Genomic DNA, 144,179 nt, shown 5'->3' with positions numbered 1-144,179 from the left:
TAATTTTGGTAACAGTCAAGTTTCATGAATCTTTGAATTCCAATCCCATCCCATCTGCCGACGCTGCTCAGATTCACTCCCCTCTGGAATGGAATGCCGCAATCTGGTAACAATGAAAATACTGTAATATGTGTGTTTTGAGTGGGTCTATATTTCATGGTTAACAATTGTATTCCGTTGTTGTCTTTTAAAAATTTCACTCTAATTCATGGATATTGGCATTCAGAGTCGCAAGTGCTCACAATCGAAAATAACTAGAAAAAACCACACGATTAAACCGTAAACATAATTTATTACCTGATAAAACACATTCAAACTTGCCCATTGGTAAAGGTTTGCATTTTTCATTGATGGAACAGTTGGATACTGAACAAGAAGGTACGATACCCTGCAACAAGAACGGAATAATTGTAAAGATTCAACAAACTTCTACTTTCCATAAAAACAGACATCAATATGTGAAAACCATAGAATGCATTCTTGATTAAATGCTCAAATGTAACAACAGATACTAGTGCATATTTCCATAACGTGCGCATTGACTTCTATTTGCTAATTTGAAGAACAATAGGGAACATTTAGTAGATTAAATATTTACAAGTCCTCCTTTCAACCTATAACAGTAGTGTGGATATTTCTCTATAACTGTACTGTAGATATATGTGTATAACTGCAGTGTAGGTATCTGATTATAACTGTTTATAACTGTAATGTAGATATATGTTTATAAATGTAGCGTAGATATCTGTCTATAAATGTAGTGTAGATATCTATGTATAAATGTAGCGTAGATATTGGTCTATAACTGTAGTGTAGATATCTGTCTATAACCGTAGTTTGTATATCTGTCTATAACTGTAGTGTGGATATATGTCTATAACTGTAGTGTAAATATCGGTATATAACTGTAGTGTATATATCTGTCTATAACGGTAGTGTAGATATCTGTCTATAACTGTAGTGTAGATATCTGTCTATAACTGTAGTGTAGATATCTGTATATAACTGTAGTGTTGATATATGTCTATAACTGTAGTGTATATATTTGTCTATAACTATAGTGTGGATATTTGTCTATAGCTGTAGTTTGGATATTTGTATATAAGTATAGTGTGAATATCTTTCAATAAATATAGCGTTAATATCTGTCTATAAATAAAGCTTTGATATCTGTCTATAAATGATATCTATATATAACTGTAGTGCATATATATGTCTATAGCTGTAATATAGATATCTGTCTATAACTGTAGTGTGGATATCTATGTAAAGCTGTTGTGTGGATATATATGTATAATTGTAGTGTAGATATCTGTGTATAACTGTAGTGTAGATATCTGTCTATAACTGTAGTGTAGATATATGTCTATAACTGTAGTCTAGGTATCTGTCTATAACTGTAGTGTGGATATCTATGTATAAATGTAGTGTAGATATCTGTATATAACTGTAGTATGGAAATCTGTATATAACTGTAGTGTAGAGATCTGTCTATAACTGTAGTGTGTTTATCTATTTATAAATGTAGTGTAGATATCTGTGTATAACTGTAGTGTAGATATCTGTCTATAACTGTAGTGTAGATATCTGTCTATAACTGTAGTGTAGATATCTGTCTATAACTGTGGTGTAGATATCTGTTTATAACTGTAGTGTAGATATCTGTCTATAACTGTAGTGTAGATATCTGTCTATAACTGTAGTGTAGATATATGTCTATAACTGTAGTGTAGATATCTGTCTATAACTGTAGTGTAGATATCTGTCTATAACTGTGGTGTAGATATCTGTTTATAACTGTAGTGTAGATATCTGTCTATAACTGTAGTGTAGATATATGTCTATAACTGTAGTGTAGATATCTGTCTATAACTGTAGTGTGGATATCTATGTATAAATGTAGTGTCAATATCTGTATATAACTGTAGTATGGATATCTGTCTATAACTGTAGTGTAGATATATGTCTATAACTGTAGTGTAGATATCTGTCTATAACTGTAGTGTGGATATCTATGTATAAATGTAGTGTCAATATCTGTATATAACTGTAGTATGGATATCTGTCTATAACTGTAGTGTAGATATATGTCTATAACTCTAGTGTAGATATCTGTCTATAACTGTAGTGTGGAAATCTATGTATAAATGTAGTGTCAATATCTGTATATAACTGTAGTATGGATATCTGTCTATAACTGTAGTATGGATATCTGTCTATAACTGTAGTGTAGATATATGTCTATAACTGTAGTGTAGATATCTGTCTATAACTGTAGTGTGGATATCTGTCTATAACTGTAGTGTGTTTATCTATTTATAAATGTAGTGTAGATATCTGTGTATAACTGTAGTGTGGATATCTGTTTATAACTGTAGTGTGGTTATCTGTGTATAACTTTAATGTGGATATAATTGTACGCGGGTACGTTAAGGCAGGTTATGAAAATCTTTGCTGGGATAAAATCCGCGGAATAGCATGACGTCATAATTGCAATAAGTATATCACTAAGTATGCATCAAATCCCGATTAAGATCCAAAGAAATATGGAATGTTATGCTTCTGTTGTGTAATTTGTGTCTGATCAATATGAAAGTAAACTGATGACTCATAACTATACATCGAGTGACGTTGACACATGTGAAGAATTTATTAAAGTTTGCAGTGTAAATATCAACAAAATGTGGAGTATATGAAATATATGACATAGGATATATGGGATGTATATGTGAAACGCTGAGAATTTATTGATATTATGAAAGTATGTTGATTCCATTCATTGACAACTTTGTTTAACGTGGAAAACATTCTATTTAGCATGTCGATCCGATTTTCCTCTGTCACTCACTGAAATCAAACTGCAAAAGTAGCACACTACTTCGCATACCTTTAGATACTTTTTATACACCATGTCATAAACTAATGTACACGTTAATTACTGTTAAGAAAACTTTTAAAGAAAACTGAATAGCATCAGTGCAAAATATAAAACATAGGCTAGATGGTTTCGTGCTTAAATGTTTAATAATTATTTCTTATTGAAAGTGGTAGGATTCTATCAGTAATTCTGATAAACTATGGCTGCTGTACCGTCATTATGGCAAGTTAGACCAATATTTAAATCCCGGGGTAATGTGCTACTTTTCCATTTTTTTATTAAGGTACATCCATGATCTATTTATAACAGTCATGCAATGAGATCATAGGAAAGCGCATTTTTGTGATAAAATGTTCTCATGTAAACAACTAAAATAGTTTTTCAAAGTTAGTAGCTCCCTCTCTCTATGTAGGACAGATATGAAAAATTATGCATTAATTGAGTATGACCTGCCTTAACATACCCGCGCAATGTGGATATGTGTTTATGACATAAGTGTAGATATCTGTCTATAACTGTAGTGTGGATATTTGTCTATAACTGTAGTCTAGATATCTGTCTATAACTGTAGTGTGGATATCTGTCTATAACGGTAGTGTAGATATATGTCTATAACTGTAGTGTAGATATCTGTTTATAACTGTATTGTAGAGATCTGTCCATAACTGTAGTGTAGAAATCTGTCTATAACTGTAGTGTGGATATCTGTCTATAACGGTAGTGTGGACATCTATATATAACTGTGGTGTAGATATCTGTCAATAACTGTAGTGTAAATATCTGTCTATACATGTAGTGTAGATATATGTCTATAACTGTAGTGTATATATCTGTCAATAACTGTAGTGTAGATATCTGTCTATATCTGTAGTGTAGATATATGTCTATAACTGTAGTGAAGATATCTTTTTATAACTATAGCGTCGATATCTGTCTATAACTGTAGTGTAGAGATCTGTCAATAACTGTAGTGTAGAGATCTGTCTATAAATATAGTGTATATATCTGTGAATAACTGTAATGTGGATAGATGTCTATAACTGTAGTATACATATCTTTCTAAAACGATAGTGTGGATATATATTTATAACGGTGGTGTGGATATCTGTTTATAACAGTATTGTGGATATCTGTATATACCTGTAGTGTACATATCTGCATATACCTGTAGTGTTGATATATGTCTATAACTGTACTGTGGATATTTGTCTATAACTCTAGTGTGGATATTTGTCTATACCTATAGTGTAGATATATGTATATAACTGTAATGAGGATATCTGTATATAACTCTAGTGTAAATATCTGTCAATAACTGTAGTGTAGATATCTGTCTATAACTGTACTGTGGATATTTGTGTATAACTATAGTGTAGATAGGTGTATATAACTGTAGTGTTGATATCTGTCTATAAATGTAGTGTAGTTATTTGTAAATAACTGTAGTGTAGATATATGTATATACCTGTAGTGTAGATATTTGTGTATAACTCTAGTGTAGATAGTTGTCTATAACTGTAGTGTAGATATCAGTCTGTAATATAGTAATATCTCTACAATGGTAGTGTTGATATCTGTCTATAACTGCAATGCTGATATCTCTTTATAACTGTAGTGTGGATATTTGTCTATAACTATAGTGTGTCTGTCTTTAACTGTAATGTAGATATATGTGTATAACTGTAGTGTAGATATCTGTATATAACTGTAGTGTAGATATATGTGTATAACTGTAGTGTGGATATATGTCTATAACTGTAGTGTGTCTGTCTATAACTGTAGTGTAGATATTTGTGTATAACTGTAGTGTATATATCTGTCTATAACTGTAGTGTTGAGATCTGTCTATAACTGTAGTGTAGATATTTGTCTATAACTGTAGTGTAGATATTTGTCTATAACTGTAAAGTGTATATCTCTCTATAACTATAGTGTGGATATTTTTCTAAAACAGTATTGTAGATATTTGTCTATAACTGTAGTCTAGATATCTTTTTGAAATGATAGTGTGGATATCTGTATATAATGGTAGTGTAGATATCTGTTGATAACTGTAGTGTAGATATGTGTTTATAACTGTAGTGTAGATATCTGCTGATAACTGTAGTGTAGATATATGTGTATAACTATAGTGTGTCTGTCTATAACTGTAGTGTAGATATATGTGTATAACTATAGTGTAGATATCTGTCTATAACTGTAAAGTGTATATCTCTCTATAACCATAGTGTGGATATTTTTCTAAAACAGTAGTGTAGATATTTGTCTATATCTGTAGTATAGATATCTGTCTATAACTGTAGTGTAGATATCTGTCTATAACTGTAGTGTAGATATCTGTCTATAACTGTAGTGTAGATATCTGTTGATAACTGTAGTGTAGATATCTGTCTATAACTGTAGTGTAGATATCAGTCTATAACTGTAGTGTGGATATCTGTCTATAATTGTAGTGTGGATATCTGTAAATAACTGTAGTGTGGATATCTGTCTATAACTGTAGTGTATATATCTGTCTATAACTTTAGTGTTGATATCTGTCTATAACTGTATTGTAGATATCTGTTGATAACTGTAGTGTAGATATCTGTTGATAACTGTAGTGTAGATATATGTCTATAACTGTAGTGTAGATATCTGTTGATAACTGTAGTGGATATATCTGTATATAACTGTAGTGTAGATATCTGTTGATAACTGTAGTGTAGATATCTGTTGATAACTGTAGTGTAGATATCTGTCTATAACTGTAGTGTTGATATCTGTCTATAACTGTAGTGTAGATATCTGTATATAACTGTAGTGTAGATATCTGTATATAACTGTAGTGTAGATATCTGTCTATAACTGTAGTGTAGATATCTGTCTATAACTGTAGTGTAGATATCTGCTGATAACTGTAGTGTAGATATTTGTCTATAACTGTAGTGTAGATATCTGTTGATAACTGTAGTGGATATATCTGTTGATAACTGTAGTGGATATATCTGTTGATAACAGTAGTGTAGATATTTGTCTATAACTGTAGTGTAGATATCTGTTGATAACTGTAGTGTAGATATCTGTTAATAACTGTAGTGTAGATATCTGTCTATAACTGTAGTGTAGATATCTGTTAATAACTGAAGTGTAGATATCTGTTGATAACTGTAGTGTAGATATCTGTTTCGGCATTCGCAAAGCTCTGGGAAAAACATACGTGGCAATACGTACCTGGGAGAAGTAAACCTCTCCTATTGACCGGTCACACCCACCGTGAACCCTCTATCTTGATCAAGTAAATAGAACATAACCCAATATGTATATAAAGGCGCTCCGTACCAATTTCAACTGGAATGTTAATTCCCATCCCGCTAATATACTATGTTTATCAAGATGCATACGGAATTTAAATTGCTAAAGATATCCAAGGTAAAACTTTGAAAAGGCAAATAAAAATGAATGTTGAAGAATATTTAAATATTTAATCAAATTTCTTACTTGGACATTTACCGTTACATTTTATTATAGTCAACAGTAGCAGTTCAAAGTTCGAAGTGATGCCTGTAAAATTAAAAAGCGAATCATATTGAAGCTTGAATGAGCCATAAATTTGTTAAATAATTTCAAACCTGGTTTACTTATGATGCTCGCTTGATTAAAGGTTAAGATAACAAACAGTGATCAATCTTATAACTCCTACAAGCAATAGAAAATAGAGCGTTGGACAAACACGGACCCCTGGACACACCAGAGGTGGAATCAGGTGCCTAGGAGGAGTAAGCATCTCCTGTCGATCGGTCACACCCACCGTGAGCCCAATATTCTGATCAGGTAAACGGAGTTATCTGCAGCCAACATCAGTGTGTCAAGAACGGCTTAACATTCGGTATGAAACACGTCAGACTAGATCTGACCCAATGATAGGTTGAATTGACGAACTAGATCGTTATAACGACCATAGAATCTGTGAAATGCTGACTTCAATCGAGACTGTTGAAACCTTTGTACCATCAACTTCTTTGTCAGTAGGTTATCTCGACCTAAATTCTGACCATACACAGAACAAGCTCTTGCGTATCGAATCAGTTGAGATATATAAACACCATCTGCAGGTGATAAAGGAATATTGCTACATAAATATGGGAAGTTGACAATTTGAAAAGCTAAAATCATCCCGTTTGTCATACAGTTGAGTTGTCAGTTTTCCGTTAATGTCTACTTTCAATAAAATATCTAAGTATGAAGCAGAGGTGAACGACTCTGTGGTGTCCTTTATTTACGAGCTCACAGGGATATATCAGATTGACATATGAATGAAAGTTATTATTGTTAATGCACAAATCGTCATCTATATTTCTAAATGTCGAAATGAAGGCCACAGAGAATGATTTTGTCTTCTCATGTAGAAGTTTTTGAATAAATTCTGCTTCATATGAATATAGAAGCAGGTCAGCTAACAAAAGAGCAAAATTTGTGCTCATGGGAATTCCAAGAGACTGTTGGAAAAGCTGGTCACCAAAAACCACGAAGGTATTGTCAATGGAAAACTTTAGCATATTTTTTATTTTGGAATCTCCTGTACCTGATGATGCTTTGCATATTGAGTTATGACTGATGATGGTCCTGCTGGTTTTGAAAAGACGATTTCCCAATATATGTAATTACACCGGAAACTTTAATCACGTATTGTAATCCCATTGTATACCCCAAACCATGTTTTGACCAAACGCGACTCTGTAAGTTACCCGTAGATGTTTGCATATTTTAAAATACCACTAATCACGACAATGCTACTCTGAAGAAAAACATTTTTACAGATTTTTCCTTACGTATTTAAATATACTTTATTCTTCAGTCGTAAACTCACCATACAGCCCCGGGTTATATAATTTGAACAACTTGGATCTATTCTATATGAGCATGGTTACCTCGTTACTCTGGTGAAGAATTGGTGTAACGCAAAACAGGATATGTGCATGTTTGCTGAAATTGCTGTCTTGTATTTTTCTATGTCGCAAGGAAATTGAATTCAACGCGTTCTTGTTAAACGTTTATATGAGTGAGGTTAAACAAACATAATTGCAAGAAAATTTGAAATCAATATCTTTGAAAGTACAGAAAGTATATATATCTTTATTTGACCCTTCTTGCTTTAGATCATGCAGAACACCTTAGTACAGTGTTACCCCAGCCGAACATCGATACGTTTGATAAAGATTGGATGAAAAAATGCATTAAACCGTGTTTTCATCGTCAAAACCAAACAAAATACATATTTATTAAGAATCATTAATTCTATCAAAAATACTTATCAAAAAAGATCATTATGCTTCTATTTTTACAATACATATAACAACATATGCAAGGTGAAGATAACGAACAGTGATCAATCTCATAACTCCTACAAGCAATACAAAATAGATAGTTGGGCAAACACGGACCCCTGGACACACCAGAGGTGGAATCAGGTGACTAGGAGGAGTAAGCATCCCCTGTCGACATATCAATCTTACACAAACGCAAAGACTATAAAACATTGATATCATAGACCAGACCGCCTCCTGGCGGCCGGTAAAAAGAACAAGGTCCGATTCTGATGTTTAATTCACAAAAGGAAGCACAATGCAGATGTTTTCTTTACATAACGACAATACACAGTTATGTGTTTCTAGCATAATTTACCCGTCATTTATTGTAGAGAGAGAGAGAGAGAGAGAGAGAGAGAGAGAGAGAGAGAGAGAGAGAGAGAGCGAAAGAGAGAGAGAGATGAATTTATACACCAGTCGATTATCTGTTTTGACTTTTCCCCCTAACTTTTGATTTTCATCAAATCTTCAAACTATTGACATATTTGTGACTTTATATTCAAACACAGAATGAATATTTCGCAAGTAAATAATCCGATTAAAACTTGCTTTGTTTTTATTTATGAAAACTAGTAATTTCATGATTGCACCATACTGTTTGAGCGACATATACCATAGTGATTATTCTAACTAAAGCCTACACGGCGCAAACTTTTGCTGGTAAAAATTACCTGAACAGTTTCGGTGTTTGAGAACGTATGCATAAAGCCATTGGTTGAATTCTTTCAAGGCAAGGCTTTTGCAAGGTTTAAACCATAGTCACAGTAAAAACATCAAAAGATATCAAGGAGAAATGAAGATTTTTGGCCAGCTAACAAAACAGAAGTTTCCTTGAATCTGGTCAACAAATAGGAAATCATACTCACTATATCCCAATCTTCCTTTTCACTGTAGATCCACCCCGGACTCTTTACAAACCAGCCACTAGCTGAAGATTTGTTCTCATAGTTTATTTCGCAGAAATTTGCTCCTTTGTAATAACTCACGGATTTACATCGTGTTGTTCTCAAACACTCCTCAGCACAGTCTAAAATACTGAAGTCCACAAAAGAGGTTATTGTTTTTCTATCCAATCTGTATCCATATTGTAACTTTGAGTAACTGTCTTGTAAACGGGCGTTGCAGTTAATAATCACAATCACCACAAACACCAGGGTATCCTTCCTTGCCATTTTAGTAGTCGTTGTGTACAAGTTTGTACAATATCTCAGAAAGCAGTTTGGTTGTACAACACCTTGTGGAGTTTGGTGAATGATGTAACTCTTTCCGTGAGATAACAGAACGCTTAATGTAACTGCTGTTCATTAATATGTATAATCAACTGGAAATGTCAAAAGATGCAATTGCGTCCGCGGTATCTATTATTTGTGTTTTCATAACTGGAAAAAAGATCAGTGGTTTTTCGGATTAGTTTTATTATTTATTTATCATTATTTGCATCCTCGCCAAAACGGATGAGTGCCAATAGTGAATGCACTGAAATGGGTTTATATCAGGGAGTGTCTATAGATACCTTTAACTTCGAATTCCATCATTTAGTTGCACGTTATTGAATTTAACAACGTTAGAGCCAATATTGTTCAAACATGTCCATCATCGACCGGTTTCAAACTTTTATTAATTTTCATATAGTCTGGGTCCACACTTGCACCAGATCCCCTAAAGATCAAAGAGTTTACAATTCAGGTGGAAGACTGCACGATTAATATGTTGAAATTGTTAATAGGCCTAGAGCAGCTTGGTACGCATGCGTGAATCCTGATTTTTCTTAGGAGAGTTTGATTGCAAGAAAAATTAGAGGTTGTAACAACTGGACGAGCATGAAAAATGCACATATATATTATTTTTCTACAAAGCTCACAAGGGAAAGGATTGGGCCCATACCCCCCCCCCCCCCTCCTCTATTCGCGGGGCATAAACTTAATAGAGCTCACTTTTGATCTAAGTTTTACTTGTATATGAAAGGTGTGTGTTCACGTTTTACAGCCCTAAAACCTGACACGACTTCTACCAATGTTTCAAACAAGCAGGATTACGACTCGGTAGGGTGGGTGAATTCAAAGAACAAATTAGGACAATATCAAATTGTACAAACTCCTACTCTTTGACACAGGTGTTGAATATATCAACATAACATAATTTAAATATATGTAGATTAAACTTCGTTATATTTTAGAAACACCTAAACTTCTTCCTCATTTCTGCTTCAGTTGGTGTTCCTGTATATACACATGGATCGTAGCGGCGGAAATTTGCAGGCATAAATGTGGGGTTGTTTTTATTATCAAAATTAATTTGTATGATTGTAGATAGTTTGTGAAGCCTTTTCAATAACATTTTGTTCTACATACCTGAAGTTAATCCACAATTACTAACATGCTACATTTCTCGATTCATATATATTCATAAGATAACGGCGTTGTCATCAACAAGAATACCGCACATGCATTGGCTGATTCATCCAGATTGATGATATATTTTTAACTGATTCAATAAGCAATTTCTTTGCCGATGATGAGTGCGATATTCAATATGGTTTTGTTAGTGAAACTGAGTAAGTAAAATACTTAGAATAAAAGTATTAGAATTGTACGAGGGCGAGTCAATAAGTAATCAGCCTATCACATTTCCACTTGACCGAGACGGTCACGATTTTCATGCCTTGTTTCAATACATGTGTTGTACCTGGGTGAAAAATTGCACACGTATGGAATCATTTTAATCGTTATAACGACCATAGAATTTGCGAAATGCTGACTTCAATCGAGACTGTTGAAACTTCTGTACCATCAACTTCTTTGCCAGTAGCTTACCTCGATTTAAAAACTGACTATGCACAGAACAAGCTCTTGTATATCGAAACAGTTGAGATATATAAACACCATCTGCAGGTGATAATGGAATATTGCTACACAAATATGGGAAGTTGACGATAGAGAAGCTGAAATCACCCCGCTTGTCATACAGTTGAGTTGTCAGTTTGCCGTTAATGTATACTTTCAATAAAATATCTTAGTATGAAGCAGAAGTGGACGACTCTGTGGTGTCCTTTATTTCGAGCTCACACGGATATATCAAATCGAAATATGAATGAAAGCTATCATTGTTAAAAGACAAAACGTCATCGATATATCAAAATGTCGAAATAAAGGCCACAGCGAGGGATTCTTTCTTCTTACGTAGAAGTGTTTGAATAAATTCTGCTTGATATGAATAAAGAAACAGGTCACCTAACAAAGGAGCACAATTCGTGCCCATGGGAATTCCAACATATCAAGAATTATTGAACAAGTGAAAAGTATATAAGAAGTATTTGAACATATAAAAACTATTTGCAAATCGATGAACATGAGTCATATTTTAATGATTAAAATAGATGGAAATTATTTGAACAAATGATAACTTTTAATAGTTTGACAACTCTTCATTGAGATTACATGACTGAAATATCATTTGATTGAGAAGTTGACATTGCATGTATTTTTGAGAAAATTCGAAAATATATATATACAGGAACAAACACGACTAACACACTCTGGCTGAGTCAAGATATCTTCTGAAAACTTGAGAATTCCATTAATAATTTTTCAAGGTGTAAGGTTTTACTATTGAGAATTCTAATACTTCAGTAATTAGAATGTTCTAGATTTTTTGTGTATGGCATAAATGAAAATTTGAGAACTATTTCAAACATATGAGTAATATTTGAAATATTGTTTGAGAACTTCACGAATCTTTAATTTTACAATTCATTTTGGAATAATTGACAGAGCGCGAGAACAATCTGAAGCTCTAGAACAATCTGAAGATTGTAAATCCATGTAAGAATATTTTAACACATGATATCGTTTGAGAATTTCACAGATGTATTATAATTCAGTTTGGAATAATATGGCAGACCGTGAGAAATATCTGAAGATTAAAAATCTATGTAACATAATGAATGACTCATTTGAAATATCTTTTGAAAAACAGCATATAAATGTAAAACTTATACGGTACCAATTTTGATGCACCAGATGCGCATTTCGACAAATAATGTCTCTTCAGTGATGCTCAACCGAAATGTTTGAAATCCGAAATAACTATGAAGTTTTAGAGCTAAATATAGCCAAAATCAGCGTGCCAAAAAAGTGGAGTCAAATTCGTCCATGGATAAGAGCTATGCATGAGGGAGATAATCCTTAATTTTGAAATGAATTTCTAAATTTTATGACAACAATTAAATATACATCCGTATTTTCAAGCTGTGATACTCCTTTGTCCACTCCATGCATAACGGTTCACGGTAAAAATCCAACTTATCAGGTACTTAGATCATGAAACAAAAACAAATTTATTATCTTGACCTGTAATGAAAAAAATAACATATATGTTTCTTCTGAGCTAAATGTTTAATTTCTGGGTGCCACAGCATGCTAGAATCATACGGATATTTCAAAATGAAAAGTCTACAGACTCTAATGCCATTTTCCATTTTCCAAGGTGATCATCCTCACAGATCTTAAATATTCCCTATAAGCTCAAAAGGAAAACAATACACGGATTTCCTTTTGATCATTTACAAAGCATGATCTTAATTCAATTTTGAAAACTGCAATTTTAAATGTATGTACATGTTTTTTTCTTTCTGGTTGAATAGACTGGCTATAAACTTTTTTACCCTGTTTTACCATTATTGAATTATCATTACAAAATGAATAACCATTAATGATTCCTTAAAGCTTTTCCCAACTCAATTGTATGGTAAACGGATTGATTTCAGCTTTTCCATCGTCAACTTCCCATATTTATGTAGCAATATTCCATTATCACCTGCAGATGGTGTTTATATCTCCCAAGTGATTCGATACGCAAGAGCTTGTTCTGCGTATAGTCAGTTTTTAAATCGAGGCAAGCTACTGGCAAACAAGTTGATGGTACAGGAGTTTCAACAGTCTGGATTGAAGTCAGCATTTCGCAAATTGGGTCAAATGCTGTCTAACGTGTTTCATACCGATTGTTAAGCCGTTCTTGGCACACTGATTTTGACTGGGAAGAACTCCGTTTACCTGATCAGAATATAGGGCTCACGGCGGGTGTGACCGGTCAACAGGGGATGCTTACTCCTCCTAGGCACCTGATCCCACCTCTGGTGTGTCCAGGGGTCCGTGTTTGCCCAACTATCTAATATGTATTGCTTGTAGGAGTTATGAGATTGAGTTATTTGACCCAATGCGAGGTTGTATTGACGAACTAGATCGTTATAACGACCATATAATTTGCGAAATGCTGATTTCAATCGAGACTGTTGAAATCCCTGTATCATCAACTTGTTTGTCAGTAGCTTACCTCGATTTAAAAACTGACTATATCCAGAACAAGTTCTTGCATATCGAATCAGTTGAGATATATAAACACCATATGCAGGTGATAATGGAATATTGCTACACAAATATGGGAAGTTGACGATGGAGAAGCTGAAATCATCCCGTTTGTCATACAGTTGAGTTGTCAGTTTGCCGGTAATGTCTAATTTCAATAAAATATCTAAGTATGAAGCAGAAGTGGACGACTCTGTGGTGTCCTTTATTTCGAGCTCACACGGATATATCAAATCGACATATGAATGAAAGCTATCATTGTTAAGAGACAAAACGTCATCGATATATCTAAAATTCGAATTGAAAGTCACAGCGAGAGATTTTTTCTTCTCACGTAGAAGTTTTAAATCATTCAGCTTCATATGAATATAAAAACAGGTCAGCTAACAAAGGAGCACAATTCGTGCCCATGGGAATTCCAACAGACTGTTGGAAGACCTGATCACCAAAGACCACGATGATATTGTCAATGAGGAACTCTAGCATATTTTTTATTTCAACTTCAGAGTACTTGTGCTTGGAATCAGAGTGGTGTTTAACAAAGTAAGTTTTTGAATGACTGATCACTAGATATGAATATTTCCGTTTTCTGTTGTTCTTGAAGAAGCAACTGTCTATGATGTCAAAAAGTCTAGTCTTTAATTTATCGTGAGGAAAGGTCGTGTATAGTGTTGAAAAGTCATATATTTTAATGCTATTGATTTGGGAAAATTTCTGTGATTTCAAGTTTACTAAAAGTTCTGTAGAATTATATATATATATATATATATATATATATATATATATATATCATACCGAATACACAATTTCCGAGTTGCCCAATAGATATTTCCCTTTGTTGAACTCTTACGCACGGGTGAGAGGCAAAGTATGTTTTCGTGTCTACGTGGTGGGTACAAATGTTTATGTGTTCATATATTAATTAAATGATGATTACCAGACGTTATCCACCTTCAACCTGCAGGGACACACAAATATAGTAAGTTTATGAGTAATTTATAATAAAATAGCTCAAGCAAAATACGATAATCACCATCTTTCTTTGATTAAGTATCACTCGTGTAGAAAAGGGAAAATAATCATAATAATTTCATATGTGATTTAATGACTTAATTCAAACAAAACAATTTATTTTTTATATGGTCACTTTAATGCATACCTACGGCTATTATGAACAATATTCACGCTTTCGTAACTTTTATCCTTATTCACATAGCCAATCTATCATATGTAAACATCTAATATTCATCCAAGCGTTCAGCAGAACATTGAACGTACCTCTATCACAAAAGAGCTAATACCTCGGAAGCAGCATATTGTATTGTATTGCCTAACTATCTATTTTGTATTGCTTGTAGGAGTTATGAGATTGATCACTGTTCGTTATCTTCACCTTGCATTCGTATAATACGGCACTATATGTTTTTTCCACGATTGAACGTACTCGCACCTCAGAGGTTAGAGATAAAATAAGAGAATAAAAGTCTTCCTGATTTGAACTTTTGTAGGTACCCGCTTCTTCAAACAATGTTTGATGCTTAGCAATTGACAGCTAAATATGTATCAGTCAACTTCAAAGAAAGTGGCTCCCATCAGCCACGTATCTCCAATCACTTGACTCTACACTAATTTAGTGTTTCGGCGGTGTGATACGAGGTTAATTGATATTAATTGGTTTTATATTGAAGAAATAGTTTTTCTTCATTTTGCTGCAAATCCGCCTCATCAGGAGTTTATTTGCATTATTTATATATGCATTAACATATATAATTATCTAATAATTGAGGAGGTGAGCATATCACCCAAGTTTTTATTGCGTTTGTAGGACACAATAGGTAAATCCGGGAAAATTTTGTTGCATTCTTCATCCTTTGTAAGGATGTGCCAGTATTTTGTCAGTTTTCTTTTTAAACGTCGTATTCAGGGGTTGTATTTTGTGACGAAAACAAGAGGAATTCCTTGTTTCCTGATGCCTTTTTTATTTTGCAGGGTATTTTTTCTATTATTGTTAGAAAGTATATTTTGCATGCTTGATTTGATTTCATTTTCATTATATCCTCTTTTTAACAGATTAATCTCAAACTCACGCAGAAATTTAAGCAAAGTGTTCTCATTGATTGTATTTCTCATATGTGGTATTGTTTCCCCTTTGATAAATCTTTTGAAAACAGAGGAATTATGTGCACTGTTACGTTCCAAATATTGGAATGTATTTGTAGGTTTAATGTAGGTTTTAAAATCAAGGATTAAACTTGTTTTAAATCTGTTTCCCTTAAACACCGTAGTGTCTAAGAAGTGTAGTTCTTGTTTAGAGATTTCATATGTGAATTTGAGTAGAGGATGGTGTGAATTAGCTATTTCAAATAGCTCATGAATGTCATTTTCCAATCCATGAAAAATGATAAATCCGTCATCGCGATAGCGACCATGATAAATTATTTTGTCTTTCCCTGCAAATTTATCGATAATTTCATCAGTGATTTGATGTAGGCGAATGTCACACACAGATGGGGAACATCTAGAACCCATCGCACATCCTATTGTTTGTTTATACATAGCCGAATTGAATTCAAATATATTGTTTTCTAAAACAAGTCATAAAAGAAAACAAAGATATGTTGTAGGTGGAGCTGTTATTGAATATTCTGCTTTGTTAAATTTATAATAGGCCATTTGAACAGCCGTAATTAGCTCTTTGAAATGCATATCTCACAAATAGGGTAGGGAGACTATATCTGCTCCCCAAAATACACAAGCTCAAAATTGAGACATTTGAAGATATTAAAAACAATGGTAGCTGCAATTCACCAATTATTCCACCAGGTCGACTTATTATCTCACAAATTGGCTCGCCTACGGAACACATAAGTCAGTATTTAGATCATTGTTTAACTCCCATCGTGCAAACACTTAGCACTTACATCAGGGACAGTTCAGACTTCATCCTGAAAATTGAACAGCTAAGGCCACACACTGAGAGCCTGCTGGTCAGTTATGATGTAACTTCGCTCTACACCAATATGCATTTCGAAGAGCTAATTACGGCTGTTCCAATTGCCTATTATAAATTTAACAAAGCAGAATATTCAATAACAGCTCCACCTACAACATATCTTTGTTTTCTTTTATGATTTGTTTTAGAAAACAATATATTTGAATTCAATTCGGCTTTGTATAAACAAACAATAGGATGTGCGATGGGTTCTAGATGTTCCCCATCTGTGTGTGACATTCGCCTACATCAAATCACTGATGAAATTATCGATAAATTTGCAGGGAAAGACAAAATAATTTATCATGGTCGCTATCGCGATGACGGATTTATCATTTTTCATGGATTGGAAAATGACATTCATGAGCTATTTGAAATAGCTAATTCACACCATCCTCTACTCAAATTCACATATGAAATCTCTAAACAAGAACTACACTTCTTAGACACTACGGTGTTTAAGGGAAACAGATTTAAAACAAGTTTAATCCTTGATTTTAAAACCTACATTAAACCTACAAATACATTCCAATATTTGGAACGTAGCAGTGCACATAATTCCTCTGTCTTCAAAGGATTTATCAAAGGGGAAACAATACGACATATGAGAAATACAAGCAATGAAAACACTTTGCTTAAATTTTTGCGTGAGTTTGAGATTAATCTGTTAAAAAGAGGATAAAATGAAAATGAAATCAAATCAAGCATGCAAAATGTACTTGCTAACAATAATAGAAAAAATATCCTGCAAAATAAAAAAGGCATCAAGAAACAAGGAATTCCTCTTGTTTTCGTCACAAAATACAACCCCTGCATACGACGTTTAAAAAGAAAACTGACAAAATACTGGCACATCCTTACAAAGGATGAAGAATGCAACAAAATTTTCCCGGATTTACCTATTGTGTCCTACAAACGCAATAAAAACTTGGGTGATATGCTCACCTCCTCAATTATTAGATAATTATATATGTTAATGCATATATAAATAATGCAAATAAACTCCTGATGAGGCGGATTTGCAGCAATATGAAGAAAAACTACTTCTTCAATATAAAACCAACGAGCTATAACTGTGTTGGGATGCCAACACAAATGTCTCCGAACACTTCCCCATGTCAGAAATGGTTCTTGAAGCCAGATATGCACTCAGGATCCTCAAAGAACTCTAAAAACTGAATATGGTTGAAATCTGACGAACTTGATTTTTGACCGCCATTTTCTTCAATGGCGGCCATTTTGAAGCATTTGAAAATTGATTGGAAGAAAAAACTGATGCTAGAAATGAATTGTGGACCCTCAATTTACCCCAGAACCCAAATGTTGTAGAGATTTTAACACTTTCAAATATTTTGGTATATGACGGCCATCTTGAAAATGGCGGCTCAAAAAAAAATGATGGTGGAAATGGACTTGGGGTCACTAAATTACCCTAGAAATAGAATTTGGTTGAAATCCGACAACCTTGAGTTTTTGACGTATTTTGGCCGCCATCTTGAAACGGCGGCCATTTTGAAAAGTTGAATGCACCCTTCCTAGTGACCCTTTATCAGCTCACAAAGTTTGAAGTGGATCTGTCGAAACACTTTCACAAAATCGGTCGGACAAATTTCTCACTAAAGAAGAGGAATAATAAGAATAAGAAGAAAATAATAATAAGAAGAAAAAGAATGAAAAAAAACGGAGCAAAAACAATATGTCTCTGACACTTTGTGTTCGGAGACATGACTCCGACACTTTGTGTTCGGAGACATAATTAATATCAATTAATTTCGTATCACACCGCCGAAACACTAAATTAGTGTAGAGTCAAGTGATTGCAGGTACGTGGCTGATGGGAGCCACTTTCTTTGAAGACCACGCCAAATTTCAAATTTCATAGGAGTCTGAGGTACCATTTTTATTATCATAATTAAAGAGTTCAGTTACACAAAATGTTTATCTTTTTTTGCTCTGTTTCTTTATATTTCATTTTGATTTCATTTCCATGGTTTTGGTAGGTTTTGTTTCGTTTCGCATTTTACGCCAATGCAAGGTGAAGATAACGAAAAGTGATCAATCTCATAACATTCATGATAAATCAAAGTTTAAAAGATTTGACATTAGTGATACACAGTGAACACAATAATTTTCATATGATAATCCAAATAATGATAATCGATTTAATGATAATCACAAAAATGTAGTGTGATAATAAACAAGAACACTGTGGTGATCTTTTATGACAGGTGAAGATAACGAACAGTGATCAATCTCATAACTTCTATAAGCAATACAGAATAGAGAGTTTGACAAACACGGACCCTTGAATATACCAGAGGTGGGATCAGGTGCCAAGAAGGAGTAAGTATTCCCTGTCGACCGGTCACAAAGGATAACTTTTACTATCGTTGTTGTGAGGACCTTTAATATTGAATATTATGGTAATAAAACACAATGCAGGTACATTTGTGTATTTAGAAAATCTTAACATCCAACAACACCCCTCCTATTTGGCACATTTAGTGAACAATTCAGAATAGTAGAATACAACACACTACACACGACCATTCCTCACGATAAATTAAAGACTAGACTTTTTGACATCATAGACAGTTGCTTCGTCAACAAAAAACGGAAATATTTATATCTAGTGATCAGTCATTCAAAAACTTACTTTGTTAAACACCACTCTGATTCCACGCACAAGTACTCTGAAATTGAAATAAAAAATATGCTAGAGTTCCCCATTGACAATATCATCGTGGTCTTTGGTGATCAGGTCTTCCAACAGTCTGTTGGAATTCCCATGGGCACGAATTGTGCTCTTTTGTTAGTTGACCTGTTTTTATATTCATATGAAGCAGAATTTATTCAAAAACTTCTACGTGAGAAGAAAAAATCTCTCGCTGTGACTTTCAATTCGAATTTTAGATATATCGATGACGTTTTGTCTCTTAACAATGATAGCTTTCATTCATATGTCGATTTGATATATCCCTGTGAGCTCGAAATAAAGGACACCACAGAGTCGTCCACTTCTGCTTCATACTTAGATATTTTATTGAAAGTAGACATTAACGGCAAACTGACAACTCAACTGTATGACAAACGGGATGATTTCAGCTTCTCCATCGTCAACTTCCCATATTTATGTAGCAATATCCCATTATCACCTGCATATGGTGTTTATATATCTCAACTGATTCGATATGCAAGAGCTTGTTCTGGGTATAGTCAATTTTTAAATCGAGGTAAGCTACTGACAAACAAGTTGATGGTACAGGGATTTCAACAGTCTCGATTGAAGTCAGCATTTCGCAAATTCTATGGTCGTTATAACGATCTAGTTCGTCAATACAACCTCGCATTGGGTCAAATGCTGTCTGACGTGTTTCATACCGATTGTTAATCCGTTCTTGGCACACTGATTTTGACTGCGGATAACTCCGTTTACCTGATCAGGATATGGGGCTCTCGGCGGGTGTGACCGTTCAACAGGGGATGCTTACTCCTCCTAGGCACCTGATCCCACCTCTGGTGTCTCCAGGGGTCCGTGTTTGCCCAACTATCTATTTTGTATTGCTTGTAGGAGTTATGAGATTGATCACTGTTCGTTATCTTCACCTTGCATGATACATGTTTGTAACCCGTTTTTTTAATTTTGTACCATGGAGGCATACATGTCTCTGAATCATTTCTTGTTTACACTTGTACTGTTGTGCATGTCCTATATTGTTTAACCAAGCTTAAGATTGTTAATGTTATTTTTCAATAATCTTTATATTTATAAGTGTTTGAATCTTTAATAAAAGCATTGCATTGTATATAAAATGTTTGTGTTTGTTTTAATTTGTGGTTGGTAATATCTCAGATTTTATTCAATGAATAGATAATTGGTTTGCATAAGCTTTGCTGAATGATTTGTAAATTTCAGAAGCAGAATATACATCACTAATATTAAAGTGTGACTGTGTGTACATAGCCTTGATTCAATTATGTCATATTTTTTAGAAGAGTAGGCTATTCATGTTAATAAGTTTCTGGAGGTTTCCGCACTGCATAAACCTAGATTGTGAAGTAGTTTAAGTAGTGCGGAAACCTTGCGTATACCTAAGGTGGGGACTAGTTTCAGTAGTGCGAAAACAGTGCAGAAACCTTAGGTTTCCGCAAGTTTCCGCTGCGTAAACCACCTGGAACCGGGGACGGCCTAAGTTTACGAACTCAATAAACCCCATGTAAACTTCAAGTTTCCAACTGAAACCTTGCGTAAACAATTTGTTTTCTTAAGTTTCCGCACCATGGAAACCATTATTTTTCATACAGTGATCTGCTTAGTCTTTGGTAAACAGTCTATTTGAATTCTCAATACATATATGTAGCAATATTCCATTATCACCTGCATATGGTGTTTATATATCTCAACTGATTCGATATGCAAGAGCTTGTTCTGGGTATAATCAGTTTTTAAATCGAGGTAAGCTACTGACAAACAAGTTGATGGTACAGGGATTTCAACAGTCTCGATTGAAGTCAGCATTTCGCAAATTCTATGGTCGTTATAACGATCTAGTTCGTCAATACAACCTCGCATTGGGTCAAATGCTGTCTGACGTGTTTCATACCGATTGTTAATCCGTTCTTGGCACACTGATTTTGACTACAGATAACTCTGTTTACCTGATGAGGATATGGGGCTCACGGCGGGTGTGACCGGTCAACAGGGGATGCTTACTCCTCCTAGGCACCTGATCCCACCTCTGGTGTCTCCAGGGGTCCGTGTTTGCCCAACTATCTATTTTGTATTGCTTGTAGGAGTTATGAGATTGATCACTGTTCGTTATCTTCACCTTACATCTAGCTGTGATGCGTTTTCTTTCAAACCAAAACAATCGCCGTCATTTTTCTTCAATTGTGAACATCGACGATTTGATAGGAGACGCGCTGATTGGCTAACATAAAGTTCACATGAACATGCCCCTAGTCGGATTATGTCAGATCTTCTTACACAGAGTATACGTCGTGGATCTAAGAAGATTTTAAATAGATTGAGGTCCGTCATAGCTGTCTTGCTATATCCAATACCCAAACATCGGTTCAGCTCGTTTTCTCCAACAGTTGTAATGGGCTTTCTTTTGAATTTAAGTTGACTTGTCCCATTCTAGTTTATATACCGTTATCTACATTTTACAAGTTGGAATGGTTGAAATATTACCAAATTAGGACAAACAACTCTTAGGCAACCTGACTGAAGAAGTGCTTTTCAATTGATTCGGGTTCATTTAGGAGTCTGGTTATTATTTTTTCAAATAATATTTTTGTTATTTTGATAATTGCATCCCAATAGTTTGCTCAAGCAGTCCTAAACCTGGGACGTTTTACATCAGTAACAAAATGTAAGGCTAGCTTGGACACATTTGATCATTACCTGGATGATCTAACATTTCTCGATAGGGTGGAATTCAGTTAGTGTCACTCTGATGAGTTTGATTGAATTGCAAATTTAAGTGAACTAAGTGAATTTTTAATTGATGCAGTTGAGATTACCATTTGCGTTAATATAAATCAAGTGAATTATAGTTGATATGCTTTAATTTCAATGGATAGAGAAAAATCCTATTTAAGAAGTCCCTAGTTGGGACCAATTTTCGTTGCAAATCAATTCGATCAAGCAGATTGATTGTGTCTTGCTAGGCGTCCCTCTCGAGAGTTTTTCCACTCATATGGAGACGTCACCAGGACGGTGAGGGGCTTCAAAAGGTCTATGCTTGGCGTTTGCAGTCGTTAAGCGATGGGGGTTCTTTGGCCTGCCACACCTGCTGTGACGCGGGACATCAGTTTTCGGGGTCATCTTCAGGGACCTGTGGCATTCGCACTTAGTGCCGAGCGTTTGGTGGTGGAGCTGTCACTGCCTGTTTTAGTGACTTACGTCTGTCGCGGCCGGGGTTCGGGCCCCGCCCCCCGCATGCAGGGCGAACACTTTGCCTCTAGACCACCATGGTAGTCAGATCAAGCAGACATTGATTAGGAGAGGGTATGATCCTATGTGCGGGTCTGTGAACCGCATCATCATAGAAGACGTCTAGTATCAAAGGATCATATGTAATTAGTGTTCTTGCAGTCTTGGATTTGTCAGGGACACTGCTGGATCAAATGTCTGATCTAGGATGTGGGGTCTATTTCTGAGATGTGTTTCTTTCATTGCCTAGATATTGGATAATCATGATGTTATGTACAAGTAGGACATTATCTTTTTAAGATATTTTCCATAGTGGTGATAGCAGTTATGGCAGCAACGTTGGTCCTATCTTGTCAATATCTTTCAGTGGTTAGTGTTTTAGTAATAGAGCTACAATTCTAAATAGGTATTAGAATTGGGGAGAGATTTTGTGTTGAAATTTCTATTACACATTGTCATCTCAGGTGTTTTACACCAACTACAGAGTACCAGCCTCAATTTGCAGGAATCAGTCAACTTCGTTCGCAGACTCAAAGAAATAAAGTATACCTCAGTTGCTAGAAATCTGAAAAAAGGGTTTCAGTCCAAATTTTAAAAAAACAGTACATAGTCTGGTTATCTCGCATAGATCTGCTAATCTGGCCAACATAGTAAACCATGTTGTACAGTTTGTAGCTTACTTGTCGTCAAGTTGCAGTTGCTCTTATTAGGAAGCCAGAGTTCGTGAGTATCAGTTTCTAGTAAATGCACAATTGGGTTGATGTGCTTGTTTTATTTTGACAAGCTTCTTAAAGGTTCATGAAGCCCATATCTTATGGATACACATCATGTGTGCACAACTATTAAATGTTTCGCTTGGTGTGTCCTAACAACAGTGTGGTTCAATACCGATGAAACGGAGTGATGCAAGTTTAAAATCAAACCATGCGTTGTATGGAGTAAAATGTAAGGTCCAATAAATGTCCGAGTATATAGGGACAATTAGGGAAGGGTTGTTTTGTGTGATCTTTCCTTGTACTTAACAGTGATCCAAGTTTTGAGTATTTTGGTTTATTAATCGCTACATTATCAATTTACGTGTTGTGTAGTTACTTGTTCCAACCATGCCTTAAATATTGCAGAAACAGGTAATGCTAGAGGATGGTGTATTGATTCAACCATCTTTGAGCTAGCTTTCACAGCTTCTTGGTCGAGTTAAGGGAGTTGTGCATGTGGATCTGGTGGCTGAGATACCCTGGTTTGAAATGCTTGAACTTTAAAAACAAAATGTTTATATCTTGATGAATAGGAACTTAAATCCGCAGTGTGGTCATGATCTTGGAGTGAAGCATTCCTCTCTTAATACATTTTTGTTAATTATTTGAAATGTCCACAATTGATTAAACAGTGATTTCCCCAGAACCATATTTGATGTGTTTCCTAATACTTCAACTATCAAAGTGGATGTATTCCAACATGATAATGCACTGGAGATATACTGTCCCCAAGGCAACAGTGTAGTTAAGCCCATGCTGCAGGTAAGGGGTATGATGGATGGCGTTTTTTTGTGATGTGTACCTCAGCAATTTACTGAGGACTTGGTTTTTATGTGTTGAAAATTGGAATGTTCAGTGTATCCTTACATTTAAGGAAATTAAGCGAGGTTGGTCGTGGGTCAGTTGATTGGTGGCTCCCCCTTTGGTGGGATGACTGCAAACAGGGCTTACCTGTTTGTAGCCATGTGGCGTTTGCGCACATGTCAACTGATTCCATATTTATTGTTGAGTTGCCAGTAAATTTGAAACGTTTGGTGCAATTGTACTGTGACTGAATTTGTGAAACTGTGACTGGTGTCACCTATTGTAATTATCACAACTTCCAACTGATTCCACAACTCTAATCTACTACCAATTACTTCCATATCTATTATGTTGCCAGTGAATTTGAAGCTGTTCTGTGTTTTGGTGAAACTTGCTATTGTAAAGATGATTGCTTTTATCATAACGCATTGCATAATTGAGTTCAATATTGGGTTAATTTAACATACTGTAATTAAGTAACCATCCGCGGTGGTCAATTCTGAACTTTTTGATTGAAGTTGCATTTTGTTTTGTTGTTGCATTTTGTGTGGGTTTGCCCATATGAGTTGTTATTGAATGGCATCCCACAAATTATTCCTTTATGCCACAGCCAATACTCGTCAAATAAAGTTTAAACTGGTTTTTTCTTGTCTTTTTCTCTGTAAAAATAATCCAATATTAATGAACAAATACCCATAACTTCCACATCAGTTGCATTATTCCTGTCACATTTTTTCACTCAATCATTGTCTATTTCTAGTTATATATTCGCTTTGGGCTACGTTCATAAGATAAATGGCTTTACAGATTATACGCAGATCTCTTTTATACAAGTCAGTTGCCAGAGCTTATAGAATGAGCAACTCATTTGATATATACGTCTGCCAATTAAACCACTAATTTTGATATCAAATCTTATTCTCTATACCCTCGGTTGAAGAGGAACAATTTAGTCAAAGAATGTTTCGAGTGTTGTCTTTTTTCTCAGTATTTGCAACCATATCAACCTGAATTCATTCACATTCTGTGAAAACACAAAAAAGGATCAAAGAATATCTATGACTATTTAATGTCAAAATCACAGCATCGACCTGTTTGCGAAAACAAATGGGTTAATCGTTTAGATTTTCAATTACATTTAAATTGGAAACATATATATACAAACATCAAATCAGTGACAAAAAAAAGAAGGACTGGTATGGTTCAACTATATAATTATTCTTGGAATATTAGGTATTAACAAACTCCTACATATGTCAAAAAATAAGAACTCTCCACTTTGTTCATTATGTGCACTAGAACTAGAAACAATTAAGCATATCATTTGTATTGTCCTTCTCTCTCTCTCTCTCTCTCTCTCTCTCTCTCTCTCTCCACTGTGGACAAAATTATCCGCTTGGATTTTTCACAAATCTGGTCAGATAAGGGGATTTAATGTACAAACTGTTATTTTTGGTTTTCCAGAAAAAGAACACATGGTTTTAAACTTTATATTCCTCTTAGTGAAGCGATACATATTACAACATCCAAGAAATAGTGTCAATATTGTTTTTGATGATATATTGAAATGTTTATATAATTTCTACATTTTAGAGGGTAAAGTTACAAAACGAAATAGTCTAACTTCGAAATTTCGTTTCAAATGCTGATAAAAGTGTGTCTTTTTTCAACAATAAATACTAGAATATATATGTAATTTTCTATATCGCTTTCTTTAATCTGTATGAGAGTGTGAGTAAAAGGTGTATATGTATTTGTGTTGAAAATGATGAAAGCAATACAATAACTTAGTTTTCTTTCATACTGGGACTGATTGTAATTGTAATTAAAAGATTTATATAGCGCCCTATCAACATTAGTTCTCTAAACCGCTTTACAAATGTGAGAAAAAAGATGATATAAAATCGATGTGCACATACATGTGATTAAAGTGTCAGAATTGAAATGCAAAATTATTATTATCAATATATAGTGCCTATAGTAATGATATGATTACCATAATAACATATAAAACAATTTACAACAATCCATACGAATAATTAAACATACAGAGAGGATACACGTATAACAACAAACTACAGTTCAAATATCAGCTGAAGTTTTTTTGTTTTGTAAACAAAATTGTAACAGCACTGTAAGAGCTGTACTGTAAGAGCATTACGTATGTACATTGTATTATTTCTTTGAAAAATCACAAATTCAAAGCTGATTTAAAAACATAGAGGCATGATATTTTCATAATTTATCAGAGCTTGTTGGGACCTACAAACTAGGATCAAGGTCAAGTGATGTCAGTTTCACTAAAGGATGGAGAGGGATTTTTTTTTGAAAATTTCAAAATCAAGGTATCTGTAGTCTAAATTCTAAATGAAATGATAATTGATATGAATTATGCGCAGGTGAGTTATTAATGAAAGGTGAAGAAATGTGAGGAATGTGAGGGAAAATAGCAGTACCCAGAGAAAGCCCACTTTTATACAGCCAGTACTTCGTTTAGGAGACTTTATAATCGGCAGATTATAATCATACCTTGTTTCGCCTTTATATTGACTACGATTAAATATAGCTCAACGTAAATAAGTGGTATTACGTCATTCGTATTGGTATCTATGTCTTTGTTTTTTCACAAATGAACGAATTCCGTGTATTGCAGTTTTCATCATTCCATTCATCATTTTTTAGCAACTCGACACAGTCCTGGTCTTCACCATTATGGTTCCCATTCGGTTGATTTTGATTCCAGTTTTCGAAGTCCATGGTCGAGCTGGAGTGGTGCCACTTATAATCGCCATCTACCAAAATATCATTTCCACCCGTCCAAGCCTTGCAGTCAGAATAAACATAATTGGTACATGTAGCTGGAATTAGACAATATGTTGAATGTATTGTGAAGTACTGTAGTTATAATGGGGTTGGCAATCAACGATACTTCCAAAATGCATCAGCTATACATGAGTTTCTGTATACAGGGTGTTTCATAGTACATGCCGATTTTGAAAGGATACTGGAAAATCAATGAAAAAGAATAAAATATGTAGTTTTGCTATTAGTTTTATAAGCATATCATCAGGTATTTAGAACAGAGTTACATGTAGCTCGCTCTTATATAACGTCTAGAAAATTCTATTGAAAATATAAGATATATTTAGAAATATATTTCAATCTTAAAACTACACAAGGGTATAAATTGCTATGCTTTATGCCATTTCGTCAATAGCGTTAGCTTTATGAAAATCCATGGTCTAGTATCTTAGAAAATAAAATGCTGTTCACCGACAAAATTACACGATTAATCCATCATATCATCTCCTTAACGTAGGTCGCGGTTTTGCTTACGCCATCGTTTTGAGGGTACGGAAATCCTACGACTCAATGTCTTTCTACGTGCACATTCAATTGTGACGTAACAGTTGTCTGAATAAAGTTTACATGGGTCATTGATTGAATATAAAGAACGTAATATTTTACATATCGATTTCACAGCTTTAGATGACGAATAAAAATGTACAAGTTTCCATAAACATGCCATGCCTTAGCCTCTTAGTTCCCGTCCAGACAAAACCATGTATATCGATGGACATACAGACGGGCATGTTGATAATAATGAACATTTTTATCAAAGTTCGATCAAATGTCCTATTTTCTCGACTGTGGGATTCATTGTTTTCTTTTTAAACATATTCAGCATTTGACAATGGTGATCTATAATTTCAAAACGTTTCATCACTGGTTGTAGTAGTCCAATGATTAAGGTACTCGCTTCTCAACTAAAAGTGTTGGACTCGATTCTCAACTGCAAGACGTTTAGCATAGGTAGTGTCTTTTTCTTTATTAAGAACCCAATACTAATTATATTAACGGGTTCCTCAGATATTACTTAAAACGAAAGTCACATGTCACGGTAAGCGTTGGTGGGATAAATAATCCTCACTGCTACTACCCTAACCAACTTGCGAAGGTACAAAACCATGGCCCTTCACCACATAACAATGCAATGCAAATGCAATGCAAACCTGAGTTACAAATTATCAAAAGTGATCTTAAACAATATACGGACAGAAACGAAAATAATAACTTTTATTCCAAAGTTGATAGCTATTGTCCTTTTCATATAAACTACAGAATCCACTGATTAGTGGTTCTCCAATTCAGACTGATACCATTTGAATGAAAGAAAATGTACACTGTAAAAGTGGTTATTTACGCGTGGTGGATTTACACTAATTAGGCGGTCACGTAATAAGCAAGTAAATTTTACCCACGCGTATATTTATAAATATTTGATATAATATAATCCTATTCAGTCACCCAGTATTTCCCCCAAGCAACGTTGGGCGTAGTAAAATGCGTACTTAAACCCCAGCGTGAAAAAGAACACTTTTACAGTATTATCTCAGGAAGGGTGAGACAGATATACTAACCTTTGTCAAGAAATTCTTTAGCAAGCCATATAGATTCTTCTTTATCCTCAATCTCTACTAATTTGGACGATCTGGTTTCACATTCCATCTAAAACAATTAGAATATTCACTTTCAGAAGCTACGATTTTACGTTCATTCGGGATTTTTATTTTTGGTACTATCTAGTATCATATCTATGGGGTCTTTATCCTCTAAAGGTCTGTTTGAATTCCCATGGGCACGATTATCGATTCTTTATCAATCGATCTTTTGTTTGTATTCGTATGAAGCAAAACGTCTTCTAAACACTATACATTCTTTATAGTATATGAGACGATACGAAAAAAGGTATTCCGATGATATGGAATTCAATTTTAGTGTGTGACTGATACATGGAGTTAGTCTCACTTAAGGAAGCGAGGCGGTCGATTCAGAGTTTCTTTAACACTTAACTTCAAAGTAATCAGACCATCAGCAGATAACGAAAGGTGCTTCTTATTGTTTATTTCTTTCGATTAAAATTAAATGTGACTTAATACGACGTTCCAATTTTAATCAATTGTAATAATCAAATCTCGAGCTATAAGAGCTGGGAAAAAAAACAGAGCTACGTCGGTAAAGTCAAGAACCGAGATTAGTAGATAATTGATAAATCTCAGTGAACTTCAACTAAAATACACCACAGAGTCTTCTATATTTGCTTCATATTAAACATAGTTAACAGCAATCTGACAACTCAACTTCATGACAAACAGGATGCTTTCAACTTCCGTGTCCCCAACTTTCCACATTTATGCAACAGTATTCCATAATTACTTGTATATGATGTTTAAGTCTTATGTCTGTGAATATGTATGATATATTTCTAACCAAGGGGGTACAATTTCGTTATCTCTATAACGTAAAGTAATCCGTAGTGAAAATCAGCCTTACAATTGGTATGAAACACGCCAGACAACATTCGATCCTATAACAGATGGTAGTCAAAGGCGAAGGTGCAGACAGAAATACGAATGGAATATAAAACATCTGCTATTAGGTTATCTCAGGGCAATAAATGTTGATATACTATACCAGCGTTTCTCTCCAGGTGAGTTCTGTGGTACCATGAAAGTAACAATGGCCTTTGTATTCCAACCAGTCCTTTTCACAACCTACAAAATTCTCAACAGTTTTAAAATGATAAATGAGAAGAGAACGAACCTTGTTCAGTGTCATCAATATCACAAAGCACACACGGAATCACGTCATGAACGACAGTATCATAAAGAACGTCGTAGTTTATCTATCGCAGCATCCAAGAAGGACACTATTCTTCTTCTAATTCCCCATTTCAGTTTTCAAACTGGGAGATGCCGCGGTCTTTAACGATTGTAGACATTATTCTGGACGAATAGCTAGGAAGAGCATAAAGTAGTTTGTGGGGTTATGTGTTGTGTGACATCATGTGTTAAGTAATATCTTGAGTTTTTCTAGGTCATTGCGCTTGTTTCACATCAGGGTTTTTTCATGATGTTTTCGAGAATATGATCTGATAAATAGTTAAAAGGGGGCACTATCTACCTGACTTTAATCATCTAATGTAAGATACAAGGAAGTTCTAAAACGGTACCTGTTCTCCTAGAAACGACTCCGATGTCGATTAAGTAACACTGCAATGTAAACACGAGAACGTGTAGGCTAAAGAACAATGCCGAGCGCAAACATTGTCACATTATTGTATGGGTAATACTATCTGTTTCTACAGTGGAAACCCTGAGTGGAGTGTATGTGTGAGTATTGTACCCTGTGGTACAAAGTTGAAACTTTATTTAAGGATTATAATTGTGGCATATGTTTACTAGAATCGTATCAATGGAGGTGATTAATATCCAAGATGATTCACTGGGCATTAAATCGGTGGACGCAACCGTGCAGCAATGTTATTGTTTAACCATGAAACCACATGAATAAAGTCAAAGTATTGCTGAACATTTCCCACTACCAAACGTTTATGCCACTTAGTGAGCAACGAGATATAGAAATCTAGCCATAGAAACCAATCGACGGATTGATGGTACCTTGTGAAACATTCATAATTCCACAAACCAAGCTATGATTTGTTTCTTAGCTCAATGAGACTTCGGAAAAAGGACTAAATGCATTCCTTTATATCATTAACAACGAGAAACATAGTTAAGAAGAACTGGGAACACTAGATTATTTTCCTTATAAAACTAGATGTGGAGTAGTCGGAGGAAAGTGTACTAATTGTAGAGAATTTATTATTATATGTATGATAAACATGCCTGGGTGGTAAAATAAACATAAATGGTAATGATCGTTATCGCTGAGGTTTAAGTGGGGATCTTAGTAGATATGATTGATTGATTGTTTTGCGTCCCGTCGAGAATCTGTCACTTATATTGAGCCGTCACCAGCCGTAGGTGAAGTACCAGAACTTTAGACCTGTGTTTAGCGCTCAGGGCCGTATCAATGAGGGTTCTTCATCGTGCCAACGCCTGCCGTGACACGGGACCTCCGTTTTTAAGGTCATATCCGAAAGACGCGTGATTCTCTATTCTAAATACCGGGTGTTTGGCGAAGGATCAATCACTATCTATTTTAACGACTTAAGTGTGACGCGGCCATGGCACGAGCGAGACTCGAATTAACAAACTCTTGGTTACGAAGCGAACGCTCTACCACTGAGCTACTACGACCGGTATATATATAATTTGAAGAAAAAAACACTCTCTTGAAATATTACGACATATTATGACGATACTTGTCAATTGTAATACCCATTGTGACGTCAAAGTTCTTCTGTGTATGTAGTCTTCGATCGGCAAACTTCGACAGATTCCAGTACCCTACATCTAGCCTCGGATGTATGACGTTAAGTAATATGTAGCTGCGCCTAACATTTGCATTACGGTCATCTATTTACTCTTCCAGAAAAGCTTCCGCTTTCAGAAAGTAGTGATCAAAGTATGTTTTATTGTAATTTATCATTATTTAGATAAATGCCTTTAATCCATGGGCAGGCGCGACAACTCCTGCGACCTTGTCCAACTCCAAACGTTTTGGCGACCATATGCTTAATCATATTTTATAGCATGTAATCAAGCCTGTACTGACACTGATCAGCTGCAGCATTGTCCGGCCATTTTACAATTTTCGTAGTAGAAGATATTTGGGATAGAAATCCATCAACATCGACATTATGCCGCCCAAGAAACGACACGGAGCTACTGTTAACAGCAAAACGAAGAGTCGTAAAACGTATCGTACAGTGTTTAAAACCCGAAACGGAGGTGAAACGGCGAGGTCAACAAAAACAAAGGCTGGGGGTCAAAATCTGACCCCCATAATGGTAGACCTTCATCATGAGCCCCCCGTGGTCACCTGTTTTCCGCCCGAGCCAATTTCCCAGGGTATCGGTGCTGTATGTGAAGCTCAATCGGGACCAAGCGGTACAGGGTCAACAGGTAACCATGTTATCAACTTTGTTGGTCACGATTCTATGTATCACTATAATCAGTCAGGTGAAAATAATGAAACATTAGCAGGCTTACCGTTTGGTGAACGGGTTCATGTCAGTCGGCCAAATGCCGAGTTAAGCACATTGGACTCAGTAGGATTTTATGTACCTCCGGCCATTAAATCTAAAATTTGGACAGGGCAATACATTGATTTGCCCCTCCTTTTGAAGCAAGCCCGCGACTTGCACACTGACCCCCATGTTACTGGGGAGCCTGTTATCAAGGATGGGCAAATCATGACTGAAAAACAGCAGCTTAAAGCTATAACCAACATTCATATTTGGACAACCGCTTTTATTATTTACATGTCTATTTATTTAGTAGAAGTTCTCAGACAGGTTTCAGGGACTGTTAAAATACAAGAACAATATTCGCCTTGCAGCTAGCAGAGTGGGCCATGCTGGTTGGTTCAAGTATGCCGAGCAATATCGCCTTAAAAAAAGAGCGGTGCCCATCCTCATCATGGGGGTTGTGGATTCGAAATTATGGATCATGTACATATGAGCCCCACAGATTGGGCAGTCAACTCGCGTTATTGACAGGGATTCGGTCAACAATGGGAATAATTTTCCCTTTCGTGGCAATTTTAGACAAAAACAACAAATCGCACAGGGACATAACACCCAGGGCGGGGGACAAGGGGCCAAATATAACTAAATTCCCAACAAAATTTCGAAACTATTGCGTATCTGCTATGCCTTCAACAGGGGCTCCTGTTCTTTCAACCCCTGTAAGTTTCGACACCGATGCACGGCCTGTGGCGGACCACACCTCAAGCAAACTGTCCCCAGTAGTTGAATTCACCCAAATTTGTACAGCTTCGCGTATACCCCCATCAAATATCTTGAGTTATGTAATGGACTTTTATCATTACCTGTTATACCAGATATAATTCAGATCATGCATGGTTTTAAATTTGGTTTCCCCTGCATTATGCAGGCCCAAGGACACATAGGGAAGTCATAAATTTGAATTCGGCACGCTTAGCACCTATGATGGTAAAATAAAAGTTAGATAAGGAAGTTACCTTGGGTTAAATGGCAGGCCCCGCTGAGGCCATTCCTTTTCCTACTTTCACCAGTCGGACTTGTACCAAAAAAAGATGATGACCAACATTTGATTCATCATCTATCACATCCACAATTCGAGACTGTCAATTACTCTATCGACCCAGTTATTTGTACTGTTAAATATAGTAACGTAGATGAAGCAGTAATTTAGGCCGTGGGGGGCGGCACTTTTAGCTAAAACTGACTTGAAAAGTGCTTTCTGTTTACTGCCCATCAAATCAGGTGACCTCGATATACTTGGCATTAAATATAATGATCAATATTATTATGACAAATGCTTGCCATTTGGTTCGAAACTTTCTTATGCTGTATTTAACAAATTTAGCACTTTTTGCATTGGCTGCTGACTAAGGCATCTGGTAACCATAACATAATACATTACCTTGACGATTTTTTATTTGGGAGGACATCTCAAGACGACACATGTAGACACATTTTTCAGATATTTCACCAAGTTAGTGACCGGCTTAATGTCCCTATCGCTCCAGACAAGACAGTTAAGCCAACTACTTGTTTAGTTTTTCTAGGTGTTGAATTCGACACCTTATCCATGCATATGCGATTGCCTCAAGATAAATTGACAGAGTTGGATAAGATAATACAGGACTGCATTGGCGCTAAGAAAATTATTCTACGTGACCTGCAATCTATTATTGGGTAATTAAACTTTACTTGTCAGGTCGTAGTCGCAGGTCGAGCTTTCATTAGGAGGATGATAGATGCTACTATTGGAGTTAGGAGGTCTAATTTCAAAATTAGAGTATTTACTGCCATGAAGTTAGATTTGGAGATGTGGTTACAATTCGTTAGTCAGTACAATGGAGTTACTATATTTCCTGATATATTTTGGGTTGCTAATGAAACACTTAATTTTTACACTGATAGTACTGGTGGTCAGGCGGGTGATTTTGGTATTGTTTTGAGGGTAAATGGCCTTTAACATATGGCCGCACCAATGATCTGTGCTAAGTAGGCTTCAGGATTTGACGTTCTTGGAAATGTTCCCGGTGGCTGCTGTTCTATCAGTTTGGGGGCCATTACTGGCAAACAAAAGGATATTGCTTCATATTGATAACCAAGCAGTAGTTTATATCATGAATAAACAAACCTCCAAATCTCCAGATGTCATGGTTTTGGTCAGGCGATTTGTGCTTCAACCCCTAACATTTAATATCATATTCAGAGCCGAGTGTATAGATACAAAATGAAATGCCATAGCAGATTCAATTTCTCGTTGTCAGTGGTCTCGATTTCGGGTAATAGCACCTCATGCAGATCCAGTGCTTATCCCACCCACCCCAGAAATATGGCAGGTTTAAGGGAAGAGGCTAGCAGATTACTGCAGGCATCTGTGGATGACAAAATTTGGCAGACCCATAATACAGCGTGTGAAAGCTTCAGTCATTTCAGGTATCAATTCCATTTACCAGTTGTTTGGTCAGCCCCACTAGATCACATTGTGCAATTTTTAACTTACTTGTCTCTTAAAGGTTGGTCACCCTCATGTATGAGAACATATATGTGTGGTTTGTCTTATATGTTCAAAATTCAAAGTCTGTTGGACAATACCAAATCCATCTTGTTCACTAAAAGTTTGGAGGGAGCAAACAGGCTCAAACAGACTCAAGACACCCGAGCTCCAGTTACATATAACACCCTTGTCAAGATCATGCAGGCACTGGGCAACATTTGTACATTAAGCTACGAAACTTGCCTATTTCAGGCTGCATTTAGCTTGGCGTTTTTTTTTGGTGTTTTTTTTTTATTCCCGCGCGTAGGCGAATTAACAATTACATCACTTAAGAGTTCTGACTTAAGACCATTGCGACGTAGTGACATCGACATTGTTAGATCCAGTGACAGTCGCTTAATTAAGCTTACAATTCGACAATCCAAAACTGACCAGTCAGGTAGGTCATGTACTTTGTTTCTTTCAGAAACAGGGGATGTTGCCTGTCCTGTATCCGCACTTGGTCAGTATTTATCAGTCAGAAATACCCCATTATCATCCAATAGTCAGCTGCTAGTCCCTTTTAACGGTAATCCCCTCACGCGTTATCAGTTTGCTGCTTTCTTGTCTAAATCTTTGAGTTGTTGTCATATTACCACTGCAAGTTTTAAATCTCATTCCTTTCGTATTGGGGCTGCCACTGAGGCAGCAATGAGGGGCATTCCAAATCAAATAAACAATCAATACACCACATATATTAGATTTCCCTAATTCCAATTATTTACTAGCATTTCCTTACTTCATATGTACTAACAAACCTCAAGTTTTATATGTAGAAAGAAAATCATTTGGGTGTTTACTTCTTCAATTGTCTACTGAGCTGCACGCAGTGCCATCAAACGTCCAGGAGGGAAGCACCTGAACTTGCAGCTGAACAACGTCAGCATTCTGTGGTTTAGAACTAGAGGAATGAAATGGGGAAACGTTGACTTCTTGTTCGAACAAAAGTTAAAAACATCCTCCCCAGACTACCTGGTGGTACATCTGGGTTCCAATGATAAAGGAATTGTTCCTGCATTGGAACTTTTCCATTGCATCAAATGTTCGTTCTTAAGATGCAAATTGTTAGCCCCCAACTTGACAATCATATGGTCTGACATGCTACCACGTTTGTATTGGCACAGTGCCAAAGATTCATCTAAGGTCGAGGCCGTCCGCAATAATATTAACCGCAAGGTGAAACAGTTTTTAAAACAAAGAGGGGGCTGGTAATTCATACCCTTCAATCATATTTGCCGACAAACAGCTGTTCAGGTGCGATAGAACCCAGCTTAATGAGTTGGGTAACTCTGTATTCCTCAACAATCTACAAGGGGGACTGGAAACCTTTCTGCTGTCTAAGCAGGACATCAAGGTCTATCCCGATGAAATATAGATTTTGTACCTCTCCCTCATGGCTTAAACTATATTTCTTCTCCTAAAAGTTTGGATTTCAAATTAGCTTATTATCAAACTAATTACCATGGTTATAGCTGATAACGCTTGGTCGCGGGTGGTCTTGTATAGACAAGTCCATTTGGTGGAATTCAGGGATTACCATAAATGAGGATTTCTCTTATGTCTGGCTCAAAACTCTGGATAATCTATCCTCAGCACTGGGGAGGATTTAGGGCCACCTCAGTGGTACCTGAGGGACCGGCTTGATCCTTGCTGTACCAAGGACAAGTTTTTGGGCTTAACCCTGGGTGTCTTACACAGGGGAGACAGGATAGAGTTAGGGCTCGAGTCACAACCGAAATTCCTCATTGTATGTGGCGTTCACTCTTGAAAGGGGGTACCAAGAGGCCTGTTCCCATCACAGTTACCTGTGGGGGCACTTTGCGCAAGTGTCAAAGGGAGGTAATCCCTGGGTGCTTAGCGATTCCTCGGGTTGACCACAGGTTAAATTTTAATTCTAAATGGATTGTGCCAAACACCCGCCACCAAATGTTGCAGTTTGTCAATATTTTTTTTCAAATTTACTGTTTCTCATCTTTTCTGCATCATGGATTAAAATGAATTAATCGAGTTTTCCTTCGAAAACTGCTCTCTATTTCGGGAAAAACAATACATGATTCTCAAAGAGAAATAGTTACAAACACTGGAAGTGTTATTTAAAAAAATGTATGTTAAAATGGACTGTATTTCGCGGGAACTGTCAGTAGTTCCAGTTGATCAGTGACGCTATACATGTTGTTATATGTCACGGTATATGTAATATGGGTGAAAACAAACCTTCATACATCCGAGGTTAGATGGAATCGACCGAGGTGATCCGAGTGTGTAACCTTGCGTTTCGAAATGTTTCAAGAACGTATTTAAAGTGCTTTTAAATTTTGCACCAATACACACACACACACACACACACACACACATATATATATATATATATATATATATATATATATATATATATATGCATGTATATCAAAATTCTCTATCTGCAGTTCAATGAGAAGTTGGCGGGGTTTTCCATTACTGATATAAGCTGGGCTATGTTTCCTTCCTTGATAAAGACACAGGTTGCGCATCTAGAGATTGAACAGATGGTATATCCTCCCGGATTGTTAAACGGACTTTTTTTCTTAGAACGGGGGCCTGTCGTCGATTATAGATAATATCTCTAGGTTGTATAATTTTCTTCATATTATCAGATGGTTCCAAAATTGGAAAGAAACGTTAAGCATAAAAAGTGTATAGATATTCCTGTTACCGGCATTATGTGTAACGACAAAAGAATATTCCCGTTGTCTTTGGAGTTAATGGTTCGGCGTGATACTTTTTAGAAGAGTTATCCGCTCTTGTAAAAATAAGTAAAATCTACTTATCTAAAATTTGTGCGATGAATGATTAGTTTTACTTCATAGTTTCACCAATAGGAAGTTTATGTAACTTTTTAGCAAGAGATTTGTATGAAAATTTGATTTATAAAAACAATATTCAATAAAACATTCTCTTCCTATAGATTTCAATGTAAAATTTTAGGTGAAAGAAATCAAGCAGAAATGGAATTCTCTACATCCCAACAGTAGAATATTTTTGTTCATTAAATTCTATACAATGATGCTATGATTTCAAAAAGTCATATATATATATATATATATATACATGTATATATAAAGTACTAAAAACCAACAACACCCAACATCCAAAGTGTCGGATCTGATAGTAGATGAGAGGTCAAATGAATAAGGACCAAACTGAACTAGTGAGTCTTATGCTAGATGAAGTTAAAAACAAAGAACGGGTTAACTAATCAGCGTACCCAAGTGGTATGTTAACTCGTTCGAATGACGGCACATAATGTGTATTTCGTACCTGGAGGTGTAAAGCTATATAACTAGTGTTGAACTATGAGGGAAAATTAAAATAATAAAATGATATAAAAATATTGAATAGAGTAATAAATCAATACAATCCGGTAATGGAGTATAGAATAACGTGAAAAAAATAAATATGGGGACTAAGTAAGGATATCATGCATACTAATGAATAAATAATAAAAAATAAATCAAAAAAGTATTAAATTACTCGATAATGATGATGATGTAACAAGAGGTAGTCGGCAAAAAGACAGTGAAAAACAAACAGAACAACATTGAGTAATAGTTAGGGGAAGCTTGATCACGTTCATTCTGGTAAAGTCACTAAATCTGCTCATGCTATTGGGGAGAAATGACTTCAGGCTATGCATTCAGAATTTCTCCTTGCTTTTTCTCTCCAAATCGGTCCAGTGAGTATAATGGTTAATGATTACTACTGTCATGTCTTCCCATTTGTGTCCTGTGAGAATGAAATGCTCGGAAACGGATTCTTTGACCCTTTTGGATTTAATAGTAGACCGATGGTTATTTCTTCTATGTAGGTCTCCAGTTTTACCTAAGTATTGTTAGTCACATACCTTACAGCTTATGATAATGAGATAGATACAGTTGTTCGTGCGACAGGATGTGCCCCCCCCCCCAAGAATTATGTAGCAATGGCCGGTGACAGGGTTCTTAAAACTATCCGTGCTAACGCTGTGTTTGCACATCAGGCATCTCGCATCAGAACATCTTCTAAACCCCCCATTGGGCAAAGGATAATCAAATTTGGTTCGCATCACCATGTCTTTCAGATTTCTGGGACGTCTAAAGGCAGCCATGGGAGGTTCGTTGAAGACATTGACCAATCTTGGGTTAATATGAAGAATTCATTGTTACTGTTTTATCTGTTAGTGCCGTTTCCTTTTTATCATGTATTATGAACCCTAGTATAAGAGTTGGTTATTTATGTATCCAATCCTGTGCCCGTGGGAAAATCCAACAGAATGTTGGAAGAAGTAATCTCCAAACACAACGAAGATATTTTCAATGGAGAACTCCATCATCATTTCAACATTAACTAATCGTAAAATCATGGTTAGCAAAGTGATTTTGTCAAATGACTGTTCACTAAAAAGAAGTTTTTCATTTTTCCATTTTTGTTGACGAAGTGAATTTATATGATGTCAAAAAATGTAGTCTTTGATTTATCGTGAGAAATGATCGTATAAAAGGTTGAAAAACATACGATTTACAAAATGTTCTCATTCACAGCAGTTAATATTTTCGCGAGGAGCAAAAATATGGACTTGGTGGAACTTTGACTGGATTTAATAATGTTTCTATGTTTGTTAGGGTCTTTGTGAAGTTTAAAAATCTAATTTAGGTACGGTAACTCATATTCATTCGTTCCATTGACTGTAATAGTAGATGTCTTTAAAACTGAGGTATGATTTTGAAGAATTTCAACTTTCGAAAGTGATATTGGAGTATAAGTAGAATTACCAAATATGTAATTAAATATGTAATTACTGCCAAGTTTGTTTTATGAGTACAGAATTGCAGAAGCAATGTTGATATGTTGTTACAACATAGTGGTACGTCTCTGGAGATCGAATACTGCTAGCACGCATACTTAAAACACATACCTTCACATGTGTTTTCGAAAAAGCCATCTGCACACTGACATGAGAACGTTGTTGAATTGGATGTACAATTTCCGCCATTTTTACAGGGAGAAGAAGCACAGTGATCAATAACTGCAAGAAAAGAAATAGATCAGCACTTATGATTCAAAATATATACCTTGAGTAAAATAAGCTGCTTATTTCTGTCTTTCCTTTATTTCCCTCTCATAACTTTGTCATTTATTGCTCTTTTTCCCTATTATATATGCCTTTCATATGATCATTATTCATATAGAAGATTTGAAAAAATGCAAGTACTCCATAACAGAATATTCTTTATTTGGAAAGTACTTTATTAAGAGACATTTTGCTTTGATACACCAAGTACATGAATGAGACTTCGAATTACGTATCGGTTGAAAGGGGATGCTTACTCCTCCTAGGCAACTGATCCCGACTCTAGAGTGTCCAGGGGACCGTATATGCCCGACTATCTATTTTGTATTGCTTATAGGATTTATGAGATTGATCGCTGTACGTTATCTTCGCCTTTCATCAATTCAAGCTACTAATTCCTGAGAATGGATTGAAACACTTTATATACACTATTTAGAGCAGTTTACATTATGAAAAGGTGGAGCTAAAAAACGGTGATCAATCTTCTTAGGAATACAAAATTAAGAATTGGGCAAACACGGATCTCTGGATATTACAGAGGTAGAAATAAGTATTTCCTGTCAACCGGTCGTATCCGCTGTGGCAAACCTAACACGCAACGCTAAGTAGTGTCTGCTCTTTCGTTAACAATTATCCAAGAGGAAATGATCAAGAAAAAAATCACCGGATATAATACCTGTTCTTCTTTGTTAGCAAATCTTATTAAGCGATGTAATAAAGTTTGTTGTATTTTTAAAAAAGGATACCACATTTCAAGTCCGTTTTCCATTGTCCGTTTGGTGCGCAAACAAACATCCGTGAACCAGACTGAATGTAGTTTTGGCAACAGTCAAGTTTCATGAATCTTTGAATTCCAATCCCATCCCATCTGCCGACGCTGCTCATATTCACTCCCCTATGGGATGGAATGCCGCAATCTGGTAACAATGAAAATACTGTAAAATACGTGTTTTGAGTGGGTCTATATTTCAAGGTTAATGATAAAAGGCGAATATAACGAACAGTGACCGGTCACACCCGCCGTGAGCCCTATATCCTGATCAGGTAAACGGAGTTATCCGTAGTCAAAATCAGTGTGCCAAGAACGGCCTAACAATCGGTATGAAACATGCCAGACAGCATTTGACCAAATGATAGGTTGTATTGACAAACTAGATCGTTATAACGACCATAGAATTTGCGAAATGCTGACTTTAATCGAGACTGTTGAAAACCATGTACCATCAACTTGTTTTTCAGTAGCTTGCCTCTTATTCTGTTGTCATTTTTTTTTTAAATATTTCATTCTAATGTGTATGTTATTTGAGATTGGCATTCAGGTTACACGTTCTCATACTGGAAAGTAACGAGGAAAAATCCCACATGATTAAATGGAAAACATAATTTATTACCTGACACAACACATTCAAACCTGCCCATTGGTAAGGGTTTGCATTTTTCATTGATGGAACTATTGGATGCCGAACAAGAATACACCCTACCCTGTAACAGTAACGGAATAGATGTGAACATTCAAAAACCTTCTACTTCACATAAAACTTTTAGTAAGTGGTATACCTCTGGTAGATTTCAATGAATTTAAACAAATATCAATATGTGAAAACTATTAGAGATACTCTTGATAAAGTAACAACCAATAGCAGTGCATGTTTCCATAAAATGTCCAGTAACTTCTACTTGCTATCCTTAAGAACCACAGGGAATATTTAGTGGATTTAATACGTACCAGTCCTTCCTTATATCTATTTCCTTCTTAAATATATTTTACTATAGCGTGGATATTTGTTCATAAATGCAGTGTGGATATCTGATTATATCTTTAGTATGAATATATGTCTATAACTGTAGTGTGGATATCTGTCTATAACAGTATTGTATATATCTGTCTATAACTGTAGTGTGGATATCTGTATATAACTATATATGTTATAGACAGGACCATAATGTAAACTAGTTTATACAACTAATTGTGCAATCCTGTATAAATAAAGGATATTATTATTATTATAATTGTAGTGTAGATATCTGTCTATAGCTATAATGTGGATATCTATCTATAAATGTAGTATAGATATCTGTCTATAACTGTAACGTTGATATCTGTCTATGACTGCAGTGTGGATATCTATCTATAACTGTAGTGTAGATATCTGTCTATAACTGTAGTGTGGATATCTGTCTTTAATTGTAGTGTGGATATCTGTGTATAACTGTTGTGTGGCTATCTGTCTATAAATGTAGTGTGGATAACTGTTTATAACTGTAGTGTAGATATTTGTCTATAACTGTAGTGTAAATATCTATATCTAGCTGTAGTGTGGATATCTGTTTATAACTGTAGTTTAGATATCTGTCTATAACTGTAGTGTAAATATATGTCTATAACTCTAGTGTGGATATCTGTCTATAATTCTAGTGTTGATATCTGTCTATAACCGGAGTGTTGATATTTATCTATAACTGTAGTGTAGATATCTGTCTATAACTGTAGTGTAGATATATGTCTATAACTTTAGTGTAGATATCTGTCTATAACTGTAGTGTATATATTTGTCTATAACTGTAGTATGGTTTGTTTGTTTAATATTCGTAGGATTGGTTAACTATATATCGTTAACCAATTGGTGACTGTATTATCTGCCATAATACTATCCATCTCATTGCGATCCAGCCTCACTCTCCAACACCTCCCAAATACACCAACATAGTGAAGTTGAAGTGTGTTGTAGTAACATACATATGCTCCGTATGGGACGTATGTGTTGTCCCATGGTTTAACAATAAATAAATATAAATAAATAAAGTCCATTCTGTACCAACACGTCTGAGGACTGTGATACTGTCTTTAGATGGCCGAACACATACATGTGGTCATATGTCATAAATCATAACGAAATAAAGAAGTAACTTATATTCTACAAAATGATATGTTTTTAAAAATATATATTTAATTATAAATAAGTAATAACATTGATAAAGAAATTTTATTATTTTATTTAATCATTCTATTAAATATATTTAATAAGTTTTATTTAATCTATATTATTTTAATTTTTAATTTTATTTAATTTATTGAATGATTTAATTTAATACTTTATATGTTAAAAGTGGAGCGAATTAGGACATGCCTTATTCGTCCACAGAGCTTATCCAAAATTGGATTATATATATATATATATATATATATATATATATATATATATATATATATCCACACAAGTAATAGTATAATAAAGATTAGAAAACCGAAAATAACTCAACCGGTTTCATTTTCAATCTTCAGGAGTTACGACATCATTACATGATATATGTATATTTTCGTAAATTTTTATTTTCATAAAATCTTTAAACTATTTACATACATGTATCTGTGACTTCATATTCAAACGCAAATTGAGTATTTCGCAAGTAAATAATCCGATTTAGACCCACTATGTTTTATCTATCAAAACTAATTATTTTATGACTTCAACATAATGTTGTTCCGAGATATATAGGCATACGCGGCGCAATATTTTGCAGGTAAAAATTACCTAATTAGTTTCGATGTTTGAGAAAGTATGTATAAAATCAGTGGTTGAATTCTATCAAGGCAAGAGTTTCTCCAAGTTTAGTCTCAGTAAAAATATTTAAAAGATATCAAGGAGAAATGACGATTTTTGGCCAGCTAGCAAAACAGAAGTTGCCTTGAAACTGGTCAAGAAATATGATATCATACTCACAATATCCCAATATTCCTTTTCACTGTAGATCCACCCCGAACTTTCCACAAATCTGTCACGAGCTGAAGATCTGTTCTCATAGTTTATTTCACAGAAATGTGCTCCTTTGTAATAACTAACGGATCTACATCGTGTTGTTCTCAAGCACTCCTCAGCACAGTCTAAAATACTGAAGTCAACAAAAGAGGTTATTGTCTTCTTATCCAGTCTGTGTCCATATTGTAACTTTGAGTAGCTATCTTGTACACTGGCGTCGCAGTTAATAATCACTATCATCACAAGCACCAGGGTCTGCTTCCTTGCCATTTTAGTAGTCGTTTTATACATCAGAAAGCAGTTTGGTTGTACCACATCTGGAGGAGTTTGGCGAATGCTGAACTCTGTCTGGGTGCAGTGTATGTATATCCGTGAGATGACAAAACAATCGATGTTACTGCAACGTATTAATATATATCCTTAACACTGGAAATGTCAAAAACACGATTTCATCCGTGGTATCTATTGCTTGTGTTTCAATGACTGAAAAAAGCCAATTATTTTTCGGACTAGTTTTATCATTTATGCATCATTATTTGAATCCCCGCTAAAACAGGTGAGTTTCAGTAGTGAGTTGACTGAAATATCAAGAAGTCCCTATAGTTACCTGTACCTTTAAATTCTGTCGTTTTGTTACACACTATTGATTTTAACAACGTTAGAGCCAATATATTTGAAGTATTTTGATCATCAACCGGTTTGCAACTTTTACTGTATTTCATAGAGTCCGAGTCAACACTTGCACTAGCTCACTCAAACCCAGAGCTACATATTTCACACTTTAGGTGGAGGGGTTCATGATTAGTCTGTTGAAACTCTTAGGTCGAGAGCAGCTTGATACACATGCATGAATCCAGCGTTTTAAAGGGAGTTTCGCCCCAAGAAAATTTTAGCACTTACTATCAGAGTTGTAACAACTGGTTGAACATGAAAAATACAAATATATTCATCTCTACAAAGCTCAAAGGGGAAGGGATCGGGCCTTTAGTCCCCCCTCTCTATTCGCATCTGCCTGAGGTATGAAACTTAAAAGAGGTCACTTTTGATTCAAATCTCACTTGTATATAAAAAGTGGGGTTTCATATTTTATGCCCCTTAAACCTGATGTGACTTTTACCCATGTTTCAAACAAGCGGGAATGACTCGTTGGGATAATGAAAACCGTGCATGAGTTCAATGAACAAATTAGGACAGTATCATATTGTAGAGACTCCTACTCTTTTGCAGTTATTGGATATATCAAAATAGCATATTGTAAATGTATATAATTTTACTTGTAACACGCAATTTGATTGGCTAAGCACGCTCAGAAAATTCGTTTGTATTGTATAAATGTAACTACTAATGGGGACACACACCATTGACAACCAAGACGGCACTACTTTTTCTTTTCTAATTTTACATTACACCATGAAAGGTGAAAATAACGAAGAGTGATCAATCTCATAACTCCCATAAGAAACACAAAATATATAGTTAGGCAAACACGAACCCCTGGACATACCAGAGGTGGGATCAGGTCTATAGGAGGACTAAGCATTCCTTGTCGACCGGTCACAGTCGCCGTGATACCTATATCCTGATCAATGAAATGTTGTATTGGCAAACTAGATCGTTATAACGACCATATAATTTGCGAAATGCTGACTTTAAACGAGACTGTTGGAACCCCTGCACCATCAACTTGTTTGTCGGTAGCCTGCTTCGATTTAAAAACTGACCATAAGCAGAACACGCTCTTGCGTATCGGATCCGCCGTGAATCCAAAATCCTGATCAGGTAAACGGAGTTATCCGCAGTCAAAATCAGTGTGCCAAGAACGGCTTAACAATCGGTATGAAACACGCCAGACAGCATTTGACCCAATGATAGGTTGTATTGACTAACTAGATCGATATAACGGCCATAAAATGCGAAATGCTGACTTCAATCGAGACTTTTGAAACCCCTGTACCATCAACTTGTTTGTCAGTAGTTTACCTCGATTTAAAAACTGACTATACCCAGAACAAACTCTTGCATATCGAATCAGTTGAGATATATAAACACCACATGCAGGTGATAATGGACTATTGCTACATAAATGTGGGAAGTTGACGATGGAGAAGCTGAAATCATCCCGTTTACCATATAGTTAAGTTGTCAGTTTGCCTTTAATGTCTACTTTCAATAAAATATCTAAGTATGAAACAGAAGTGGACGACTATGTGGTGTCTTTTTTTCGAGTCCTTGGGATATATCGAATTGACATCTAAATGAAAATTATCATTGTTAAATAGATAATATGTCTTCGATATATGTAAATGTCAAATAGAAAGCCACAGCTAGAGATTTATACATTTTTCTTCTAACGTAGAAGTTTTTGAAAACATTCTGCTTCATATGAATATGAAAACAGGTCGGTTAACAAAGGAGCACAGTTCGTGCGCATGGGGATTACAACAGACTGTTGGAAGACTTGATCACCAAAGACCACGAAGGTATTGTTAATGAGGAGCTCCAGCATATTCTCTATTTCAACTTCAGAGTATTTGAGCGTGGAATCATAGTGGTGTTTAACAAAGTAATTTTTTTGGATGACTGATCATTAGATGCAAGGTGAAGACAACGAACATTGATCAATCTCATAACTCCCACAAGCAATACAAAATATTTGTGGTTTCCATTTATGTTGAAGAAGCAACTGTCTATGAATTCAAAGAGTCTAGTCTTTAATTTATCGTACGAAATCGTCATATCAAGTGTTGAAAAGACATACGTTTTCATGTTGTTGATCTGAGAAAAGCTCTCCGATTTCAAATTTACTGAAAGTTCGTTAGAAGTTTTTATAACCTACATTTGATTTACACCCCTTCTGGTACAGTAAGTTTGAAGTTTCTCCTATATATATATATATATATATATATATATATATATATATATATATATATTATAATATGACCCCAATGTAAAACAAAAATAGACCTGATGATCACTCCAATATATGTGATTTCCCCATGCATTGCTTTCATAAGTCATTCTGATTAGACAGTTTTGTACTTGCTATAATCTTCTGAGTTAACCACTCCTAGATACACACATGTACAATTATTGATGTCCTAAAGTGGTTATTTTGAAAGTTTTCAACAATCACAAAACTGACTAATCAGAATGATTTATAAAGGCATTCAATATATACATCAAAATGGCAAGTTTAAAGCCTTTTTCATGTTCACGTCCGTTAAATTCAATTAGTTCAGGTACAAAAATATCTCTATTTGACAAGAGACCGAGAAGAGGTTATTAAAAATGAATATTGCTACCTTTAGAAGTTTTTCGAGGAAGTTTTTTTTTTCCAGAGAAACGTGAAGATTGATATGAAATTGAATATCAGGATTCATGGGAAGTTGCATATTTGATATAAAGTACTATCAGCATTACAATCTTAATACGCTCCCCAATTATCTGCTTATCATGCAGAGAACATTAAATGTATGTTCATTCTAAATTAATGTGCATTGAATTTCCCCGTAGAGAGAGTTTTCATTGTTTGAATATGGCGTCATATGAAATACCATTTACACCTAAGAACTAAAGTTGTTTTGAATGAACTTTTCAGAAATAATAATTCTGATTTCTCGCCGTTTATCTTGACAATTTATATTCAAAATGGACTGTAATGTTGTCAATATGTCTTCATGTTATTTAAAAATATTTTCCCATATCAATCAGTTAGAAGATATTCAAACTTGTGTTTGGAATTGTTTTTTAAAGATGTGTTTCAGAGAGAAAATAACAACTGCATTTGTTTGTACTACTTCAGTTGTGAAATTTTGAATGAGGGCAGTTGACGTTCGGTTGATCATATATTTTCATCAAACTCATGTACACACCCAAATTTGTGACTACATAAGTTATCTTACCTTCTTTGAAATGAAATAAAAAGTTAAAAATCCTATTAATTCAATATCTTTTTCCGACCATTTTTCTTGAAAAGTATGTTATAGAAATGTCATTTTCCAGATGGACTGGGGATATTCGGCCTTGGTTTTTCGTGATTTGCATTTCTTCAAAAATATGTTTACGCGTTAGTTTCTGGGCATAGACTATTTGAATGATAACAATTGAATGTATTAAATAACAAGCTGTTTATTTTCTATGCTTATCTTTCAATCTACATGTTTTAGATTGGTTGATTATTTGTTTGCTGTTGTTTCGAACGATTTTAAAGCTTCAATTTTTATTCTGGAGAGAAAAAAAAATGTTTAAAAGAGGGAGGGAGGAACGTAAATAATGGTACAATTTCTGCCTTTAAGGATGACAGATACTGAACATTTTCATCCAATATTTTCAATCAAAAGAGGGGGTAATCAACACAAACTCTTCACAACACTTAGACAAAACTTCCATCTGATGTTATTTTCTGCTGCATTATGTTGTGTAACGTCATACCAAGCATTGTTCCTAAACATGTATAGTAACTTAAAACAGGTGCCATATTGCTATTGGTTCTTGTTTTTCGCCATCCATCAACAATTGAACAGTTTTTAACATGTTCTTCATACTAAAGCATTCTTATCGTGAGATTGATCACTGTTCGTTATCTTCACGTTTTATCCTTCTCTCTGATTGGTCAAATTCCAATTAAGGAACGCAGGTTATTTTTGTATAACCTGGTTTGCTATGGGGACACACCCCTGACAACGATATGCCGGAACTATTTTTTCTCTAGATCTCTAAATTTACATCGCAGCATTGTTTTCAGCTTTCTATGGAATAGAAAGTCAACGTGTACAAAAAGTTTCTTCGGTTTGATACACATATTGTTTTCTCGTTGTCAATATTAGCATCTACTTGTACGCAAATTACTGTTGTAAAACATATTTCTCTGTATGATGGTTGAATAATAAATAAAACAAAAATATTATATTCGAATTATCGATTTACCAAGTAAACATTGCCCTGTTCATTTTAAAATACATTTCCCACTGGGGTAAAGGGGGGGGGGGTATTGATTAATCGTTTTTTCAACAAAGCAAACAAAAATTCATACGTCATATTCTATCACACATTGATTGCTTACTCCTTATAGGCACCTGATCTCACCTCTGGTGTGTCCAGGGGTCCGTGTTTGCCCAACTGCCTATTTTGTATTGCTTATAGGAGTAACTGTAAACGTATTATATTTGGCGTGTACGATATTTGGTGGAAATCGTTTTTTCAACAAGCTAGCGTAGATTTGATTTAGCGCATTCCTGAATTACTTTAAACATCTAGATTTACGGATGGCATTTAGCGACGTACTTGATTTAGTGGAAGCTGCGTTCCGCCAAAGGCGCTAAATAGAATACACAGCCAAATGTAATACATTTACAGTATGAGATTGATCACTGTTCGTTATCTTCATCTTGCATTGACATGTGGATCGCATTTTGTTACTTGCTTATATGATTTTCTTGTGTTGGATTTACTATTACCGACAACGTTGCGTGCAATGGTCAGTTTTCATGTAGTAGAATTTTTCACAGAGTTAAAAGCCGCAAATTATTGCATTCTCTGATATTTGAAGATTTATTGTGGGTAGGCCTAAACAATGCAATTCCCCGTATTTTCTCAATCTGTCGGAGATGAGCGACTTCAAAGTCGATCTCTATCTCTAAAGGGCAGCGAAATACGCATTGTATGCATACTCTACACATATTTTCTATCAGGACAAACTTCATTTTCGATACAATGTATTGATAAATAGGCTAGACTCCGTAGAACTAAGATTAAAGATGGCGACCTTCACAGCTAGACGCTTCGTCGTTGTTACTAAGTGAATCATTGCGCGGCTCAGTTGACTTGTATTTTTCCGAGTTTATGTACATTTTGATAAACAAAGGTAAGTATTTTTGTCTCTTGGATTAAATTATATGGAATGACTTTAATTCTGGGAGGAATCTTACGAGTAAAACCTGGTTTGGGTCCGATTACATCTTTATATAATCCGCTTTGCGGATTATAAAACGTAAACTCACCCAAACCAGGTTATACTAGTATAATTTGCTTCAGAATTGAAGAAGTCATGCAATATATATATATATATATATATATATATATATATATATATATATATATATATGTGTGTGTATATTCAAAATTGAAATAGAGTCTCAGTAATCGGATACTAATATTTAAAAAATATGAAAAGAAAACAAATTCCTACAGGATTAGTTCTATTCAACAACTCGTTTGCTTTTTCCGACCATCATTACCTCCAAACTAAGGGAACTGCAATGGGGACAAAAGTCGCACCTACCTATGCAACATTAACCCTAAGTTATCTAGAACATAAGTTACATTATCAACTATGCACGTTGTGGGGGGGGGGGGGAGATTTTGCAAATAATATACAGTCTAAATGGAAGAGATATTTAGATGATTGTATCTTGTGGGATGATGATGTCGATACGTTATCGGAGTTTTACGATCTACTAAACCAAATGAACTCGGATATCAAATTCACGATGGAAACAGATGATACGCAAATGCCATTTCTTGACGTTCTTATATTAAAAGAAAATACCAGCTTAAATACGGATATTTATTATAAGGCCACAGATACACACCAATACCTGTATTTCGGATCGTGCCATCCCCACCATACTAAAACAGTTATACCATATAATCTCGCAAGAAGAATTGTACCATTGTCAGCAATATCGATACGGGGGATATCCGCTTGGAGGAATTAAAATTGTATTTATTAAGCCAAAAATACCCAGAACAACTTGTAGACGATGGAATAATGAAGGCTAAGGAGTGCGATAGGATACAGCTACTTTCAAACACACGATGTGCTAATGACGGAGAAATAATACCATTTGTACACACTTATAATCTGAGAAATCAAAACATCAATTCAATTGTTTATGAATTAAGCAAGCTACTTAGGGAAGACGAACAAACAAAAGGCATATACAAGAACTGTCGTTTTATTAGCAGTAAACGCCAGCCCAAAAATCTTAAGAGAATACTTTGTTCTTCCCAATTAGATGACCGTACTTATACAGTGTCAAAGTGTACGGACCCTCGATGCGGTACATGTGACTACATTACAGAAGGGACCAGTTATAATTTTAACGGACGAGAATTTAAAGTTAATGCTAACATGTCATGCGATACAAAGGATGTCATATACGCCATCATATGTCCTGGATGCAAGGAATATTACATTGGTGAAACTGGCAACACTCTCCGTGCCCGTGTACGTGTACATAAGCAGCACATCAGTACACCTGAATACAGACAAATCCAGTTAAGTGCACACCTGGAAACGTGTGGTAAAAAACGATTTAACATTTTCCCATTTTATAAACTCAGATGTGCTAGTGCTATTCAGAGACGGGAAAAAGAAAAACATTTCATTGGTATTCTAAAGCCAAAACTTAATAGTCTTCTATAATTGCCTATGATTTTCCCATACTTTTTCCAGATCATTGTTGTACATTATTCATGACGTCACAATATAGACATTTAACGTTCCGCTTACTTTGACGTCATAATCACTGTTACTATGATACTGCTATGTATACATTTTTGTAAAGCTTCTGAAGATGTAATGAAAGCGCCAAAGCTTTACGGAGGATTTCTGTGTTTTCCTTTCATATTATATATATATATATATATATATATATATATATATATATATATATATATATTGAATGACTTTGAATATATTATACTTTAACATCTTCAATTTTTAGTGAATACGCGGGTATGTCTCCCAGCTTTTAAACAGTATGCGCACATTCTGTGGCATTTGTTTTCTAAAAACACATCTTGTATTATACTGCTGATGAATATTATAATCTAGCGTACATATCGAGAGTGGAAAATTTTAGATTTTGTAGCTCTTTGGGCTAGTGATACTTTTAATTTACATGCATCCTCAAGTGACCGATAAGGCCTATAGGCCTCTTGTTAACAGCTACAATATATCTTAAACAAAATTGGATACTGCGTAGATTGTTTCTAAATTGATCTAAATGATTTATTTACTGTATTCCTGGCAGTACCTGTTATTCTAACAATTTACATTAGAATAATTTACTTCAAGTATGACTGAAATGACTTACCGTATACTGTATATATTTCAGTCGTAGCATACCTGGCATGGCAAATGTCAAATGTCAAAATAAAAAAACACAGAAGAGGAGAAGGGTTTTATTAAAGTTTTTTCATAAGCATTTATGTAGAAACAAGTTATATAATTGATAATTACAAGCTAATATCATACCCACATAATTGTATAACAATTATAAGTAAACATAATTTGCAATGAATTTGAAATGATCCCAACCCCATGTGTTTCTGATATCATTAACAGTCTGGTCTATGATCAGTTAACCTCAAATGGGTGGAAATTGGATGATCACTCAGAATAAGTAATCATAAAATTGATGGAAGTAGAACTTTTTTTCTCATCTATGACTGCAGTTTTGAAGTACAAATCATAATACTGAAGCATTCAAGTTTCTTAATCATTTTAGAGATGGAATTCTTATCTTTCTCAACACAAACAGTTTTCATATCTTTAAATGTGTAAACAACAGTCAAATACATTTTTCTTGCAGCAAAAGAGCTGACCTTGTACTTGGAAAAAATAATCATGGACAGGGTCTAATGTAAAATTCTCATCTATGATCTTCAAATAGGGCACCGTTTGTCCAGTTAGCAGTTGGGGTTTTTTTAAGAAAAAGCACATTTCCACAAGTTGATTTGATTCTATAATGTAGGCATCAAGGGATGCTGCCAAGAATGTATGAGTTTCACTGACAAATGTTCCACACTTTTGGTGATATTGTCGGTAATTTCTTCATATTTGACAAGGGCTACTAACTCATATTTTAGCCCATGAAGCATTTCATTCCTCACAATAAGTTTTATCTGTAGCTTTACATATGCGTTGGAATCTTTTCGGTCAACCAAAGCTTTTAGATTGGCCCACGGTCTCTTTTTCTTATATTTCCTCCGACGAGAGTTTTGGATTTGTTAGTTCCATTAACCTGATATCTGAACATTTAACAGAAGTGTAGACATGGTTAAGGTCTACTGCATAGGTGTTTGCTGGAGAGAATGGTTCAGATATGGGTAATTTGTTTATTGTTGAATGATTTATGCAAACATTTCTAAAATCATTATCTTGACCTCTTCTCTATTTAAAATTGATGGGGGGTGGAAGTTTATATCTAAATCTTGTCTCACTGGGAAAAAATCTACAGATATTATTGGGCTTCCAGAATACTGTTTACAATGATGAAATGTAAGCATACACTGTGGGCAATTCTCCTCAGTTGGGATTCCCCTTGCATATGACAAACAATGCTGCACACACATGTTTATATTGGGCTGCTGGGCCAATGCCTGCAGCACACTAACGTTGTCTTTCAATCACACATCTATCTCCATTAATGGACACGTCAATCTTATATGACGCATTCCTTTTCATTTTTCACATTTCCATGTTCAGGGTACTCACTCTTGAAAAGGTGGCATATTCTGATAATGTGCTAACCTGATGAACTTTAAGAAGCTATTTTCGTACACATTTTCCGCCGTTAACTCACTCTTTATGCACTTGTTTGAGGTAAAACTCAATAGCCGAGAAATATATTTGAACGCATACACAGTCTTTACTTCCATCTTTATATGGTTTGGCAAACTCAAAACAAATTCTTCTCTATCTATGCACTCCGGTTGTTTTCCAAAGTTGTCATTTTTATCATGTACTTCTAGCCTAAATCGAAATATGAAATATTCAAATATTTATAGAAAAAACAGTAGTCTACTTTGATTAATAGAATTATCAAAATATTATTCAGCTCCATAATATATAGATAATTAACTAGACCCATACCCAACTGAAGGGCAGATAGAGTATATATATATATATATATATATATATATATATATATATATACATTATGTTATGACCCCAATGTAATACAAAAATAGACCTGATAATTATTCTAAAATAATTGATTTCCCCATGCATTACCTTCGTAGATAATTCTGGTTAGATGGTTTGGTACTTCCTGTAAACTTCGGAGTTGACCACACATGGATACATACATGTACAATTATTAGTATCCTACAGTGGTTATTTTGAAAGTTTACAACAATCACAAAACTGGCTAATCAGAATGATTTATAAAGACATTCAATATATACATCAAAATGACAAATTAAAACCCTTTGTCTCATTTCCATGTTCACGTCCGTTAAATCAATTAGTTCAGGTACAAAACTATCTCCATTTGACAAGAGACCGAGAAGAGGTGATTAAAAATGAATATTACTACCATTAGAACTTAGTTGCATATTTAATACAAAATACAATCCTAATACGCTCCCCACGAATCTGCTTAGCATGCAAAGAACATTAAATGTGTGTTCATTTCAAATTAATGTGTATTGAATTTCACAGTAGAGAATGCTTCTATTGTTTAAAAATGGCGTCACATAAAATAAAAAAAACTGTTTTGAAAGAACCTTTTAAAAATCCAAATGAATTCATACTGAATTTGATTTCACGCCGTTTATCTTGATAATTTACACTCAAAATGCAAAGACAGAGGACATTCGGACTGTAATTTTTTTAATATATCTTCATATTATCTGAAAATATTTTCACTTATCAATCAGTAGGAATATATTCAAACTTGTGTTTGGGGTTGTATTTTAAAGACTTGTTTCATAGAGAAAATGCCAACATGATTTGTTTGTACTAATTCAGTTGTTAAAATTTGAGTGAGGGGAGTTGATGTTCGGCAAATTCGACTCCCGGAATAGGTAAGTGAACATTTAAATGTTTCTGGACCAAAAAAATCAATACAATACAAAAGAGAGAGAGAGAGAGAGAGAGAGAGAGAGAGAGAGAGAGAGAGAGAGAGAGAGAGAGAGAGAGTATAATATGAGAATGTGAGAATTATCTTCAGAAATGTTTACAGTTTACAGGTTGAAGTGACATTCAGAGTTGTGAAAAGGAAAAACATTTTATTAATATATTTAAACCAAAACTCAATAATTCAGTTTAATGTTTATCACATTTATATATGAAAATGTTTTCTCGCATTCTTTTATTATGAGGTCACTATAAGCATTACGTTTTAGAAAATGTCATCGAAATTTGTTTTCCCCGCATTGTTTTACTATACGTTCCGCTGATTGTGACATAACGTCGCTATGTTACTAAATGTAAAGTTTCTGAAGATAATTCTCACATTCACATATTATACCAATCATCTCTCTCTCTCTCTCTCTCTCTCTCTCTCTCTCTCTATATATATATATATATATATATATATATATATATATATATATATATATAATTTTCGCCGCGCCTTTATCAAGAGACATAGATAGTTTGCCCAACTATCTATTTTCTATTGCTTGTAGGAGTTAAGAGACTGATCACTGTTCGTTATCTTCACCTTGCATATATTATATAAACAAACAACACGCAAAAACTTTAAGAAAGTAGGGTGTTGTTGGGTTTTTGTGCTTTCTCAAATGTTAGTGCAATATCAACTTTGACGTTTATAATACTTACTGTGACGTCATAGTACTTTCGTGTATGTAGTCGTGTGTTACGTAGCTATGAGAGATAAACACGACTGAAGAAGACCGGTAACATGGTCGAAATATTTCTAAATATATCATTCTACTGCTTTATATATATATATATATATATATATATATATATATATATATATATATATATATATATAATTCAATAAAAAAGCAGGAAAATATACAGTTCCAAAATATATTTAAATATATTTTGGAACTGTATATTTTCCTGCTTTTTTTATTGAATTATTTTGACTGTGTGATATCAAATCTTTCTATTTGGATGATATATATATATATATATATATATATATATATATATATATATATATATATATAACCGAAATATATATAAAGTCTCTTCTTTGGAAGTGAAATACAGAAAAAAACTGTTGACACTTTGTAGCAATATTTCGACTGTGTTAGGATGTTATAATCTTAAATACATCAATATTGTTATAATCAGTTATTATAACACGTTATTTGCATACAAGTCTTACAAGACATTAATTATTAAAGACAAAAATGTTCCCTTTTGTTTATTATTATTTGTGGTGCATAAGTATTTAATTCTTCTTCCGTAAAGGTGCCTGTGGACAAGTCTTCATCACTTAGAAGTTATATGTGTGCTGGTTTCTTTAACTACTATGTCCACCTTTACATGTATTTTCTGTTACGGTTTATTTATTTATTTATTTATTTTTGACGAGACTAGATCCAATTTCATGACGGCTGAAATTACTAACGATAAACACCCGGTAATACGTTACGTTCACAATGTTTAACTCTCTAGTAATACAGCTAGATCTGGTATAATATTCCAACAAAATCACAAATCAACAAATCTTCATTAAACGATTATTTTTTTCGGCTTTTTCAGTGATAGACCTTAATAGTGCGAAGCACTTTTATGCTAAGTTTGTGAGTAAAATATACAGAATTTACACATCGATAAATTATTCAAGAAAATTGTTTGATTCTTATAATTCTAATTCATTCACTGCATTAATAATTTTAAATAACTCAACAGTTCCCCAGCACTACATTACTTGTTTTCAAATGTGTATGAATATATCGTGTTTTCGGATTTATTGATGTGTAAATTCTCGTTCAGTTTTATTTTTGTCTAATTAAAACAATTGTAATAAATAACATTGGAATTATTGGTTGTTATGCTATAATCCGAAAGTAACACGCCCTAGACATGACGTTCAACTTGCGATGATACGAGGCAGAGTGGATCCGTATCTCGAAAGTCCCGTGTTGTACATGCTACCTCAGAAACATAATCTATTTTCTAGATTAGAAAATGTATACGAGTCATGTGGTGCTAAAAAGTGTATTTATGTCATTATGTCATTAAAGCTTTACAAGCTGACGGTAGATGATTTGAAAAATACTATTTAACATATTTGTCATTGAATATGTACACATTGAAGCTGAAGCAACGAACCCGTCAAAGTAGCAGAAAATGCCAATTCATGAATCATTGTCATCCTTTCGGTAATTCCTGCTTGTACTCTCTGATGTGCATTGACCTCGGATGTCACCAGTTCGGGTAAAAGCCAAAGAGGGGCACTGGGCATGTGTCAGATTCGTAAACAATTTAACATGCCAATTTTTGCACCAATTCACTTCCAAATTTTCATTTCAGTGGTACATTTGCGCACATTCACTTTCTTACACTTATAGCACTTCTTGTCATCCATGATCAAATCGGTCAACAGGGGATGCTTACTCCTCCTAGGCACCTGATCCCACCTCTGGTGTGTCCAGGGGCCCGTGTTTGCCCAACTATCTATTTTGTATTGTTTGTAGGAGTTGAGATTGATCACTGTTCGTTATCTTCACCTTGCATCAAAACGATGTAATATTTAATCTTTATGTATGCTTTGGTCTCAGCAACCCAATTATGTTCGGGAAACATCGGTCGTATGTCCGTTTATACGACGCAATGGCGGTTTATACAAAACGCACCGTGTAGGTATGCTCTCAAACAATATCCGCTTGTTTATTTTGCTTCATTTTCTTCAGATGTTGGGGATTGCATTAGTTACAACGATAGGTGGGTTTTTGGTGCATAATTGGATAGTTAAAAAAATACCGCCAGTTACAGTTTGTTTTGCTTTAAAAGCAATCGCTTTGAGAATTGTAACGGTAACAAATATCATATCGAAAAAATTATATCAATTGTAAATCCAGCAATGCATATTATGGAGAGCAAAACAATTGTGTATGTTGGGGAATCTGGGATAACTGTATACCTATGACATGTTTGAATTTGTTATCCATAAGACGAGAAACTGATGACCCTGTAGCTATTCATTTCTACACAGCTTCTCACAGTATAGACGCTTATTCCATAATTGACATTGAAATCCCCAACATGTTTTCTGAAATAGTTTCACTGAGGTAAGTTTCCCAGTTATCAATTTTGGAGTCGTGGGGTTGTGAACTACAAACATTTAACACCAGATCTACGAGATAGACTTCAATTACAGTAGAAAATATTGATTAGGACGCAACATGCATAATTAACTTTGATTTTAGAAGCAGAAAATTGTCTTTTGACTTTTTAAGGTACTTTTGAAACAAGACTGTGATAGCTCAAACACTTTCTTTGTACCAATCACACCTTTTACATCATTAAACCATATTAAACTAAGTCATTCAAGGTATTAATGTCCCTGTCTATAGGGACCTGTAAAATACGAAACAAAATCAAACAAAACGAAATAAAAGGAAACGAAACCAAATCGAAATCAAACGAAACAACAAAGCGAAACAAATTGCATAACCGAACTCTTAAATTGCAATGATTAAAAAGGTAATACGGGTGAGACCCATGTTAAAGTTACCATATATAAATATATATTATTAATATAGTAATGTGATCCGAAGAGTCGGATTACGTCGAGGTGACAGGCGCGGATCATCAGATCAAAGGAGACGCGAAGCGATATAAATAAAATCGTTTAAAAAGCTAAATGAACAGTGAATTTATTTTAAATTCGCAGAAAAAAAGAAGATAAAACATGTTGTCTTTGGGACTATTTTTGTGTACGCAGTGTTTATATTTTGAATGTTTACACCTCGAAGCGGTTATTTAGAATGATCGCTTTCAATCACACGGAAGCGTTTTTGCTTTTGTGGTGGATTTGAGCCGTGATTATTAATGTTGATAGTACAGTTCGTCATTTTGGCATTTGCAAGTAATTATCCTGCTAATGTTGATTGACGGAATGAAGAATTCGATGAAATATTCACGGACTGCATGGAAGTTACACTGGTTGTAGACGGATGTCGAGGTGGCGAGTAAGTAGGAACACACGATGTCGATCCCTTACTTTCTCTTAATCGACAGAATGTCACTCATCGTTTTCTGCATTTCTACAGACGCAACTGCATAATTTTTAATGCTTTGAACATTTTTATGCATGAAATGGCCAGTTAATTGCTGAATTGCAGTAGGTGCAATACCAGCATGGAGCAATTTTGTGCAAGTATATTTTCTAGCAGAGTATGTTTTGTTTTTTCAGACAAATTGGCATAGTTTGCCATTTCATGCACAATGGAAGGCAAAGAATGTTCACCTAAGGGCTGATTTTTGTACAAAATATGCGAATCAGGAGCTCGCTTATAATTAATGGCTACATAGAATGGACTGTCAGAAGTCATGGTAGATGTAGATATGTGATGTCGGAAAGCCTTGTGTGTAGCGACTAAACAGCTCGAGGGATCATTAGGAACTACATACTGTTTTGGACGGAATGCTCTCAAATGAGTACTTAATTTACCCGTTCTTGTTTTTGTTTCCCGTTCTGTGTATTCAAGATATTCTAGATAATGTTCATCTCTTTTTAGTTGAATATCAGACCATCTTAATTTTTGGTCTTCTGTGCCCCCTCGTATCCCAAACATCATTGTATTTTGTAGCCATATTTTCTTTAATAAAGTCTTCGGGCTATGCAAACCAATGCACCCCTTCTCCTTTAGTATGTTTTCCTCTGATTTTGTAAGTGGTTCAGCAGCATTTGGTCTTACACCTTTTCCCTTTTGTTTTGGTTCTTTTCTTTTTTAAATTAGAACGGTTCTGCTTGTTGCAAATTCGTTGTCATTTACGAGGCTAAATGGATATTTGTTTTCTCGTAGGTACCTGTCAATCGATCTGTGGTAGCTTGTCAACGTGTCAGGTTCATAATCCAAACCATCAGCTTTTCGTATTGACAACAAAAAGGAGCCAATGTAGCTCTCCAACTCGCTGGGGTCCACTTTATTGACTTTCCGTGTCTCATAACTTGCTTGAGCCAGGTGGTAAATTGTTTCATGGCAGACTCTTTTTTTCCGACAGTATTCTTCTTTCTCATATTTTGTATAAAATCAGTCTTTATATTATCCGTTATATTGATAAACGTTGGTACATTATTATTGTGTGAATCACCTATCTGATCACATTCTGGCAAGGTGTCTGCGGGGCCTTGATTTCCAGGTACAAGTTCCAGAGGCTGAAGAGGAAAGCCATCAATATCTTCGTTATTTTCATTCGAAAATAAACGACAAATTTCATATAAAAATGAATCAGCATGACTGTCTAATATTTCAAAGTCACCAAGATACAAATCATTTCCGTTAATGGTATTTAAATCGCCCACATGTGATCAACGTTCTTTTGTTTAAGATTGACATTAACGGCAAACTGACAACTGAACTGTATGAGAAACGGGATGATTTCAGCTTCTCGATCGTCAACTTCCCATAGTTGTGTAGCAATATTCCATTATCACCTGCATATCGTGTTTATATATCTCAACTGATTCGATATGCAAGAGCTTGTTCTGCGTATAGTCAGTTTTTAAATCGAGGTAAGCTACTGATAAACAAGTTGATGGTACAGGGATTTCAACGGTCTCGATTGAAGTCAGCATTTCGCAAATTATATGGTCGTTATAACGATCTAGCTCGTCAATACAATCTCGCATTGGGTCAAATGCTGTCTGACGTGTTTCATCCTGATTGTTAAGCCGTTCTTGGCACACTGATTTTGACTGCGGATAACTCCGTTTACCTGATCAGGATATAGGGCTCACGGCGGTCGTGACCGGTCAACAGGGGATGCTTACTCCTCCTAGGCACCTGATCCCACCTCTGGTGTGTCCAGGGGTCCGTGTTTGCTCAACTATCTATTTTTGTATAGCTTATAGGAGTTATGAGATTGATCACTGTTCGTTATCTTCACCTTGCATGTAGATTCCATGTAATTTTACATGCAGACGACATATGATATATTTATTATGTAAATTTTATTGTTGCATTATTATTTATTATCGAATTTGAAATCATTAACTAATTTTTAAGTATTCGTAGCTCCAATGAAATGAAATCGGAAACAGCAACTTGTAAACTGTGACGGGAACGATTTATTAGGGTTTGTTTACATTAGATGGGTGTCAAGGTTCAAGGTTCAAAAGTAGTCCGTGCAAGAAAACAATATGCGCTCTGTTGAAAACGTCATCAATTTCAGAGGATACTGATATGGAATCAGAAAACCACACTGTGGTTATCCGGACAACCGGATCACACGCTGTGAAATCCACAGTATCAACAAATGATACATTGATGGGTATATAATAAATGAAATTCCCCTCACCTTTGATGTGGTATTTTTTGGTTAACCGATACATTTGTAAGCGGTTCATTGGTTAGTAACATCAAATATAATTTGAAGAAACCAGTATATGACAAAGCAGAAAACAAGAGCGGGTGAGGCAACTTTATTATATCTCTAGCTGCTGAGATCGGAGTACTTTCAATCACGGAGGAATTATATAGTATCGTATTATACGAATATAATTTCGTAATGTATATATGATAGGTAATTATTGTAGGTATATATTGAATTCCTTATATATATCTTATGTAAAATCGTATGTGCACGTTCGTTAATGAGGAAATGTAAACCTTGATAACATGTATTTCATTTACGTTTATAGAATGAAGAATACAAGATATTTGGAAATATGACATATCATTCAACGGGGTGATCAATTCGAAAGAGAGCATTCGTACTATTAACAGTATTCTCTTTAGAGAAGTGGATAATCATAGCCTTCATTCGGAATATAGGCTAAACCTGCCATCTTATCTAAAGAGAATATATCAATAGTTATTTAATTTATACTGGTAAATATATCAACCTTCAGTAGATCGGGATGTACAGAAAAATGTCACTGTAAACCTTTAATTCAACCTCACATATTGAATACATTCTTTTGTTTTCTTCTTTGATATAACCATGCCTTTTCACAAAACTCGCCTAATCAGTGCTGTATAAAGTATGTTTGTAGAGTTATTTATTAAATTTTTAATCATCCTTATATGTTATCAAAGGATTAAGCTCAATGCCAAACACACGATAAACGCAGTAAGTATATTTTACAGTTAATTATCAACTGCAATTACACTGTGATATTGGGTTGGGAAAAATGACACTTTGGCGCCGTTTTCAGCGGATAATTTCTATTTGTTGATTTGAATATACTTAAACGTATATAAATAAATCCTTAACTTTTAACCCACTTCAATTTTATGGAGTTTAGGAACGCGGCATATTTCAGCAGATACCTTACCTCATTCTTTCTATATTTGAATATATATATTCATTCGTCCCGACCCGATGATAGTACCGTCACGGTCACCCAGACAAGTGCTGATCACGTTCAACCTCTTGCGTGATCAAAAGAGAGATTCTACCATATCACTAGAAAAGCTAGCTCACTAGCGAGGCAGTAAAGATTCCCTCTTATACTGTCAGCTACAACCCCCCTCAGGGAAGCTTCGTCTTAAAGCTTAGCGTGAATTCTCTCTTAGTGTTACCAACAACATCCACCGTCGTCCCTTAACGAAACCACGTCCGTAATATATCTAAATCAGATCTCCCAAACATCAGAATCATACCGCTGTTACCAATTTGTAATGTGTAGCGGTCACCCAACCAAGTGCTGATTACGCTTGCCGTTGCTTAACTTGCGTGATCAAGAAAGAGACTCTACCACATGACTAGAAAAGTTAGCTCACTAGCGAAGTAGTTTAAGTTCCAGCTACAGTGCGAACTCTGCATATCGGGGTCTGTAAACATATCAGATAACCTGGTGACCCAGTACACCTTTAAAGTTTGAGATACATGTTGCATCATCTTTGTTTAACGATGTAGATTATCATTTTTTCGAAGTATGCAGCATGTGATATGATAGATCTCTTGATAAAGACACGGGTTGCGTCAAACATTTGCTGTTTAGATAATAAAAAGTATTGCGGATTTTCCAGTGCCCCCTCCATCTCTCTTTATATATATAATTTTATATCAAGCAGGAAAATATCGATAAACTCTTAAACAAACATATCTGCCCTAAGTGGAGAAATATTATCTTATTATATTATAAAAGCACAGAAAATTTCACTGTATTTTATTTTGGATATCCTCTTCCGCCCCTACTTGTGGTTGAACTCGCGATCTGTGGAACCAAATCTCCTGGCTCCATGTAACCAGCTCTCTAGATCGCTCGACCATCTAGGCAAATCAAAAAACTTGCTTTCGATGACAATGGAATTCTCGTCACGCTGTCACACGCAACACAGCCATTTGTAATAGAAATGGGAGTGTGTCAGGTTATTAATTGACAGACTGATCAAAATTTAATCTATAAACGATTATGATGAAACTGTCACACCCAACACGTTCTATTAACAAATGGGAGTATATGTCATGTTATAAATTGACATCTTGATTAAAATTTAATCTGTAAACGATATCGCAACAGGACCCAATCTCCGATGTGGCGGTGTGATGAAGTAGTCAACAAATCACATTACAATTCTGGATGTAAATATATTTTGCTGAAAAGTGTAAGTCGTTTTAAACTTCCCCAAAACCATTAATTCAACCTAGATATTCATATACATTCTTATTTTCGATAGTTGTGAAAATATTCAATTTCTACATCTTTCTGTAAATGATTTTGTAAATAATGATGCGTTTGTATAAAGGCCTATATGCTGTCCATATCGGGTGTTATTTGTAGGCCGCTGGTTTCATGCCTCATTTCTTCGTTATTTCGAATTAAGTGTAGAATAGTTGTAAACAAATCACTGTCAAACACCCTTAAAGCGGCAGCATTTACTTAAAATAGGCAATTGAGCAATTAATAGCATTTATTTACAATTAATAGTTGAAAGAAAATTGTAACAATAGCAAAATACTAACTTACTGTAGTTGAACAATAGATATAAAAAAATCCATGCCGAACTGAATCTACACACACAAAATAGTTAATTCCATAATCCTAGTTCCCAATTATAAAAATAATCCAAAATGCCCAGAGTTTTTCTAATCAGTTTTTTAAACAAACAAATTCACCGTGTATTCATAATAAGAATTACTTTTCTAGTACAATCATGAAAGACGATGACGCAACCGTTGCGTTATTTGCTCGAGAACAATCTAAGTCACAGGTGTTAACTGAGTGCAAATAGTACACAACACACATTATTTTGACAGTTTGACAATTGAAATTTCGTATTTACTAGTATGCTAAGAAATTACTTGCACAGCAAAAATATAATATGATAGGGAAAAGTTTTCCTTGTTAAAGTTCTATCGTGCGGGGAAACACAAAACTCACACCGAGGAGGATGATACTATAGGGTTATTGAACTTAAATTAGTGGATAGTGGCACAAGTTGGCTGTGAAAATGCACGAGCTTGAAATATTTTATCATATAGCTAAAGTATTTAGTTGTTAAATTATATCACTTTTCACTCAAAATACTCCAAAATAGACGAGAATTCATCAATATTGGCATCAAAGGTGACATTGTGCAATATCATCATGCATTTCTTAACTGTTCAATGTTAAAACCGTCATGGATGCATAAAGCAAACTGATTTTGTGAATATTTATATATATTCAAAGTAAATGATAAACAATACATTTATTGTAACTTGTCGGGAGGCGGGGCAACCCCCCCCTCCCCCCCCTTGACTTTTAAACAACATGGAATACATTTTATTTAAATATATCAATTTGCGTTTTGATCTAATTGTCACATTTATCAATTCATCCATGAATATAGACTTAACAAGCTGTTCTTTTTTCCTAAAAAATATGATCTGTAATGTAGACACCAGTTTACAAGTGTAATTTCACAATACTTTTTATCAAATAATTCTATGAGAATGATCAGTTCATGTTAACATTCGTGCGTATAAAATCCTCTAGATTGTTACAAAATTCCTATTTTGCACAAATCGTTGTAAAGTGAGCTTAAAATGTTACAAGTTCTTACCTCCGTGTACTCTCAGCTCTACGCGTTGTGTACAACTTGTAGAATGACGTAGTGTGCGAAAATAATGACGTAATCCGCAATAAAAGAGGGGATTCCCCATGTTGCTTAACCTCTCTATTGTGCTCAGGCATACGTGACCGTGTACAACGATGAACAACAGTCACTATTCACTATGCAACTACCCAATCTGCAGGGGAAAAAACAAATATAGTAAAAAAAAAATTAGATATCTGAGAATCAAAATTCCTCAAAAATCAAAATTCAAATTATTTCTTTTAAAAACTATCGATCATATTGAACAGGAAATAAATGGAATTAACCTATTGTAATGGGAAAATTCAACGGAATTCATCTTGATATGGTCAGTGTAATGTACATCACCGACGGACCTTCACAAAATTTATGTTTTTATTACTTCATTCGTCATCTATATATCCAGTATATGATATACACATACATCTTGTACCCATCAAGCATTCAACGAAAGGTGAAGGTAACGAACAGTGATCAATCTCATAACTCCTATAAGCAATGCAAAATAGAGAGTTGGGCAAACACGGACCACTGGATACACCAGAGGTGGTACATGTATCAGGTACCTAGGAGAATCCTCTGTCGGCCGGTCACACACACCATGAACCCTTTATCTTGATCAGTTAAATGAAGTTATCCATAGTCAAAATCAGTTTGCCAAGAACATACTAACAATCGGTATTTAACAGGTCAGACGGCATTTGACCCAATCATAGGTTGTATTGGCAAAAAAGATTGTTATAACAACAATATATATTGCGAAATGCTGACTTTAAACGACAATGTTGGAACCCCTTCACGCTCAATTTGTTTGACAATAGCCTGTCTCAATTTAAAAGCTGGTCATACGCAGAACAGCTCTTGTATATTGAATCATTTGAGAGATATAAACATCGTATGGCGGTGGTATTGGAATATTGCAACATAAACATCAGAAGTTGACGATAGAGAAGCTGAAATGATCCCGTTTAACATTTATTGTAATAACATTAACTTGTACCTGGAACGTTTCTAAGCGGATCGTAATTACTTCACAAAATATTATTTTTCTATGATGGCCTGGGTAATGTATGCTAACATTCCCTAGAATTTAGGGAAGCTTTATTATTAACAAATTAGCTTTGTAGTGAAAGGAATTATCAATCCCCCAAAAAAGGTCAACCTCGGCTTTGCCTTGGCCAATATAATTTTTCATCTATGTTTAATGTATCATAACTGAGACATTATATGCTGTGTGTGCGTGTGTGTATTTCATTATTATTATTATTTTAATACGCCCTGAAACTGATATTTATTCTTATCTAACATATTTATGGTATCTTGTGTTTTCATGTTTATGTGTACGATCAGGATAGGTACAGCTACGGACTGTTTACATGTGATAACGTCCTTTATACCATTGCTTTTTAAAGTTTTATTTGTTTTCTATGTATTATGTGGATAGCATTTTGTTGTACGGTATATATGCATTGTAAGGCACCTTTGAGCGTACATAGTGTATGAAAAGGTGCTGTATAAATTTGGTATTATTATCATTATTATTATATTGACGATTCCTTTCATCAACTTCAACAAAATACAAAATGACAACAAAAAAAACTAACAAAAGCAATCCTTTTGGGCTGGGTCTGGGCCACGATACGGGTTCAAAATTTTTCATGGGAATAAGAATTGAAAAAGTCTTTTTAAAATCATATGAGCAGAACAACAACAGGACCAAATGACTCAGGCGAGCGATGGGGTCAATGGTCCAACTTCACCAATGATGTCCAACAATATTTTTCCTCTTTTGTTGAGTGTTGGTAAAGTGAATATATTGTCATGTATGTATAAATAAATGAATTAATGAAAACGTACTCTTGTGCATGCACAAACTGACTTTTCCCCCAGAGCATCCAATTTAACATTGATTATACATTTTATGTGTGGACGCCACAGGACAGTATTACTCTTGATATTTTTAATGTATTGCAGGGTTTGACGCAATTACTGATTTCACAATCCACTGTTTGGGAGAACAACACGAACCATTCAACCATTGCGATTTCAGGGAATATGGATAAGAAGATAGTGTTCTTGGCTACTATTATGTTATTGGTATGATGCTATAGAATATCTAACTTAATATAATTCTGGTTCGACAGGAACATTGCTCTAGATGATAAGTAGCTCTGATCAAGATGATGATGATAAATTTTGTGTGAAAGAAGCAGATACGATTAATAACGAATTTGGTCTAAACATATCGAGACACTGGTAGAAATAAAAAAGTCATTTCTAAAACTTATAAAACTTCTCAAGTTCTAAAACACAAAGAAGTAGCACATGTTCATTTCCCACGAGAAACCCATTCACCATTTAGTCATGATATAATAAGCACATTAATTACGTAGTACTTTTATTTTTTTAAATCATGAAAAACAGTCTTTTTGTGGTACATGTAGTTGATTAAGGTCATAAGCGACGATATATATAATTATATTTCCATCTACTCTGTATGAAATGTTCTTGTTTGATTTCCGAGATAGCTTTAATTTTTTTAATGTTGTACTATTACCATCTTCTGTGTGTTGGCCTGGCTAGGTCAGTGGTTAAATCACCTATTTAGTAATAAAAGGATACCAGGTTCAATTCCCAATTGATCCACATAGTTTTCTCCCTTTCTTTACTACAGTAACTTATTTTAACTTCATAAACACAAAAGAGCTGGCTTTTTATTTTTAATTGACGCAACCAGGAACTATTATATTATGCGAAGCCGAAAACAGCCCAGGATATTTACCCCCTTTTTTCTGTACATCATGTAGGATGCAAGTGAAGTTGTACCAGAAAGGTTACGACAATTTATATAGCGTTGAGAAACGTCGCCTATGACCTTCAGAAATATAGAACACAAGTAAAACACGGATATTGACCACAGTGATATTTACATCTTCTGAACTTATAATACATGTATACTTATATGATGATTTCTCATTAAATGTATATATTATACCGAAATAGTAACCAGGGATTTCCCTAAAATAACTCTTACAAGTTTATTGTTATTTCGGATTTCAAAAATTTCGGTTGAGCATCACTGAAGAGACATTATTTGTACTATATAAGTGTTACATTATGACCCCCGGGTCGAGTCCTCTGCAGGTGGACTGTTAATCCCCGAGGGTCTCTACCGCCCAGTAGCTAAGTACTTTGTTACTAGCTTGAAAATATATATATATTTAATTGCTGTGATAAAAGATAGAAATTCATTTCAAAATTAAGGATTATCTCCCTCATGCATAGCTCCTATCCTCGGACGCAATTTACAGCGATCGATTGATTCACTTATTCACTATTATTTATAACTTATACGGTACCAATTTTGATGCACCAGATGTGCATTTCGACAAATAATGTAGTGCTCAACCGAATTTTTTGAAATCCTAAATAACAACAAACTTGTAAGAGCTATATGAGGGGAAATTAGTGTGCCAAATAGTGGAGCCGAATTCGTGAAGATAACCAACAGTATGTGGATAATCACAGGTATTACATCAACGTTTATCCTCAAACAATCTGATATATCTATACAATCTATAGATAGTTATTGGTCCAGGAGTCCGTGTTTGCCCAGCTATCTATTTTGTATTGCTTGTGGGAGTTATGAGATTAATCACTGTTCGTTATCCTCAATTTTCATAAGTTTATCTGCATTATTAAATGTGAAGATAACAGATACAGATACGGATAGTTTATTGCCAAATAAGGGACCCCTAGGGGGTAGACATTGTAAATATTGTAATTAATTATAATAGGTTTCAACAACAACTAAAGGTACCAAGGGACAATGCATAGGAAACTGTTATATATATAAAGTATTGTCATTGTATCTATATCCATTCGAATACACCTTTCAATCATAAAATATAAATCATATACATGGTAAACAGATAACGAACAGTTATCTATCTCATAACTCATAACTCTCTGATTTTGAGAAAGCTGAGTTATCTAACAATGTTTTACTTCAATTCTAAATAGTAATGACGTAGATCATCAACCAGATATACATTCTGCATATTCGTAGTGTAAAGCAACTCTTACTAATGTAGTAATTGAGGAGAACAAAGTTCTTAATACAACTGTATCAGTCACAAAATACTAACAGCATGCAAAAAAATCTCTAAATTCATTATCTATGTTGTTTAACAAATCTTTACATTTAAAAATGTATCCAAGTTACTGAAAAATTACACATGTACTTCCCTTGTTTAGAAAAAATGAGCCTTCAATTACTTCAAATTATAGACCAGTGCCACGTTTAAGCTGTGTTTGTAAAATATGTGAAAGAATTACGTTCTTGGCACACTGATTTTGACTGCGGATAACTCCGTTTACCTGATCAAGATATAGGGCTCACGGCGGGTGTGACCGGTCAACAGGGGATGCTTACTCCTCCTAGGCACCTGATCCCACCTCTAGTGTGTCCAGGGGTCCGTGTTTGCCCAACTCTCTATTTTGTATTGCTTGTAGGAGTTATGAGATTGATCACTGTTCGTTATCTTCATCTTGCATGTTTAAACATGTATATAATAATGCAAATGACTTAATTTACAAGTGTCAAGCAGGGCTTTTTCCTGGATATTCTATTGTGTGTTAACTATTGGAAACATACCAAACAGTTGTAAACATGTTGATGAGGGGGAAACACTGTTGATTTATCAAAAAGATTTTATAAAGTGTGACACTAGGATCTGCCTTACCAGCTGAAAAGATATGAAATTTTAGTAAACTATTGAAGTAACAAATCACAAATAAGAAATGAACAGAAGCATATTTCTCTGTAAAGCATAGCAATGCAGCGATGCAGGTGTTCCCAAAGGCTCTGCACTTTGCCCAATTTTATTTTTGATATACGACAACGACATTTCTGAAGATATGTTATCTGTTTGTCGATTATATGCAGGTTACTTACAACAAAGTTCACACGATGTTCATCTCATATAGATAGCTCTGAATCATGGCTTCAATCTTTTGAATGAATAGTCAAAGAAATGGTTACTTAAAGGACACAACGCATGTTTCCAAACTTTTTCATTTTTTCAGCAAAATTAACTCTTTTTATGCCTAAAACTACTTTAAATGTGTTTTGAATGAAATATTTTGCGTAGTTTTCGAGTTTGAAAGCGATGAAATTCAAATCTTGCAATATGCATATTTTCTTTCGCTAGTTTACGCGCCATTTTGTGTGACGTCATATGCGCCCTCGGGTTTGAAAGCATCTATTAGCCATTTCATAAACAGATTAGATTTAATCGACAAAAAACCAATTGTCACGTTAACGGCTTGTAAATAATAATGCATTAAGATGTTTTGTGCCGTGCTCGGGTGTACTAGTTGTCCGTAGAAAGGATTTAGACTGAGTATTTTTCAATTTTTCGAAGGAAGGTACGAGAAAAATGACGTGGATAATTTTTTTGTTGGAGTAAGAACTTTACCTTAAAAAAACCACACAGTCACCTTTTCAAACATCGCTTGGACAGAGACCCTGATAAACTGCGAGAAAATGGATATAGCGAAGCTATAAGCACTGGTAGGCCTATTCTGTTTTGCTCTTCAAATTCAATACACACTCGGATCAACTGACCTTCACCTTGTAACAACATATATCGACGATACAATGTAACTTCTACCAACTGGTAGATTTACAACAACAAAAAATAAAGATACAAAATAATTGAACTTTTAATTATATAAATAATAGAATATTGTATTTCCTAACTTTAAATTGAATTATAAAATTATTTCTTTATTGAACTCGTAGCATCTTGAGTGCGTCAGTAGGCTATAACGCCGTGCTCCCACTTCGTACTTCCTAAAGACGTGCAGATCACAATTCAAAAATAGTAATAAGATTGCTTTATCAAAATAAAATAATGTGATTACCACTTTAAATTTTAATATTTTTATTGATTTGTGTGTGTGTTGTCTTTTTCTTTCTTTCCGAAATGCACGCGTGACAATAGCTTGGCATGGGCCTAGTTGTCAACAATTTAACGTATCATAATTTGTCTAATCCAAAAATAAATAATGATTGCACTGTTTATTTTAGAAAAACAGCGCCAATTACAGATGTATAAAGGAATAATATCCCCAAACAGTTTGTAGACAGCGACCCATATAAACATTATTTACTCACAATTTTGCCGATTTCATACACGCTTTACTCGCTATATTTGGGTATTTACATCGTTATATGTGTGCACTGGTGGCGAACACATATAAAACTCGGACAATTTATCAACATCGATTTAAATGTTGCCCATGGTAAATTAATTAGGCCCCTAAAAGTTGAGTTTTTAATAATATCTCGCAGTACTTTCACAATCCTAAGGGCGCATGTGACGTCACAGTACCACGTGACTACCTACCTAATTAACTTGACTTTTTTAAATCGGGGCTTAGATTTAAGTCGGTATTGTGGTTAATTATCGCAAAATTTCGGCGAACGAACTATTAGAATTAATTACTATAAGCATAAAGAAGACAAAATGCATGTAATATTGTATACTTTGAAAACATGAGATATGTCCTTTAAGTTTAATCTTTTTAAAATTAAAGCTGTAGTCTTTAGTTTTAAAAAGATATTCAACTTCTTAACTTAATTTTTCACGAGAATCAACCAGAATTTGTTCACGGGCAAAAACATTTCGGAATTATTCTGTGGTCGAAATTATGTTGATCTAACTACAGTGTATATTGACGAAATTGTAAACAAAGCCTATCAGAAAATAGAAATACTAAAACCATTGACGTTTTATGTAACACGAAAAACACTCTATAAATTATATATAGGTTTTATAAGACCACAACTAGAATATTGCAATTAACAGCATCAAGAATTAATGCTGGTCTCCCAATAATAGCTCCAAGATTATTTTTTTGTGTTGTTCTTCAAAACAGGTTATGAACCACTTGATAAAAAGCGTAATAGGACTAATCTTCTCCCCGTGTATAAGATTCAGAAATAATAATAAATAAGAATCGAAGCAAGCTACTGACAAACAAGCTGATGGTGCAGGGGTTTCAACAGTCATTGGATCAAATGCCATGTTTCATACCAATTGTTAGGCCGTTCCTAGCACACTGATTTTGACTACGGATAACTAAGTTTACCTGATGAGGATATAGGGCTTACGGCGGGTGTGACCGGTCGACGGAGGATATTTACTTCTCCTAGGCACCTGATCCCATCTCTGGTGTGTTCAGGGGTCCGTATTTGCCCAACTATCTATTTTGTATTGATTTTAGGAGTTATGAGATTGATCACTATTCGTTATTTTCACCTTTCACCACAATTATTTTCCAGTTTACCTGAAACATATGGTGTGTCCAGGGGTCCTTGTTTGCCCAACTATCTATTTTGTATTGTTTATAGGAGTTATGAGATTGATCACTGTTCGTTATCTTCACCTTACATAGTCCCAACAATCAAAAATGCCACTTGTAATTCAACACACGGAACTCTTCAGATTACAATGTACCATTTTGCAGATTAAAAATATTTAAAATATCACTTATATCACAAGTTGTTTGCAGATTGAGTTCGATAAGTAGTGTAGTATGCGAAACAACGTCAATTAGTAGTTTCAAAAATCTTATATTTCAAAGCGTAAAGAAATCATCGAAACCAGGGGATTTAACTCTGTATTAGAGACCTGCATATTTTGCGCCTTATACGAACTATGAAAGTAGAATGATTCGGACTTATTGTGAAGTCATGATGTTTAAGAGGGAGATATGAAGTTTTATTATACTTTCATGTAAAACTTATACGGTACCAATTTTGATGCACCAGATGCGCATTTCGACAAATAATGTCTCTTCAGTGATGCTCAACCGAAATGTTTGAAATCCGAAATAACTATGAAGTTTTAGAGCTAAATATAGCCAAAAACAGCGTGCCAAAAAACTGGAGCCAAATTCGTCCAAGGTTAAGAGCTATGCATGAGGGAGATAATCCTTAATTTTGAAATGAATTTCTAAATTTTATAACAGCAATTAAATATACATCCGTATTTTCAAGCTAGTAACGAAGTACTTAGCAACTGGGCTGTAGAGACACTCGGGGACTAACAGTCCACCAGCAGAGGCCTCGACCCAGGGGTCATAATGTAAAACTTATACGGTACCAATTTTGATGCACCAGATGCGCATTTCGACAAATAATGTCTCTTCAGTGATGCTCAACCGAAATGTTTGAAATCCGAAATAACTATGAAGTTTTAGAGTTAAATATAGCCAAAATCAGCGTGCCAAAAAAGTGGAGCCTAATTCGTCCAAGGATAAGAGCTATGCATGAGGGAGATAATCCTTAATTTTGAAATGAATTTCTAAATTTTATAACAGCAATTAAATATACATCCGTATTTTCAAGCTAGTAACGAAGTACTTAGCTACTGGGCTGTAGAGACCCTCGGGGACTAACAGTCCACCAGCAGAGGCCTCGACTCAGGGGTCATAATGTAAAACTTATACGGTACCAATTTTGATGCACCAGATGCGCATGTAAAAAACCTGAATCTGATTGGCTGAGAAGCATTTGAAAGAAAATTGTGTTACCCCCTGAGAACAGAAAGCACGTGGCATTATCCAGGAACGGGTAACAGTACTTGACAACGGTTGATATAATAAAATATTATCACATGTGTCAAATTTATGCGCTTACGGTTCGCCGTAGATTGTTAGACGTCGTTTGAGCGTTTGTAATACAGAAGAATGCCCGCATCAATATACGAAAAATCGTACGACAGTGACGTCAACAGATGTACGTCTTTCTGCTTTGTTGTTTATATATCATTCAGTATAATAAAATAGATATTGCATGTAATTTAGGTTAACATTGACAATTTTCACCCCTCGAAAAACCATTGGTTTTCTCGGGGTGAACATTTTCAATGTTACCCGCAACTACATGCAAAATGTATATATTATCAGCCCCGGCACATGAATGTCTAGATAAATCAGATTACGTGTTGCATAGAATTCTCATACTGAGGTATAATAATGAAATAAGCATAAAAGGGGTGAATATATATTTGTGACTGAACATACATTTTATTGCATGTTATATCTACATATTAAAATTACTGGGGTGGACTTCAAAATAATTAGACAATGTGACACATGCTACTTATTGTTTTCACTTGCTATCTTTATAAATGCTCTAATTCATTATTCAGAATGCATACCACAACAATATGTACATGTTACTTGATTTTATTTCACTGTACTTCACGTGAATACACCTTTGCTTTTCTCATTATTGATCAAAATTTCTGGAGCTTTCGTAGTTGTATACATGTTGCCGACATCATGTACTGTTTAGCGTTAGTTTCGTATTTTCAGTTTGAGATATATAAATGTGTATTTATTGCCTTAATTGTTCTTGAGCATTCAAGAAATTGTTGTTTTAATGTTTTACAGATATTTATCAGATGTTTTACATCATCAACGCTCTTAGATTTTATAAAACAAAATATAGCTATTTATATAATATCAAGGACGATGTGGTTGCGTCATTTGCTGTCTGATGTCACGTAACTATTATAGATTAACGTTTATTTTATACTTACAGTTAGTGACGACATTCGCTAGATTGAAACCATATGGTTTCTTTCATTTTTGTGAACATTAATCCTGTTTTTTTATCTAAATTTCATGTTGTACGCCAGTCCTGCTCGACACTGTTTGACAGATCTTCGGTTGTACTGTACCGTACAGCGTGTCGATTGGTTGAACGGTGCCGTACAGGTCTGTGATTGGTCGCACGGTATCGTACAACATTTCTATTGGTTTCCGTATGTCATGTGATCCTTTCCAAACGTTTATATATCCGGTGATAACGCTCAGTTTCGGAAGATAACCTCTTGCTAGGCGCGTAAAGTTCAAAGGAATTAAATAAAAACCAGACTTTACCCCTTTTCGCACGTCAAGTCCAAGTGAGAAAACGTTTTTGTCGATGATGGATAATTGTACAGTTAGCATAAATTCCAGTTACTGACTACTGTTTTTACTTTACAACCCCCTTCCCATATTAAAAATGTACGGTATACGTCACCTTTGAGATGCCTTGTTAAAATCTTACATGAATGAATCAACACTTGAACGAATAATGTCTCAAATGCACATGGATATCTTCTGTTTCCATGCTACCAAAGGAATAAGGATCAGTTCTTATTTTGTGACCTCTCCAAACTAGCTTGGCCATTCCCGGGGAGCTTACAATAATATCCCTAGTTCAAACTGTGAATGTGAAGAGGACATCTATCATATCTTCTGTGTTATGGATGCAAAAATCCAACTTCGGGAAGGATTATTTATTAATTGAACAACTTTCACTTTAATGGTGTTCATTCATTATTTTAGGATGATAAATATATCTTTCTGAAGAGGAAAATATGAAGAGTGTTGGTGTTCAGAAATGGTACTGATCATTTAAAGTTTGCTCAACTTGATATCCAAGTATTGATTTTTAACAATGTAAGCGATATCTATTATGGTATCATGATGCTTTTTCTGTCGTATGTCACACTTATGAATATTTAGATAGTCACTTTTGCATTGTGTGACATACATGTATGGGATTGAATATGTGATTATATAGCATTTAAAGAAAGTGATTATAATAGTTTTGGAACTTGTATCCAGTCCTTTTGTCCAATTGGCAATAAAATATGTGCAAACCAACTCCAACAAAAATATGAAATTGATAAGAGAGCAAACATGTATCGTTGGACACACTCTAAATGGGATCAGGTGCCTATACGAATAGTAAGCATCATCTGTCAACCGATCAAACCCGCCATGAGCCCTATTTCTTGATCAGGTAAACGGAATAATCCGTAATTGAAATCAGTGTAACACGAACGGCTTAACAATGGTATGAAATTCGTCAGACAACATTTGTTCCCATGACAGGTTATATTAGTAAATTAGATTGATAAAACGGTCGTTGATTTCACTTAGTACCTTATAATTCAGGTTGAACCCCATTTTAGCGTTTAATGTTTCAATTGTAAATAGGAATCACGTGCCTGCATGGATTATGTGCTTCATAATTGTAGAAACTACTTGTACATTTGGCACACTTGAATACTAACAAGAATCCATTATTTATCCTTTTAACAAAAAGAACGAGATGCCGATGGAAATCCTTTCAATAGGGCTACTCTGTCCATTTTGTTTTCATATGTCAAAAATTTACAGACAATATTTCAGAATTATCATTAGTTTTCAAATATTTGGTATTTAAAAAAAATAATTCTGATTGTATTTTCTACTTTGTATACATGTATTTTGAGTTGACAATTATATACAGTACACTTTGGAAACATATGAACAAAATTTACTGATAACTTGATTTGAACATATTTCATTATATAAATATACAATGAGATTTGTTAAAAGTTCTAGGGACTTAGAAAACCTCTCCCAAATTTACTTATGTACGAAGCATTGGATTATAATTCATAGTACACTGATTCTCACTACAAATTATTCCCATAATATGATCAAGATATAGGGTTTACAGCGAGTGTGACCATTCGATGGGGATGCTTACTCCTTCGGTGCACCTGAACCCATGTCTGCTAAACCGATTTCTAGAACATATATGCAATTTGAAAGACGTCCTTGATAGTGCAAGGTGAAGATAACGAACAGTGATCAATCTCATAACTCCTACAAGCAATACAAAATAGAGAGTTGGGCAAACACGGACCCCTGGACACACCAGAGGTGGGATCAGGTGCCTAGGAGGAGTAAGCATCCCCTGTTGACCGGTCACACCCGCCGTGAGCCCCATATCCTGATCAGGTAAACGGAGTTATCCACAGTATGTATCCAAGGGAACGGAGGAGGATGAAGATGAAGATAACAAACAGTGATCAATCTTACAACTCCTTTAAGCAATACAAAATAGATAGTTGGGCAAACACGGACCCCTGGACACATCAAAGGTGGAATCAGGTGCCTCAGAGGAGTAAGCATTCCTGTCGACCGGTCACACCCACCGTGATATAAAAAGAACTGATTACTAATCCAAGGAAACAGAAGTTGTTTTCCGGATTTGCTTGCTTATTAACAGCTCTCAACTGAATCGATACGCAAGAGCTTGTTCTGCATCTGATCAGTTTTTATATCGGGGCAGACTATTGACAGACAAGTTGATGTTACATGGGCCTCAGCAGTCACGTTTAAAATCAGCATATCGCAAATTGTACGGTTGTTATAACGATCTAGTCTGACGGTGCAGCCTGTCATTGGTTCAAATGTTGTTTGACGTATTTAGTACATATTTATAAGCCGTTCTCTATTCATTGATTTTGATTACCGATTACTCCGTTTACCTGATCAAGATAAAGGGGTCACGGGGGTGCGATCAGTCGACGGGAATGCTTACTCCTCTTAAGTACCTGGTCCCAACTCTGGTAGTTTATATATTTAGGGGTTCCTACTCTCAATTGTGTATTTTCATAGGAGTTGTGAGATTGATCACTGTTTATTCTATCTTTTTCCTCATGTGTTCCAATTTGAACAGTTTACTCTCTATATATCAATTCTCTTTTAGGTTACCTCTAAAACAAAGGTATATAGTGCAAGGATATCACACTGTTTCAACCCATCTTCAACATTTAAACATGGACGTTCTTGCCCTAAAGATTATAGCGGTTGGAAAAAAGCTTCCGAAAAGTTGAGTTGTGAGAAATATGATAGCAGATGTCATGATAATCAACATGTTGCCTATCATTGCGTTATCAATGCCTGGATAAACGCGACAATAGAAGTTTGTGCTCCAGTTGTTTCAATTGTAGGTAAGTAATATTATTATTATAAATTCTTGTGACTTCTGCATACTGTATGCTTAGACTTCTTTTATGTATAGGATATGAAATAGTTGATAATCTCAAAATACTCAAACCAGATTCATAGAAGCAATATAGAATTCAAAGAAAAGCAAAAATATAGAAAGTAAAGAAAACCAATTTATGTCAGACACCCGAGTCTCCGTCAATGGGTCGAAGTGTTTAGAAAAGGCTAAAACGAAAACGTCCAAATGAGTTCCGCTTAAATGTTTTTCCTAAAAGAGCGTTCAAAACCCCCCGTCATTCAAATAGGATACCCTAGACCATGGACATAAAAGAAAGACCTTCTGTCTTTGCGAGATTTTTTGTGATTAAAAGCATCTTTAATTTTAAATAAATTGGCTTTAGAAAAAATATAATCTAAAATGTTTCATAGCTCAGTTCAGTTAAGGCTTGCCAGGAACAATTACAGTGATGTATATAAATGTAGCTCAGTGCACTTCGCACCATATGACGTCACAGTAAAAACATACGTCACGACGCATAAGTTCTTACAGTTGTATCGAGGGGAAAGTGTCATAATAGTATGTCATTATTTACTACCGTTATCAAGTGATAAGCAGTATTCATGAAATTTTTTCTTGTCAAATGCTTATCATATAATCATATATTATTTCTTTTTCATATCAAATCACTCTGCATTTATCATATCTAGTTTGCAAGAAGGTGATGTTCATTTTATATTGTTACCTTGAAATCGCCCCTACATATTCTCCTGATCGGATTAGCACTGCGTTTAATTTACATAATAAATGTAAAAATGCAACAATGTACAGTGTATGGTGGTGCTTGATGTTTATATATTTTTATTCTTATTACATTGATATATCAGAAAAGTGTTGAGAACAACTTCTGACACAAGCAGAAACCCCTTTCCGCATCTGATAATATCTTGCATACTCATGAAAATTAAGAAATATGCTGCATTAGAGGCAATTTAAACTTCCTTCCTTCTATCGGAGAACTTGCTCCAAAAACTTTTCAGGTAATGTAAAGTAGGCTCTGTTTTTCAATATTAAAAGGGTCAGCCTGCATGTAACCGATATCGTTGCACTTTTGCAATTATCACAATAATTTTTGTTGGTTCTAAATATATAATGTCACGTGATAGTCTCGTGATGTTCAACACATGCCTCGATGAAAATGTATGGAAGGCTACTGGGTATCGGTTTAAACGTCCTTTCGTTCTCGGATATTTTCCATTAAATATTTTCCATATAAAACACTAAAGGCCATTTTATGCACCTATTTTACTTTATTTTTGTATGGGACGCCTTAATTCAACTGAGAAGTGATCTCTCGAATTCACGATTAACAATCTAGTTCGTCAATACAACCTATCATTGGGTCAAATGCTGTCTGACGTCATGTCACGTTATTCATACCGATTGTTAGGCCGTTCTTGGCACACTGATTTTGACTACGAATAACTCCGTTTACCTGATCAGGATATAGGGCTCACGGCGGGTGTGACCGGTCGACAAGGGATGCTTACTCCTCCTAGGTACCTGATCCCACCTCTGGTGCGTTCAGGTGTCTGTGTTTGCCCGACTATCTATTTTGTATTGCTTATATGATTTATGAGATTGATCACTGTTCGTTATCTTCACCTTTCACTTTCCATGCGTGATGAAAACCTTATCGTAAACATTCAAAATGGGGGTGTTCTAATGGTAACAGGCATTCAACATTGAAATATAGGATAATTGGAAGGGGATAGGTCACTGGTAAAATCTAAACATTACAATGGAAGTGTTCGAGTGAAAATCAGCTGGGATATACACAGTATGAGGCAGTCAGAGGATTCATTGATCAATGTTTATTATCTATATTTATGTTCCCAACATTTGAGAACAAATTGTTTTCTAGATTGATTTTGTCTGTTTTTCTTATTTTTCTCCAGTATTAATGTTACCAAACTTGTTTCGATGGATCAAGGTAAAACATTCACGGATGTTTGGTGGTGGTCTGTAGATATGCAACACTGATCTCATTTTTCACTCCACGTCTGCTAAATTCTTAATTGGAGGATTTTAAGTTCACCATAAATTTATCATAAATGATCGAAAATTGTTGAATTTATACTGCTAAATGACATGAACAAAAATGCTGAGTCATCCTCACGTGCGCATTTATGCACGACCATTGTTTTCCTTTCAATTTTATGGTGCCATAATGTAAAACTTATACGGTACCAATTTTGATGCACCAGATGCGCATTTCGACAAATAATGTCTCTTCAGTGATGCTATCTTTCTAATGAAAGAAGGAAATAAACGAACGTTCGTTGCAGGTTAATTACAAGATATTTACATTTACTTCATGTTCTTTATCAGAAAAGTATTAGATAACTTTGACTGACATCTACACATAAATGCAAATACCCAATCACTAACGGTATGCTGGGAGTAAGAATACAAGAACTATATATTGTTTACAAACAAACGTCTGTTTGTCTATAAGCATGATCTTTGGGAACTTCGATGTTTTGGATCTGGACTTCCTAAATTTTATTTTTACCGAAGATGAAGATGGTCAGTTCCTGAAAGTTATTAACTTGGATTATTTGAATGAATCTACAGCAGTATAAACAGGGGTTAAAATTAAAACAATTTGTATCAGTTTCAACACGGAACAGTGAGTATCATTAATAACAAAGAAAAATCAGTAAAAGAAATGCATAAGCAAACAAGATAATCTACTTCTTCTATAAGTCTTTATTGCATTTTAATAGGATGCACATACGAAAAGGTTTAAACAAACCTTGAGTGAAGAAATGGAGAAACCATTTGATGACGATGATAATAATAATGCTTTAGTTAGAAAATGTAGTCCGATTAGTACATGGTGCTATTCTTCCCCGGTGCCTTCTGAAATACGAACAATATACTCATACTGATACATACAATCAAAACTTTGAAGCCAGACAGGTCCCTAATACCAAAGAAATACTTCATGAGGACTAAAACTCTTTCAAGGTAAATACATATATTCAGTAGATGATAGTAACGTATATACATATGCAAATAAAATAAAATTTTGTTACATTCCTCATCAAACAACAAAAATAGGACCCATTTGTAATATGTATGTATGTTGGCATTGCAGAATGAAACCTGGAAACAAATGGTTGACCCCTCACCCTGGTTGACTGTTTAGGACACTTTGATTGCGAGGCAAGATTACAACTCAAAATGTCGACCTCAAATAAGTCCTAAAATGAGAAGCAACTCTATAAAAAAAAAATAGCAGCCTAATCAATCGGTACCGAGCAGACTTGAAGAGCGATATGAATGTGGTACATGATAAATAGTTCAAAATGGCCACCGACATTTTGCACGGCTTGTTCAAAGAAAGAACAAGGTTAGAATTATTTTCATTTCTTTGGAAACGAGGGGATTATTTGTTATATCCATACTGAGAGGAACAAGCGCATTCACAGAAATACAATGCGTATGGTGAGAAAATAAACTGAAGACGTTAGATTTGTGAAGATAACGAAGAGTGATCAATATCATATTATAACTCCTATAAGCAATACAAAATAGAGAGTTGGGCAAACACGAACCCCTAGATATATCAGAGGTGGGATCAAGTGCATAGGAGGAGTACGCATCCCTTGTCGACCGGTCACACCCGCAGCGAGCCCTATACTAAAAGCGAGACATGTCACCCTTTTGTGACATCTAAATGTTTTACAAATGAGGTGACGCATGCGCGTAAGTCATTGCTTATCTTGGAGGCGAATTTGACAGCGAGATATTGTATTATTTGAAATGACTACGATTATTGTTGATTTTAGTGCGGAATAAGTGAGTAATAAGCGTTTGTGGATTGATGTATGTAAGCTTATGAACGATTCGCATCAAATGTAACCTGAAATGAATTCGAACCGAAGCACGACTTTCTCCCCTTATACTTTATGAAGACTTGGACAGATACGAGGGGATAGGAAAGATCGAATATAAATAACCCTCCTCTCGTTTCCTCAGAAATTTGGCCCACAAAACACAAAGAGGTCATTGATACTGAGGAGTTAGAGAAAATTTATAAAATTTAGAAATTCATTTCAAAATTAAGGATTATCTCCCTCATGCATAGCTCTTATCCTTGGACGAATTTGGCTCCACTTTTTTTGGCACGCTGTTTTTGGCTATATTTAGCTCTCAAACTTCATAGTTATTTCGGATTTCAAACAATTCGGTTGAGCATCACTGAAGACACATTATTTGTCGAAATGCGCATCTGGTGCATCAAAATTGGTACCGTATAAGTTTTACATTATAATTACATCCAAGGGGCAGAGGCATCACCTGTCTTACTTCACCAAGCTGTGTGGTACTTCCTCGCAGGTCACTTTGTCTTCTAGAGGAATAGAACCCTATCACCAGATCAACTAGCTTACAAATCCATCAAGATAACACTAGAATGTATGTAACATTACAACTTGAAATTCTACAGAAAAATAGTCATAAAGGCATTTCATCTGATGATCGTCACCGCACTTACAAGAGGGTTTATGCCACAGGTTTCAGTATTTTTGCCCTATTAAGTTTTGAAACTTTTGATAAACAATACCCTATAGGAATGTGACTCATCTCGTTAAAAAATATTACAGAGATACTCTCATGGATACTATTACATCGTTTTCCACTAAGTCTCTTTCAAAACTCACCTTTGCAACTTTCCTATAAAATATGTATTGCTGCTGCGGTTACAATATTTCAACTATGAAAGGTGAAGATAACGAACAGTGATCAATCTCATAACTCTGATAAGCAATACAAAATAGATGGTTGGGCAAACACGGACCCCTCGACACACCAGAGGTGGGATCAGGTGCCTAGGAGGAGTAAGCATCCCCTATCGACCGGTCTCACCCGCCGTGAGCCCTATATCTTGATCAGGTAAACGGAGTTATCCGCAGTCAAAATCAGTGTGCCAAGAACGGCTTAACAATCGGAATGAAACACGTCAGACAGCATTTGACCCATTCTTTTATTCTTCTTTCAGCACTTGCACCTTCAATTTCACGAAGTAATCAACATGGTCGACAGGGACTTGATTACGAAACAACATTATAGCTATGCTTATTGTGGTTTCATGAGTTTGAACTCATTTAATCTGTTTTGTATTAAACTTGTATTAATATTAATGTCTTTTAAAAACAATAAAAGAATTGGAAATTTGAAATATTTCACTTCATGAACTCTTTTCTTCTGCAAAATTTGCTATTCAAAAAGATATCCGATAATAGCAACTTACCCACATGATAATGCGGGAGTTTTACAAATCTGAATAAACTTAGCAAATACTACACGATTTTTATAATGTAAATACCGCGCGTTATTCAATTTGTATTGCACACACAATCGCAATTATGAAATGTATTTGTCAAAAAATTATCATTCTATGTTTAAGTATATGCAAGATGAAGATAACGAACAGTGACCAATATCATAACTCCTACAAGCAATACAAAATAGATAGTTGGGCAAACACGGACCCCTGGACACACCAGAGGTGGGATCAGGTGCCTAGGAGGAGCAAGCATCCCCTGTCGACCGGTCACACCCGCCGTGAGCTCCATATCCTGATCAGGTAAACGGAGTTATCCGCAATCAAATCAGTGTGCCAAGAACGGCTTAACAATCGGTATGAAACACGTCAGACAGCATTTGACCTAATGCAAGGTTGTATTGACGAACTAGATCGTTATAGCGACCATAGAATTTGCGAAATGCTGACTTCAATCGAGACTGTTGAAATCCCTGTACCATCAACTTGTTTGTCAGTAGCTTACCTCGATTTAAAAACTGACTATACGCAGAACAAGCTTTTGCATATCGAATCAGTTGAGATATATAAACACCATATGCAGGTGATAATGGGATATTGCTACATAAATGTGGGAAGTTGACGATGGAGAAGCTGAAATCATCCCGTTTGTCATACAGTTGAGTTGTCAGTTTGCCGTTAATATCTACTTTCAATAAAATATATATAAATGCCTAATGGATGATGTAAATAAATATTCCTTGATCAAATTCATATCCCCGTGCATAGTAATATCATCTAAAATCTAGCATTTCATCTATAACAGATGTAATTTTCAATGAATTTTTTTAAAATACAATTTATGCCATACATGTAAGTATATTTATATACTGTAAACAATCAATTTGTCAATGATTACTGACTAACATGAGTAACACAATCCCTCAACTTTGATTGGCTAAATACCTCTAACTTATCAATGATCTTTCATAATCATCTTACTGCGTGTAATGCAATATATCTGTCGATTGAACGAATCAATTGGACATACTCAAAACGTACGCGTTGAGAGATGAAGGGATGTGTGTGTTTAGTGAACGTCTGTAGCAGTTCTCATTACAATTATCAATATTACTAGTTTGAATTTCATCATTGTATCCTATAAAACTTTCCCCCTACTTATCATCCTAAACTTTGTTTCAAAAAGTAGTCATGCTTCTATATATTTTCATTACAGGAAATTGTTGCGCTGAATTCAATGTTCTAGGTGGCATAATACAAGAAAATTATCATGCATCATGCGGAAACAGTACAACGCCATGTCCGTTTTACTACATGTCAGATAAGGCATATAAATGTAAGCATCCTCCTCCACATCATCACCACTATCATTATGGTCATTGTATTCATCATCATCGTAGTCAAGTAAAACAAAAAAATACTACACCACTCTATTATCATTTCCTATTCTTATGATTGTAATATAGTGTTAATTGTAGCTAAGCGGGAGTGGTAGCCTAATCATGCTAGTGGTTTGAATATCGTGTAGATCAGTTTAAAATAGGTTCCTTTGCAAAGCCGCCAGCATTAGAGACAGTTGTAAATCGTCACGGGTTATTTGGACGACCACTACTTTGACACCCATTATCAGTACGGATACATTAGATACGTTACTATCACCACATGCTCAAAAGGTTTGGATTGAATATGTGTGTATTTTTATTCACGGGAAATCGATGTACGTCGTTAACAATTAAATTAACCGCAAGAAACATTTTTTTTGCATTATGTTGTTGTCAGTACTTCCATACCTAGATGTGTACGTAACTCATATTTTTGATGGTATACAAATCTCGAATGTAAAATATATTGTTCCTTTAAAATGCAAAATGAACTATTTTTTATAAAATAGATTCAATGTTGGGCGGTATTTTCTTGTTATATGTTGCATGGATGTGTTACAATTTGACATATGGATGTTAGATAGTAAGCAAAATGACTGCTTCAATCTTACATTAAAAATATATATGTATACTTTTGCCATTTTGGGTGATTTTAAAAATTCGAAAAATACATGAAGTGAGCAAAGCCAAATGGTTCGTCTCCATGGCAACCAGAGATAACCGTAATTAATTTCTTACCATACTTCGGCGTTACATATAATTATCTGTTCAATGCAAATATCAGCAAAGTCCGATTTAAGTAATTTCCAGCTTTTTGTTCTAATAACGAATGCAAAATCTGAAACATGTTTCAGTCAGTTTTCAAACACGACAATACCTCACATACACATTTGGTTTATATACCCGCAGATCAATCCTGTTACAAGTACATAGCTTTAAATGAAAGGCCCGCAGCTGATAACTATAAGCCATTGCATCATATTGAGAGGAAAAACAAATCTATTTTCGACAACCAATCGCACAGAGAAAAGAAATCAGTAACAGACCAACAATGGAGTAACGGAACTTCATCACAATTTACAGCAAGGAATGGGTAAGAGACTTATTATTCAATGTAATAATTTCATTTTACAGAGTCTGTCCTAACATTAATTACATTGTTTATTCATTAAAGTTATGAATGCGATTTCTTATTTCATTTCAGATCCAACTCACTGACAGATGTGAAACTTTCTCTAACACTTCTCATTGTACTTGGTATTTGTACATTGACGTAGTACTCTCAACCTACACTCTACATGTAGTTCAAAAGTTGTTCGTCGTTTACTTTGTTTTTTTTCCATGTTATTGATAAAAGCTTGTTACACAAGAAAACATTTTTTGAAAGAGCCATAGCACACTTGGCAGTCATTTTCATTTATTTAATGACGTATTCTTATTTTTACAAATAAAATGTGCATCATGACTACCTTTTACCTGTCAAAATATTTCACTTGTGTTAAAATGTTTTTCAAATGTCAGATTTGATTAACAAGGTTTATGTCTATTGTTATTTATTGATGAAAAATGTAAATTGTATGTGTTCAGTAAACTAGATAATTTTATGGACTAAACATGTATGTGATGTTAGTAATCAAATTAATCAATTTGTGTTCAGTAAGCTGGATAATTTTATGGACTATACATGTATGTGATGTTAGTAATCAAATTAATCAATTTGTGTTCAGTAAGCTGGATAATTTTATGGACTATCCATGTATGTGATGTTAGTAATCAAATTAATTAATTTGTACTTGTGAAACTCAATTTGCACGTACGTGGCTAGTTTTTGGTTGTATTTTGTAATGCGTTAAATCAATCGAAATCTTGGTTTTACATTATTTAAGCAATATTTTATTCAATAAGTGAACATAATTGGGCAGCAGGCAAATCATATTTTAGTCATCCCCTTACATTTTACATTTTTTAGCCATCCCCTTACATTTTACATTTTTTAGTCATTCCCTTACATTTTACATTTTTAGCCATCCCCTTACATTTTACATTTTTTAGTCATCCCCTTACATTTTACATTTTTTGTGTATATGCTTATCTTCTCTGTGGTGTTTATTGCAGTTGTTTGTATTTGTCGGTAGTGTTTCCTATATCTTTTATCAGCTCCGCTATTGAGTTAAACTTCATCAATGTCTTCGTTAGGGGAGTATCCAATTTAGTGTTAGGTCAAAGGTAATGACCAGTGACAGAAAATATCTTGAGTAGATAGGTCACGTGATAAATTGGTTAAAAAAATTGTCTGTTTTAATGTATTATACCTGAGACATTATATGCTGTGTGTGCGTGTGTGTATTTCATTATTATTATTATTTTAATACGTCCTGAAACTGTTGTTTATTCTTATCTAGCATATTTATGGTATCTTGTGTTTTCATGTTTATATGTACAATGAGGATAGTACAGCTTTTAATGTTTTATTTATTTTCTATGTATTATGTGTATAACATTCCGTTGTAAGGTATATATGCATTGTAAAGCACCTTTGAGCGTACACTATGCTCAAAGGAAAACGGTGCTATATAAATATGGAATTATTTTTATTATTATTAAAAGGATTATAGTAAACGAAATCATGTTTTAACAGATGATGCGGAATTTCATTGATTAAAATAGTGAATTTATATTTGAAATTATATTACCTGATATTACCTGATCAGGATATAAGGATCACAACGGGCGTGACCGGTCAACAGGGGATGCTTATTCCTCCTAGGCACCTGATCCCACCTCTGGTGTGTCCAGGGGTCCATGTTTGCCCAACTATCTATTTTGTATTGCTTATAGGAGTTATGAGATTGATCACTGATCGTTATATTCACCTTGCATTCATCAACTTTAAGATTTGACAAATAATCACGTTTGGCTAGAATTAAGACAGAGTTTTCAATGATTGTTCTGTAATGTTAACATGGATGAGTTAGGATTCATTATATTGATTATACTTGTTCTGTTATTAACCATACACATTTTGTCTATTGAGGTTAAACTGTTCATTTCAGCTCAAAGCAGAAATATGGCTATTTTTATTATAAAATTCTCTCTATGATGGGATATATATCATTGAAGTAGTGTAGATTAGTTGATCAAATATGAGTTTAGACAATTTTTAACTTTAGCACTTTCATATCGTTCGAATGAAATTATCTCACATATCTTGTCTATGTACACTGCAGTCCGAATTTTCTTACTTGTGTTCATTAACAACAAATTAATCCAATTTCAAATTGTATTGAGTAACTGACGTATATATAGTATTTGTTTATTGTCCCTGTTAGTCAACTGATGGTTAGTTAAGCAGGGGCACTTTGCGTTTGTAATGTTTTGACCAAAATTGTCAACTTGATATGATTGAAAAAATGTTCGTTCCAATACTCCTAATGATTGTGAATTATGGGGGGGGGGGTGTTGAAATGTAGACATCATCGAGAAATTGCATCTAAAATTTGGTAAACTTACATTGAATCTCAAGACATCTACTCCAAATTGTATGATTTGTGGTGAACTTGCTAGATATCCATTGTGTACACATGTCAAAATTAGAATGAGTATATTCTGGGTAAATTGTTCAATGGGAAAAACAAAGAGTTGCCTAATATTGTGTACAACTTTTTACATAATTCAACAATAGACGATGATGATGTTGGTTTTAAATGCATTAGGTAGAGTATTAAAATTTAAAAGAATCTAGTTTAAACTATATTTGGATACTACAAAATGAAGAAAAGGACAAATGGCTGATTAGTGTTATCAAACAAACTTTGAATGATCAATTTCAACAGGGTCTCTACAGCCGAATATCTAAGTACTTCGTTACTAGCTTGAAAATACAGGTGTATATTTCATTGCTGTTATAAAATTTAGAAATTCATTTCAAAATTAAGGATTATCTCCCTCACGCATAGCTCTTATCCTTAGACGAATTTGACTCTACATTTTTGACACACTGTTTTCCCCTAAAATAGCTCTAAAACTCCATTATTATTTCGGATTCCAAACATTCCGGTTGAGCATCACCGACGAGACATTATTTGTCGAAATGCGCATCTGGTGCATCAAAATTGGTATCGTATAAGTTTTACATGTGATACATTAGTGTACACCAGGAACAGGTGTATTTTATGATATATTTACAAATAGTATCTTTACATCAGAGCTTATTTAGAAGCCAATGTACCAAGAAATATCATTTTTACATTGGCAAGATTTAGAACAAGTAATCACAGATTACCTATTGAAACAGACAGATGGGTTGATGTACCTAGAATAAATGAATTTGTACTTTACTTGAAATCGATATTGGGGATGAGTGTCATCAAAATATCACAGGCAATGTAAGTACCAATACTGAATCTGATGGACTACTAACCGTCTTATCAAAAATGACGATTATATGTTTATATATTCGCGTCGGACAGATCACAAGAGTGTGAGTTTAAATTCGTCACAACCACCGAATAGTAAAGACTTCAAGGATACAGTTTTAAATCGGTCAGGAAGCGAAAATCTGGAAACAATCTGCAGCATTTACCAAACGATATGTATATTTCCAAACTGTTAAAGTTGTGTTAAGAAACGAGTCCATATGTTCACGGTCAGAAACACTATCTACGTGTACAAGAAACAATAGCGACTGTCCAACGCGAAATCTCATGAACAGAAAAAGCACAAAAGCAAGTTATAGTGACGAAAGATATGCGAGAGACTGCTATGCATTGAATATGTTTATTAATGGTGAAAAACGTAGCATTGAACACGTTTCCGACGAACATAAAAACTACAGTTGTTCCACGCATGCATCAGAAGCTAAATGAATAAAAACAAGAGTACCATTGTAAACCTTACACCAACGCCTTTCACAAATAGAAAATCCCTTATTCCACGATTTTAAGGAAATACAGTCTACTACGGATATAATGAAATCCAGGGGACCGACCTGAATTGTTCATTATATCCAAAGTTCAATATAACCAATCCTGAACTACACAAATATTGCTACTGGGGGATTTATTTTAACTTCAATATAACAGATATTTCAATATAACTGACTTCAATATAAGTGGAGTGGACTGCACAATCTTTACAATCATATCACAAGGCATTGAAATACGAGGATATGAAAGCGAAGGTCAGTTGAAGGTTATCAAAATATGACTCATTTCACAAACATGCAAGTGATAAATTCTTACAAGCTGAATTCGATGTCCAGGAAATCCACAACCAAAATCATAGAGCAATTGACGAAACAAAAAGTTGTCTAAATTAACTCAATACATTCTGAAGCAAATACAATCGATCAATCTTAGTCCTATGAAATCATATGCAAACGTTACAGCCAAACGCCAAACTGTAGGTAAAAAACCATGTAACTCATTCTATTAGCAAAACAATCAACCCCTTTTAAATGTGACTGACGTTCCATCACTATTGTAGAATACACTGCTATCATCCCCAACCAAGCTTATTCACCGAAAACAAAATGTATCCCCCTCAGTAGCTCCGAAATCCCAGTTTAAGACTGTAAAGGGTCGTCACACATGAATGAACACATACACAAGAAATATACCTGTACATCTAACGGGAAGACGTTAGGAATCAATGCACTGCGAGATAAACCATGCAACTTATGAACGATATTAATCAATCTGAGCTCATCCAACGCACTCAAAGGTATTCTAAGAAATTGGAAAACCTCTGTCGCCAGTCTAGCGTCCACAAGTCTAAGGATACCCGTCACGCGTTCAACAAATCATGTAGCATCATTGACTGATAACCGTGATGAGGATATATCCAAGGGCGTTTCATACAAGCGAAATGCCAGATATTACATCACTGGAATTGGATCCAGGTCCACACAACCTGGATTGGTCCACTTTTTAAAAAACCAGAGGATACCACATCACATTGTGTTTTAAACAAAAACGCCCAGGCACAAGACTCGATACAAAGATCAACGTATCACTGTCACAATTAATGTATATATTTCCCGATTATAGCTCCATAGATGTTAGGATCTTTATCCTTTTCAATAGTTGAATATCTCAATGTGTTTCCCTAGTATGTTAATCGTTCACCAGGTATGCTTGTACATTTAATCCCCGTTCAGTTAGTGTGGGTGTAGGAATTGCCGGGTGCAGACGTGTTTATCCGCATTGATGTTCATGTATTCCATCTAGTAATAGTCACCAAGTTTTAATACCTTGTAACCAGAGTCCACTACTTCTGAGGTAAGTTTACTCATTGCTTCAATATTTTTATTCCACATTTATTCCTAAAATGGCCAACGTACAAAGTTTTTTACAATTTATATTAGAATTTACTGTGACAGTTCTTGTGAGTATGCAATACATTCATATGCTATTTTATTTCAAAATGAATATGCATTTACCTAAACGTAAATGTGCGGTGTACTGTTCATGTCAGAGTATTGGGAAACGCCCAGAGTACGCAGTAAAATGTTATTTAGTAGGGTAAAGTGTATATGCAGTAAAATGCAGTGTGTAATGTGCATTTACAGTAAAATGCTATTAAGTGTAGTATAGTATAGTATAGTGAAGTATGCAGTAAGATGCAATGTATCAAATGTGCCTGCAGCAAAATGTAGTCTGTGTAAAGTGAAGTAAAGTAAGTGTTGTATGTGTATTGTAACAGTATATCTGTATCTAAATTGTCTTTACAAATTCTATCGTTACAGATCCCTTCTTAATTTGACTCCTTTTTGACAGGTTGGGAACACTTCCCCTATAGCGAGATATTCTCGCTAAAACGCGATTATCCCTCTTTAGCGAGAAATAAACATTACCATAAACAGGTGTTTTTGGCGTCTTCATTGAAACTAATGGCAAATCCTGTGCAACGTTGAATAAGTGCGACACGCACTCAACATGATGCGAATTGTTTCTATGAAATTGACAAACATAGTCATGAAATTGCATATCAAAGTTGCTGCGTAAGAGGGAAGCAGTCTGAAATGCAATACACATTGTGAGTGTTTTTGTTTATATTAATATATTTGCAGAAGTATCGGACATTTTAGCACTTTTTCTTTTTTTTTCACGTGAAACACGAAGAGATGTCCTCCACGGGTGTTTTTCTCGGTTGTACGGGATATATTTATTCTCGCTAGAGAGGGATAATCGCGTTTTAGCGAGAATATCTCGCTATAGGGGAAGTGTTCCCAACCTGTTTGAGGCACAGTAAAGGATGAACATTTGTGTATAACTTGAGTGTATTAAACCTTAAAACTCGTCTTCCTAGTGTAATGCCTGGCGTCCATCCTGCGACAATCACTACTTGACGTGTATATTATTGAATCACCAGCATTTTGGCATGACATATCCTGTCGTCGGTGGTTTTGAGGTTAAATGAAAACACCAAAACTCATTATACAAACTCGGTGCATATTTACCATCAAACAGCAATTTTCGATCATACTAAACTGAATTAAATCTTTTAGATGCATTGTATAATCACTGCTGCACTCAACGGGAGGTGGTAATGGAAGATGATCTCAATGCCAGTATTTATGAAACTGGTCTGTCTCGTATAAATTCATACAAGTCAAAAACATTCAAATACTTTCTTTCGAAACGATATAGGTCGCCTTAGTATCAATTTTCCTGTTATATCTATTTACAAAGTAAGACCACATTAAATCTTATTGTGTGTAATAAAGCTCTTTGTAGCAATGCATGCGAATAATGAATTTTTGAAGAAAGTCCTTTTAGTTTCACCTATGACCACCTTCCGGTTTTTATAGATATTGTCTTAAACGAAAAGAATTATGTTCCATATAAACCCCATAACTCTCTTCCAGCGTGGCACAAAGCAGATGTAAGCAAACTACAAGATTATGAAGTGTATATCAACAATGAATCAAGAAAAGTCTGAAAAATAAAGAAGATTTCGTGATCAGATATTTAATAGATATTCATTACTTTCGATATAAATTTACTGTTGGGTGTTTTGTTATTATAATCGCCAATTAGATCAACGTTAAACCTTGAGGAAGTTTTTGCTTTTCATTTTCTATCAAAGTATGTTTTAAGTCTCTTGATCACAATCATATAATGACTCATATTTGTTAGATTGAGACGGTCGAGTATGACTCATATTTGTTAGATTGAGACGGTCGAGTAACTTCCCCAAGAAGGTTTTAAATATTGTGAATTTTACATGCATGAATGTGATATAATCAGCGTAGAAATGGTAACTCAAATCTATTCGTCGCATTTACTAGGTTGTTGAATATGTTTAAATCGGTATGGTTCTGGGTAATAAACAATACATTGCAAAGCAACTGGCCCATTACAGTAATTTGATCAGATTACAAATTCTCAGTATATCTGATACACAGGTTATGAAAGTGACAGGATACATTTACGTCAACGATTTCAACATTAGTTTTCAAATTATTTTTATTTGTTCATGTTTTCACAAAGAATGAATAAGCATAATTGTATATATTTAAGTGTAAACAAAGGTTATATATAACATGGATATACGCTGTAGTCCAGGTTAGGGAAATGGACATATTAAGATGGCATAAACTATGTAAAAGCAATGCTTCAGGTTTGGTCCGAAATCAATGTGATTTTGTTGCACTTTCCTTTCATACAGGATTGCCCTTCCATGAGTACCTGTATAGCATTTTAAAACGACTTTGAATTATAATTAAAAGCATTTGCATGGATTGAGTGTACAATACTTGGTGTTCGTTTTATGCACGACCACTTTCACCTATGGAGGTATAATGCACATAACAGTGTTTAAAGATCATTCTATATTTTATTCCCACTTTATCAAGGACATACACTGTCAGCAAGAAAGCACCTAATGCACACAACAGTTAACAGGTTTAATAGCTTGTTTTGACAAACCAATGTTCTTAACTGACTGCTATTTATATCTCGATCCCCACAATGGCCTTTAGAAATAGTATTGTTGTTCCTTGAAAGAAAGGCGAGACAAAAGATCTTTTCGTAGTCTGAAATTTTTTTCAAAATCGTTGAAGAGTCATGTTTCCTTGTGTATGTGGAACTAAGCGTAATATCTTTTCGTTGAAAAACAATTGATCACAAACTATTCAAACAATAGTTCGATAATTCTATTTAGATTGAAATTCATTGCCTGGAACGGAAATTACGACCAGAAACCAAACTCATTTGGCTATATCTAATGCAATGTACATGCAATTAGCATGAGATCATTCATGTCCCACGATATTGATACATGTGTATGCCTCAATAAAGATTTAACAACTTCACATGAAGGGTCATCTTAGATTGACTTTTAAACGGAGCATATCGGCTAATTAATCAAATGACAACTACAGTCAAAGTCATAACCAATCAGAGCGACTGTTTCAAACTCTGTTCACCTCATTTGTAAAGATATCTGTGTTCCTGATAGTAAACGAGAAATGTTTTTCCATGATACAGTTCCGTTCCCATTAACTTTTTTCACCAGAAAAGAATATCCACACTTAGAACAAATGTTAGGTAAACTATATATCCTGTATAGTGTGGCCGGTGTAGACGCAGTCACATCTACATATATATTTTAAACGTTTGGAAGTAATCGGGACGTTTTGATAAGGTGTCATTGTTCCGAGAATATACCATCACATCGACGATTTACAAGGCGAATCGATGATCGGTTAATGGAAAAGGTCAATCAGAGATTACCTCTAGTGCGACAATGTCGTGAGGATTTGGGTTAGAATAAGTGCTCAGTGCCCTTTGTTTGTTGTAAGAGGCGGATAAATGGGGCGGACCGCAAATATTGAGGACTCGTGTCGCAGCAAATGTGGCAAGACAAAGATCCCTTCCTGCTCAAAGGCCGTATGCGCCGAACATAACCCTAAATTTTGCAGGTCTTCACTGTCATTGGTGACGTTCCCATATGATTCATTATCTGTTGTTTTTGTTTAATAAACTTAAAACATACATGCATCTTTTTAAACTTGCATTTAATTTATAATTCGGTATTTATGTAAATAGTTATTTACAAAAAAAAAACCTATATAGTTTTGCCTAATCTTATACTAACTATTTTAACCTCAGTTTAATGTTATTTTATTTATTTCTTAGTATGTATTTATTGTTCTTTGCTCTAATTTGTTTTAGACGTAAAATGATTAAGGGTAATTGTGTTGACAAGATCAAGTGCTATATAAATGTACTTCGAGTCCACCATGACATTGCCACAGCACTGGACACGCTGGTTCTAGCATTGCATTATTAAAGTTATACTTTTCTGTAGTCTTTGATGTCATTGATCATTCCATTCTAATGAGATGCCTAGAACCAAAAATAAAATAGTATTCATTTTCACTACATTCCTCCCCATTTTATTTAAAATATAATAATATTTTAAACGGGAGGAGGGGGAAAGAAAGGAGTTATTAAAATGAAATTAAAATATCTTGGTAAAGATTACTTCATGTTTGTTATTGCCACCTTTCACTACAGGATATTTTGAAGAATTCTTTGGGATCTATCTTTGATATTTAGCTATACAGGGAAGAGTTTGTTTCTTCATGGTGAAAATCAAACATGTTGCTTTAGGGAAACATTCTCACCTACATTGGGTTAAGTTATATTTTGTACACACTTGTAAGATGTGGTACACAATCGGATTGTCTGATTGTTTACAGCAGTTTTAATCATTCCGTGTCATTACTCACTTTTATCAATGTTTTTAAAAGCACAAAACATTTCAACAAGTTTTAGTAATGCAATAATTTTAAATAAAATGGGGAGGAATGTAGTGAAAATATATACTATTTTAGATCGGGTTTGAACTCCAGTAACTTTCAACCATTTAGTTGTAAACACAATTCAGTTGCTGTCTTGACACCCTTTGTTGATGCTGTCTCATATCAGAAGCTCTGAGATGATTTTGTCAATTTCTTCCTCAACCGCATCAATCTACATCTCCAAAGATATATCTCTAGTGATAACTAAAATGACCAACAACAATATTGAAATGTCAAATATTCGGGATGACCTGTCTCTTGTTCGTGACGATAGAGTATTTACATAGAGTTATATGAAATCAAAACAGAGACAAATTAGCATAAAATTGAATTCTCGTTGAGAATAGACTTATTTTTTTTTATAGCTCTGACTATTGCAATATGTAGACGCTGGGTATTTTTCCAGGATTTTGTAGTTTAGTTTAAGTGGTATATTGGCCTCGTTTTTATTACATTTTTTGTATGTGAATATTCTATAAGTTTGATAATACTCTGATATTTAAGGAATTGTCTTAATTCTGGGACACAGTATAACCTGGTTTGGGTCAGTTTACGCTTTATAATCCGCAAAGCGAATTATAAAAAAGCATAACCAAACCAGGTTATACTCGTATAATATCCCACAGAATTAAAATCATTCATGATAATTTAATGCAAAAGGACAAAGGTCTAACTTCTTTAATCAAAATGTACATAGATTCTGAAAATTACAAGTCAACTGAGCCGCGCAATGATTCACTTAGGAACCACGACGATTCGTCCAGCATCTAAGTTTTACAGAGTCTATTTATCAAAACATTGTAAACGTAGTTAACGAAGGTGAAGTTTAAAATTTGTCATGACAGAAAATGTGTGTCGGCTATGCATGTAATGCGTATTTCGCTGCCCTTTAAAAATCAACTTTGCAATAATTTACGGTTTTTAACTCGATGAAAATTTCCACTGCATGTAATTTACAAACGGATCTATAAACTGTGTGTCTTAAAAAAAAAGTTTGGTACTTTCGATTTGTTTTTCTGGAACTTCCTATGCTTTAAAATTCACAGAACTCCATACAATTGAGATGGGGGGATTTTGCTGGGTTTTCTGAAACTCTAAAGGGTAAAATGTAGATTCATTTAGACATTCCAAAACAAATCAAAGTACTGATAGTACTGACAGTACTGAAAAACAGTGTTGTGGGTTGCGGAAAGCTTAACTTAGGTGAACTTTAAAAAACACTACAGAGATTGTAATTGTCTAATGAGGAATCATTAATGGTAATTAATTTAGTGGTAATAATTCAACACTGCTAAGACAGAGTATAAGCGTCGATAGATAGATTTGTAGTAGTTGGACATTCTGCCACTACTATTGATATGTTCTTTTTACTTCGCGTTGTGTGTGGGTTTTTTTTAATGAAGATACGTGTTATATAAAGTATTCAACCCTTTAGATATTTCCAGGTAAGTTTGAGTCCGCCTAGAGTGAGGCTAGTAATAAAATGATAAATAAATAAAGTTTTAAACCTTTAATAAAGTTCAACAATTGTATGATAAATACCAAAATAATAATCCCGGGGAATGAATGTGTCTTGAGAGAAAAATATAACTAAGTAGGAAAAAAATAAAGAAACAGTAATCAAAAATACAGGGTGAGGCAACTCCTGATATTACCTTGTTGCAAGGTTTGGCTCAGAAGAAGCCCCGAGCACAGTTGTACTCGGGTTTAAATACTATTCTTAACAAAAGAATGAAAGTAAACGTTACCTGTAACGTGATTTGATAATAAATCTAGAAGTAACCAATGAGAAGTTTTGTAATAAAATACGTTTGAAAATAAAAGATAACTCTCTTCCTGTTAACTCCGTTTACCTGATCAGGATATGGGGCTCTCGGCGGGTGTGACCGGTCAACAGGGGATGCTTACTCCTCCTAGGCACCTGATCCAACCTCTGGTGTGTCCAGGGGTCCGTGTTTGCCCAACTATCTATTTTGTATTACTTATGGGAGTTGTGAGATTGATCACTGTTCGTTATCTTCGCCTTGCATCAGTAAGATATTGACGAATGTGCTTAATGTAATATAAATTCAAGGAATTGTTTTACATTTTTCACTTACAAATTTCTTAAAGGTTAAATGTTTATCTAAATAGCATCCTAGATACTTGATGCAGGAAGATGTATTTACATTTGCACCACTCACATTTATTGATTTGGAAGAAGACACTGATAACATTTGTTCCCAATAGAACAAACTCCGTTTTACTTGGGTTAAATTTAAGTGAACTATAAATTTATATATGAGATTGATCACTGTTCGTTATCTTCACCTTGCATATATGAAATTTTCCTCGGGCTCTACTTGGGCCAATAATTAAATACATGGAATCACTATCATTTACAAGGATTATTCTGATTTACTGGGATACTTGTCCCGGGTTCTGCTTTTCTTAAAAATACACTGATACACAAGCCGAGGTTCTATTCACACGGTTCTGTAAAGATGGCTGGGCACTTTGCACTTGCACTTGGTATTATTCATTAATAAGTGCACTATCATATGCGGAGTGGTCATCGGCATAACCAAGTAGTGAGACTCCGGAGTCTTTGATAAAATGTTGTAAAGTACTAGCATAAACGGTGTAAAGAACAGGCCCACATATACTACCTTGTGCTACAGAAAATTCAAGATTTTTTGGTTGATATTTAGACGAATTAATATGCACTTCCACCTATTTGGGGGAAAGATATGTTTTAAACCAATGCAATGCTGAATCGGACACCCCGAAAGTAGTTTGTAACACTTTGCCGAGTATATTATGATCAACCGTGTCAAAAGCAGCGGAAAGATCTAACGCAACTACCGCTGTGACCTGTTGCTTTTCCATTTTCCAAAAAAATATCAGATGAGAGTTTGAGAAGAGCTGTCTCGGTACTAAAGCCCCTTCTGTATGCACTTTGGTAATCTGAAAGTCTTTGCGCAATTCCAGGTATTTCATAAACTGGTTTAGTGCGCACTTTTCGGCAATTTTTGAAATATAGCAGAAGTTACCCACCGGGCGATAGTTTTTTAAGATCGCCTTTAAACCATTTTTCTTCAGTAGTGCTCTTATGATTGCTGTTTTCCACTCATTTACAAAAACACCAGATGTAAGAGATTTGTTGACTATGGGAGTTATTGTTGGCAACACCTCAGAATACTCTTTTATCAGTATTGATGGAATGGGGTCTGTTGGGCAGGTTGTAGGCTTTGAGTTTCTGATCACACTTAAACATCTACATCAGACACTGATTTAAAATTATTAAACTGGTATGGGCATTTGAATCCAAATTTGGATCAAATTGTTCGAAATCGTCTAAAGTTTTACGAATATTTAAAATTTTAGTCATAAAGAATGAAATAAATTCGCCTGCTAATGATTCGTCACTAGTATTTGACGGCATAGGATTGTTTGTATCTAAGATGTTTTCTGTACACTTGTTTAGCACATCTGTATGCGTGATCATGGTCCACAGTCTTGTTGCCTCTCCATTTCTTTCCGCTGACCTACAGCATGCCTTAAGATGACCCGATTCCTCAGTAAACCACGGTAAAGTATGCCGAACCGTCACCAATTTCTCATTTTCAAGAGCATGATTGTCCAAGATGTTTCGAAGTTCAGAATTGTAAAACTTTGCTAAATCTTTTGTGTCGTACTGTTTGGTTGCATTTGCATTAAATTGAATAAGATCATTAAGAAAGTCTGTCCTATTTATGTCTTTGAGTTTCCTCACTTTCCGGACTTCTCTAGTTATCTTAGGCTTAGGTAGAGATATATATGTATGAATGGAGCTATGGTCACTTAATTGACAATTTTCGGTTGGTTCGGACCAGACTATGTTATCATTGTTTCGTACCATAATAAGATCAAGTGTATAACAAGACTGATGTGTCTGATAATTCACAAGTTGAGTTTATCCCATAACTTCACAGAGTTCGTTGAGGGCAATTGTGTCTAAGTCGTAAACTTTATTGTAATGAATGTTGAAATCACCACAAATGATAACAATGCGGTGGGTTGTTACAATCTCTTCTAGAAAAGATGTAAACTCTTAAAAAAACACTGTTGTGGTCATTGAATGCGTTGCTGATTAAAGAGGACGATACACTGTAAGAATATGCATTGTTGTCGATCTAATTTATCTAGTGAAAATTCAAAGGAATATTTTTGTACAGAATTAACCAACTTTACATCAAGAGTGTTTCTGTACATGATACCCGTTCCGCCACCTGATCGAAACTTCCGGGGAACATCGATAAAGTTATAGCCAGATACGTTAAGATCAGATCTGACAATTGTATGTTTTGGATTACTTTCTAACAAAGTTTCCGTTACGCAACAACTATCCAGTTTGCTTTTTGTAATGTGGTGAAGAATTTCATCAACTTCGTTACATATCAACTATGTGTTAGCAATTGAAAAAGAGTAATCAATCAGTCGTCAGCTTAGAGGTCGCAAAAGAGCCAGATGAACTCCTTTGTTCCATTATTTTCGTTTTAATTTTTTTCCTTCTCGACCTAAGACCGTGATAACATCTCTTAATTCCGAGCAGTTTTATTTTGTTCATCACGTCTAAGAGTTGACATGCTATTGTTATACTTGAGTGATTTTAACTCCAGTGGAGCGTACACAAAAGGCATTGCGGTTGTGATTTTGACTGATGTCAACTCACCGTAGTTTATCGACAGCAGTTTGAAAATAAACCCAATAAATATACACAAAAATACAAAACAATCCGCAGACAAAACTATCAAACGTCTTCCTCAAGACTTTACCAACATGGTGAAATATGAATTCACAAGTTTGCACTTGAAACAACATTACAATCTTTGATAATTACAGACAGCTCAAAAACGTGCTCCCATTCAAGCGGCGCACTAGTGCTTGTACTTAATTTAAGCAGATGAAGGACGTGGGGAACGAGGTCATGCCACTTCATTCCACGCATGGCGCGCCACTGGACTGTTGCTGGAATTGAGGAGCCTATGAACCAGATGGTTTTGTTGCCTATAATGACTTTGTATGGATCAGTGAAAGTAGTATATTACTAAACTGTATAGAAGGTAATAGTATATATGCCATGAATAATTATATTCCAATGGATGTGGCAAATGCATTTGATTTCAATCGACCGGATTTCATTATCTCAGAATCAGACCCCTCCGAAAGCCATGTCAGTGGTCCTGCCGATTCTCAAGCTATATGTTGCAAAATGACTCTAAACCCCAACAATTACCACAGCTTTTTGTAGAATTGCGTTAAATTGATATCTAGTAAGGGGGACTGCATCGCTATACTCAATGAATGAACAAGACGGAATGTTTTTAGGTCTCAGGCTCTGGAACATGTGTAGTGCATGTACTGGACATATTGACTGGAATTTGGGCTCCCTCTTAAAAACTAAAGTGGTTTGGTGCCCTGTTTGATCGGGTTTTGAATGAGGGATAAGAATTTTGACATAAGTTTTTAAAGGACCAATGATGATATCCTGAGATCTGATGGTATGTTAATGTTTGACTTATGACTGTAATTTCCCCCACCCTCAGAAGACCAAAATATGCTAAACAAAAAGCCGACTTGAACAGGGCTGTTTCGTACTGTGATGAGGTTACTTGTGAGAGTACTCGCATAACTTGATGCAGGATCTTGATGGTAATTGGGCAGCGAGTATCAGGTTTAGGGAGGTTTGTGCGTTTTAGGCCTTAAATTGATTTGATTACCAAGAATGGCGTAGTTGAATCTGACAATAGCCTTATTTTGTGGAGATATGACAGGACTCGCACATAAAGCTGAATAGTGTTGGCTGAGAGGTTTTGAAGTGAAACCTTAACTTTGTGGTGTTTTTCAATGCCTGAAGTTGCATCGATAAGTCTGCGATAGAATGCCCGGCCTGGGGCTATGACGCTGCATGCAAAATCAAGAAGTCCAATGAGGGAATGCAACGACCTGAGGGTAACCTTTGTACTTGAGCAAAATGACCGTATTTTGTCCTTGAGTTTTAGTTATCCAATGGAGTGCAGTTTTCCCAGATGGCGCAGCTAATGGAGACTCCAAATGGGAGCATTTTATCAAAGAAATACTCTTTTTTTTAAATCTAAAACCCAACAGTTCAAAATCTGTGGGATTGACTGGGACAAGTCTAAAGGTCGATTTGATGTCAGATTTAGTTAGCAGGGTACCCTGGCCGAGTACTTATACAATGGCAACGGCATCACCAATGCTTGAATAACGAACTGAGCATTCTGACTGTGGGATATAATGATTAATTGACTCGTTGTCAGGGTATAAAAGATGATGTATGAGGCGGCAATTTCCGTCCTTGTTTTTGGCACTAAACTTAGAGGGAAATTTGTATGTTATTGAAGGGTGATAGATCAAAAGGACCCCCTAGACGCTGTAGTTTCAACTCTGTGCTGATGTTTTGTTTAGCTGTGTAGGTTTTGGATGATACTTGTAAGATGTTTTGAATCTTTGAAGTTGCGTGGACCAGTATATTGAATGTGAAATTGATGGAGAATGACCGTTGGCTGTGATGTTTGAGATATATATATTTAACTTATGGGTTTGTTTGTAAGATATCCTCGCATACCGAACCAGTCGATCCGTTTGGTTCTTACACATTGATGACGTCTCTGATAATCAGTTTGGAGAAGCTGAAGTCATCTCGTTTGTCAAAAAGGACATAAAATGAACAATCTTTTAAGAATTATTAAAATCAAACGTACCTAGAACTTAACTCAATGTTTTCTTTATTGTAGTGTACTTGTTATTCAACATTTGCGATCAAGATGAATCTGTAGATAACTTTTCGTGAATGAAGACAAAGAATGTTTTACAGAGGTCTGCTAATCTATGTAAGATATATGATTTGTACTTTACTTACCATGGGATGTATAAATTGAAATATTGTTCGTTGTATTTATAGGCTAAAGTCTTTTATCCAAATTTAGAACATTAGAATTGTTGTTGAATTAGTTTTTTCACCCGTTAGCATGCGTTGTGGTGGCAGGGGACAGTTTTTTTTGGGGGGTGGGGGTGGGGGTTGGGGGGGGGTCTGAAACATGTAGGTAAAGGTATACGTCAAAGATGACAGACAAATGAAATATCATTTTTGATTTTATATCAATACCTGTATTTCATATTTGTAGTTGATACATCATAACTCTAAACTGCATGTAATCCATACATATTGCTGCTGGTGCACAAACCTTACTCTAGGCAGATGCCCTTTGCTCGTCTTGATTTTTCTCTCATTCGGGCTAAATCCTCACCACTGAAATCCCATCATAATTACATGCGAGGTGACTTAGACACTGTACAACCAACAACTTTCTTAGGCCTCCTTAAAAATTTACCTTTCACCTTGGGGCATCCATCTTTCCTCTTAGCAGCAGACCTTTTGATTGTTTCACCTGAATCTCTGCAGCAACTGACGGCATGTCATACTTGCGTATTTGCGCCCATCTATATGCTTGGAATCATGGTGATACCTGCATGTTGGATATTAAAAGTTTTCTTTAAGAAATCAGCTACACTTGACATATACCTTTAAATTATCTTACACCTGTAATATCACTTCAATTATATATTTTACGATTTTTAAGAAGCTGACCAGGCCTATAGTGCAAAACTGTTTCCTGTTACCTGGTGTAGCTAAATTATTCATGTTAAATGGTATAATTTAACGCTTTTGCATTTTCAATATGTTTTATTTGAAACATTTAGACAAGGGTGGCAAAACTCCGTCGCTTGTTTGTACCAGTGGTTTATATAACTAAGTTAATGTAGATGTGTTGAGAGTAAATTTTTCATTGTTGAATGTTACTTAGGTTTTCTTGCAACACCCAGTGTTTAGCACAGCAGAACAGTGTTTAGATCCTACAATCACGATAGAATATGTGAATTCATGTCCAGAGAGCGCAACAGCTTGGCAGAAAGCTTCAGAAAAGAAACATTGTTCTGCATATGGGAAAACATGTGCTGATTACAAAGCTTTGAATTATCACTGTGTAATGAACACATATAGGAATGCTACGCTGGAGATTTGTGCTGCCGACGTACTTATTGTTGGTAAGATGTGCATTGCTTAATTTGTCCATTTGTTTTCGCGATCTTCTTTCTTTTAACTTTATTTAATCCTTAATGTTGTTCCCTATTTAGGTCATTATTGTCCTGAATACAACGAATATGGACAACTTATTCAGGAGCATTATGGCACAATCTGCAAAACATGTCCCTATTTTTACTATTCAAATGAGGTTTATGAATGTAAGTATTCGCGTATTATGTATACTAGCGAAAAAAAGAAACTGCATTATAAAATTCAGTATAATTTTTCTATATTTATTGTTTATATTTATAAAATGTAAACAATCGATAAAGGTGCTGTTTTTTAACAATATCGGATAGTACCCGACTCAGATGGACGGAGTTTGTCATGGTTAGTAAACACATGTTCGTACGCACGAGTTTTACTGGCCAATACTGTTTGGAGTAAGAAGCGTAAAAGGTTTGTTTGGACACTATTCGTTCAGGAAAGCATTTTAGTTTTGACAACATTTACTCTTCTGTCATACCACGACTCAGCGAAAACCAACTTAATTGTGCTGTCGGGATGCTTCAAGCGGGAATGGCACAACATATCGTAGCAAGACACTTTGGAGTTCATCAGAACACCATCCAGTCATTATGGAGACGTTTCCAACAATCTGGTAACACTCGGATTCGACCACGTTCTGGGCGTCCTCGTGTGACGTCGTGTCGACAGGACAACCACATTAGACTTGTGTACATGAGAAATCGTTTTCAGGCAACACGTTTGACTGTTCGTAGCATTCCTGGACTTCGACCAATCCGTCCAAGAACTGTGTGTAATCGTCTGCGAGAGCACAACAACAGACCAAGATGACCAGCGGTGCGCCCAATACTGCTTCAACATCATCGTATCGCTAGACTGGCGTGGTACGGACGACATCTGCAATTCAGAATACAGGACTGGGCCAATATTCTGTTCACTGATGAATCCAGATTTGATTTGATTTGATTTGCATATCAATGACGGCCGTTGTAGAGCGGTACCAAGACGTTTGTGTTGTGCAACGTCGACAATTCGGTTATGGTGTGTGGTGGAATAACAGCACGTGGAAAGACCCTTCTACAAATTGTCAATGGAAATCTCACCGGCGTACGCTATCGAAACGAAATATGATACCTTTCATACAGAGACAACAAAATCACATCACTCTGCAGAAAGACAACGCAAGACCACATGTTGCACATGTAGTCGGGACTTTTTTGTTCGACAGAAAATCTGTCTTGCCTTGGGCAGCTGTTTCCCCCGATTTATCGCCGATCAAGCACGTCTGGGATGAAATGGAAAGACGTCTATGCCGTTTACCTAATCAGCTAGTGACATTGGCTGATTTAGGCCAGCCTTTAACCAACATCTAGAACAACATCCCTCAAGCATTTCTGTCACCAATAAGGCGCCGTTGTCAAGCATTCATGAATGCAAATGGTGGTCACACGCGCTATTAACTTTGTTAATTCAAGCTCGAATACCAGCTTCTTTCGAGTGTGCTGAAATTGACGTTATTCGACGTTAACATTAATAGATTATGAAATGTTATAGCGAATATATTGCAAAAAATAAAATGTGTTCATTATTTTTTTATTATTATTTTTTCATATATTAAATAATGCACATGTTTTTTAACGCTAGTATATTTCATAATACAAGTATAAATTCTGATATTACATGTACAATGTATGTTTCGTAGATCCATACTGTTTCCAGTATCAAAATGTAGAAGACAAGAATACAACACTAATGACAACAGACAATGATTACAGTACATCTGTGGAGAGTACTAGTATACAGAGTGCTTTTGAAACTACAGCAAACTCAATATCTATGATCGCATCAACGACATCAACAAGCAAAAGGTAAACACGTTATACTCGCTTATGCAATGGTGTCTTTACAAATTCGTGTATTAGTATTTTCCAAAATGATGAAGATTTGATCTTCTTGAAAATCACACTTTCTTGAAAATGAATTGTTCAATGATTAAGATTGCATGCAATGTGTAATTCTACTGTTTTCCCATTGCTAATGTCAATACCATCACATGATAGCTAGGTCAGTTAAATGATTACACTAATCATATTTGTCGATATACTTCACTTATAGATTGTAATGAGAATCATAAAAACACATATTGTAAATACCTGGGACAATTCTAGTTTAATTGTGACGTCACGGTCCGTGTGCGTTCTCTTAATTTTATATCATTTGTAGGATTTTTAGATTGACCACTGTTCGTTATCTTCCATTTTTCATGATGGTGATGCAAATAACAAGACGTAAGCACTTGTATGTCGGCTTCCTTTCGTCCCCTGTTATTTTCGCCTTTCTGTACTTGCTGAAAGTTTCGCCCCGTTTTGTATCTGCTCAGACACACTTGTGTTTAAAGACATATGTGGAAAAAATAGTTTCGCTCAGTCTTAAAGTCAGCCACTGACAAGGACAAAAGGGACACAAATAAAACGGGGCCAATATTTCCATGTACACAGTTGAAATGAATCTGTTTCTAAAATTTTAAGTATGTAAAGAAGAGGTTGTGAATTACGCCAGCAAGATTTCGGTTCTTAACATTAGTTTCGGTTTATGAGATTAACAAAGACGCTTTATTTAGCACGGCGTACGTTTGTCAGCATGTTGAAGTACTGCTCCATACGTCTTTGTAAGCGTTTTGGATGGCACAAGTTTTTTCTCGAACACACCTTGCGTCACAAATGGAATTCGACAATCAAGTGTATCGATAGGGAAATTAGTAAACTATGGAATTCTGGCAAAGAAGACATCATGTGTCAAGCACACTTCGTGGAAACTGATTGCATAGACACTGAATAAGGTTAGTGATTCACTAACTCATATTCATTTCAGATGCATGGTTTCTTGAAAACTGCTGATATGTACGTTTACAGTTGAAGGAGAATGACTGTTACAATTTGCACTCTTTCAGAAATCTAGATACTAATAACTCTTAAAAAGTGATAATATTTTTTTTCTTAATTTTACCATTTTTAAGTTGTGTGTTAAGTTCTTGCCTTTATGTCTTTCAGATTTACTTTAATGTTTTACACTTTAATTCGTTGATTTAATTGTAAATCTATAAAAACAATGAAACTGCCTTTATTAAGAATCATGCAAATGTATCTGTACTGGACTTTCCATATATATTTGAGTCAAATTCTTTAATTTCATTGTTCTACATGATAGGGTGTGACTGGTCGAAAGGGGATGCTTACTCCTCCTAGGTCCGTGTTTGCCCAACTATTTATTTTGTATTGCTTATAGGAGTTATGAGATTGATCACTGTTCGTTATATTCACCTTTCATGATGGCGCGGGGATTTCAACAGTCTCGATTGAAGTCAGCATTTCGCAAATTCTATGGTTGTTATAACGATCTAGTTCGTCAATACAATCTATCATTGGGTCAATTGCTGCCGGACGTGTTTCATACCGATTGTTAGGTCGTGCTTGGCACACTGATTATGACTACGGATAACTCCGTTTACCTGATCGGGATATAGGGCTCATGGTGGGTGTGACCGTTCGACAGGAGATGCTTACCCCCCCCCCCTAGGCACCTGACCCCACCTCTGTTGTGTCCAGGGGTCCGTGTTTGCCAAACTCTCTATTTTGTATTGCTGATAGGAGTAGTGAGATTGATACCTATTCGTTATCTTCACCTTTCTTTTGTAACTGCAAGACACAAAATTGTCTCCCCATCTAGATCTTAGCACACGAAGTTAACGTGTGGTAAAGAAGATGGTAATATGACAGACGCAGATGTACACTTGACATCTCCATCAAATAACAGCCACTTAATGAGGAATTAGAAATGAAGCATGTTTACAAAAAATACAATGTGAAATACAGTGTGATATACCATTCGTTGGTAAAGCAAATGAGAGAATGAACAACAATAGTTACTTCATATGATATAATACAGGTTTCAACAATGATGATAAGTTTATGTCTTTTTGTTCAACGTTTAAACATTAGGCATGTCCTAATTCGCTCCACTTTTAACATTGATTGGCAGGCCTAAAGACCAAAAAACATGTAGTCTGTGTTGTAAATACGTTTGTAGATTAATGTTGTTATAGTGCTAGATGTATTTATATGTGGTTTTTGTTATTATGCTTTTTAACAATCTGGATGTTCGTGTCGTTGGTCATTTTAGTGCTTTGTATAATTTGTTGTATTTGACCTTGTATCCATATTGTGGATTCGACACTTTGAGGCATGCTTTATTGCTTATATATATATATATATATATATATATATATATATATATATATATATATATATATACCGACAGTCCCTCCTCCAGTATAAAGAAAAACCTCAGAATGACAGGGTTCCATTGGTCACTCCGTATCATCCCGCCCTCAAGAACATCAACGGTATTCTGAAGAAACACCTGCCCATTCTGCATGCCAACAAACGAATGGCTGGTGTTTTTAAGGAACCACCGATGGCATCCTTCAGACGTCACAGAAACCTGAAGGACATGATAGTAAGGACTAAACTGGAAAACAATTTACCCAATGGAGGTTTCAAAACATGCTCAGACCTCAGATGTTAATTACGCAAATATAGCTCCGACACTGAGGGTTTTAGCAGTCCTGTCACGGGTCGCAGTTATAAAATATTGGGAAACTGTTCCTGCAAAACCAATAACTGCATCTATTTCATCAGTTGCGATATCTGCCAGAAGCAGTACATAGGAGAAACAACAGACCTTCGCAGACGGGTCAACAACCACCGGTCCTCCATCAGAACCAAAAAAGATTTGCCAGTAGCAACACATTTCAATGGCAATAACCACCGATGGGAGGACATGACAGTAGTGGTTATTAATCATGACCCTAGTTGGTCAGATACCGAAAGAAAGCAGAAGGAAAAATTCTGGATGCACAGGTTGAAGTCATTTGAACTGCATGGTATCAACAAACCTACTGACTTCACCAGGATGAATACGGGCTAAACCCTTACTAGATTTTAAGCTTCATCTAGACCTGCTCGTCTTATCATGTCCATAACAGTGGTACTATGACCATCTTTGAACACATTTGTTTTTCTTTTCAATTCTGTTTACAATCAGCCCATCTTTTTAATTTTTTTTTTGAACTTCATAACCGATTGCTTACATGTAAAACCCATTTATCAGTTTCCGTGATTCTATGTTTTTTATACACATCTCCCCTAGATATGATCAGTACGGGAATGTCTGATGTTGATTCAACTTCCTGGGCTGTCTATTCTTTGTTTTTGTTTAGATTTGGTCCATTTTGTTAACTTATTCAAACTTGTTGTTTACATTATCTTTCTCTCAAACTTTGTTCATTTCTTACTTCGTTTACATAGCCTATTTTCATTTATTATTTATTTTTTGTATTTGTTACTTATTATTATCTTTTATAAATTATGCATGGTTAAAATAGAACCTCTCTGGGTACGAGTTACCTTTACTATTTGTCAACGTATTTGGGTTAACTCGTTCCACTTGAGATTAATTAAGTTTATTTTTATTTTCGGACATTTTGGATCAGCTCTTTGGACGAATAAGGCATGTCCTAATTCGCTCCACTTTTAACATTGATTGGCAAGCCTAAAGACCAAAAACATGTAGTCTGCGTTGTAAATACGTTTGTAGATTTGTGTAGTTGTAGTGCTAGATGTATTTATATGTAGTTTTTGTTATTATGCTCTGCTGATATTGACCACATTATGTAATTCTTTTCGTTTGTCCTGAAGAAGGGACGGGTCGTCCCGAAAATTTGACAATCACGTTGTTCGTGTCGTTGGTCATTTTAGTGCTTTATATATATATATATATATATATAAAGCACTAAATAATCACAACTAGGTACTGGGGTGAAAATTTCCAGTACCTAGTTGTGATTATTTAGTGCTTTATATATAATTAATTGATTATCACATGTATCGTTTAGATCCTAGGGGTAAACGTAAGGTTGGGTGTTATAATTGTTTGTTTGTGCTTTATATATATATATATATATATATATACATATACATATATATATATATATATATATATATATATATATACATGAAGACGTTTAGTAAAGCTTTAACGCTTTCATTTCAAACCTTCAGAAGATTTACATTCGATATGCAAGAGCTTTTTCTGGGTATAGTCAGTTTTCAAATCGAGGTAAGCTACTCACAAACAAGTTGATGGTACAGGGATTTCAACAGTCTCGATTGAAGTCAGCATTTCGCAAATTCTATGGTCGTTATAACGATCTAGTTCGTCAATACAACCTCGCATTGGGTCAAATGTTGTCTGACGTGTTTCATACCGATTGTTAAGCCGTTCTTGGCACACTGATTTTGACTGCGGATAACTCCGTTTACCTGATCAGGATATGGGGCTCACTGCGGGTGTGATCGGTCAACAGGGGATGCTTACTCCTCCTAGGTACGTGATCCCCCCTCTGGTGTGTCCAGGGGTCCGTGTTTGCCCAATTATCTATTTTGTATTGCTTGTAGGAGTTATGAGATTGATCACTGTTCGTTATCTTCACCTTTTATTTAGTAACAGCGACGTTACTTCACAAGCAGCGGAACGTTAAAATTAAACAAATCTAGACGTCATTACATACTGACTGTTCAAACGTATTGTTCATTGTGACGTCATAGTAAAGCAAAACAAATTTCAACGTCATAAGACACTGAACATTAAAACATAGTGTTTACAGTGATGTCATTATAAAGTAATGTGTGAAAACGTTTTCATTTACAAATATGATAACGTTAAGCTGAATTATTGAGTAAAGGTGACTCCACCGGAATTCGTTGGGTCGTCCGGAAACGTTTATTTAGTTAATAGTGATTACATCCGGTTTGAACATTAAGACATTTTTTCTCGTGCACCGAGGACAGACTCGGGGAGTGATTTTCCCAACACAGCGTCTGGGATGCTTTCCATCGATCTTGCGGTGTAAAGGGACAGCGATGTATGTTCATTCTATTTATTTTTATGCTATTTGAATTATATATTTTCTAAAGTAAATGTGAAATTCTGAATTTATTAAGTCAACTATTCTGATATACGTGTGAGCAGAATTTGTTTATATGTATTTCAGTTTGTTACCGTAATTACTGCTACATGAATAAAGAGGTAAAACTGCTGGGCGTTTTTTATTGACAAAACAGAGAGCTGTGGCAGAACAGTAACAAAATCGTGAGTATTCTACCTCAACCACCCATCGAGGATCGACAACGGACCTATCCTGGGGATAAGACGTTCTTCCGCGGATGTCGGATACCTGTGAAGATGGGCTTCCCACCTAATCCTCTCCTTACCTGTACCATCACCTTGTATTCCGTGATACTTCCTGTGTTCCTTGGACAGTGACATGTTTGTTTATATATGGTATGTGCAAATCTACCGTGAGCTAGTTGTGACATATTGCTGACATCGGTGATTAAATATGGCAACTGGAGGAAAACCGGCGGATTTCAACGCTGAGGAAAGTGAGAATGTACACAAACAGACAGAGGAATCTGAGGATAAACGTCGACTGAAGACCATGACAGAAAAAGGCTTGATTCAATTTTCTACCTTTTTGAAAAATTATAAATCTCAGGAAGAAAATGCTTGGATAAAGATTGAAGAAATCATAGCTGACATAGATGAAATTATTACACAAAATAACTATAAAGAATTGTGTAAGATAAAAGCAGAGCTTCGACATCTTAAGCTTACTTATTGTGATTGTGCAAATGACTTCCTCTCATTTCTCAAAAGAACAAATACAGCAGAGAGTAACGAAGAATACTCGATCCAAGAACCAAGGTACCGTAAAAGAGAAGACATCATAGATCAACTGATGAACCGCATTGAGGACGCTCTACTGGATGCAGCAGACACTATTTCACGTGCAAGTGGTTCCAATAGACCTCGATCCAGAAGCTCTCTCAGCGATGCATCTAAGTCTCAACGAATTCAACTAAAACAGAAAGCTGAAACAGAAAAAACTAAACTAGCATTCATCAGAAAACAAGTCAACCTTCAAACCGAAAAATCTAAAATCGAAGGACAAATCCAAATCCTTGAACAGACACAGTCGGCCGCCATTGCAGATGCAGAAGCTAGAGTATTTGAGGAAGCTGAGAGTGAAAACAATAGTGTCCGAAATTCTTTCTTGGATGAGTTACCTAGTGACCGACATAAGCGTGTCGCGGATTATGTGGACAGTGTTTCTCAAGACCGTGGATTAAGTTTAGACACTCATGTGAATCCTAGAATTGCGCAAACTATTCCTAAAGACTACTACTACAATGATGTTTCTTCAGTTCCTCATAGAAATGAACATTTCAGAAGTGAACTACAGCCACAAGAGAACTCTATGGAATCAGTGTCAAGATTCCTACTCAGGAAAGAAGTTTTATTATCCAGATTTAAAACATTTAATGATGAGGCAGAAGCTTACAATGAATGGAAACTAAACTTTACATCTATTGTGAGTGACTTACAAATTTCTGCATTCGAGGAGCTACAACTACTTGTAAGATGGCTGGGACCAGAATCCTCCAGACATGCAGCAGATATTCAACAAGCCAACACGGAGAATCCTTATGAAGGAGTGCCTCAAATATGGACCAGATTAGACGAGCGATACGGAGCAATGGAACTCATTGATAACTCGCTAAAATTGAAGATAGCTGCTTTTCCATCACTTTCTGTGAAAGATCCCAAAGAACTTTATAGACTATCGGACCTCTTGACTCAAGTTGACGGTGTGAAAAAGAATCCTAGATACTCAGCAGCCTTATCTTACTATGATACCTCTCTCGGAATAGTACCAATCGTAAACAAACTACCCTATCAGTGGAGAGAGAAATGGATAAACAAAGCTTCAGAATACAAGAATCGGTATAATGTTCCTTACCCACCATTCACTTTCTTTGTGAAATTCATGCAAGACTTATGTCGTGTGAGAAACGATCCTGGATTTCAGTTTAGTGAACCAATGAAGAAGGAGATTAAACCGAAACCTTCAAGTCAAGTTCGTTCAAGAAAAACTGAAATCAAACCTAGCAAATTAACAGGACAAAAGAAAGTATGTTTTCTGGAACACAGAGATGAATCAAATCACACTATCAAAGACTGTCGTAAATTCCGTGCACTTCCTATCAACAATAGAAAAAAGCTCCTCAAAGAAATCGGAATATGTTTCAGATGTTGTGACTCTAAGGACCACTTAGCAAGAGACTGTACTGTGACTTTGAAGTGTGACTCGTGTCAGAGTGATAGTCATTGTGGGGCATTACACGTGAATAATTCCCAAGGCGGGGAGGATAAGGAGAATTCATACAGTATTGAAAGTACAAGATCTAAGGAGTACTATTCATCAGGATCTCTCACAACTAGATGCACTCAAGTCTGTTCAGTGCCATTCAATGGAAAACCCTGTGCGAAAATCATTCTGGTGGATGTTTTTCCATTTGGACGTGAGGATCTCAAGAAAAGAACATATGTGATTCTTGATGATCAGAGCAGTAGAACTATTGCAAGGTCATCCTTTTTCGACAAGTTTGGAATTCAGGGAAAAGACATTTCCTATATCTTGTCATCATGCAATGGATCAAGCATGGTCTCCGGGAGACAAGCCATCTACTTCATAGTATCATCAGTTAATGGTGATGAGCAGATACACTTACCGTCCATTATAGAGTGTGATGGTATCCCAATCTCCTATGAGGATATCCCAACTGCAGCTGTAGTGAAATCATACAAACACGTGTCAAACTTGGAATCTGAAATCCCACCAATAGATAGCAACGCTGAAGTTCTTCTGATTGGACGGGATGTTCCTTATGCTCATCATGTACTGGAACAAAGGATTGATAAACCAAACTTACCATTTGCGCAAAAACTTCCCTTGGGCTGGGTCGTGATAGGGGTTTGTTGTTTAGGCAAAGTACATAGACCTCAACAAGTGATAGTGAACAAGACTCGGATCTTACTCTCCGGACGAGGAACTCACTTCATACCATGTTCATCTCATTTGAACATTTCTACACCTCAAAAACTTTCTGATTCTCACCTGTCATGTGAAACTGGAATACAATTTTCTCCGATCTTTGAACGAACTAAAGATGACGACATTCAGGGATTGTCCATCGAAGACCGAGAATTTTTAGAAATTATGGAGAAAATGTGTCACAAGGACAGCACTGGACATTGGTCAGCTCCACTCCCACTGAAGTCAAATAGAACTAAGCTTCCCAACAACAGAGCACAAGTACTAAAGAGAACCTTTTCACTGCTTGCGTCGTTTAAAAGTGATCCTGTGAAGAAGGATTTGGCCATAAAATTTATGGAAAACCTGTTTAATCATGGATTTGCTGAGGAAGCCCCCGAAGTTCCAGAGGGAGAAGAGTGTTGGTACCTTCCTATCTTTCCGGTATTCAATCCAAAGAAACCAAACAAAATATGTATGGTTTTCGACTCATCCATTACTTACCAAGGACAATCACTGAATTCCTCATTACTTCAGGGACCTGATCTTACCAACAATCTACTAGGTGTCCTTTTACGTTTCCGCAAGGAACGCGTAGCAATCACAGGGGATATAGAACAGATGTTCCATATGTTTCGCTTAGACGAAGAACATCGAAACTTTGTCCGCTTTATTTGGTTTGGAAATAACGACCCAACAAAGCCTCTAAGAAACTACAGAATGTGTGTGCACCTATTTGGAAATTCCCCTTCACCATCAGTCGCAACATATTGTCTTCATAGATGTGTAGAAGAACCATGTGACAGGATCATGGGCGCCAAGAGACTTGTATCATCAGTACTAAACTCTTGTATTACCTGTAGAAAACTACACCGGAAGCCGGAAATACAAAAAATGGGAAACTTACCCGATTTTCGATGTAAACCATCGCCACCTTTCACCTACGTAGGAGTTGATACATTTGGACCCTGGGAAGTATCAGCTAGGAAAACAAGAGGAGGAGTAGCAAATTCCAAGAGATGAGCAATCTTATTTACTTGTTTGGCTAGTAGAGCAGTGCATATAGAACTGGTGGACGAGATGACTTCTAGTGCCTTCATTTTTTAGCGATTCGTGGCAAGGTTACCGAATTTCATTCAGACCGAGGAACTCACTTTGTGGGGAGTACAGATGCACTTAACATCAATGCTATCAACGTAGAATCTCAACCAGTAAGGAAATTCATGGTGGAAAATGGATCTACTTGGATATTTAACCCACCTTACGCATCTCATATGGGAGGGATATGGGAGAGAATCATTGGAACAGCTCGCAGAATTCTTAATGCCATCATCATGGAGTCTAAGAAGCCTCTTACACATGATGTTCTCAACACTTTTATGTATGAGACATGTGCTATTATCAACAGTCGTCCATTGGCTAATGTATCCATTGATCCAACATAACCTTCAGTTCTATCTCCTTCAGTGCTACTTACACAAAAGACAGAAGTCGATTATGGACCCTTTGAAGCAGTTGATCTAAAAGACATGTATAGAACATCATGGACACACACTCAAGTCCTTGCCAACCAGTTTTGGAAACGATGGCAACAGGAATACTTGTTCAGTCTGCAATCAAGGCGAAAGTGGACTATTTCAAAGGAAGACATCAAGGTCAACGACGTAGTGCTAATGAAGGATACTAACACTGTCAGATACGAATGGCCGATGGCAATTGTTCTTCGAACCTTCCCCAGCACCGATGGACATATACGTAAAGTAGAACTCCGACTTGTTAGGAACGGTAACTGTGTTACGTGTGTTAGACCCATTACAGAGGTTGTTCACCTGTTTACACCTTCATCATAGTGACATCATAAGATGTCAGGCGGGGAGTGTGACGCCACCGGAATTCGTTGGGTCGTCCGGAAACGTTTATTTAGTTAATAGTGATTACATCCGGTTTGAACATTAAGACATTTTTTCTCGTGCACCGAGGACAGACTCGGGGAGTGATTTTCCCAACACAGCGTCTGGGACGCTTTCCATCGATCTTGCGGTGTAAAGGGGCAGCGATGTATGTTCATTCTATTTATTTTTATGCTATTTGAATTATATATTTTCTAAAGTAAATGTGAAATTCTGAATTTATTAAGTCAACTATTCTGATATACGTGTGAGCAGAATTTGTTTATATGTATTTCAGTTTGTTACCGTAATTACTGCTACATGAATAAAGAGGTAAAACTGCTGGGCGTTTTTTACGGACAAAACAGAGAGCTGTGGCAGAACAAGGTTTGAACATATTAATGAAATGTTTTTCCTTTTCACATATCTGAATGTCACTTCCATCTGTAAACTTGTAAAATGGAAATATATTGAATTGCTTTTTGTCCACAAACATCTAAATGTTCACTTAGTTGAATTTGCCTGTATTCCGGATTGTGGATTTGCTGTTTGTGGACCGAGCTCGAAGCGAGTTGCTTGTTTCCCCAATATAAAATTTTTTGCATAGAGGACAGGTAATGACATACAAGACATTTTTGCTCTAAAACTTCATTGTTATTTCGTATTTCAAACATTTCGATTGAGCATCACTGTAGAGACATTATTTGTCGAAATGCGCATCTGGTGCAACAAAATTGGTACCGTATAAGTTTTACATTTACTACATTTCTTTGCCATAACAAGTTACAAATCTAGTTTGAATTTTATCTCAGTCCATTGTACATCAAACTTGGTGCTCTAGTACATTGTAAGGAGGAGATGACATCCATTGATTTTGATGTAGCATGGTCAAAGATCAAGTGTCAACCTGGACATCGGAATATTCTGTCTGCTCAATATCTTGAGAATCCTTTGCTTGATGGACATCAAACTTAGTACACCAGTACATCCTAAAATTTAGATGACCCTTAGTGATTTTGAGGTCACGTGGTCAAAGGGCAAACTGGACATAGGAAGATACTGACCACTCAACATCTTGAGAACTCTTTGCTTGACATACATTAAACTTGGTACACTGGTACATCTTACAAAGTAGATAACCCTGAGTGATTTTGAGGTCACATGGTCAAAGGTCAAACTGGACATAGGAAGATACTGTCCACTCAGTATCTTGCGAACCCTTTGCTTGACAGACATCAAACTTGGCACACAGGTACATCTTAAGAAGTAGATGACCTGTAGTGATTTCATGGTCAAAGGTCAAACTGGACATAGGAAGATACTGTCCATTCAATATCTCGAGCACCCTTTGCTTGGCAGACATAAAACTTGGTACACTGGTACATCCGAAGAAGTAGATGACTCCAAGGGATTTTGAGGTCACGTGCTCAAAGGTCAAACTGGACATAGGAAGATAATGACCACTCAATATCTTGAGAACCCTTTGCTTGACAGACATCAAACATGGCACACTGGTACATCTTAAAAGTAAATGACCCCTAGTGGTTTTGAGGTTACATCATCAAAGGTCAATACACTCTGCAGGGCTTGAAGCTAACTTTTTGTCTCCAGTCCAGCTGAATGTGTTTATAAGACTTCATAAGTATTTTCCAAAATGATGCTTTAGAAAATTAACCAGTTCCAGTCAGTCTGCCAGACTTTCAACCAGTCACAGACTGACGGGCATATGTTAATTTTGAACCCTGCTTTGGACATAACTCAATATCTCAAGAACCCTTTGCCTGACAGTCATTAAACGTAGTACACTGGTACATCGCAATGAGTAGATTAGATGCCTATTGAGTTTGGTACACATTGTCAATGGTCAAATGGGACAGTTATATATTGTCTCCTTTATATTTTCAGACTTATTTGCATGACAGACATCAAATTTACTATACTGGTACATCCTAAGGAGTATATGATCCCTGTTGATTTTGAGGTCACATAGTCAAGGGTTAATCCACTCTGGACATGGAAAGATATTGTATGCTCAATTTGTTTGAATTGTTTTGGAACTACACCGCTTTTTATCAATTAAATGCCTACAAACAAAGATACATTGCTGGATCCAGTAAGTGCTCTACCAAGCCCATATCTTTGCTCCTCATGAAAATGTTAACAGCTGTGAAGAAGAAACTTCAAACTTACTGTGCGACTACATATGCCAGAAGTGGTGTTAATCTAATGTGGATTCTAAACAATTCTAAAGAACGTTTAGTAAACTTAAAATCGCAGAATTTTTCCCAAATCAATAGCATTAAAACCTATGATTTTTCAACACTGTACACGACCATTCCTCACGATAAATTAAAGACTAGACTTTTTGACATCATAGACAGTTGCTTCTTAAACAAAAACGGAAAACGGAAATATTCATATCTAGTCATCAGTCATTCAAAAACTTACCTTGTTAAACACCACTCTGATTCCACGCACGAGTCCTCTGAAATTGAAATAAAAAATATGCTAGAGTTTCTCATTGACAATATCTTCGTGGTCTTTGGTGATCAGGTCTTCCAACAGTCTGTTGAAATTCCCATGGGCACGAATTGTGCTCCTTTGTTAGCTGACCTGTTTTTTTATTCATATGAAGCAGAATTTATTCAAAAACTTCTACGTGAGAAGAAAAAAACTCTCGCTGTGACCTTCAATTCGACTTTTAGATATATCGATGACGTTTTGTCTATTAACAATGATAGCTTTCATTCATATGTCGATTTGATATATTCCTGTTAGCTCGAAATAAAGGACACCACAGAGTCGTCCACTTCTGCTTCATACTTAGATATTTTATTGAAAGTAGACATTAACGGCAAACTAACAACTCAACTGTATGACAAACGGGATGATTTCTGCTTCTCCATCGTCAACTTCCCATATTTATGTAGCAATATCCCATTATCACTTGCATATGGTGTTTATATATCTCAACTGATTCGATATGCAAGAGCTCGTTCTGGGTATAGTCAATTTTTAAATCGAGGTAAGCTACTGACAAACAAGTTGATGGTACAGGGATTTCAACAGTCTCGATTGAAGTCAGCATTTCGCAAATTCTATGGTCGTTATAACGATCTAGTTCGTCAATACAACCTCGCATTGGGTCAAATGCTGTCTGACGTGTTTCATACCGATTGTTAAGCCGTTCTTGGCACACTGATTTTGACTGCGGATAACTCCGTTTACCTGATCAGGATATGGGGCTCTCAGCGGGTGTGATCGTTCAACAGGGGATGCTTACTGCTCCTAGGCACCTGATCCCACCTCTGGTGTCTCCAGGGGTCCGTGTTTGCCCAACTATCTATTTTGTATTGCTTGTAGGAGTTATGAGATTGATCACTGTTCGTTATCTTCACCTTGCATGATACATGTTTGTAACCCGTTTTTTAATTTTGTACCATGGAGGCATACATGTCTCTGAATCATTTCTTGTTTACACTTGTACTGTTGTGCATGTCCTATATTGTTCAACCAAGCTTAAGATTGTTAATGTTATTTTTCAATAATCTTTATATTTATAAGTGTTTGAATCTTTAATAAAAGCATTGCATTGTATATAAAATGTTTGTGTTTTGTTTTAATTTGTGGTTGGTAATATCTCAGATTTTATTCAATGAATAGATAATTGGTTTGCATAAGCTTTGCTGAATGCTTTGTAAATTTCAGAAGCAGAATATACATCACTGATATTAAAGTGTGACTGTGTGTACATAGCCTTGATTCAATTATGTCATATTTTTTAGAAGAGTAGGCTATTCATGTTAATAAGTTTCTGGAGGTTTCCGCACTGCATAAACCTAGATTGTGAAGTAGTTTAAGTAGTGCGGAAACCTTGCGTATACCTAAGGTGGGGACTAGTTTCAGTAGTGCGAAAACAGTGCAGAAACCTTAGGTTTCCGCAAGTTTCCGCTGCGTAAACCACCTGGAACCGGGGACGGCCTAAGTTTACGCACTCAATAAACCCCATGTAAACTTCAAGTTTCCAACTGAAACCTTGCGTAAACAATTTGTTTTCTTAAGTTTCCACACCATGGAAACCATTATTTTTCATACAGTGATCTGCTTAGTCTTTGGTAAACAGTCTATTTGAATTCTCAAGGGCACGACTTTTGAAAAAGAAAAAATATATGTGAAGAGTATTTACCATCTTACAACTATCCATCCTTCTTATATGAATACAAAATATGTAACATCAGTGGAATTTTCAGTAATGACTTCTGCTTATATTTTTTAAAATCTCTATTCATTTGCTGATTAAAAACGTTTTGAAAATTTCATTTATTCTATCCATGTATGTATTATTGAAATGTTCACATGTTATTGTATCTGTGAAATAAATGAAATTTAAAACTTTGAGAAAAACACATCAATGGAATTCTACTTTTTAAGTACACTAATTTTTATGAGATTTATCACTCCTCATTATTATCACATTTCCACTGAAGTCACCCCATATGTAGTATTGTTTGGAATGTTTGATATATTGTTTGATGCCAGTTTTTAAATCGAAGCAGGCTACTGGCAAACAAGTTCATGATGCAAGGTATTGTCATAGACAAGACGAAGTCTGTAGATAGTTAACCACCTTTTAATGCTGCGCTGGTGCAAGTAAAAGTGAAAGTGTCAGTGGTAAAAGGCTACAAACAACACAAAACAATCATAAGTTCACAATCATGACAACCATCAATATACAATATCTATTACATTCGCCTTTCACGTAAATGCATGCATGGTACCCTCAAGTAAATACTTACACCGTGACGAAACAAAAAGAAAATATGAATACACAGAATGTCCCAAACAACATTTCTGGCGCGAGAAAAAAATTGCGTTAACTCAAAATACAAAAGAGTCCCATACTCTTTTATATGATTAACTCGAATATATGAATTCGTATGTAAAGAGAATGCTTCGTAACTTGATTCAAACATATAACATGACACAGGGGTTCCAACAATCTCGTTTATAATCAGCATTTCGCAAATTCTATGGTCGTTATAACAATCTAGTTTGCCAATACAGCCTATCATTAGGTCAAATGCTGTCTGACGTGTTTCATGCCGATTGTTAGGCCGTTCTTGCCACACTGATTTTGATTGCGGATAACTCCGTTCACCTGATCAAGATAAAGGGCTCATGGCGTTTGTGACCGGTCGATAGTGGATGCTTACTCCTCCTAGACACGTGATCCCACCTCTGGTATATCCAGGGGTCCGTGTTTGCCCAACTATCTGTTAAGTATTGTTTATAGGAGTTTTGAGATTGATCACTGTTCGTTATCTTCACCTATCATATCAGATATTTTATGTTGGTAAATTATAGCAAATATCCCTCAAAATATTTTCTATCGAACTGTACAAAGAAGTTTTTAAATGTGGTGATTACTTTGTGTTACTTACAATTGACTCTGAATCTCAAAATGATAATCAGATTTCTGTTGTTGCTATCGTCATAAAAAATGATAAACTTGAGATTTTTCCCTGCCGAAATATTTTCATAAAATCCATGGTACGGATATCTGACCTCAATTAAAGATACACATAAAGATGACATATGATTATAGAAAATATTCCACATTCAATAACTTTTAAATGCATCGCTTTTCTCGCACTTTGTCACTGCTCTTCTTTCAAAGGTTTTACCATGTGCTAAATCAACTTTGCACTGCAAAACATATTGACATAACTTCATGTAGTTATGGTTTTTATGACCAGCTTTTGAAAAGAAAATTAAATATGTCTTACGGCGTGACCGTGTTTGAGGGCGAAAAAAAAATATTTGCATTACTATCTAGATCCAAAACAGGACAAAAATATCCTGAAATATTAACACCTAACTTTTGAGGACAGAGTTCAATCAAAGTAATCTAACTTTAAATATTTTGATCCGCCTATTCATTGAACGCGGGAAACAAATAAAGCATCTAGTAGAATGATTAATACACAGGCATGATTTCTTCAAAACTATGCAACCTATAAGACAACTTCCAAAGACATGTATTCTCAAGATACTTGAGTATTTGTTTGATGATAAAGATATCTAAATGTAACATTTTCTGATGATCTACTACGATGATTATTTCTGCGGGGGGGGGGGGGGGGGGGGGTTGTTGCTGGGAGTACAGATTCTCCTACACATCCCCGTGTAATTAACTTTTCAATCCGTATTGTGACCCTCACCTACCTCCCAGGGCATTGATTGCTTGTTTGATTGCACTTTGATATGATAATATTCCGTCTATAAAGTCCAATTGAGGTAATATAGCTAGAGATTATGTAATTTCCCATACGTCGATAACCCTGGTTTAAAATACGTGACTGACATCTATCATTCTATCCCAATAATGACGATATGCGTTTTCGTGTAATTGATTTTCTAATATTATATATTTTCAATTTTAGAACCTCTGCATCAAGCCAACTCACCATGGTTATCACCTTTGTGTGTATTGGTATGTTTTTGACCTTTATGATGATATGCTGTGTATGCATATGGAAACAGGATAAAGGTTTATGCAAAGAAACATCGAGTACTACAGGCCATTTGGTGGACAATTTCTTTCCTTGAGAAGACGTAATTTAATTTCTGGAATCATGATTAATGATAAGCAGTAGCAGTGAGGTACATATTTACAAAAAACATGACTGACAATCATCCACAATTCATTTCTGCGGTTTTAATTGATCAGTTTTGTTGATCTTAAAGGGAAAGGCAACCCAAAATAGTTTTACATGATAAAAGATTAATCATATGATAAAGATTTGTCACACAATTATGTTGATATATGGCCTAGATATGCTTCATTACTAATTTGAAAACGTCAAAAATTGAAATTCCCGCTATCTATAGAGGCTGCCATGATGTGTAACTCTTTTGTATTAAAGACCACAAAAGTCAATACTTTTGACGTCACACCGTCTGTTCCGGTTTTGATGAGATTCTAAAATCATCCACAGGTCCTTGGCTTACCCCCCCCCTCCCCCCTCCGAATACATGAGTTTATTTTAAAAAAAAAATTCTTGAAAATATTTATAATGCATGTCAACAACGTCTTGCATACCCATAAAATCCAAAATAAATCCTTTAAAAAAATAAACTTTCTGTCAATCAATTTTTTTTTCTTCATTTAAATAACTTTAACAACTCATAAACTAACTAAAAAACCCATATTAGACATACCTTTGCGGGTTTATTTTTATACTATGTGCCACAGAGCACATATACCCCCAAATGCAAAAGCCAAATTTTAACACAAGAATGCATGATCTCATGTTTTACTAAAAATATGCACCAAAGCACATCATATTAAGCTATAATATATAAAAACCAACAGTTATTCATTTATCGAGAGTATTTTTAAAGATATTCAATTTAAAACATACACAATTGCTGTTTAATCTGCTCACATCCTTCAGAAAAAAATCACAGAATATCGCAATTTTGAAAAATTCTCAAAATCTAAATTGTTTACATGCCAGTTTTTCTTTAAAAATATTTAGAATTATATCTAAGGTTAACAAAAAAACATATTTTACCATAGTTGACCAGAGATATTTTGCAAAATGGTCTCTTGAATACGTAAACCCCCATTGTTAAATTTAAGTTTTACAATTATTCTTTGCACACTTTGAAAAGAGTAAATTGTAACAGCAAATACAGTCTTAAAATCAAGATTAACAGAATATGTATATATATGTGTGTAAAACATACTGAAAATTTTGTCCTACCAGGCAATTGAAACACAAGGAGGGGGCGCTCCCCCACCCCTTCCTTTTCTCACAATTTTTTTTGGTGTGTGTGTTATTCTATTTTTGTTTGGCTATCAATCATATCATACATAAAAATACCTACATGCTATCTCATACTTATAGAAAAAATAAATATAGTGTAACATATGTGTAGATTCTAGCAACTACAGCTCATGTACAAATAATTTTGTTTTTTTTAAAGTACTTGTGAAGAAGAGTTCAAATATTCAACAACTTTGATGATGATTTTCTGAGGATTTATAATTCTGGGTTTCTTTGAACCAAACACAAACTCACTAAAAACAGTTTGAATTCCACTGTGAGGGTCACGCCTATGTATGATTTTTAACTTGTTCAGGCTTAGATTGCAAGCTATGAGCCTTTTAGAGATCAATGTAGATATCACATTGCTTTGTACCATTGGAGCTAGTGAGGACTTGATACTATAATAATGCATGGTAACTATATCTACGATTCACATTTGAATGCTAAATTTGACTCGTACAGTTCTCGTAAACTACAAACATCAGACAAAGAAGTTATAACTGGAACTTTCTAGTCGGTGTTTAAAATCTAAAACCGAATACGTAAAAGCACGGACTTTCCTTAAAAGGGGCTTATTATCAATTATTCCGATGATTTAAGCTTTTCCATCGTCAACTTCCCATATTTATATAGCAATATTCCATTATCACCTGCATATGGTGTTTATATATCTCAACTGATTCGATATGCAAGAGCTTGTTCTGCGTATAGTCAGTGTTTAAATCGAGGTAAGCTACTGACAAACAAGTTGATGGTGCAGGGGTTTGAACAGTCTCGATTGAAGATAGCATTTTGCAAAGTCTACGGTCGTTATAACGATATTGTTCGTCAATGCAACCTATCATTGTGTCAAATGCTGTCTGACGTGTTTGACTACGGATAGCTCCGTTTACCTGATCTGGATATAGGGCTCACGGCGGGTGTGATAGGTCGACAGGGGATGATTACTCCTCCTAGGTACCTGATCCCACCTTTGGTGTGCCCAGGGATCTGTTTGCCCAACTATCTATTATATTGCTTATAGGAGTTATGAGATTGATCACTATTTTTTATTTTCACCTTTCATTCATACGAAAAGACAAAAAATTATCAAATTATTAAATGTGTGTCCATGAGAAAAACATGCAGAGGGTCTGAAAGCAAGTTTGTCAAAATTTCTTGAAGACACTTTGCATGAATAGTTAGGTCAACCTCACCTACTCACTGTGTACGTCGAATAACGCCTACTAAGTATTTCTATTGCCTTATTTCTATTGTCGCCATCAAAACATTCATCATTTGTTACCTACTTTGCATGTAATTTAATCAAAGTAATTAGTTTTATGGAAATAAAGATTCAGAATTTTTCAAAGGGATTTGATGGTAAATTTGCATTATTGGAATTTTTATCTAGAAAAGCACACATTTCTAGTAAGAATGCATCATAGAATAAGCAAACTTCAGCCTTGACATTACAGAATATGGACTTTCTTGTAGAAAATTGCTGGTTAGTAAATATAATGTATGGTAATTCCTTGTTTTGAAATAATTTTACCTTTAAAAAAATACATCCAGAAATACAACATACAAAATTCTTTCTAAATGGCTGTTATTATCTTCCTTCTGTTTTCGGATTATGTATTTCCTTTGTTGGTAATTGGTTGAAAATACATAACGTTGAAAGTTAGAATAAAATGTTGTTCTTTGCAAGGGGACAGGGGATGCTTACTCCTCCTAAGCACCTAATACCACCTCCGGAATGTCCAGGGTTATAGTATACGTGTTTGCCCAACCCTTTATTTATATTATAGGATTTATAACAACAGGGGATACTTACTCCTCCTAGGCACCTGATCCCACCTCTGGTGTGTTCAGGGGTCCGTGTTTGCCCAACTATCTATTTTGTATTGCTTGTAGGAGTTATGAGATTGATCACTGTTCGTTATCTTCACCTTGCATTGATCACGGTTCGTTATCTTTGCCTTTCATTAGTAATTTGGCGCTTATCTAATTTTATACAGCTTAACAATTTTAAAACATTTACAATCGTTAAAATCAGTCTCATGTTATTGTTTCATTGCACTATATGTAACTGACATTTCGTTTAATTCTTAAAGCAAGTTTTAAGACCATTACTCTATTTTCATAAACGATTGTTAAAACAAATATGAGGAAGAGATAATACGATAAAAAACGTGATATTTTACATTCCAATTTGATATTATCATGAAAGGTGAATATAACGAACATTGATAAATCTCGTAGCTCCTATAAGCAATACAGAATAGGGAGTTGGCTAAACAAGGACCCCTGGTTATACCAGAGGTAGGATCAGGCTAGGAGGTTATAAAAGTTAGCTTGGGCTCCAGCTCCAACTCTAGCTCGAAAAAAAGATTTGGAGTATGGCTCCAAATAATTTTAGGTTATAAAAACTGGCTCAAGCTCTGGCTCCAAATCAGGATCGAAAGTTGTCTTGAAATTTTGAGCCGGAGCACATACTTGAAATGTGGGTTATAAAACTTTTGAGTAAGGAAATCATACTCCAAATGGAGTATGCCATACTTAAATCTCGAGTAAGCTCAATAGCTTACTTGAGATTTAAAGTATGTACTCAAAGTGTCGTTTGCTTTTATAACAAGAGGCCCATGGGCCACATCGCTCACCTGAGTCACCTTGGCCCATATCTGAAGACTTTCCATATATATTTGCATGTAAAACCTTAGTCCCTATTATGGCCCAAACTACCCTTTGCAAACTTGAATCTACACTATGTCAGAAAGCTTTCATGTAAATGTCAACTTCTTTGGCCCAATGGTTCTTGAGAAGAAGATTTTTAAAGCTTTTTCCTATATTTGTATGTAAAACTTTGACCCACCCCCCACCCCCGCACTTGTGGCCCCATCCTACCCCCCGGGGGCCATGATTTGAACAAACTTGAATCTGTACTATGTCAGAAAGTTTTCATGTAAAAATCAGCTTTTCTGGCTCAGTGGTTCTTGAGAAGAAGATTTTTACTATATATTTGTATGTAAAACTTTGATCCCCTATTGTGGCCCCATCCAACCCCCGGAGCCATGATTTGAACAAACTCGAATCTGCATTATGTCAGGAAGCTTTCATGTAAATCTCAGCTTTTCTGGCTTAGTGGTTCTTGAGAAGATTTTCCCTATATATTTCTATGTAAAACTTTGATCCCCCCTTGTGGCCCCATCCTACCACCGGGGGCCATGATTTGAACAAACTTAAATCTGCAATATGTCAGGAAGCTTTCAGGTAAATTTCAGCTCTTCTGGCCCAGTGGTTCTTGAGAAGATTTTTAAATGACCCCACCCTATTTTTGCATTTTTGTGATTATCTCCCCTTTGAAACGGACATGGCCGTTCATTTGAACAAACTTGAAAGCCCTTCACCCAAGGATGCTTTTGGCCATATTTGGTTGAAATTGGCCCAGTGGTTCATGAGAAGAAGATGAAAATGTGAAAAGTTTACAGACAGACGGACAGACAGACGGACGGACGCCGGACAAAATGTGATCAGAAAAGCTCACTTGAACCTTCGGTTCAGGTGAGCGAAAAATGGCTGCATGCCGACAAACGTGCTCCAGACAATATCAGAGACAGATCATGCAACCCTTTAGAAGAATTATCTGCAGATGATGTTTTTGCTAGATATATATTCCTACCACACACCATTATGGATCTCTTGCGTCAGCTGCGAGACATATCATCTTCAACTCAGCGGAACCTTCCAATTCCACTCCTCCTTCAATTACTAGTAACACTGAGATTTCTAGGTTGGATTTTACAGATTTTATAGGGCTTGAAATATGTCCTATGTAGTCATTTTTACTATTCTCTGTCATTTTTAATGTGAAATTGATGAAATAATGCAAATTTTAAGGGTTTTTGGAAAAAAAGTAAGTTCTCTCAAAAAAAGGTTATTAGATGAATCAAAATTTTGTCATTAATTCTCCGAGAGTAAAAGAAATCATTGCTTTCTTTTATCGTTTACATTTTTCTAAACAAGATATCATGATTTACCTTAAATTCTATAAGTTTAAGGGAGGGGGGGGGGGTTACTGTCCCTGAAACGTTCTACTTCCCCACTTAAACGGTGAAGCAAAGCGGAATATTTCGGATTTTAACCTTGATTGTACTTATTTTATAACAAAGGTAGGGAATATATATATGTGTGTGTGTGTGTGTGTGTGTGTGTGTGTGTGTGTGTGTGTGTGTGTGTATAAAAGCACGAAAACCCAACAACACCCTACTTTCTTAAAGTGTCGGATCTGAGAAGATACAAGGCCAGTAAAGAAATTTATAAAAGCACCGAAAAGGTAGCTTATCAACAGTGTATCATTCTTGTTACCATCTTCGCTAGCCAAGGGTTTTCGGTCCACTCCGCTCCCCATAAATTATGGGGAGCGGAGTGGACCGAAAACCCTTGGCTAGCGAAGATGTCTTGTTACCAATGTAGTTTATTGATACTTGTCGTTTTTCGTGGTGTGTGTTATTTGTTTATGTAATATACGTCTCTTGATAAAGACGCGGATTGCGTCGAAAATTTGAGTTTTAAATAACCAACAGTGTCGTGGCCTTTTCAGTGCTTATATATATATATATATATATATATAAAGCACAGAAAATTTCCCTTTATTTGGATACCCACTTCCGCCCCTACCCGGGGTTGAACTCACGACCTGCGGAACCAAATCTCCTAGCAGCATGTAACCAGCGCGCTAGACCGCTCGACCATCTAACTTGCTTTCGATGACGATGGAATTCTCGCCACGCTGTCACACGCCACACGGTCATTGAGAATGGAAATGGGATACAGTTATTTAATGTACATTTAAGAGGATCATACATGATACATATTGCATCGAAATATTTTATATATATATATTATATATATATATATATAAATTGATGATCAGATGGAGTTCAATCACATAACATTTATTTCCCTACAGGCTGTTTCGTAAGGGGATGGTTTCCCCTCACTCGTCGGGAGAAAAATGACATCTAACGAAAAACATCCGCATGGCTGAGAATATGTTACACAGAAACATACTGGATAGTTGCTAAGCATGATTACACACAGGATTTAGTAAATAGAAATTTATGGGAATGACGGTAAGTGCTGACAAGTTCTGAACGCTTATTCAATGAAGAATATTATAAAGAATTTCTCTAGAATACAAAGGTTGCACTTTTTTTAAATGTTTGAGTATGATGATGTTTTTCCTAAAATTTCCCACTTGATTTTGTAGTCAATATTTTTGTCTTTCAATGTCCATATGAATTTGCTGAGCTCGGTGGTATTCTTTTTCGTGGGATTACGGAATGAATGAGTGTGGTTGGCGTATCTTAATTTGAACTCGGTGTCTGCTAGTCCCACGTAGCTCTCTTCTTGTCCATTATCGGCTCTGACTCTAGCTAAATACACAATTCCGTGGGTGCGACATTCACCGTTGAGCGGGCATTGATCTTTGTTTCGGCAATTACACCTGTTACATGTATCTCCGGTCTGGCGCACTTGTTTGATTGAAGCGTTATGCGAGTCAATTACATTTTGCATGGATGGCATACAACTGTATGATATTTTAATAGTATTTCTGTTGATAATCGGACGTAGAACATGGCCTATCGGGAAACACTCATCTATAATTTTGAGAAACTGTTTACCCAAGTTTGTTTTTACGTTACTATCATATGGGGAGTTAAACCATGTGATGTTACGGGAACGATTTCTTCTGCTGTTCTGTTTAGTTTTGGCTGATTTGTCGTATGTTAGCTTGTATTTATAGCCGCTTTCATCAAGTGCTTTTTGGTATATGCCGGCGGCTTTGACGAATTCCTCTTTGTCCGATGAAATTGATGACAATCGGTGATTGATGCCTGATGGTATAGCTTTAAGTATGGAAGGCGGGTGGTTGCTGCCGGAGTGTACGTAACGCGGAATGTTGCCGGGTTTCAAATACGGGGAATGTTTACTTGTATTTAAGTTCAACGTTACGTCCAAATAGTTGACCACCTTCTTGTTGATACGGAGACCATGATCCTCAAATATCTTGCACAGACGTTGTTTTATCTTCTCTGTGACTTGTGCGCTGCATTTCGTAACGCCTAGTCCGTCGTCTCTGTATAGTCCTACGTTTAATAGACTACCGAACTCGGCTTTGATCACTGACAGCAGGTAGATGCCGACTAATTCACAACACTCAGCGCCATCGTATGAGCCCATGGTAATATCGAATAGATTTTCTTTGGCTTCTTTCTTGACCCACGGTTCGTTTTGACATAGTAATAATGATATATATATATATATTTAAAGTCTCTTTTTTGGAAGTAAAATACAGAAAAAACTCTAAACACTTTGTTGAAATATTTCGACCGTGTTACCAGTCTTCTTCAGTCGAAACAAAGTGTTTAGAGTTATATATATATATATATATATATATATATATATATATATATATATATATAATCGATTCGGGAACTGAATGTTCTACAGTTCTGAATACATCTGTATGTCTATTTCTCATGAAATGATCGTAAAAAGGGTGGTATAGGTACCTCGTGTTGATGCCTGAACACTTCTAAATAGTATAAAAGGTTCATTCCCACGTACATTTTGTGTAATTCACTATATTGCAACTACATGTACAATATATCGACCTGAGGAAATAATCTCAGAATTAATGTATGTACAAAATAGTGTCACCATGAATTACATTTAGATTGTGCAATATATATTTGTATATATTTGATGCGGATAAAACTGTTTATTGTATACTGAACTACACGTATATTATATGTAGGACAGAAATGTACGAGAAAAATTACATCTTTATATTAGAGATTGATTGTATCTTGCTTAACGTCTCGCTCGAGAATATTTCACTCATATGGAGACGTCACGAAGACCGGTGAAGGGCTTCAAATTTAAGCCTATGCTCGGCGCTTACGGCCATTGAGCAGTGAGGGTTCTTTAGCGTGCCACACCTACTGTGACACGATTCATCCGTTTTTAAGGTCATCTCCGAGGACCCGTGACATTCACATCTTATGCCGAGCGTTTGGCGATGGAACTGTCACTATCTGTTTTAACGACTTAGGTCTGTCGCGGCCGGGATTCGAACCCCGGCCTTCCGCATGCGGGGCGAACGCTCTAACCTCTCTACCAAATGATACAAAAGTTTTAAAGGTTGGGGAAAGGAGGAAATACATTTATTGACAATGTCTTTCATAAACATAGACGTAAAATAATCAGAAATACTTGTCAAATCAGTTTGACATTTTGGCACGATTGTGCATTGAAATGTAGCATCAAGTTACTTTTTTTAAGATAGCGGGGGGGGGGGGGGGGTGTTAAGGAAAAAGATGACTTGTGTAAAATTCTTGTGAAGTGAGACAAAATAATAATAATAATAAATTGTGCTTTTACCCAACCTTGTAAATGCAAAAATGATAATTGGGAGGGGGGGGGGGATTGTTGGGGGATGTGAGGTATTTATTGATTGTCATAAACTGCCTAATTTTTGTACATGTACCAGCACTCGTCCTGTGCAACGTGTGCATGTATAAGGGTTGAATTCATAACTGCAGGTTCTTACATTCTTCTCTCATTCAGAACTAACACCCCCCCTCCACTTTTAAACCAAACAATAATTATGTTTTGTAATATATTGAAAATGATTCATTCTATTTTGGTGAGTGATCTGCAATTTTCCTTGAATTTTCACAGTTGATAATCCTGACATTTGAACTTTACAAATTAAATTTTTGATATAAGAAAATTAAAGTTTACTTTCACTTTTACGCACACGTTCCTTTTTCATTTTTGCCTTGCTATGAAGATCGATCCTTTCACTTTGGTGTAACGGCGATTTGTGAACGGTGAACGCAAAACTGTAAAGGGAGAGCGAACGGGAAAATGGTCAAGTATCTAATGGACACAGACTACCAATTATTTTGCTATACATTCCTTTATAACATAAAAATTAATATAAAAAATTCCACCGCCTCAACTTACCTGAAATTTGACACAGACTTAGAGCAATTCAGGTCCAAAAATATTTGTGAATTTCAGTAAAACCCACCGCACACAAGTCCTGTTACGACACCGCAAGTAACCCCTACCCTGCATATTTCCCTTTCCCTTTGAGAAGCAGGTAAACAATGGCCTATTTACACCCTTCCTTTCCTACTACACACTTAAGAGCAGAATTTCCCATTATTATAATATTTTAATTTTTTTTTCAGACCCTCTTCTTTCCATCTATGCCCTATAATAAACACAAATCCACCCCACATACATCCCCAATAATTTTTAAGAAAAAAAAACCGGGCACTACAATGAAATAGGGGTAAACTTAGTAGTCTGTAACCTAATGTTTCAGGGATTGTAAATCCGTCACTGGCTATACAGCTCTGCAGACGATAGCGAAATTTTATATTGTAAATGTCTATGATATATACATGATACACAGTAAAAATGGTAATATACATGCATATATATATAGCCCTTTATATTTACAGAAATTACATCTAATTCAACGAATATTTCTTTTTAAAAAATATCATTTAGAACAGTTTTAGCAAAGTACTAGCACTAAATAACTCTTATAAGGATTGGAATATTGCTGTGAACTGCCGTCATCATAAACACATGGGCGCCGCCATTACGGAAGAAGTATAAAAAAGGCCGCTTGTGCAATTGAAAAAAGTTTTGAGTACGAGCTCGAAAACTGGAGTAAGTACTCCTAAGAGTACATACTCGAAATGTTTTATAACCTTAGAATCTGACCACGTACTCCTAGGAGTATGATTTTGAATTCGAGCTAGAGTTGGAGTTGGAGCCCGAGCCAACTTTTATAACCTCCTAGCCCGGTGTCTAGGAGGAGTAATCATAATATATCTTGTTGAATGCATGCATGGTTTTTTTTTTAATTCTTCAGTTTTAGGCATCAATGCTTACCATGTCTTTTTAATGTTTGTTAGAATATGTTTCGTGAAGTCGCAAATTTTTCTAAAAAGTTGCACTTGATTTTAGAATAAATCAGAAATAAACTGCATTAGATAGTTTATAATGGCTTGAAATCTCGTTTTGACCAAGTATGATACAGATGGTTTAGTGGTATTTCCAAACACATGGACTTCTATAATATAATGTATAATTTTCACCCAATTTGCGTTTCTGTCAAAATACTGATAAAGTATCATGAAAGATGAAGATAACGAAAGTGATCAATATCATAACTCCTATAAGCAATACAAAATAGAGAGTTTGGCTAACATGAACCACTATCTAAACCAGAGGTGGGATTAGGTACCTAGGAGGATTACGCACCCCCTGTCGACCGGTCATACCTGCCGTGAGCTCTATATCTTGATCAGGTAAATGGAGTTATCCGTAGTTAAAATCAGTGTGCCAAGAACGGCTTAACATTCGGCATGAAACAAATCAGACATCGTATAGTTTCTTAGTGTGCTAATAATTTCTGAAATAATATTAATGTCATCCAATGATAGCAAGCATGAGTTATTATTGACAAATAATAAACTTTGTGACAAATTGTATGATGTATTCTGAGATTCCATTCTCTTACATGGATATTTTCTTGGTGATTGTTTTCTCTATATTTATATAGTACAAAATCAACAGCAATCCTTCATATTTCCTTGCATCAATTATTTGTATTTGGTTACATGTAACTTATTTTACAGCAAACAATACATCTTGTCTAATTACTAGATTTACACTATTCTTTGATTTGATATGTAACCAATTAGTTTTACTTATGTTGGTCATGTGACCAATATCGATTTGTTGACACAAAGGAGAAGCCACTCTTGATCAGTTGTCTGAATTTAATTGAATTTTCCGGCTTTACATGCAAACTGTACTGCTACCGTTATGATGTAAAAGTATTTAGCAGCCGAATTCCGTTTTTCGCGAATGTGTTTTCCGGAATGCAGCAGTGCATTATCTTTCTTTGGATCAGTGTTGGGCAGTTTGTTGACTTGATACCCGCCTATGTGTATAATCGGGTTATAACGGGTTTGGAGACGAGCCCCACCATCGAGGTCTCGAATTGTCTCCATGTTACACTGAAAGGACAATCTTTTCTTACACGATCGCGATGTTTCCACACTTTATTGTGTGGGATGTAAACTTGATTATGAATATTGCAATTTCAATTGCCTATCGCTTTGCACATACCCAGGTCTGGTACGGTCTTCGGAATAATTTTCCGTCGGCCTTTGACGCAACCCCTGTTTGTGATCTATTTAAATATGAGTAAACAACATTTCTTATCAGGATGCAGCATATATCATCCGGGGTATTCTTTTTTTCACGCATTGTCATTACACGAAGCTCAAGGAAACCGCTCAGGGATTGTGGGTCAGCTTTTCCGCCACAAACCTTGGGCGTTTTCTTTTAATTTTTACACTATAAACACACCTATTAATGAGGAAGTATTTTCGTGTCTTGGCGATCTTTTATGGCATCATAGGGGCTTTTGGAGCAACTTAGCCTTTCTGAGAGCTGATGTTGTTCATTAATAGAGGCCTAGTGCTGTGGAAAATCCAGACTTTTCTCAGTTGTTTTTTTCATCTCCCAAGTATGCACGAGTCTTGGTGGAGCATCAGATCAGCAATGCAAATAAGTCAGTGAACCAAGGAGCACAATTCGTGTCCATGGGAATTCCAACAGAATATTGGAAGACCTGATCACCCAAGACCACGAAGATATTGTCAATGAGGAACTCTGGCATATTTTTATTTCAACTTCTGAGTATTTGTGCGTGGAATCAGAGTGGTATTTAACAATTAATTTTTGGAAGATTGGTCACTACATATGAATATTTCCTGTTTCCGTTTTTGTTGAAGAGGTGTCTGTCTATGATGTCAAACAGTCTAGTCTTTAATTTATCGTGAGGAATGGTCATGCATAGTGTTGAAAGGTTTTGATGTTATTGATTTGGGGATAGTGTTCCGATTTCGAGTTTAGTGAAGGTTCTTGTGACCAGTCATTCAAAAAATTTATTTGTGAAACATCACTCTAATTCTATGCACAATTACTTTGACGTTGATATTAAGAAGGTTCTAACAAATTCTTCGCAGTCTATGATGACTTGTTTTATATTTTATTTTATGACCTATGCAGAAAGCTTCCACATGAGAAGAAAAATATCTTGCTGGGTCTTCAATTCGACATTTATATATATCGCCGACATCTTATCTATTAGCAATACTCAATTTCATTCATATGTCGATTTAATAAATCTAAGTGAAATCGAAATAAAAGACACCATAGAATCTTCCACATCTACTTAATATTTCGATATTTTTAATAAGTAAAAAAACAACTTTATGACAAAAAGGGATGGTTTCTCATTCACCATCATCAACGACTCATATCTATATAGCAATAGTCCATTATCACCTGCATATTGTGTTCATGTCTCTTAACTGATTGATACGCAAGAACGTTAAAATCAAATTCAATACAACCTATTACCACAAACGTGATGTTTTTAAATAGAATATAATTTCCTGTAACAAAAATGTTTAAGCTTAACTAAATCGTGAGTGGGTACTTATCACAACATTAAGACCTAAATTGTGTGTTGATAGGATGTACTAAATGAAACAAGGAAAGCAATCATATATTGTTTGGTTATTGGAATTTGATTGAGCCAAGCAAATGTCTACGCTGATAAATATAACTAGTTTTCATCTTATTATACTTTCCAATGCTTTGGATCTTGGTAAAAGATGTCAAAGGTATATAATTTTGCATTATATATATATATATATATATATATATATATATATATATATATGCAAGGTGAAGATAACGAACAGTGATCAATCTCATAACTCCTACAAGCAATACAAAATAGATCATGAAGGAACATATATATATATATATATATATATATATATATATATATATATGGTTTTCCGTTCAACTCTTACAAGTTTATTGTTATTTCGGATTTCGGCTTGAGCATTTGAAGAGACATTATTTGTAGAAATAAGCATCTGGTGCATCAAAATTGGTACTGTACAAGTTTTACATTACGATCCCTGGGTTGAGGCCTCTTCTGGTGAACTGTTAGTCTCCGAGGGTCTCTACAACCCAGTAGCTAAGTATTCCGTTACTAACTTGAAAATACGGATGTATAGTTAATTGCTGGGATAAAATTTTGAAATTAATTTCAAAATTAAGGAGTATCTCCCTCATGCATAGTACCGTAAAAGACCACAATTGGCGAAATGTTCGGAAAATGGCGAATTTCTGATAATTGGATCGCGAATTTGCTGCTTGTGGACGCACACATGGACATTCAGTTTGTTGGTTTGTCCGATGTAGTTTTCATTACAGCTTAGGCAGGTCATACAATGTATTACGTTTTCGGATTTGCATGTAATGTTAGAATTTGGTGTTAATTTTTTAAAGAATTTTTTCTCTGCCTTCCTCTAGATGATTGCATGTACTGCAACGTTAATCCCCACATTTTTGCGCGGATTTGGAATTTTCCGTAGTAAATCGGGTGCGCGTTAGAATTATCTTCAGATTAGGAGCCTGTCTTCTGATGTTTTTTATTTGAGATTCTTTTATCAAGTTTTTGAACTTTTGGGATTGTTCTAATATAGATGGAAATCTTCTAACTGTTCCAAAAATATTGTTGTTGCATTGTAATTACAAAAGGAATATCGTTGTTTATATCGTTTTCTTCGTGTCAGAAGTTTCTTAAGATAGATATAGATTTGTTCCGTGCTTTGGTAATTCCGTCATTAATGAGATTTTCCGGATAATGTTGTCACCGAAGGTATGCTTTCAATTCCTCCAGTCTTTTTTTTTTTTTTACCGTAATGAAGTATCCGTAATTAGTGTACTTATCCGTCTAGCCATGTTGTATGGAATGTTACGTTTAGTATGGGAAGGGTGGCACGAATGGAGAACCAAATATTGATGTGAATCTGTTTCTTTGCAATAAAGATCCGTGATTATATTGGTATCATCCTTAATGATTCGGAGATCCAAAAATGGTAGTTCTTTATCACTCACATCCGTAGTAAATTGAATTGATTGATGTAATTGATTGATTTCAGCACGAAATTTTTGTAAATCATCTGTAGTGTTATTCCAAAAGATGAAAAATATCATCGAGGTATCTTTTCCAATTATGTTGAATATATTGTGCAAAATTTGCATTAAAAATGTCAGGGAGTTTATTCTGTAGTTTTTCTTCCAAGGTGAAGATAACGAACAGTGATCAATCCCATAATTAAGGTTGCATAGGTAGGAGCCACTTTTGTCCCCATGGCCGTGCCTTTAATTTGAATATAGAATTGATCATCAAATTGAAAGTTACGAAAGCCCAAAAGGCTCATTCGAGATTTGAAATTCAAAATACGAGATTCGAAATTCAAAATACGAGATTTGAATTTCGAAATTCAAAATCCAAATTAACCAATCAAAATGTAGGTCACAATGGATTAAAAGTTAGCGGGTACATGCATATACATGTAAACTTAAAATATGACATGTACAGAAAACTTATTCTTTAATATGTTTACCTAACAACGAAACATTCCTTCTAAAACTATAAATGTTTTGATGTATGCTTAGCATGCAGACCGGCCCTTAGAAAGCGGGAAAGGAGGCAGACAGAAAACTTGTTCCAGCTCCCACAACCACGTCAAATAATAACGAATACACATCATGATATACCTTAAAGTGAAATCGTATATGAAGCCTATTAACCGATGATACCCCTCCAACAATTAATTATAATATTATTTCTTTCAGATATCTATATATAAACAATGGAGGAAATTCGAACCATGAATATGTATTTATCTCGGATCTATATTGTATCGTTTTACATTTTCTAAGCTCCAGTTAAATACGTGCGTGATAACGACAGAATACTAATCTATTCACGTTTTCAAAATTATCTGATGTACTGATTCATATTATATCAGCCTACGTACTGTACCACAGGAACTGGTAATTTTGTCTGTAATATAACAATAGTAGGGGTGTATACTATATCACCTCCTAATATGTATTAGGGGGTGATATAGTATAGAATCCTACTATTACTAAAACGGACAAAATTACCGGTTCCTGAGATTATACATACTTGAACATAGAACATACATGTACAAATATGAATCAATGGGACAAGCTAAATTTTTTTTAAAACGTGGATAAATTAGTGTTCTGTGGGGTAGTGAATGGTACCCCCTTCTTTTTTTATTGATACAAAATGTATATACGACTCTGTATAGCAGTTTTGACGTTAGAATATCATTCGCTGATGTACTCTTCAGACAATATTTAATCACATATCCATAGTGATGATTGGTCGTTTATAAATGATGTGTCTCTATACATATGATAGAGGTAATTCGGAATGAAGTTCTGTTTCACTTCATCCTGTATATTTATTAACTTAGTTCTACAACATGTATTTAGGGTTTGCGTTATTATTTTCTTATTGTTAATTACCTTGGTAATAGGAATACCCCATCAGTTTGACAGAGCTGGGTGCATGTCGAGTAGATTCAGGTATCACACCGGTAATTGTCCAATCAAAATGAATTTAGTTGCGCGATTTTTCTCATTTTCTCTCCTTCTTTTCTCTTAATTTTTGCACCCCTGATTAGGAAATTTTGTGTAATTTGTAAAAATAACCAAGTGTATACAAAGGAACTATTTGCTGTTGGTAGCTGAGGCTACTTCCTTAGGTGTACTCCGGCTGTTTACACACATGTGAAAAACACGTGGATTTGAGGGTAGTCTTGTTTGCGGGTAATTTATTTTCGAAAATGCCGCGTAGGGTAGTGTTTTTCTGGTGTTGGCAGACGAGATGGGTAACATAGAACATTTCTGACTGCGTTATTCGGCATTAATTCTGTAAACTGATTTTTAATGAATTTTTTTCCTCTATAGTAATATATATTGAAAATAATTACCGGTGTGATACCTTGAAGGAAGTCGTGAATTTCACAATTTTCCGTTTTTCTCAGTCCTTTCCCTTTTCATCGGCTCAAAATCAGCACAGGATATCAAAACAAGAGGTTTGAAAAACAAAACGGTGTTTTAATAGGTCATTCAAGAAACATGACGCAATACACGATGCGAAAGATCAATTACATCTAAATACGTATCAACAACGTATTTTTTGCTTTATACAGCTAGAAAATCGTAAATATTTGTATAAACACCCATCTACATTGCATACACCGGCGGGTTTAACACTTAACACATCCAAAAGACGTATCAAAATTTCACATCAATTTTACAATACGCATATTGCACAATAACCCCTCCCCCTCCTCCTGTCTTGCGCAACTGTTAGATGGACTTTCCTTGACATTCATAAGCATCACACATAACTCTATGACTTCTAGATTCAATGTCCTTATTGTAAATTAACCCAATTAAGAGATTTCGTATTTCTGCGTAGAGTGTAGAAATTTTATTTTATTTTTAATTTTTTGTCCTAAAGAGAAATTCAGATATTTCATGGTAAATGCCCGTCAAGGTCACTCGTATGAACATCAAAATGTCTCCTTAACACAGAAGATTTCAAATTATTCGTTTTAAGGGCCCAACACTATGGAGCGCCAAATTAACATAAACTCAAATAATTGAAGATATCTTCAATTATTTGAAGATATCATTAATTCATTTGATGTTCGTAACAATTGAATTAAAAATCTCTTCAAATAGTTAATGATATCTTCAATTCTGAATTATTGCGCGCATTAAATGAATTGATGATAGCATTAATTCTTCTGCTGAATTGATGCGCGCTTTAATTGAATTAATGATCTCTTCAAATGAATTAATGATATCAACAATTGAATTGATGCGCGCTACAATTCAATTAAAGAGAGCAATAATTGATATAATGCGCCCATTAAATCAATTGATGAGAGCAATAATTGAATTGATGCGTGCATTAATTCATTTGATGAGAGCAATGATGGATTTAATACGCGCATTAATTCAATTATTGCTCTCTTCAATTGAATTAATGATATCTTTAATTCATTTGAAGAGAGCAATAATTCTTTTAGAGAGAGCAACTATATATTTAAAGATATCTTCTATTCAACATATCCACAATTGAATTAATGATCTCTTTAATTGAATTGTTGCTCTCTTTAAAAGAATTGATGCGCGCATTAATTCCTTATACAAAAGCATCGTAAATAATTAAAGATATCTTCAATTGAATTAAAGAGATCATCAAATTATTTATACCGAGCTCTAAATTCATTATTGCGAGCAATATTTCTACGAAATTAATGCTCTCATCAATTGAAATGAAGAGAGCAATAATTGAATTAATGCGCGCATCAAATCTATTATTGCTCTCATTAATTCAATTGATGATCTCATCAATTGAATTGAAGAGAGCAATAATTGAATTAATGCGCGCATTAAATCAATTATTGCTCTCATTAATTCAATTGATGAGAGCATTAATTCAATTGATGAGAGCAATAATTGAATTGAAGCGCGCATTAATTCATTTGATGAGAGCAATAATTGATTTAATGCGCGCATTAATTCAATTAAAGAGAGCAATAATTGAATTGATGATATCTTCAAATAATTGAAGATATCTTCAATTATTTGAGTTTATGTTAATTTGGCGCTCCATACAACACGCGAAGCAATCTTTCTGACACGATTTATGACAGTCCCCCCCCCCCCCCCCCCCCCGTAACAGGATATCAAGGCTCTGACGGCGTAGGCCATAATTCTATTGCCGTCTTCTAAAGCGTTGACCAAAAATTTGTGTTCTGTCCTGCATATTAAGTTTGTCACTAGATATTCGTACCGTTTTGAGCATTTTGAACAATTGCAATTCAACGTCACTATACTTAGCGCCCTTGATATTTGGTCTACATCTTCTTTGGAACCAACATTTAGGAAATGTTTTAGCTAAAAAAAATTGTAATGAACAGTTACATGGATGATTTCTGTATGATTTGTGTACACGTTTTAAAAGGTCACATTATCCAGTCAGACTTCAGTGTCTTCTAAATGTGTTACCCCTGCTTTGAAGAAAGGCTAAATACGCACAACCCCTGACAGATTAGCAGGCCATTATCTGAAACACTAATCACCCGTGAGTATCAACTTGGTTTAATCTGTTAGGAGTAATTAACGGGCTCTTCTAGGATACCAAATTGACCAGATGCAGATTCCATTATAGTACCGAAAATTGAAGATTTTCACAAAACCAAAGATCTCACTCATATGAAATTTGAAATAATTAGCAATTTAAAAAATGTATAAATAAATTTAGGATTAATAAGTTATTAAAATAGCAAATTTCATCATTCTTCTTTCTAATGAAACCATTTTTGCGGAAATATCTTGATTTTATACCAAGCTATTTCAATTTAAAAAGTACCACACGCGCCTCATATTTCACTGATAAAACAGGCAGAAATCACGATAGTCCCCAGGGGAAGTAAATCACCAGTTACGTCAGTTATATTGCTCCGATCGCTTTGTGCATGGGGTATACTATTGATGAATGAAACGGGCACCTGTTGTGCAAATTTGACATTTTTTCATGAAGATTCAGTTGTCTTCAATTCACTGTTCACATGTGTTTCCTTTCGGGTTGACATTATTACTTCCGGTTGTTAGAAAATAGTCGATAAATTTATATCAAAGTTATGAAGGCGGTATACATTGAATCCGCGTTTATATGCTGGGACAGAATTGTTAATTTGTATTTTTATTTATTTTGGATGCAATGAAATTATTTGATATGTGAGAAATGCACTGTAGAGATTTAGTATTATGTTATACTTTTTCTATCATTTATCGGCTACGTTTGCATTAGACTGAGGCGTGATAATTCTTCTTGTTCAATCAGAACGCCGGGTAGTTTGTCTGATTAATCGATAATCCAATCAGATAACGTAATGCACAAATCTGTCATTTTCTGTTAAAATTCTTTCTTTTCTGTTACGCTACGTCATGTTTCAGTATAAAAAGTTAAGACGCGGGTATTTTTGACAGTCGTTTGATTAGATTTTGACTTCGTAGGTTTACGTTTTATAAGGCATTTATTATTTTTTTATTTCACTTTTATTTTGTCTATCCATTGATTTATTCGAGTTTATTATTTACATTTTTATTTCATAGGTGATCGTGAATGAACAATTATGCAATAATTATTGTTGCAGTTCTTTCATGATCAAGAACTCATAAATTTCTATGAAATAGAGTTCTTTCCTTCATTATTCTAAGCAAGTTCTTTATCTATTTATTTTATTTTATTTCAATTTATTTTTATTATGCAAACAAATTAGCACTCTTTCTCTCTTTTAGGCCGATAGTTGATTAATATTCATCGAAAGGCCCGTTTTTACTTCATTTAATATTAGTTTTGTATTAGGAAATCTTTTAGATATTAATTTACGTTTAAATATGTTTTTTATTAGAATTAAGTAAGTTCATAATTTTCTTAGACATAATAGTATTATCAACAAGCTATCACTGTTAAAACAGAACAGCTTCCCGTTAGGTTTACAAGTCGGAAGTTACAAATAACTAAGACTTGCTTCATATAATTTCTTTTTATTGTAAATGGGTTGGGAAGGGTTTCACTTGTCTGTTTTGGGTTAATAGCGACCGAGTATTTTAGTTCCAAATTTTAATCGACTGTCTAGATAGGTTTAACTTAGGTTTAACTTGTTTTTATACGTTATGATCATAGTATGGATGCGATTGTATGAATGTATACTGATAATTTATTTTCATTTGTTTGTTATATTTTCATGCATAAATTTAATTGTTTAATGTTTATCATCTTCTGTCTTGAATTGGATATATCAGGGGATGATTTAGGTAATTTGATAATAGAAGGAAAAATAAAAATAATCTGTTAATGTCTCCCCGATACCGCTACCGTTACATGTGGTAATGACTAATGACGCACGTAGTTAAGCTTCCTGTTCAAACATTAAAAAAAATCTAAAAAGAGACAACATAGATGGGAGAGAAGTAATTATTCATGATTCGAAATTCCTCTATTATTTACACCCAGGCGCATATAAAAATGAGCGGGTGAGGAAGATATTTGTACTGGCATCTGAAATATGGACACCACTACCAACACCCACCCACCCCCCTTTCTGAGTATTTTCTCCGAAATGTGTTGATTCGAATTCCTTGTCGATCCCATCCCTATAATCGTTTCACGCTTTTTGTAAGCTACAGAGATTGGCCTTCTACCGGTATAATAGAATACAATTTGTTATACCAATAGAAGGCTAATCTCTAAAGCTTACAAAAAGTGTGAAACGATTATATAAATCGAAATTTATATTTAGCTTAACTACGTGCTTATCATTGTTATATAACTTTATATTTGTATTATATAAATTGGCATATGATAGACAAGAAATCCACACATTTCAGATATATTATCGTCGCAAAAAAATCAGAAAAAGGGGGATGGGTGGGTGTTGGTAGTAGTGTCGATAGTTCAGGTGCCTGTGGATATTTGGTCAAACACTAAAATGTGTGGTTTGTTCTCAGTTAGTTATCCCCCCCCCCCCCCCCCGCGCCTTTTGAAATTGTCGGCCGGCTACGGGTCTGGTTAAATACCTGATAATCAAAACCGGTAATTACATTTTAATTTTCCCTTCATACATGTAGTTCACAGGTGCTTCAGTTCACCCCCCCCCCCCCCCCGAATAAGCTACATGAGTAGAGTTATCAGTATCTTGTTGAACATCTCTTTAATGGATATCAACAATATCTTGCATACCCCAAAACTCCAAAATAGATCAAAATAAGCCCTTTTTATAAATTCATAATGTCACTGGGTATTAGGGGTATTCAATAAAAAGGCTTATTTTGAGTTATTTTTGCCTTTTGGGGTACATGTAGGCAAGACATTGTCTCATGCATCAAAGTTGAACAATCAACTTAAGTAGGCTATTCGAATTAAGGGGGGGGGGGGGGGGGGGGGGCTGATCCCATGCGCCTGTGTCATTGTTAACTCAAACATATACAGTTATCTTCATGTAAAATATGATCATTCAAGCAGAAAAAGATGGTATGCGGGTAAATCTATAGATTAATCTAAAATCAGAATCCATTGCTACGGGGTGCCATCAGTTAATTTTATTCATATAACCTTCGATTCCATTTCAATTAAAGTGTACTATTTGAGGTGTATTCGACCTGGTTTCACCCACTCCCTGCTTTCTATGAACCTGAATTTCTACAGGCCTGTTTGCATACATGTAATGACATGATTTATAATGGCAAAATATTGCCCTTAAAGCTGACATGAATTAATAAATACGTACACCTTTCTCATCTTATCCGCCATATTTCTTTCAGGTAGCCTAATTTACTCTACCCGTATATACCCCAAATGTGATTGTCACACCCGGGTGCTTTCTCTACGTGGACTCGACCAGTGCACATCTCCGATAGTAATATATAGGGAATGCGAAACAAATAAAATCACATTTTAAAACATTATGCTTTGCTCAAAATTACAAAATATTTATTGTTTACCAATGCAACATTCCGACAGTGTAGATAATTTAGAAAAAAAATGCAAAAAAGAAAAAAAAGAATCTTTTCTTGCATACTTGCAAGTGCATGCAAGTATTTGCAGTTTCTTATGAAATAAATGCGGAGAAATCATTTGCCAATTACATACTGATATAATGGAATAAGCTAAGATCATAAACTATATTATTTATATCAATTCTTGCAAAATACAGGTCCATGCCATATGCATAATATGTAATGCACATGGCATATTCGCCACACACAAAAAAAACCGTATCAAATACGGACATCTATTCAACAAGTATCGGAGATGTGCACTTACTGAAAATATTAGATTCTCTTTATTCTGATAAATCCACGAAACAAAATGATAAACTCCACCTGTATCTCGTTAGAACTTTACAACACGTTGTCAGTCCATTATACAGACTGCGACACACTTCACCCGTGCCAAATAGGGCGTTTTCAATCAGGGGAGATGTCAAAGTCGAAAATTTTTCTTGTATTGAATGCTTGTCTGGTCGAGGTTTTGCAGCTTATGGATCGGGAATCTAATCATATACACTGAGCATCTGGTTGGATATATTGCGTACTCAATTAAAAATTGATCGATGATCATATTCAAATTTGGATATACAAATAAGGGAATAATGATCGAAAATATACATCTGTTTAAAAATGCGGGTATTACATTTGCAATCCATAATAAACAGTTGATTACACAAAGACACATATAAAAGGAAATGTATAAACGAAAGTATAGTTTTATTGTTTCTTTGGGAACCACATAATTATTTACGGTCTCTGTGTGTCCATATTCATTGATTGAACAGGAGAGAGAGAGAGAGAGGGGGGGGGGAGAGAGAGACTGTCCTACTTCGATGTACAATATACCATTTCACAGAAGGAAAGAAAATTGATCACTGATATAATGGTAAGCTTACAAGCATTAAAAAATTCCAGCTATTTAAAAATTTGTTATTGACAATAT

The 144,179-nt window shown here is 35.2% G+C and overlaps 3 protein-coding genes and 1 long non-coding RNA gene across 12 annotated transcripts in view; 3 read left to right on the top strand and 1 right to left on the bottom strand.

Annotated features, from left to right (window-relative positions):
* Positions 1 to 25,126: 25,126 nt before the first annotated feature.
* LOC130047775 (neurocan core protein-like) lies at positions 25,127 to 44,199 on the bottom strand. Its single transcript, XM_056143195.1, has 7 exons — positions 43,392 to 44,199; positions 41,061 to 41,151; positions 40,416 to 40,586; positions 39,514 to 39,624; positions 29,554 to 29,633; positions 28,500 to 28,587; positions 25,127 to 26,936 (listed from the first exon to the last, which is right to left on the bottom strand). Exons 1-7 carry the CDS (start codon positions 43,716 to 43,718, stop codon positions 26,686 to 26,688), a joined length of 1,119 nt encoding a protein of 372 aa, XP_055999170.1. The 5' UTR covers positions 43,719 to 44,199; the 3' UTR covers positions 25,127 to 26,685.
* Positions 44,200 to 62,821: 18,622 nt separating this feature from the next.
* Positions 62,822 to 85,391, top strand: LOC125653717 (uncharacterized). The gene is made up of 6 exons (XM_048883295.2): positions 62,822 to 62,924; positions 66,372 to 66,494; positions 77,011 to 77,254; positions 83,820 to 83,939; positions 84,895 to 85,078; positions 85,190 to 85,391. The coding sequence occupies exons 1-6, from the start codon at positions 62,853 to 62,855 to the stop codon at positions 85,260 to 85,262; spliced, it is 816 nt and encodes a 271-aa protein (XP_048739252.2). The 5' UTR covers positions 62,822 to 62,852; the 3' UTR covers positions 85,263 to 85,391.
* Positions 78,860 to 82,498, top strand: LOC130047778 (uncharacterized). The gene is made up of 2 exons (XR_008796593.1): positions 78,860 to 80,283; positions 80,414 to 82,498. It is a non-coding gene; the product is annotated as an uncharacterized LOC130047778 (long non-coding RNA).
* Positions 85,392 to 89,878: 4,487 nt separating the features above from the next.
* Positions 89,879 to 144,179, top strand: part of LOC125653723 (uncharacterized) — an 86,850-nt gene continuing 32,549 nt past the window's right edge. For 5 of the 9 annotated variants that reach the window (XM_056143189.1, XM_056143190.1, XM_056143192.1 and 2 more), the window contains exons 1-4: positions 109,084 to 114,945; positions 115,075 to 115,163; positions 121,220 to 121,439; positions 127,563 to 127,725. In XM_056143189.1, coding sequence (XP_055999164.1) covers positions 110,353 to 113,910 — 3,558 coding nt within the window. In that variant the 5' untranslated portion in view covers positions 109,084 to 110,352 and the 3' untranslated portion in view covers positions 113,911 to 114,945; positions 115,075 to 115,163; positions 121,220 to 121,439; positions 127,563 to 127,725. Of the gene's footprint in view, positions 90,264 to 90,349; positions 90,370 to 95,882; positions 98,366 to 101,574; positions 101,671 to 102,645; positions 102,887 to 102,976; positions 103,085 to 104,595; positions 104,762 to 109,083; positions 114,946 to 115,074; positions 115,164 to 121,219; positions 121,440 to 127,562; positions 127,726 to 144,179 lie in introns of those variants that run through there. The other 4 variants (XR_008796590.1, XR_008796588.1, XR_008796589.1 and 1 more) reach the window with 4 other exon arrangements.

Source organism: Ostrea edulis, chromosome 7 (assembly GCF_947568905.1).
Source record: "Ostrea edulis chromosome 7, xbOstEdul1.1, whole genome shotgun sequence".
NCBI classification, from domain to species: domain Eukaryota; kingdom Metazoa; phylum Mollusca; class Bivalvia; order Ostreida; family Ostreidae; genus Ostrea; species Ostrea edulis.
Note: the sequence above shows the minus strand (reverse complement) of the source record. Positions and strands in the feature narration are given on the sequence as shown.

Excerpts from the sequence above, each read along its gene's own strand:
- LOC130047775 (XM_056143195.1), bottom strand. The coding sequence starts at position 43,718 with ATGTATAAAACGACTACTAAAATGGCAAGGAAGCAGACCCTGGTGCTT. Across the intron at positions 41,152-43,391 it reads AAAAGGAATATTGGGATATT|GGTAGGGTGTATTCTTGTTC; the intron begins GTGAGTATGATA and ends TTACTGTTACAG. Across the intron at positions 39,625-40,415 it reads GAAAACGGACTTGAAATGTG|TTATTGATCACTGTGCTTCT; the intron begins GTATCCTTTTTT and ends CTTTTCTTGCAG.
- LOC125653717 (XM_048883295.2), top strand. The coding sequence starts at position 62,853 with ATGTGGCGGTGTGATGAAGTAGTCAACAAATCACATTACAATTCTGGA. Across the intron at positions 66,495-77,010 it reads TGGCTACTATTATGTTATTG|GTTACCTCTAAAACAAAGGT; the intron begins GTATGATGCTAT and ends ATTCTCTTTTAG. Across the intron at positions 85,079-85,189 it reads CAATTTACAGCAAGGAATGG|ATCCAACTCACTGACAGATG; the intron begins GTAAGAGACTTA and ends ATTTCATTTCAG.